General features: G+C 44.8%; 1 protein-coding gene across 6 annotated transcripts; it reads left to right on the top strand.

Annotated features, from left to right (window-relative positions):
• The first annotated feature begins 24,624 nt into the window (after window positions 1-24,624).
• On the top strand, window positions 24,625-133,662 carry LOC128345586 (protein TUNAR). Of its 6 annotated transcripts, none has more exons than XM_053297785.1 (3): window positions 24,625-25,150; window positions 41,993-42,269; window positions 132,788-133,662. In XM_053297785.1, exons 2-3 carry the CDS (start codon window positions 42,258-42,260, stop codon window positions 132,971-132,973), a joined length of 198 nt encoding a protein of 65 aa, XP_053153760.1. In that variant the 5' UTR covers window positions 24,625-25,150; window positions 41,993-42,257; the 3' UTR covers window positions 132,974-133,662. The 6 variants fall into 6 exon arrangements, with proteins under 6 accessions (XP_053153760.1, XP_053153746.1, XP_053153754.1 ...); XM_053297771.1 differs by having other exon boundaries at window positions 41,978-42,269; XM_053297779.1 differs by lacking the exon at window positions 24,625-25,150 and adding an exon at window positions 41,268-41,428 and having other exon boundaries at window positions 41,978-42,269.
• The last annotated feature ends 10,517 nt before the right edge of the window (window positions 133,663-144,179 follow it).

Genomic DNA, 144,179 nt, shown 5'->3' with positions numbered 1-144,179 from the left:
AAATGCTGAGAAAATGCAAACAGTCCATTTAATGTTGCGAAGTAAACAGCTCCGCATCTGTGGTGAAGCAGATTCGCCCTTCCGATAACCTGTGGCATGAAGCCATGTCTGAATAACTCCCTGATGATTTAAAGGCAGAATCTGTTGGAGCAGAGGCCAGACCCTGATGGCACTTTCAGTTTTTAGATTTAAAAAGATCTAAAGCATTTGCCGCAAACAGATTTTCTGTGCAAGACCAGTTATTTATTTAACGTATTTATTTAACATATTTTTATACCATATTTTTATACCACCCAAAACTTACGTCTCTGGGCGGTTAGTGTTGGATTCTCCTGAGCTGAGCAAAGAGACACTTTGTTAAGTGGTGACTCTCTTATATTTAGCAGGGGGAGAGCAACTGTCCCTCTCCAACCCCAGCATGGCATTCCTCCCATGGCTAGTGAGTGTCTACCTTGTGTTTCTTTTTAGATGTTTGGGACAGGGAACCATCTTTTCAATCTGTCTATCTGTCGAAACCACTTTGAGATCATTTGTTGAAAAGTGCTATATAAATATTTATAGGACATAGGAAGCTGTCTTATAACCAGCCAGACCATTGGTCCATCTAGTTCAGTATTGTCTACACTGACTGGCAGTGGCTTCTCTAAGGTTTCAGGCAGGATACTTACCCAGCCCTACCTGGAGTATTTCCAGATGGGCTTTTTGTTCACTTCTCCTCCAGAATGGAGGTTGTGCATTCACATACCGGTCAGATTTACTCCAAAGTCCCTGCAAGTTAATGGAGAGCACTCCAGACACAATTTGTGTTTTTCATTGCACATTGGAGCATAGCCCAATTTATGTCTGGGGTTAAAAAAATCCACTTTTTGTGTCGGTTTAGGGGGGCAAATTCAAACTCTCAGTAAAGCCCCGCAGTAAACCAGTGGTAAAGCCTGCTGTCTGGAAAAGCTCCTGGAGATGCCACAGATTGAATCTGGTACCTTCTGCATGCAAGAAGATTCTCTAACAACTGAGCTATATCCCTATCTCTCTTCATTTCAGAGGGACATCTCTCTCATCTCAACTCAACGGCTCAATTCAATTAGCTTAACTTCTTATATTTATTTGCATGTCTTTACTCACCTTTCTTTTTGTGTCTTCACTTAGTACACATAATAATGTTTTGTTTTGTAGAGCTTATAAGGAGAGTGAAAATAGTAGGATGATTATACTCTTTCCCATGAGGTTTCAAAATATATTTTATTATACCTCTCTTAGAATCTCCCTGCCATTCTCTGCCATAGTAAGAGAGAGAGAAACACTCTGTTGGAAAGTTGAGGAGGGGTGGCTTAAATTTTAAAAGTGGGGAGAGTTTGGGGGTGGTCCTTGTGTCTGCCTACAGCTGTGGAAAATAGCTCGCCTGTTTGATTCTGGTTTCTCACCCTGAGATTCAGCTTCTTCTCCTGAAGACACTGAGATTCTTCAAGTTCTGGGATCTTTTAGTTCAATACAAATTGTCAGAACATATCAAGGTAATCCTAAAACCTGGTCACGTTTATACTCTTCTAGTAACATGGTTATCAGTTTTAAATTTTTTTGACAGAAGTAGGATTAAATGTAAGAGACCAGAAAGATTCAGGCTATATTTTGTAAGACTGTTTAAAATCTGGTTTTGTTTATGAATCAAGTGGGTTCTTGATCTAATGAGATAATGATATAATTGTATGGATGTGTATGTTGTCTGAAACTCTTATTATTATTTTTAGTGTGTGTAGTTCTGATTATTGGTGAATTTATTTAGAAGGATATTTTTTAAAAAAATGTATGTTATATTCATAAATCTTTCAATAAATGATTTTTAAAAAGGCCCTGAGAATGAGGCTAAAACCCTATAACTCCAGGTCAAACCTGGCAATACCAGCTTATTTTATTGATTGATTGATTTGATTTGATTTGATTTGATTTGATTTGTATACCACCCTTCCAAAATGGCTCAGGGCGGTTTACAATTAAAACACACCACTAAAACAGTAAAGAGCTAAAACAAATTAAAAAACAGTATAACAATTAACAATTTAAAAACATTTTAAAACAACAATTAAACAATTACAGTGATTAGAAACCCCGAAATCGGGTTTGGAATTTTAAAATAAACCAGAAATTAAACCCCCCACAATTTAGGAAAGTGAAAAAGCTTGGGTGAAAAGAAGGGTTTTCAGGTGTTTTTTGAAAATTGCCAGAGGTGGGGAGGATCATATCTCAGCAGGGAGCTCATTCCACAATCTCGGGGCAGCGACTGAGAAGGCCCATCTCTGTGTAGCTACCAAACGGGTTGGCGGTAACTGGAGACGGACCTCCTCAGATGACCTCAGTGGGCGGTGGGGCTCATAACGAAGAAGACGCTCTCTTAGGTACCCAGGGCGTAAGCCGTATAGGGCTTTGTAAATTATAACTAGCACTTTGTATTTTGTCCGGAAACCTATTGGCAGCCAGTGTAGCTCCATCAGTAAAGGAGTAACATGGTCTCTCCGAGATGACCCAGAGACCAACCTGGCTGCTGCGTTCTGAACCAACTGAAGTTTCCGGACTACGTAAAAAGGCAGCCCCACGTAGAGCGCATTACAAAAGTCAAGTCTGGAGGTTACCAGCAGATGTACCACAGTTTTGAGGTCACTGATCTCGAGAAACGGATCAATGCTTATGTTGATGTATATCTGCATTGTGATGCATTTCAGGGTCTTCCTGAAATTTTGGTGAAGCAGGTAGCCAGGTGCACAAAACTGTTTTGCCCAGTTCGGTTTGGGTCCGAACCAAACTTAAACTGAACTGGGCATGTTTGGTTTTGTGCCCCCTGAATAGAGCCCTGGCTCAGCTCGAATTTGAGCCGGTTCCGGGGTTCTAAGGTTTAAAAAAAATCTTTTTTTTAGGACTCACCACTGAGTCTGAGGGTCATGGAGTGGGGTCCTCTGCCATCTCCCCTCACTGGCCTTCCCCCGCTCTTCAAAGGGCCCCATTTGGGGGCTGTTCCGGCCCTTCCTCCGGTGGCGGTGGTCATTTTGGAGGCTCCCGTGCAAGCACCTTGGCCATTTGTGTGGCCTGAGGGCTAGGGTGCATGTGCAGCAGCCTCCAAAATGGGCTGAAATGGCCCTTTGAAAAGCAGAGGAAGGCCGGCAGGCGGGAGGGGGAGATGATAGAGACCTCTCCATGGCTGCAGCAGCACTCCCAGACCCAGCAGTGAGTCCTAAAAAAATATTTGTTTAAATAAACCTTAGAACCCCCAAACCAGCTCCGAGCTGGCCCAGGGGATTTGGCTCAAGGTCTAGCTGAACCAGGCCCCATCCAGCTCAAGGGAGAACCAGCTCAACCTCGAGCCAGTTCACACATCCCTAGAAGCAGGCATCCATATGTGTAAGGAGTTTATACAAAGGGGCCTAAAGAATGTTGCAATGTTTCAAAACAGACATTGGGACAGTTCAGACTATATGCTTGATGGCCCATCCTAATCACATGGGGAAGGAACATGAGCATGCACGTCCCCCATCTGGTACATTGTCCAACCATCATCTAATTGTCTGTATGAGGGGGGAGTACTCTGGACCACGGATTCTCAAAGTTGGGTCCTCAGATGTTATTTGACTTCACCTCCCATAATCCCCAACCAAAGGCCACTGGGGCTGGGGATTATGGGAGTTGAAGTTCAATAACATCTGGGGACCAAATGTTGAGAATCCCTGCTCTGGACTATCAATACATTGTGGCTGGGAGTGATGGGATTAGTTGTTCAACAGCAGCTGTTGGAGTGCCAAAGGTTGCCCATCCCTGGTCTACAGTGACTTGAGTATTTATTTATTTATTTATTTCAATTTCTATACTGCCCTTCCAAAAATGGATCAGGGCGGTTTACACAGAGAAATAACAAATAAATAAGATGGATTCCTGTCCCCAAAGGGCTCACAATCTTAAAAAAACAAAAACAAAAATACCAGCAACAGTCACTGGAGCAGTACTGTGCTGGGGCTGGATAAGGCCAGATGATGTTTAGATGATGATGGGAAGGGGGCAGACACATCCATGTTCTCCACCACCACCACCACCATGATTAGGATGGGCCAGTCAGAGTATTGTCTAGCTGGCTAATGTCTTTTGAAGGGGAGGGAAAGGGGAACCATATTTCAAGTTTGTACCAGGTCCAGAGCTGATACTTGGGCACTGAATCTAGTTTAAGGAGGCCCACTGAGGGCATCTTGCCTGAGGACTCCTGAAATCCCAGAATCAACATTAGCTGTAGTTTTCATGCTCCCCTGATTGACTGCTGTGTGAAGACAGATACAGAATGGACCTTTGGTCTAATCCACCAAGGCTCTTCTTGTTGAATAGCAAACTGGGTAAGGTAATCTATTCTGGAGCTATTTTGGATCTACCTGCTTGAGCAAATACTTCTGTATTAACCCAGGTTCGTTCAAGGATATAATCTCACCAATGTTGTTTGTCCTGTTAAGAATAGCCCTGCCAGAACAGGCCCAAGGCTTATCTAGTCCATCATCCTGTTTTACACAGTGGCCCACCAGATTCATCTAGAAAGCCCCCAAGCAGGAAATAAAGGCATCCCCCTCTTCTGTTGTTGCTCCCCTGCAAATGGTATTCAAAGGCATCCTTCCTCCGTACCTGAAGGCAGCGTGTTAGTTAATGACAAAGCCAAAATGAAAGTACAGCAGGTATTGGGTATGACCCAGCTGACTACTTAACTCTCTAACTGAAATCCATGGAATATGCAGTCCAGTGTGTCAGGACAAAGTCCCACCATGTCCAATGGGGCTCACTCTCAAGGAAGGAAGCAGATGATTACAGGCTGAAAATTCTTAACTTTAGCTAGATCATTCCCATTGGAACATAGTGAGCCAATCCACATGATGAACCAATCAGGACAGGGCCATGCTGGGAACATGCCCTGCAGGACATCTCGTCATGCTGTCATAGAGGTTATTCCCACAATCCCCGGAAAGCGGGCTGGAGCTTAGACCGCTTTCCAGGGATTGTGGGAACCACCGGGCTCACAGGCGAGCCCGGTGCTCTCAAGGCGGCTAGCCCACCTAATGCCCCCTCCCCTTAAATGAGGTTAATGGAGTGAGCGCTCCGTTAACCTGGGTTTTTTGGCTCGTGTGTTGCTGCAGCACGCGGCAACACACGAGTAGCCTCCCGGGCTTGGGGGTCTCTCCCGGTTGCCCCATGCACTCACGTGTGGCATCCTGGAACTTCCGGAGGCCACGTGGCCCCCGCTCCCTGCAGCCCCCGCCATCTCTGTGGCAGAGATGGAAGCCATGTGGGCAGCCAATCCGGCTGCCCATCTACAAGTGGCTGCTTGTCTGCAGGGAGAGCAGGCTAAGCCCGCTCTCCTCGCAAGCCCAACAGAAGCTCTTCTCACCGATTGTGAGAAGAGCTGCATGATATAATTGCGTATGAGATGGGATAATCCAAATTGCCCCTCTACATGCTCTACCAAACCTTGTTAAAACAGGGTTTTGTCGTGCATGTAGAAGGATGGATTTGGATGATCATTGCATCCCTGTCCTGCAGGAATGTCAGGGTGGGCACTCTCCTGGCATGCCCAGCCATGGCCTGATCATGTGATCAGTCAACTCATCCTATGGTTCAGCTTATTGTCAAATCTCCTTTACATCCAGCCTGATGGCACAAATCAGGATGATCTCTAGATTAATTCTCTGTACGAAGTGGTGTTTTGCATGTAGGCATAAAAGCACTCTTCAGCATACTCCACAGCCAGAAAAACAAAGTGTCTTGGGTTTTCCAATCTCACAGATTTAACATCTGGTTTGTGCAATTCTTCTTATTCTTATTATACATTCATAACACTCAGGTTCTCCCCCCGCCCCCCTGCTTTTCTTTGGGGCATGAAATTAGAGAAAAAATTCAAAAGAGAAGACAAACGTTAATAAAAATCACATCTGTTCAAGGTATTTGAATGGGGGCTTATGCAGCTATGACTGAAGCAGAACTCTAGTCCTGGAGGCTTATACTGAAAGAAAGTACTAGAAACTTCTCACGAGTATGCAGAAATGTAAATTAAAAGCAATCAGATTGCTTTTCTTGTGAGTAAGCTTGGAAGTTTTTAACTCCAGAGATATCCTTGCTCCTGGCCCAGCGGGAATATTAAAATAGTTTTGTAGTTTGTCTAGATAAATGTGGACCTGGGTTCAAATGCCGACATTTCAGTTGTGTAGCTTTGAATAAATTTCTCATGCACAGCACAATCCTAAACATGTTTGTTCAGGAGAAAATCCCATGGAATTAGTTGGAGTTTACTTCCATATAAATGTGCACAAGGCTACTGTGTTACAAGCACTGTAACACAGAAGTCTGCTCAGGGCGGGCTGGTCCAATAGGCAGTCCTAGGTGGTCGGGGGTGCCCAATTCATACTTCACCTAGGATGCCAAAAGCCCTACAGCTGGCCCAGAGCCTACGTTAACAGTTTGATGCAAGGGCAAAGTGGGATAACCCAATGTACAAATACAAATACAATGAATATTTATATACCTCTTTCCAACAAAAGTTCCCTAAGCGGTTTGCATAGATATCTATATACTTAATTCTCTTAGCTGGACAGATGCGTGGCAATGTGTGGTGATGCGTGGTGGAACTCTCGCGAGAGTGCGCAAGAGTTCAGAGAGGGCTGGGAGAGTAGGCGGGAGGCCAGCAGGCGAAGCCTTGCTGGCCTGAGGAGGAAGAGGAGGTGGTGGTGGGACGGCCTAGCCCTGGCCTGCCCGGCCACCATGGTGAGGAGGCAGTGGCAACGGGCCCTGGCCTGGACACAGAGAGGAGGGGGAAAGTGAGCGGCTGGCAGGAGAAGCCCCACCGACCTGAGGAGGAAGTGGAGGTGGCAGCATGACTGCCTGGCCCTGGCCTGCCCGGCCACCATGGTGAGGAGGCGGTGGCGGCAGGCCCTGGACTGGCTGCAGGGAGGAAGGGGGAGGTGAGCGGCCAGCGGGAGAAGCCCCCCTGGCCTGAGGAGGAAGCGGAGGCGGTGGCAGGACAGTCTGGCCCTGGACTGCCTGGGTGCCGGGGTGAGGCGGCGGGCCCTGGCCTGGACACAGAGAGGAGCAGGGAGGCAACCGGCCAGTGGGAGAAGCCCCACCAGCCTGACAGGAAGAATAGGTGGTGGTGGGACACCGCCGGGGTGAGGAAGTGGCAGTGGGGCCTGGCTGCAGGGAGGGAGGGGAGGCAGGCAGGCAGGCGGCGGCTGGCAGGTGAAGCCCTGCCTGCCTCCGGAGTAAGCGGAGGAGGCAGAGAGCCGGCCTGGCCCTGGCCTGCCCGGCCGCCAGGGTGAGGAGGCGGTGGCGGACCTGGCCTGGCTGCAGGGAGGAGTGGGGAGTGGGGAGGTGAGCAGCCAGCGAGCAAAGCCCCGCCGGCCTGAGGAGGAAGCAGAGGCGGTGGCGGTGGGACGGCCTGGCCCAGCCACCTGGGTGAGGAGATGGCAGCGGCAGGCGCTGTCCTGGCCCTGGAGAAAAGGCAAGCAGCGGGGGAAGGGAAGGAGAACCCAAGGCTAGGGGGGAGGAGGAAAATGGGACAGAAGGCTTGGGGGAGAGCAGACCGGGGCTGGGGGAAGAACCAAAGTGGGGAGAACTAGGGGCACACAAAAGCAAGCTGGCCCTGAAGGTTGGAACGGGGGGAAGGACCAAATGGGCAAGCGACAAATGGCACGTTTAAAAGTTTTAAAAGCAATTTTAAAAGCAGTTTGGCCCGAACTGGCACACAGATGCTCTGTGTGGGGTCAGCCAGTAAATAAATAAATCAAGATGGATCCTTGTCCTCAAAGGGCTCCACAATCTAAAAAAAGAAATATAAGATAGACACCAGCAACATCCACTGGAAGGATGCTGTGCTGGGGCTGGATAGGGACAGTTGCTCTCCCCCTGCTACATGAAGAGAATCACTGCTTTTAAAAGGTGTCTCTTTGCTCAGTTAGCAGGGGTACCCCATGCCTGAGCAGAGATAGCTCATTTCCGAGCTCCTTCAAGGAAGGATAGGATGTAAATGTAATGAGTATATGGTGGATGGCTTACAATCATGCTGAATTTAAAAATAGCGAGAGATTACAAAATCAGAGAAACCTATTGATTGTGTTCCCATAAACGAACAGCTATATACATTTTTACAAAAGTGATGCTTGGAGTAAAACAGCAACAAAATTCCTTCTGCATCGCTAATACATTTACTTACTTACTTACTTACTTACTTACTTACTTACTTACTTACTTATTTATTTATTTATTTGAAACACTTAATATACCACCCGCTCCAGAGATTCTGGATGGTGCACAAAAACATGCAAAGCAAGACAGCATTAAAATTACATTCTAAATTAAAAACTAAAGTAACTAACAAAAAGGAAAAAGAAAAAACCCAAATAGGTAAACTACAGTGCAAAAGCCTGGCGAAAAAGAAAAGTCTTCAATAGAGATTTTGCTCCCACGGAGCTCCCACTTGCCTCTGATCAGGGCAAGTGACCTGGCCCACAACAGCTGGTCTTGTGGTAGCAAGCATGACTTGTCCCCTTAGCTAAGCAGGGTCTGCCCTGGTTACATATGAAAGGGAGACTAGAAGTGTGAGCACTGTCAGATATTCCCCTCAGGGGATGGAGCCGCTCTGGGGAGAGCAGAAGGTTTCAAGTTCCCTCCCTGGCTTCTCCAAGGTAGGGCTGAGAGAAGTTCCTGCCTGCAACCTTGGAGAAGCTGCTGCCAGTCTGTGAAGACAATAATGAGCTAGATAGACCAATGGTCTGACTCAGTATATGGCAGTTTCCTATGTTTCTATGTTCCACTATGTTCCACCACCACCACCATTTTCAGGGGGATAGATAGGTAGATGTAGATGTAGATATAGATATAGATATAGATATAGATATAGATATAGATATAGATATAGATATAGATATAGATATAGATATAGATATAGATAAAACCTTTACAAGGGGGAGAATTACAAAATAACAATTTGCGGTCTGAAATCACACAGTGCATTCTACTACCACAGGGCTTAATCACGTTAACCTGCTGCATGTACAGACCAGGCCCCTCTTAGAACAGTAGCCCATGATAAAATATACTGAGGCGCTTCACACAAGCAGTGTGAAATGCCAAAATGGGGTTTGTGGGAAGAGCGGGCCTGACCCACTCTCCCTGCGGATGAGCAGGGAGCCCTTCCTGGGAGGCTGGATTGGCCACCCAGATGATTACCGGCTCTGTCATAGAGCCGACTGGGGTGATGGGGTTTGCAGACCTCCTGGCCCCTGGAAGTCCCAGAATGCCCTGTACGGGGATGCCCTGCGCTGTGGCAACACATGATCCGCGCTGTGGCAACACATGATCCTATGACCCAGTTTTTGGGCACTCTTGTGCCCAAAACCCAGGTTAAGGTGAAACCCAGGTTAACCCAGGAGAGGAGAGCTGGTCTTGTGGTAGCAAGCATGACTTGTCCCCATAGCTAAGCAGGTTCTGCCCTGGTTGCATCTGAATGGGAGACTTGATGTGTGAGCACTGCAAGATATTCCCCTCAGGGGATGAAGCCGCTCTGGGAAGATCAGAAGGTTTCAAGTTCCCTCCCTGGCTTCTCCAAGATAGGGCTGAGAGAGATTCCTGCCTGCAACCTTGGAGAAGCTGCTGCCAGTCTGTGAAGACAATACTGAGCTAGATAGACCAATGGTCTGACTCAGTATATGGCAGTTTCCTATGTTCCTATGTAAGCGGCGGGATCTGTAAGCAGGCTTACTACAAAGCTGCCACCAGGAGTCGTGTGGCTCCCATTGCTTCCCATGATTGTGAGAAATTGGGCTAGCCTTCGCTAGCTCAGTTTTTGCCAATCATGGGAATAGCTTCACTGTGTGCCCAAGCCTTGTGACAGAGTTGGAGAATGTCTGTTTTAGAGGAGATAAATATGTCCAGTTTAGCAAAACAGCAACTGGATGGCTTGCATTCTTCAATATGCCCTTGACACATTTTTATTTATGAAATTTGCTGATATATCTGAAACACATCTGGGAGTTAGAGGAGAAAAATCGATAACTAAGCATGTCTATCTCTGCCACTAGTGAAAAGGGAGTCAACAGAACTGAGCCCTTCTGGAGGTTACAATCAGTTTTCTGTCGGAAATACAATATGTTTGGTGGGCATGAAACTTGATAAGATCCTTAGCAATGCGTTCTTTAGGCACAAGGGATTAAAATACCCAAACTACTTTGTGGTTTAAAGGACGTCCTACACCACATTTTTTAAATTCAATGTTAAAAATAAAAAGAATAGCATCATCATTACAGTTTTTCCCCTCCCTAGTTTTCTTACTGTTTCCTTGTAGGAGATAGTAGACACTGGATGGTGCAGACTTAGTAGTTCTTGTGATAGTAAGAATTTAATCTTTTAACCCATTTTGTTTCAGAAATTGTTTGTATTCTAAAGAACAAAAGGGTAAGTAAGATTGTGCAAGCAAATGTTCCCATCCCCTCAGCACAGGAACTTCCTTGTTTTATAGCTTGTAGTGACCAGCCACTCCTCCTCCCCTAAAGAATAAACCGGAAGTGAGCCCTGTCCTGACTGACTGACTGACTGGTGAACTCCAGGGCTCAGCCTATTAGCATACCAGGTGGGTGGGACCTAGAGAAACATGATGAGGAAGAGAATGTTCCTTTGGAGGCTTGGGGTGGGGGAGAGCAGGACATGTGACCATGGAGTATGGCTGCAGAAAGATGGCTGCAGATCTTGAACAAAAGGACTGCAGGGGCTTGGTTCTCAACCAGGGTTTTGGTGAGTTCAAGACAAAGGAAGCCAGGGCTTTGGCTTCAGAAAGTTTAGTCTAGGGAAAGTTTGTTTAGTCAAACTTTGGGTCTGATTTTCAGTTTCTTTTGTGTGTGTTTTGCATATTCCTGATACTGGTCTATTATTGTTTATCTGTAACGTAACTAAACTAAGAAACACTAGCCTTCGCCCATACAGCCAGGGCGTTGCAAAAGACTCTGTAAGCTTTTAAAGGTGCTTTTGTATTTTCCTACATCCCTGTTCCTTGCAACTGGGGTGCTTTTTGAAGTAGCCACTGAGGATTTTTACCTGTCACTAAAAGCTGAGTGGGCCTCAGACCAAAGCAGTCTGTAGCAATTGAATAAAGCTTTTCCTTTCTTTTTGTCCTTTGCATTTTACAAACCTCTCTAAGTGAATCTTTTGGCTCAGGAGAAAGGGGGGCTTAAAAGGGGTCCCCCCCCTTTGGTGCAAACATGCCTTAGGCTGGGTCATCAGCTACCAGTTTTCTCACCACATGTAGGCTTGCACATGGAGGATTTTTGAGTATTCTTCCCATAGCAAAAGAAGGAGAGTTTCCATGGGATTTCCATCCCAAGCCCAGGGAAGGACAAACTCTGAGATGAAGAGGGTTGGTGGCAGCAGCTATTTTTGAAACTACCAGAGATACTGGAAAGTTTTAGGAATAGTCTTTGCCAGAAAGCTCTGCGGGGATGAGTCAGCATTTCTCTCCCTCATCTGAGCTTGCTCTGAGACAAAGACTTTAATCTGCTACATAGCTGCTTCCCTCACAAACACAAAGTAAACTTATGTAGATTCAACTAAGAGTTTATTCAGAAAAAACGCAATTTTCTCCTTTTCTTTTCCCGCCTTTCCCTTTCTGGCTCCACCCCCCTCCCACACACATACACTCTATAGGATCCCCACTGCAACAAATGTCTAAACAACCACAACAAGAAGAAGATTACTCAATAGAATAAAACACACCCCTCCCCTTTATCATCTTTCCACTTTATAACAACCAGAATTGAATTAATTTAAAATTCAATGGCAAAGTCTTGAGGTCTTTTTTGTAGTCTCCTGTCACACACACACACTTTCTAATTCTTGAGTTCTCTGGCACAGGAGCCATTAGAGATGGTTTTTTTCTAGTACTAAGGGTTGTCTATCACTTTCATCAGCCTCATCTGTGAGGTCAAAACTGGAGGCAAGATCAAATTCCTCTCCAGTTCCTTCCTTGAGACCAGACTTCCTTCCCTCTTTTCTCATCGTATTCATGCTAGAAAGTCTTGAACTGTTAAATTTCTTTCCATCATCCAATATGACAGACTCTCCTTGGATTTCGATTATTTGTTTTGGTCCAGAATATCCGGATCTTTCTCACAGCCGTACTCGAACAAAGTCCCCCACCTGAAATGTTCACTATTTCACAACCCATTTCTGATTCACATATAATTTGTATTTTTGTTGCTTCTCCCTTACCTAGTCACAAATCTCTGCATCCTTAGGGTGAGATGGCATGAAAATCCCTATCAGTTGCTGCCATTGTGTAAGTTTGGTAGTAGCTACTAGCTTTGTGTCCTCCCAGCAGTTCAAACGGTGATTTTCCTGAAGTGGATGAGGAGTAGTTCAAATTCAGCATACATGCGAGGAGAGGATCACCAATGAAGTCTAATGCAGACACTTTGAACTTCAGAAGAGGGAACTTATCTACAATGAAGAGTTTGGTGAAAAGAAAACTGAAAGGGAAAATCAAGAGAGTCACTTCATTCCAGAATGCATTGAGTTTATTTAAAACCACAATAATAGAAGCCCAATTAGAATGTATACCAAAGAGGAGGGAAAGTACCACCAAGTCTGGAAGAATGCCAGCATGGCTAACAAGTACAGTCAAGGAAGCTATAAAGGGGAAGAAGAATTCCTTCAGAAATGGGAAGGCCTGCCCAAATGAAAAAAAGGGACACAAACTCTGGCAAAAGAAATGCAAGGTGACAATAAGAGAGGTGAAGAGAGAGTTTGAGGAACATTTAGCTAAAAGCATCAAGGGGTATAACAAAAACTTATTTAAATACATCAGAATCAGGAAACCTGCCAGGGTGGCGGTTGGTCTGTTAGATGATGAGGGAGTGAAAGGGATTATTAAGGAGGATATGGAAATTGCAGAGAGGTTCTTCGCATCTGTCTTCACAGCAGAGGATACTGAGGATATAGTTGTGCCTGAACCGAGCTTCTCAGGGACAGAGGCTAAAGAACTGAGTCAGACAGAGGTAATAAGAGATGATGTTCTAAACTGTCTGAAAAAATTAAAAATTAACAAATTGCCAGGGCCAGATGGCGTCCACCCGAGAGTCCTTAAAGATCTCAAATGTGAAATTGCCAAACTCCATGCAAAAATATATAACTTATCCCTACAATCAGGCTCTCAACCAGAGGATTGGAAAGTAGCCAATGTAACACCAATTTTCAAAAAGGGATCCATGAGATCCAGGAAATTACAAGATGGTTAGCTTAACTTCTGTGCTGGGCAAACTGATGAAATGAAAGTATCCTCAAAGGTAAAATGTTTAAGCATATAGAAAAACACCCTCTGTTGAAGGAGAACCAGCATGGCTTCTGCAAAGGCAAATCTTGCCTCACCAACCTTTTGGAGTTCTTTGAGAGTGTCAACAGGTGTGTTGATAAAGGTGATCCAGTTGACATAGTAAACTTGGACTTTCAAAAAGCTTTTGACAAAGTTCCTCACTGAAGACTCTTGAGAAAATTTAGCAGTCATGGGTTAAGGGGACAGGTTAATATGTGCATTGGTAAATGGTTGAAGGACAGGAAACAGTGGATAGGAATAAATGAACAGTTTTCACAATGGAGGGATGTAAGAAGTGGGATCTCCCAGAAGTGGGATCTGTACTGGGACCAGTGCTGTTTGACTTATTCATAAATGATCCAGAAGTTGGGGTAAGCAGCAATGTGGCTCAATTTGCAGGTGACACCAAACAATTTAGGGTAGTGAAATCCAAAAAAGATTGTGAGGAGTTCCAAAAGGATCTCTCCAAAGTGGGGGAGTGGGCCACAAAATGGCAGAATCAGTTCAATGTTGGCAAGTGTAAAGTAATGCATATTGGAGCAAAAAGCCCCAGTGTTGATGGGTTCTGAGCTGTCAGTGAGTGACCAGGAGAGAGATCTTAAGATTGTGGTGGACAGCTTGTTGAAAGTGTCGACACAATGTGCGACAGTGTTGAAAAAGCTCAATTTCATGCTTGGAATCATTAGAAATGGGGGTGGATTGAAAATAAAACTGCTAATATCATAAGGCCCTTATACAAATTTATGGTGCAGCCACATTTGGAGGGTTCTGTACAGTTCTGGTCACCATACTTCAAAAAGGACATTAAAGAACTGGAAAAGATGCAGAAGAGGGCAACCAATATGATCAGGGTCTTAGAGCACCTTCCTTATGAGGTAAGGACTTTTTAGTTTAGAAAAAAAGATGACTGAGTGGTGACACAATAGAAAAATATGCATTTTGTGGAGAGTGTGGATGAAGAGAGGAGAGCTGGTCTTGTGGTAGCAAGCATGACTTGTCCCCTTAAGCTAAGCAGGGTCTGCCCTGGTTGCATATGAATGGGAAACTAGAAGTGTGAGCTCTGGGAGATCTTTCCCTCAGGGAATGGAGCCGCTCTGGGAAGAGCAGAAGGTTCCAAGTTCCCTCCCTGGCATCTCCAAGATAGGACTGAGAGAGATTCCTGCCTGCAACCTTGGAGAAGCTGCTGGCGCTGCCAGTCTGTGTAGACAATACTGAGCTAGATAGACCTATGGTCTGATTCAGTATATGGCAGCTTCCTATGTTCCTAAGAGAACTTTTTCTCCCTCTCACATAACACTAGAACCAAGGGTCATCCCATGAAACTGATTGCCATGGAATTTAGGACTAACAAAAGGAAGTACTTTTTCACGCAACGCATTGTTCACAGACCAGACTGGATGGCTTTAAGAAGGGCTTAGATAATTCATGGAAGACAAGTCTATCCATGACTACTAGCCTGAGGGCTATAGGTCACCTCCAGCCAAAGAGGCCTCTAAATACCTCTTAACAACAGCAAGAGAGAAGGCATGCCCTCAGCTCTCACCTTTGGGCTTCCCGGTAGGGATGTGCACAAAACCAGCTGGCCTGGTTTGGTTCGAGTCCAAACAGAACCTGAACTGGACCAGGCAAGTTTGTTTCTGCACCCGCTCGAACCCACCCCGGTTTGGTTCAGGGGGTTTCATGATTTTTTTTTTTAAAGTTTTAAATATTTTTGTACTCACCCCTTCCAGGAGACTTCTCCAAGGCCATGGGGGCAGGGTCTCTAGAGGTTCCCCCTCCCCCGCCAGCCTCCATTATGAAGCAAATCACCCTGTTCGGGTGGTCTTTGGCCCATTCCACACCTCACCCCCATCACAGTGGCCATTTTGAGGCCCCTGTGCATGCCCAATGGGCCTCTGCGTGGCTGAGTCCTGGCCGAAATGGCCACCGCGATGGGGATGAGGCCCAAAACATGGTAATTTGCTGCATAATGGAGGCCGGTGGGGGAAGGGAGAACCTTTGGAGACACTCCCCATGGCCTTGGAGAAGCCCCCGGGGGGTGAATTTAAAAAAAAATTTAAATTTTTTTTAAAGGTCGTGAAGCCCCCCGAAAGTCCAGGGTGTGTGTGTTCTGTCTGACACCGAACTGGGGGCCGGGGTTCAGTTCAATATCAGACCATTAGACCAAACAGTTTTGATATCAAACCTGTTTGACATCGAATATGTTCGCGCATCCCAGCTTCGCAGAGACATCTGGTGGGCCACTGTGTGAAACACAATGCTGGATTAGATGGGCCTTGGGCTTTGGGTCTGATTTAGCAGGGCTGTTCTTATGGGGGTTTTTTGTTTGTTTGTTTTTTAGAAAGCAGTTCAGGAATGTGTGCCTGCCAACTGCCCTGTTTTACCTGGTACACTCAATTTTTTAAAACTGATTCTCAGTGACCCAGGGAGGCCCACCAAAATCCTGGTTTCAGTGCCACTGCCTCCTACCCCTCTTAACAGTTCTTTGAAAAGTTGTCAGAGATAGGGAGGCTCTTATTTCAGCAGGGAGTGCATTCCAAAACCTGGGGCAGTAATGGAGAAGGACGAGCTGGTGGCAACTGCAGACGAACCTCTCCAGATGATCTCAATGGGCCACGCGGCTGATAACAGAGAAAGTGTGGAAGTGTTCTCAAAGACCCTGGGCCTATATGCCCCCCTTCACCTGATGCCTTCAGAGCAGCTCTTTGGAACTGATCTGTCTCTTCAAGATTTGCAAGGAGTATCTCTCCGTTTTGTAAAGCTTGCAAGAAGCACAAGGAAAGAAAAGGAGGCTTCTGGCAACCTTCCCTTCTCCCTGCCGCCTGAGCAATTTCAAAGCTTGCAAGGGTTGGCTTTGAAAGGGGACTGACTCCCACCAGGGGCATGGAGCAACACAGCATTCTGTGCCTACTCTCACGTGCCACAATATCTTGGTCCACCCCTGCATAAACTGAAATGTTTGCCATTCATGGAAGGCACACTTAAGGCAGCTCACCCAATTGAATGTTCCTCAATAAAAAGAAATCTTGTTAAATATATTGGCTGACATCCTGGCTAACTTGTCCTATTAATTGCCGTGGGACTTCTGTCAAGTAATTTAGTCAGAATGTCAGCCACTGTTTTATATTGGCAGCACAGTCTGAGATAATATGGAAAAATAGCTGTGGGGATTATTTCAGGTTGACAGCAGGAACATAGCTAAATACACACACATAGAGAGAGGTGTGTGCGTGTGCGCACACACATTTATATGAAAGTCCTGGTGCCCAGTGAAATAGCTATAATTTGTTCTAAACTGAATTTGAACTTACTCTGTCAAAGCCATTTTTTCTGCAGGATGAACAAAATGTGAGAAAATGTAAAACCTAGACTTGGTGCCTTACACCATGGGAGGACACTGGTTAACTTCCTGACTGAACTGAATTGACTAAATTTACTTGAGGAAGTCCCATTAAATTAATATTTGTTATATTGATATTGATATTTGCATTTTTTAAAACGTTTTCTTTTCTGGTCAATGACTGTAACAAAATTGAACTGAACTGAACTGACAAAATTTACTTGAGGAAGTCTAATTAAATTCAATGGGACCCCCTCAAGTAAATTTAGTCAGGGTGTCAGCTACTGACTTTACTTTTTATATACAAAGTAGCATTATTCTGAGTAAGCCCATTGGTCCATCTTACTAAGTATTATCTGCACCAGAGATGCACAACTTTGGCCCTCCAGATGTTTTTGGAGTACAACTCCCACGATCCCTGCCACCATGGCCAATAGTCAAAGATTATGGAAGTTGTGGACCAACATCAGCAGTTGCTCCCCCAAACAGTGATTGAATACAGCTTCACTATACTTAGCCTGACGTGTGGGGAGTTCATACTGTGGGGAGTTCATTTAGGGAACCATTTACAGCAGGCCTGCTAAACTTCAGCCACCCTGCAGATGTTGGCCTACGATTCCCTTAATCCCTGGCTATTGGCCACTGTAGCTGGGGATTATGGGAGTTGTAGTCCAAAAACAGCTGGGGGGGCAAAGTTGAGCATGCCTGATCTACAGTGATGTCAGAAGGTGCCGTTCATACAGCCAAAGGCGTTGTTTGTATGTATGTTTGTTTGTTTTCTGAATTTGTAGACTGCTCCAAATGTCTGTCTCTGGATGGTTTATGACATAAAACTGATCAAAAATACAAACCTTGAAACAATTTAAAACTACAGTCAGGTTAAAAGGCTTGGGTGAAAAAATGCATCTTTTGAGACTTTTAAAAAGTTGTCAGAGAAGGGGAGGCTCTTATTTCAGTAGGGAGTTGTTCATCCAGCAACAGAGAAGTCCCGTCGCTGCCCAAACCTAACCCGAATGCAACGATTCACATTTTACTGAGCATTATATGCACCCTTTAACAGTAGCACAGGTAGAGTGCTCAAAATGGCTTAACTTTAGCACTTCCTGCCGCTGTGAAGCTGCCCATCTGGGAAAGCTCCAGGAGGGTCGAAGTTGTGCCGTCCTGGTCTACACTGACTGGCAGCAGCTCTCCAAGGATTCAAACAGAGACTTTTCCCAGCCCTAACTGCAGATTCCAGAAACTGAAGTAGAGACATTCTGCACGTGCTCTGTCAGTGAGGTATGGCCCCTTTTCTTATAAAGTCTGAAAAACACGTGGCAATAACCAAAAGATTGATCTCTGTCTACAGCAATAGTTTGGATACTTCTCTTGAAAAGCCTTGTTTGGGGAGAACATGGTTCCAGTGCTGGTAGTGGGAGTTTCCCCAGACCATCTATCTCAGATAGAATAATAGTGCCTCTCAGGTCAGAACGTTTTGGCTGTCCTATTATATGATGTGATTTATTGTTGTTGTTTAGGCAACAATTGGATGAGCAATAGGTACGAGTAACCGTGTACAAAATACATGTCTAAACTGGCAAGTATGAAACATACTTTCATAAAGAATTAGGCCGATGTTCAAAACAAAACAAAGCAAAAAGCAGAAGTGGAAGAGGGAAGCAATCTCTTTCCTACATGGTCTTTCAGAGCTTTCAAAGGGGGGTTATTATTATTTTTATTATTTTTACATTTATATCCTGCGCTTCCTCCAAGGAGCCCAGAGCAGTGTACTACATACTTGAGTTTCTCTTTCACAACAACCCTGTGAAGTAGGTTGGGCTGAGAGAGAAGTGACTGGCCCAGAGTCACCCAGTTAGTTTCATGGCTGAATAGGGATTTGAACTTGAGTCTCCCCGGTCCTAGTCCAGCACTCTAACCACTACACCACGCTGACCCTTTGTACTTGATGGGCGCATGCATGGGTAATTTATTTTCTGTGTGAGTATGCATACTTAAGTATGAAGAGTAAGAACTTTATGTTTGCTTGGAATCTATGAATGAAAGATTCTGGTTCCTGTGGAATTATCTGTCGTTTGAGAATAAGAAGCACCTAGTGGTGAGGATCAGTTCTGCAAGCAGCCAAGGGTGGCTTGTCTGAAATGCCACTCTCCTATGTGAAAAGAAACATTGGCCCAGTTCAGACATAACACAGTACAGGGACCCACATAACACAGGATGTAACACAGAATGGGGACCTACAGAATAGGGACCCAGAGAACAATGGACCCATGGGTCTGAATCCCCCCGTTCTCCCATCCACGGTAGGACGTGCAGAAGAGCTGCTTCTCTACCGTCAGGAAGATTGCAGAAAGGTGGGGGGAGCCGGCTGTGTGGGCTTCCTTCTTTCCTGAAGGACAGTCCACACAGCCAATCTGGCCTGAGGGAGGGAGGAACTTCCTGAACTCCAGTTCTGTGGTGCCCAAACTGCAGTGCCAGCATTTGGAGGTAATGCTGGTACTGAAGAAATGGAGTTTGGTGAGGGAAACTGTGGGTTGTTTCCACCCGCAAACTCCATTTCCCTGAATTCAGACATTCAGGTTAGGAAACCAGAGGTGAAGGGACCTCCAGTTTCCTGTTATGTCTGAACTGGACCACTGTTTTCGTTACACAGATACATCATTAGCCCTATTCAGATGTCAGTGAATGCAGCCATGCTCGGCTGGGAAAGTGTGGAGGAAGTCCCATCCCGCCTTCTGTCATTCATCCACTCCTGCCAGGTACTCACAATTACGGAGCCATTTGACGGAAAGGGAAGTGTTTAATCATGATGGCCGGTGCTTCCATGAGCAGCAAGCTCAGGAGATCCAGGTTACTGCTCATGGAAGCCCTAGTCATCATGATTATGGTGCTTCTCCCTTCAAACAGCTCTGTGAGCACTGTGAGCACCCAGCAGGAGGGATGAGTGACAGTGGTGGGGACTGGGGAGGGACTTCTTCCCCACTTTCCCAGATGTAAGCATGAGTGCCAGAGTGCTCACTAATGTCTGAATAGGGCTATTGTCTGAACCTATCAGGATTTTCCAGCTCCTGTAGCCAGATTCAGATGGTGCCTCCTGTGGGCATCTGCAGGGGGGAGCAAAGGGAGCATCTAGCTTCATGACCAAATTAATGTGGAGCAGCAGTTGCTGCATATACTAATGATGAAGCCATGCCCTGCCCTAAATTTATATCCTGTCTTTCAAAACAAAAAATAAAACTTTTCCAGGGCAGCTAATACAAATTTCAAAAAAATAAATAAAATTACTGTCTTGTGGGAAATAGAAATGTCTTCCACACAGGTAAAGTCAAAATGATACCATTGTAGTTCAGTATCATTGGTTTAATTGAAGACCAAAGTGACCAAGTGAATAGTGTGTTCACTTTGCACCAGGGAGACCAGGGTTCAAATCCTCTCTTAGTCATGAAGCTCACTGATGATCCTAGTCTGGTTACTGTTTCTCAACCCAGCCTACCTCAAAGGGTGTCTGTAATGGGATAACCCCATGTATGCCACCCTGACTTTCTTAGCAGAAAGGTTGAACTGAAACATGACAAGTAAATGCATTTCTCCTCCCTCAGAAGTCCAACCATTGTTACTGAGATCCTGTGTGGAAAGTGGACGTGCAACTGACACAGCACCCTATTGGATAGTGCCTGTGACATCATTGGTTGTGACAAGGCATATGATTCTTGCCTATTCACACTTGTGTCTCACAGGTTTTGCTATAAGACAACACTTTTATTTTAATTTTTAACCCCTTTTTCAGGCCATTGTTGATATATGTGGGCACTCATGTATCCCTTTTAAGGAAATGAAATGTGATAAATGAAAGCAAGCACTATTTCCCTCTCCTCTGTGGCAATCTCCTGTGGCAATGTCCTTTTGCTTATATATCGCTCCATGTTTAGAGAGAGTATACTCGAGGTAAATAGGAAATTGCCATGATGTCCATATCCTGCTTGAGAGTTCCCAGAGGTACATGGCTGAGCACTGTTGGAGATAGTATACTGGACTGCATTTCTTGTTTGTACATGTTCTTAGATATTTCATTTCCAAAATGTAAATTTGTTTCAGAATTACAAACACTTGCAGACAGATGTTTATTGCCAGGAATCAATTGGTTTTATTTTCAAAACAGGAAGTCAATTCAGGGTTGTCGTTTTCTGAAGTGAAGCTCAGGAACTGGTACAGAAGGGGGAACATAATTCTGATTTGGATTCAAGTTATCAGAAGGGTTCTGAACCGGTTATCACTTTGACTTTGTCAGGGTTTGTCCAGTTGGCTCACATTTGAAGTAGCAGTAGTCCTTATCCTCATAAGGTCCTTGCAGACGGCAATAAGAAGCACTAGGTGAGAAGCGTTTATGCAAGATCCAAGCATGAGTTTAATCACCCTCCATATGCTAGCGCAGGCTTCTGGCTTCCCTAATAATTCATGCTGTGTTTAGATGCAGAGCAGGATCCCCACATGAATTTTGTTGTGCCACCTGTTGGCCAGGTCTTGCTTTCCAAGAAGAACCACCATTCATCAGGAAAAGTAGTAACTGGTTCTTCTTGGAAAGCAAGACCTGGCCAGCAGGTGGTGCTGCAAAAATCTTGTGAGGACTCCCCTTTGTGACTGAACCCAGCATGGATTCACACTAGGAAAAACAGAAGCCAGTGCTAGCATATGGAGGGTGATTAAACTCATGCTTGGATCTTGTGCAAAAGCTTCTCCCATAGCGCTGCTTGCTGCTATCTGGAAGAATCCTTATAGTCCATTATGTAGAGGACTTCAGTCTCTTTTGTCTTCTTCCTGTCCACATGGGCGACTATTTATCCAGGATCAGCAGAGGCTGCACTGTCCACCAGAATTTTATCCCACCCCTGCCAGAAACATGTGTTGGGGATTTTTTTCCTGGGCATTGCTCACATCCCAATTTGGTCATTAATCTGAACAATTCAAGAAACCACTGTCTGGCAGTGCCCTAGGAAAGGGCCTCTTCAGCTATTTATACTGCTGATGGGACATATTTTGATGCCCATGCTATAAATTTAAACCACTCCGAAGCAGTGTTCTCTGTAACAGGGCTTCCCAGATGTTGTTGACTACAACTCCCATAATCCCTTGCCAAAGGCCATTGCAGCTGGGGATGCTGGGAGATGTAGTTAATGACATCTGGGAAGCCTTGTTACAGAGAATACTGCCTGAAGCCATCTTCCTGATTATTTGCCACCCAGTCAAGGAATCTTGGGAACTATGGTTCTGCAAAGAAGGCAAGAATTTCTCCCCTCACCTTCACCAATATCCAATTCCCAAGGTTCCTTAAGGAAAGCCAAGATAATTTACCAAGTTTCAGGCTGGTTTAAATATGTATGGTAGATGTGATAACTGGAATACACAGTAAGAGTGCAGCTGCACAAGAACTGAAGATGTGCTTGAGTGTGAGAAATGTGCTTCTGATCCTATCTGTCCACATAATCCTCTACCCTGATGAACAGTAAACAGTGGAAACTGAGGAACCAGCATAGATGGAAGAGTGGGGGCAGATATTGGTATGGGATTCTCCACTGCCATGTTGCTTCTATTTGATTCTCCTTCTGAAGTTGTTCTCTTCTGCTTCCTGCTGATGTTCAGTAACACATCCCGGTCCAGATGAGGCTGAAGTTCAAGCATACATGCTTGTGGTAGCAAGCATGAAGTGTCCCCTTTGCTAACAGGGTCCGGTCTGGTTTACATTTGAATGGGAGACCCTTATAGTGTGAGCACTGTAAGATATCCCCCTTAGGGGATGAGGCTGCTCTGGGAAGCGCATCTGCATACTTCCATGCAGAAGGTTCCAAGTTCCCTCCCTGGCTTCTCCAAGATAGGGATGAGAGGGACTCCTGCCCAGGGGCATATCTAGGGTGGGGCAGGCAGGGCACATGCCCCAGGCGCCACTTGAAGGGGGCGCCATTTCTTAAATTTAAAAAATAATAATTAAAAGGCTGCCAAAAACAAAATGGCCCCCGCGCATGCTCAAATGGCCTCTGTGAGGCCCTAGGCCATACCAGGCCTCACAGAGGCCATTTGAGCATGCATGGTGGCCATTTTGTTTTCAGCTGCCATTTTTAAAGAAAATGTTTTTTAAAAATGGCCACCGCACATGCTTAAATGGTCCCTGTGAGGCCCTAGAGGCCAGCAGGGGGGAGGGGGAACCTTTGAAGACCCCCCCAGCCTTTAGGAAGCCCCCCAAAGGGGCTACAGGTAATTTTTTTAAAAAATAATAATAATAATAATATAATATAAGTCACTGTACACATATTCAGATATGTGACTTGTATGTGTCCTTCAGACTTGTATTTTCCCGCTGATATTATGGTAAAGTTATCTGAAAGATAGGTGTTTGGACAGGGGGCGCAATTTTGATGCTTGCCCTAGGCACTATTTTCCCTAGATACGCCTCTGCTCCTGCCTGCAACTTTGGAGAATCCTCTGCCAGCCTGGGTAGACCATACTGAGCTAGATGGATCAATGGTCTGACTCAGTAGAAGGCAGCTTCCTATGTTCCACAGACTGGTTCTCACGATGGTAAACTGGGTCGGAGAAGTCCCCTACCCAGATTTGAGAACTATGTGCACTCTTGATTTCTGGCTATCTGCCAGCAAAAGCCTAGGTAGGAGGAGGGGGAAGTGATCATGTGGGAGGTTGGCCAGGCTCCGAGAGTGTTTCCTCCCCCCTCCATAATATGCTGGGGGAAAGTGCTGGGTAGGAGCCTATGCCTGCTGTGAGAGCCTGTGCCCACCTCCCACATGAACTGGTCTTATGGTAACAAGCATCAATTACCATCTTTGCTAACCAGGGTCTGCCCTGGTTTGCATTTGAATGGGAGACTACATGTGTGAGCACTGTAAGATCTTCCACTTAGGGGGTGGGGCCGCTCTGGGAAGAGCACCTGCATGCTTGCATGCGGAAGGGTCCAAGTTCCCTCCCTGGCATCTCCAAGATAGGGCTGAGAGAGAATCCTGCCTTCAGCCTTGTTGAAGCTGCTGCCAGCCTGGGTAGACAATACTAAGTTAGATGGATCAATGGTCTGCCTCGGTAGAAGGCAGCATCCTATGTTCCTAGCGTCACTTCCCCCTCCTCCTACCTAGTCTTTTGCTGACAGACGACCAAAAATCAGGAGCGCACACACAGCTCCCTAAGCTGGTCAGGGCACTTGTCTTCCCCAGTTGATGGTTGTGAGAACTGCCTTCTTATGTATTCTGCCAATTAAGGACCGAGGCAAGAAGAAGCTCTTTTAGCTGTCTTGTTCTCTTTGGTGCTGGTGGCTACATCAACTTCTGCTACAAGAGCTGACCCATCATTTTATAGGAACCATGTAAAAGTATACTAGCCTTTGTGTATTCTGGCCTCATCTGACCCCTCAAAATATTCTTACAATAAAAGGAAAGTGGTGCCCTTGGTCACTGCCCTTGATTTGAGCAAATTAGTACTAGGACAATATTTTTGAGACTTTGGTCTCCCCCCGCCCCACCCGCCTTTTTATCAGATGAAGTTTATGAAATAATATGATTTTCCTGTGATTGCTTCCTGTACACATTACAAATTTAAAAATAATAATAATAACTTAAGAGTCAAGATGAAACTAACAGTTAAATTTCCTTGTTGTAGCATCATGGCTGTAATGCTAAAAAAAAAAAAAAAGCAAAATAAATATACACATGCCATGTAACTTTGCCAGAAGAGCTTGGCCAATCCAACAGATTTTGACTCTATGAGACAGGTTTTGCTGTTATTTGTAGAGGGTTTTAAAAAAATATATCTCCCCCTGAGGAGTCTTTAATTCAAAGCGATCACAAGATGCCCATCCCTTCCTGCTGCTCTGTAGGCTGTTACTTGTTTCTCCTTATCATTCAGTATTGCTTCTTCTCCAGCCAACAAACCATTTGTATTGTTGCTTGCTTCGGTTTATTTGAACCCAGCGGCTGCCTTCAGCATGGAAAAATGAAAACCATTTGATCTGGGAAATGCCTGAGCATGCGAGAGCGTTTTTCATTTCTGAAAGAGTTCAGTTTCATTTGCTCTCTTCCTTCTGTTCCAGGCAGGCAGCACAGAGAGCTGTATAAATAGCCAAGCTTGTGCTACATCCAGTCTGAGGTATCCAAGCATCCAAAGAACGAAGGCACACAGCAGGGAAAGCACCGAGCAGCTTGCGCAAGTAAAGATGATGCATATTTCAATCTCAATCTCCTGAGCACTCTTGGGGACCTTCGATGGATTACAATAATACTTCGGCGAGGCTGCTGATATCTGTATAGAGCTGTCACTTACTGAGAAGGATAAGAGCGGGAGAGAATATCATTATTTCCACCTAAGATAAATGTTAAGGGCTGATTCACTGGGAGGAAGTGAGCTGAACATGTTGATGGCTTAAACTTTTTTTTTTTTTTAATCTTCTTGAAGTGGAATGGGTGAGTCCCTAAGACTTTTCTTAATGTACAGAATTATTTGGGAGACAAATTGTATAATGATGGTTTTAGCTGTAGACTATCTGAATGCCTCAGCAGTACCAAAAGATTATTGTTACGAGAACTGTGCATTTGTCATTAGCCTTTCCTGTTTCAACAGCCTAGACATAGCCATAAGGAGAAAAAAAATGTTACAAAGCTGGATGAGTTTGGACATTAGGTTGATAAGAGGTCTAGTTCCTAAAGTCCCCGTAAGGCTGAAACTCTATGGCACACTTACATGGGAGTAAACCCCTCTGAGTTCAATGGGACTTACATCCAATTAAACATGTAAAGGATCAGGCTACACGACTGCTAAAATCCTTTCTTCCATTTCTTTTCTCCGTCGTTGTGATACATAATCATTAAGCTCTTGATTCCCTCTAGGTTTTAACACTGGGAAGAATTCTGTTACGGGTGATTTCAAATGTTGATAAGTTGAAGTGAGTTTCTGAATCAAGATGAAGTTTCTTAATGGTTTTATAGTTAATACTTGTTCAGTTTGATGCATCTACCAAACTATTGTGTGGGAAAAGGTTTTGCAGTGCACTTTGCAATTAAAACAACCATTCGCTTTTTAAAAATACACTATATATTACATACACACATACACACACCTCGCTCAAAAGAAGCATTATGCACAATTTTGGTTATGAGAGGCAAGTTCGATTTTTTAAAAAAACCGTCTGAATTTTGGTTATGTTTTCATGGGCACAATTTCATCATGAGGATATCTTAAAAGCTTACGATGGAACTTTAAAACTGTCTTCACCGGAACAACTACAAGCAAGAGGCAGTGCTGAGCACAAATATTAATAATTTTGTATTTTTTTAAAAAAGTATATTTGATTGTGGAAGAGAATTAACTTAAGTGCTGGCTTACATTTGAGTTATACAATCTGTACACCAGCATGCTGACAGAGAAAAATTATGAATAAAACCTATGAACAGCTGTATGCTTAATTAATAGCAAGTCAGAGTTCTTATCCCAGCCACTGCATAACTATTTTGTACCCCAATTCATGAAATAGCTCCCATTTAAAAGATAACACATGATCAGTTGAGGCAGAGTATCAACAGAAAGCGGAGGCAGAATATCACCTCCAAACTAAGAGGCAGGATGCCTCTAAATAACCAGTTGCAGGGGAGCAACAGCAGGAGAGAGGGCATGCCCTCACCCCTTGCCTGTGGGCTTCCCAGAGGCATCTGGTGAACCACTGTGTGAAACAGGATGCTGGACTAGATAAGCCTTGGGCCTGATCCAGCAGGGCTGTTCTTATCTTCTTACGTTATGAACAGAAGTGTGAGATGTTAAGACAGGAAGAGTTTAATATTTAAATAGACCAATTAACAGTGAAACACAGGGACAGCGAAGAAACGAGAGATGGAGAAAAGAAAAACACAGTTATGTATGTCTTGTGCTTTTTCAATTAAAGAAGCAACAACCTGTATCACGTTAGAATTAATTTGTTTGGATTTTGTTCATTTCCTAAGGAAGATCAGTTTGGCTCTTGCGCACACCAGTCGACCAGCCACTAAAATTAGAATCTTGCAGTGGAAACCTGCATAGCCCCATTAAAGTTTCTACATAGATGTTTGATCTTAGCAATATTTACCTGGAAGCAAATCCTGGCAGTGTTTCTGGAACTTCCTTTCAAGCACATGTGCTTGGCTTGTGACACACAATCCCAAGCATGTTTACTCAGATGTAAGCCTCACTATGTGCAACAAGACTTACTCTTTAGTAAATGTGCTTACTATTATAGCCCTGAGTATTACTATACATTTGTTTTTCAAAAAATCCATCAGTGCCGGGGTTCTCATACTTGAGTCCCCAGATGTTGCTAGACTACAACTCCCATCATGCCCAGCCACAATGGCCTTTAGGTGATGGGAGCTGCAATCCAGAAATATCCACGGACCCATGTTGGAGAACCCCTGCATCAATGGATGAATCTGTAGATTTTTCATTTTTTAAAATGATAAATACAGTACAAGATAATAATAGAATTGTGTAGAACAGAGCAGTGTTTCAGAAAGAATAACTCTTTTAATACTCTTAATAGAGCCTCAACATCCATTTGTGAGAACTATTTTCTAAATTCCATTTCCACCCTTCCAACAAATGACCACAAGCATTGTAATAAACATTTAAAAATATTATTCAGCAGCACAAGATAAAACTGGGCACAAAGCAGACATTCCAGCTATTAATCTACTTCCGAACCTTAGCTTTTGAAGTAACACTTTAATTTTTTTTGCTTGTTTTATTTGAAACATACCATTTCCTCTTATTTTCTTGGAGGCTGATCCAATATTAGAAAATTCCTCCCCTGCCACTCAGTTATAAAAATCTCAATTTGCAATGCATAGCAATGGAAGAGTAGTTATTTTTCTGTTGATACTCTGCCAATGCTATCTATCATTCTGCCAATACTATCTATTAAGACAAATCAGAGAGTGCATCCAAACTTTAATAGGTCTAATTGAGAGGGTGGCTGTCTCATCCTTCATTAACCTGATACAGTTTTTCCCCCTTGCCCTTTTTAGATCTGTAACAAGTTCAAAAATAATATATGTATTTATGCTGCAGCTGTAACTATTAATTTAGTTATTTTACGAGAGAGCTTTTTTTCTTTTCAAAGTGTAAATCTGCTTAGGTTTAAAGGATTTCAGGCTGATGATCAATGATCACCCTTGAGATTCAGTGAATTCACACATTGCATGTCCTGTCTTATTACACGGCTGTACAGGAAGATTATCATTTTCCCGATGAGCTTTAACAACAAATGGAGAATGTGCAAATACATCACTGCATCATATTTAGAGATAATCTGATTCTTCTTTGGTGTTTCAGTATGGAAACTCTACAGATTTATCCATATCATTTATGCAGTCTTGCACATCTTGTTTGCAAGATATATTCTTTTTAAAAATCTGCTTATTTGGAAAAGAAGCAATGGGGACGATTATTCAATTTGACTTCAAACTATGGGCCCAATCCAGGCACAGACCTCCCTTGAAAGCAGCTGTCCATGCCTGGATGGACTGCCAAAAGCCGGAAAAGAGCCAGCAGTATAGGAGTCCTACACATGGACCAACATGTGTGAGAAAGGAAGGAGATGTAACAGGGGAATGGGATCATGGAAGTAAATGGATCATGAATGGGAGTAAATGGATCATGAATGGGATCATGGGAGTAAATGGACATTTCAAGACTGACCCATTGGGTGAAACACTTTGCTGCCTAGTAACTTCTGTAGTATCGGAAGGAATCTTAGTGTACACTACTAGGCTTGTGCAGTGCTTCAGGGGTGACTGCTGAAGGAGAGCCAAGAGCTGCATCCTAGAAACCACTGCAGGATAGGTAGAGACCCTACTCTTGGCCCTAAGCTGCACCTGCTAGTCCCAGCAACTCATCTGGTTTCTGTGCCTTGGCATCCTTTGCCATGTGGCAAGAGATCTTGGGTCATACATTGCTGATAGTGCAGTGTATCCACTTCCTTTCACCACCTTTAGTGGGTACTAAGTATAGGGAGGAGGCAAAGTTACTGAGCATGCTGCATCTGAAAATATGCCCCCCATCCCAAAATCAGGGATGGGGTTGTAGCTCCAGGATGGCAGCGTGACTCAGTGGTAGAGCGCCTGCTTATCATGCAGAAGGTCCCAGGTTCCATACCTGGCTTCTCCAGGTAGGGCTGAGAAAAATCCCTGCATGAAACCCTGGAGAGCTGCGGCCAGAGTAGCCAATACTGAGCTAGATGGACCAGTGGTCTGATTCAGTAGATGGCAGCTTCCTATGTTCCTGTGAAAGTGGCACAGGCATTTCATCCTGCAGTGGCTATGCATATGTGAAGGGCCAGCTCAAGTTCAGCTCCCCAGGAATCATGGAGGAACCTCTGGTCTCCTGAATAAAGCCCTGCAGATACAGATAGATAAGACGTGGGAGCTCTATCATCGATTCTTTTTCTGAGTTAAAAGCAATTGTGTGGTGATTAATCAGATCAGAACCATGCCACTGAATAAGGAAGGTTTAGCCCTTTCCCCCATGCAATTTCCCCAATCTAAATCCTCTCCACAAAAGCTGCTATTTGCCCTATAGCAAATCTTTTCCTCTTACCCTGGTCAAATGCTGTGTATGATGGGTAGGATGGTACTGTCCTACCCAGCTACTGCCTCATACATGATCACTCCACCCTCCTCCTACCTAGTTGTTTGCTCCCACATAACAGAAAATTGGGAGCGTGCACAGCTCCCAAACCTGGGTAGGATACTTGTCCTACCCAGTTTTTGGTTGTGTGCACAGGCTTGGTGTGTTTCAAGTATTGTGCAAATATCTCAGGTCTTGATTTTTCATTCTTCCAGATCTGGTCAGTTTACTATTTAGTCAGTTGCAGTAAAATGGCTACAATGGTTTGCTTCTTTTCTAGTTTGAATATTAGAGCAGATGTGCTTGGGAATAGGAATTTTGCACATTGTACCGCAATAGCATCTACTGACAGTAAATCCTGGTGGTGCACCTAAGCATTCTTCACATCCTTCTCCTCCTCTTCCTCTCACTTTTTGCCAGGCCAGACAAACAGCTTTATTCCATTTTCATTTTAAGCTGAAATTGAGTTGTACCTGGGCATTCCAAAAAGTTGCTTGAATTACAAAAGACATTCAAGCACCATTCCAAGGATATCTGATATCCAGAGTGGTTCCAAAGACAGTATGATATTCAGCCTGATATCCAGGCTGGTTATTACCTATAAAACCCTCAACGGCTTGGGTCCAGGGTACTTAAGAGATGACCTTCTTTATCATGGACCCTGCCGTCTCTTAAGATAATCTGGGGAGGTCCGGTTACGATTGTCACCAGCTCGTTTGGTGGTGACTTGGAACTAGGCCTCCTCTGTGGCTGCCCAGGGGCTTTGGAATATGCTCCCTGTTGCAATAAGAGCATCTGCTTCTTGGTTTGCTTTTAGGAAGTCCCTCAAGACGTACCTGTTTTCTCAGGCTTTTAATTAAAATTCTAAAACCATTTTATGGGAGTTTTCTCTTCTGAGATGGTTTTATTTCTTTTGTGAATTTTAATTCATTTTATATTGTTTTACATTTGCTGTGTTTGCTAACTTTTTACACTGCCTAGAGATGTATTTATCAGGCAGTACAGAAATTAGATAGATAGATAGATAGATAGATAGATAGATAGATAGATAGATAGATAGATAGATAGATAGATTAGACTGACAGACTTGCTAAATAGTATAGTATTCCTCCAGGAATAGTCTAAAGGACTTCTAAATTTTAATAGACTTCTTTGAAAGAAATTTAGTCAGGATGCCACCCAGTAGTTGTCCTAGGTAACCCTGGAGTTTTCTGGAAGTTTATCACAGGTTCTTCAATGAGAAGACAAGTCACAGCAGACACGTGCTCTTGAAAGACCACTTGTTCACCAGTACCACTCTTTCCCTGAAATGCACAGCTGAAGGAGAGTGTTCTGTGTCAGTATTCCTCAACCTTTTCAGATTCAGAACACACCTTATTTCAAAGAAGCCTTTTGGGTCACACCTCTTATTTTTTAAATTATATATGTATATAGTGGTAGCAATATATCTCATGACAGGCTGCAACACAGTTAGGTACATAGGAAGCTGTCTTATACCAAGTCAGATCATTGGTCCATCTAGCTCTATACTGTCTACACTGACTGGCAGCAGCTCTCCAAGGTTTCAGGCAGAAGTATTTCCCTACTGGGAGATGCCAGGGAGTGAACTTGGGACCTCCTGCATCCTGAATTACACCCCCATCCCCAAAATGGCTTACATGGGTCTCTCATTGAGGCACTGACCACAACAAGACCTGCTTAGCTTCAGCAAGGTGGCTGTATCATATGCCCTTAGATGCTGCTGAGGCTCTACACACGATTGGTCTGTAGAGCCTGCAGGGCTTGTGTGGGGACAACAGAATTGACTCGCTCTCCCTGCACATGATCAAATGTTGAGCCCTGGAAGGCTGGATCAGCTGCCCACACCACTACCGTCTCCATCACAGAGCTGGTAAGGGTGGTGGGTATTGGGGGCCGCCTGGTCCCCGGAAATCCCAGGATGCCCTGTACAAGCGTGTGGGGCATCCTTGGGAAACTTCCGTGCCAGGAGACTGCTTGTAGTCTCCTGGTCAGGTTCTACTCATGTGTTGCCATGACTAGGGCACACAATCCGTAAAACACGATTAGCGGTGTGCTTGCTCTGTAAAACGCAGTTAGCAGAAAACTTGCTCCACTAACGTCATTTTAGGGTAGGGTTTCGTAGGCAGGCTAGCCACCGTTGAACCACCGGGCTCACCCACGTGCCCAGTGGTTCTCATGATGCGGGGAAACTGGGCTGGGCTCCCTTATCCCAGTTTCTCTCCATCATGAGAATCGCCTCGCTGTGGAACTGTGGTGCAACTTACCACTTCAAAACCAAAGTTCTAGGTCACACTTTAGGTCAGAAGTAAGGAAACAGTGAGGCCCAACAGGCGTGCTCTGTGGAATATAGGAATATAGGAAGCTGTCTTATACCAAGACAGATCATCGGTCTATCTAGTTCAGTATTGTCTGCAATGATTGACTGCAGCTCTCCAAGGTTTCAGGCAGGAGTTTTCCCCAGCCCTAACTGGAGATGCCAGGGATTCAACCGGGGACCTTCTGCATGCAAAAGAGACACTGCCAAATGAGCTACACCCCATCCTATCTATGTGCCCCAGTTGAACCAAGTGTGCATCTTAGAATGTGTCACAGAATTCCCTACACAACGCTGGGCTTTAATGGCAGATATGCAGTGGTTCTTTGACAAACAGGTAGAGAAAGAAAGAATATAGAAAAGCAGGAAGTTTGAAAGCCATGTCAAACTTCTTCAAAGGAAGAAGAAATCGATGTTGCACCACAATGCTAGATACATAGACTAGTTCATCTGCAGAATACCTCACAATAAACTTTGTATCAATAAGCATTCATTCCGTTCCATTCTACTCATTGAAGCTATTCTGACAATCAGTGGAAAGCGGGCTAAGGGTGCTTAGCCTGCTCCCCACCGATTGTCAGACCCACCGGGCTTGCAGCCGAGCCCGGTTCCGTCAAACTGGGTCACTTGCTTCTGTAGCCCACCCCTTATACCGGGTTTGCGGAGTGAGCGCTCCACAAACCCAGTTTTTAAAATCGTGAGTAGCTGCGGCACGGCTCCGTGCCATGGCTATTCACAAGTAGACCCCTGGTGGGAGGCTGAAAAGCAGCCTCCTGGCTCGGGGGGTCTCCCCAGTATGCCCTGCGTGCTTGCGCAGGGCATACTGGAGCTTCCAGGGGGTGCGTGGCCCCCGATCCTCCCAGCCCCTGCCGGCTCCATCATGGAGCCGGCAGTCGTGTGAACAGCCGATCCGGCCACCCAGGGCTCCCACCCTGCTCGTCTGCAGGGAGAGCAGGCTTAGCCCGCTCTCCCCACTTACCTTTACAAACTGGGTCTCACTGATCGTGAGACCCGTCTCATTCTATGCAATAGTATAAACATGTAATCATTCTTAGAGATGGGCCAGCTTCTTATGGCTCAATCGGATTGGCTCAGAAATAAGTCAAGCTACTTCCCCCTCAGATTCGGAAATATTTTTGCTTATTTCTGGGCCAATCAAAATACAGCCCCAACCCCACCCACTCAGCTCAAAAGCTATTCATTTGCAATCCAGGATACTGGAAGTTCCTCAGCCACCAATTCCAAATGACAGTTTTTCAGCAGCTGGAGATGATCGAAGTTTTAGTCCAGAAACAGCAGGAGAATCTCCAGTTGGCCACTCCTGACCTGCTATTGACAGTCAAAATATAATGTGGATGTAGAATTCACTGGTGGCATATGGAAAGGATGTCTTTTGGAATCTTCTCTTTTGCTTCTGTTATGATTCTAAAGCTGGGATTTGCCTTTAGAATGAGCACAGATTGTGAGGTTGTTTTTGCTCAATAACCTCTTTTGACTATTTTAAATTGATTGCAGTGTCAGTTGTATTGTATGTGCTTTATGAACATAGTTATTGTTACTGATAATAATGTAACCTAAGTGCAGTGTTCTTCCGTGATATATAATATATGTCTGTTGGGGGACATTCTTTGATTCTGGTATGAGTCTAAAAGTGGGATGCACAATTCTGGCCTCTAGTTGTTTTTGGAGTACACCTACCATCATCCCCAACGACAGTGGCAAATAATCAGGTATGGTAGAAGTTGAAGTCCAGCATCTGCAGGAAGGCTTAAGTTGTGCAGCCCTGGTCTAAAGACTGAGATTGGGAGTTCTCATGCAGTCAGAAAGTGAAGTTGACAAATTGTATGCCATCCACAAAATTGCAGATGGCCAACCACAAACTTACCAATAATACCATTTTAAGACATGCTTCTTTCGCTTAGGGCTGAATTTTACATGACTTCTGCAGCCTAGTTGCTTACTTTCCAACATTTCATAGATGAAAATAGAGACACGCCTGAGACAACTCTATTTTTGTCCCAAATTTCTTTAGTTTTCCATTAAGCAGTAATGCTGAATTTATTTACTCTGCAATAACCAGGTCCACTGATTTAAAAGCAAGGATGCTGGACTAGATGGGCTTTGTGCCTGATCCATCAGGGCTGTTCTTATGTTCTTATGTGGAGAGATTCTGAGAAAACGCAACCATGCAGATTTTCCTTAGAGGGACCCTGAAATTCTCCTACGAATTTCACTTTAGTGAAATTTTATTTCCACCAAAAGCCAAATTTTGGTTTCTTTTTAAAAGACAAGATCATGTTTTTTGTTTTGCTGAAGTCTGATAATATGCTATCACAATGCAAAAGGCAATTATGTGTGTGAAATGGCAGGTTGTGCCCCACACAGTGCCTTAGTGTTCAGGCATATGCATTTATAAACAGGCACATGAGAGGCAAGATGTATCCACCAACACTCTCAGAAAAATCCTAAAGACTCTGGAGATGGAACTCAGAAAAATTATAAGTCTAGCACACTAACAACCTTTTTACAAGATCTGGAACAAAATCGAGGCATTGTCACCCTAGGAACAAGTAACAAAAAAAAGAGACTGATCCCATTAAATCAGGACAGTTATAATGCGTGTGGTTGCCACTTCCAAGTTCATTGAAAATGACAGAAATGGGGAGACCATGTATCAATATCACGACTACTTCCTATGCCAGCACTGCTGAGGCTCCGAGTATACGAGAAACTGTTATGGGAAGTTATGTACATCATCACCACCACATTGCTGGTGTGGAATGAGACCCAACCGCATGGAAGTGGCAACTTTGCTGGAAAAGACAAAGGGAAAATCAGTCTCAAGGAACTCAGTAAAGGTGTGTTCCTCCCACACTCATTTTCTTACCCTCTGTGTGAATTTTATTTTTTGGGCACCCAGTAGGTATTCACACGTCATACCCATCTTGTGACACTTTAAAGATACATTCAGTGCACAACCCAACCCATGATCAAAAGCTGGATGATGAAAACATACCCCAGCTGGTCCATGGTCTGATACATTCTAGTCAATTCCAGAGCACACAGAATGTCAAAAGCATTGCAGAATATGTAAAAGCTTTGCACTCAAAATATGGGTGCAGATTGTTACCTTGTGGTAAGGAAATGAGTGCAAGAGTTGGCTGAAAGTCCAGTTTTTTAAAGGAGTGTTTACACAGGAGAGATTTTAAAGGTGTATATAAAAAATGGTGGCAAAACCAGGGCCCATAGATAAATGACTCGACTGAAGAGAATAGAGGGTGGTTGGGTTTAAGAGAACACTGGCAAAAGAGAGAATTTTAGCAGATGAACCAGGTTGTGTCAGTAGCCTGGTTTGGCTGGTACTTCATCTGTGAGCCCTAGAATGCATTATAAGAACATGCACACTGCATGAGCACACATGTCCTTTCTCCCTCCTGATGCACCAGGGTGCTTTTCCATAAGAGAGAGAGAGAGAGAGAGAGAGAGAGAGAGAGAGAGAGAGAGAGAGAGAGAGAGAGAGAGAGTGTGAAACTTGCATTTCTAGTGTGTGTAGAGGGATGGTTCAGATGAACCAGCTTCCCACATGATTAGGGAAAAGGTGCTTAGCACACTGAAGGGGTAAAAGGACATGTGTACTGGTGGCGCAGTGGTAAAACTGCCGCCCTGTAACCAGAAGGTTACAAGTTCGATCCTGACCAGGGGCTCAAGGTTGACTCAGCCTTCCATCCTTCCGAGGTTGGTAAAATGAGTACCCAGAATGTTGGGGGCAATATGCTAAATCATTGTAAACCGCTTAGAGAGCTCCGGCTATAAAGCGGTATATAAATGTAAGTGCTATTGCTATTGCTATTGCTATTGCTACTCATGGACCATGCACATCTTTATTGCATGTCTCAGATCTGTAGATGTAGTATTGTCTGAATTGGTCCATAATGATGAAAGGGCTTGAGCAGGGATGGTGCTAGACCAAATGGCATCCAGGCAAGGAGAACTTTGGCATTCCCTTTCTTTGTTCAACTTTTGAAAACCTTGTTTTTAATTGTGTTTGTAGTCCTTCAGACTATTTTGATATGCTATGAGTGTAGTCCATGAAAAATTTAGATATAAAATGCTATTCTAAGAACATAAGAGCCCTGCTGGCCCAAGACCTACCTAGTCCAGCATCCTGTTTCACACAGTGGCTCACCAGATGCCTCTGGGAAGTCCACAGGCAAGAGCTGAGGGCATGCTCTCCCTCCTGCTTTTGCTCCCCTGCAACTGGTATTTAGAGGCATCTTGCTTCTTAGGCTGGAGGTGGCCTAATGAATGCATGGATCTGTAAATCTGTACATATTCATATATATAAGTAATAAAAACATATAAGTAATAAAAAGAAATTTGTCACATATAAGTAATAAAAAGAAATTTGTTTCCTATGATCTCTTAAAAGCTTTTAAAAATGAACTGAAATGCCCAGGACCTCCCAAGCCCAGTGCCCTGGATAGTTGCTTGGGTCACCTGCCCTTAAATCCAGCCCTTTCAGTGCCAGCACTCCATCTGTGAAGGTACACAAGACTGTCCCTAGTCACATCACATAGCAGCAGCTTGTGTGCTGAGGGAAACCAAACAGATAGATCTCTTATCGGATCCAACAGGACTCCTCTTATGTTCTTATAATACATCTCTTATTGAAACTGTTTAAACATCTCTCAAAATACCTAAAACTGGTTGGCTTTAGGTGAACCTTCCTAGCAGTGGATTAGAGACAGATGAGCCAAACTCCACATTTTGTTTGTTGTGATGATGGCGGCAAGGTTGCCTACCTCTGGCTTTATGGGGGTACTTTAATACCTGTGTGTGCCAAAGAGAAATTCAGCAAATGTTCCTCCCATCATTCCTGTTATCACTGTGGGGCGGAGCTAGGGGAGAGGGGGCCCGTGTTCGCCCCTCTCCCTGGTGGCCCTTTGGAGTGAGGGAGGTAAGGAAAATAGGGAGGGGTTGGAGCTGGGGGCCCTCAGGAGTTGGGGGGCCTGAGTTCAACAGTGATCTTGAAGCAACAGTGATCTTCAAGTTCTCTTATAAAAACAGTATGCCTGTAAACCAGTTAAAGGCATCTTAGTTGATTAATGATATGAGTTGATCAATCGATTCATCAGTCATGGAGACTGTTCACACAACCAGAAACAGGATAAGACAAGTGTCCTACCCAGTTTTCGGTTGTGTAAACAGCCTCATGGTGTCAGAGCTTTGGAACGTCCTTCTGAAGGAGGTTCATCTGACTTGATCTCTGCCTGCCTTTTGATAAGTGGTGAAGACATGTCGGCTGAGCTGTATTGCCTGTAACAGGCATTCCTAGATGTTGCTGATTTCAATTCCCAGCCAATTCCCAGCCAAAGGCTATCGCATCTGCGGATGATGGGAGCTGTAGTCAACAACATCTGGGAATCTCTTTTTGTACGGAACACTGCAATGCTGAGGTGAGTCTTGGGGCAAGGGCAATGCTCAGATGTATGAGGAAGGAGGTAGGGAGGCCCTTAATGAAATCCACTAACCTCAGGCGCTGTCACCCCTCCAAATTTTTGACCAGTCAAGGAGGTCCCTCTATAGCCCTCTACAGTCAAGGAGGCCCCTCTACAGTCACTAACTGGGCTATCCAATAATCTAAAAGGGCTAGGATTCCTAAATTAATCTGAGCATTGTGCTAGGATGATGTTGCCAGGTGCTGCCGGAAATGGTTATAGTTTGTTCTTCAATGTAATTCAATGTTATACTATTCTTATTGTTTAATGTGGTTTTTCACCTTGTAAATTAGCTCGAGGGTCCTTGTGGAAGAGTGAGGTAAAAACAATACTTAAAATATATAGACGTTTAAATATGCAAATAATAAAAACAATACAGTTCCACCGCAGTGACTATTTCTTTATTTTAGATAATACAGGTCCATGTTGTAAGGCATCATCTTAGGGAAGCATGCTCAAAGACGAGAATGCCTGTGTTGAGAGGGAACTTGCTATATCTATATCTATATCTATATCTATCTATTTATATTTATATTTATATTTTTGTATATATACTTGTAACGTATACTTGCTATATATATATATATATATATATATATATATATATATATATATATATATATATAATTTCTGTTGCCTGATTAATAGGGGCACCTTTTCAGTCCATATTTTTAATTGATTAATCCAATCCAATAAATATTGCAGCCTCATCAGTGGACAAAGGAGGGGGGGGATATATCTGAGCCAAATACCTATCTTCTCATGCATTCCCAGAATTTAAAGATTTGTAAACATAGTCAATAAACAGTCCCTGTAGCATATAAAGGTGCCTTTGGAGCTTTGTTTCTGCTTTTCCCAGTGCAAGGGGTTTAACAAACCTCACATCTTCTACCCTGTTTATGGCCCTTTGGGATTTCCTCCTCCGAGAGTAACTGGGTTATTCTTTTCATTTTGATGGAGGCCTTTGTTTGTATGTTTTTGTTGTTGTTGTTATGAATCATACCAACTTTGCCCAGAGAGCCAGGCAATTTTTTTTTTATTTTTTTTTTGCAGGCTGTTACTTTATGCACTACCAAATTTGCAAGGTTTGCGCATATATAAAATCTGAAGAGGGGATGCAGGAGTGGAGGGGAAGATATTGCAAAGATAGCTTTGTAGAAGTCTGCGAAATAGGCAGGCAAGCAAGTGCAAACCAGAAAGAAGAGACCCAACATTGAAATTTGGTCTCTGTTAGTGATATCTGCAGATATTCTGATGATGATTTTTTAAAATGTGTGTGTGTGTGTGTGTGTGTGTGTGTGTGTGTGTGTGTGTGTGTATGAAAAGTAGTAGAGGAGGTCTGGGACAGGAGCTAAAAGTGAAGGAGTTGCAAAGCATCACTTCTAGCACTAAAGCCAGGGATTAATTTGACTCACTGAGGCTTAGTCCCAGAATCTGTTTTTAATGCCAGAGCAGAGTCTTAGTTTGTGTAAAAATAAGGACGAAGCAAGGTGCCTCTGAGCTTTGGTGGAAGAATCTTTCCCCCACCACTCTGCAACCACAGCCTGTCCCCACTCATATTCTGAACACCAATAAGCCAGGCAGCTGGGTGGCAGTGGAATCTCTGAAACCTGGCATCTCTCTTTTAGAAGTTAAGAATGCTGAGAGTCACACTACAATGGATTTAAACATATCATCTTTCTGTGTCTGTCTGTTTAATAGCAGTCATGGAAGGGCCTGATCCCGATCAGGACTATGGCACAGGTGGAGGAGGTTATTCCTTATCCTTGTGCCATGGTCTCAGCAAAGATTGCCCTCCTGAAGATGCCATTTGCCCCAGAGGGAAGCGCTCATTAGTGCCCACAACAGCTTCCTTCTGGGGCAAAGGGCAGCTGGAAGGGATTTTCATTGGGACCACAGTGCGGGGGAAAGGGTTAGGAATATAGGAAGCTGCCTTCTCTCAAGTCAGACCATCTAGCCCAGGATTGCCTACATTGACCGGCAGAGGCTTTCCAAGGTTTCAGACAAGAGTCTTTCCCAGCCCTACCTGGAGATGACAGGGATTGTATTTGAGACCTTCTGCATGCATAGCAGATGCTCTGCCACTGAGCCACAATCCATCTCCTCCATCAGTTAACACCCTCGCAGCAGAGCTGCGATGCTGATCCAGCACTGGGGGCCCCCACTGCTCCTTAAAAAAAAGGTTAGAAATACAATGCTGTGTTTAACTTCACGTCTCGTTTGACCTTACGGGACATTGCAGTAAGCATCTGTACCCATATGGAGAGGTACTGCACTTCTTGCATTAAATTCCAAGGTTGCAATCCTATGCATATTTATGAGGGAGCGACTTTCATTGAACTCAGTGGGACCAGGGCTGTCCTTAGGGCAGGGGAGGCAGGGCTACTGCCCCAGACCCTTGCTCCTCTAAGCCCCACTACAATTAACCGGAAGGCGGCCCCTTCATTGGCTGATTTCCCCCAGGCCCCACACCCTGTCCAGAGCTCTCTAAGGACAATTCTGAGTGGGACCTACATATGAGCAAACATGTTGAAGCTTGCACTGTGAATTAGGTAGGGATCGGCACAATAGCAATAGCAATAGCACTTACATTTATATACCGCTCTATAGTCGGAGCTCTCTAAGTGGTTTACAATGATTTAGCATATTGCCCCCAACATTCTGGGTACATTCTGGGTACAAGTAATTAGCAGCAGGGAGTGTGTGGGGAGATCCCCTTTACCAAGATCTTTACCCGAGGGGAAGGTGGGATGGGACATGGGGGTGGCGGTTTCAGGGAGGGTGGGGAGCAAGGAGGGGAGAGCTCCCCCTGTTACTGTCTGGGATGGAAGGCGGTGACCTCCTTCCATGTCTGCTCCCTCCTCCCAAGTGAATGGATGGCCTCTCTGTTGAGCAGGCCATTTCTGACCTTCCTCCACGTGGAGGAAGCAGAGAGGCCCGTCCATTCACTTGGGAGGAGGGAGCGGAGCTGGAAGGAGGTTGCAGCCTCCCATCCCGGATGGTCACGGGGGAACTCTCCTCTCCTCAACCCCCTGCCCTCCCTGCAATCTCCACCACCGTGCCCCATCCCACCTTCCCGCCAGGTAAAGATCTCGGTACAGGGGAACTCTCCCCTCCTCATCCTCCCCTCCCCACAGCTAGTGCCAATGCCGTGCTGTGGTATATATATTTTTAAGCACGCTGGAGCGGGGCAGGTGTGGGGCAGTGGCGTGGGGCTGTAGGGTGGCTGCAGGAGGCCCCCTTGGATCTTTGGATGCCCCCCCTCCAGACTTAGGAGGCCATGGGCCAGCACCCCATGGTCCGGGGGTAATAGCACCTCTGCCTACAACTCCCATCACCCCTTGCAACTGGCCATTGTGACTGATGGGAATTGACAAGCTACAGTTTGAGACCCCTGATCTGTATATAAGCCAGTTCCCAACAGGCCCTCACTCTCTGGCTTCAGGGCCCAGAATGGGGCTCTGCAGAGAAGAGCATTTTCTTGGGTCATTAGAGTCGCCAGGGACTGGGAGCCCTCACCCTGAAGGAGTCTCTGAGGGCACCCCTTTACAGTCTTCCATATACAGGAATGGCTGCCATTCATTCCAAAGGAGGAAAGCAATGGGCTGACATTGGGTGGGGGTGGGTGGAGTTGTATTTCTGTACCAAAAAAAAAAAGTGCAAAGCCTCACAGCAACTTCCCCCAGAATTCCTGGAATACGCAAACCGTAGCTTCCCGCCTGCCCCACGCTCATCATCATGACAGGCACTTGCCTGGACTCAATTGTGTGCAAGCTGACGGGTGCAAAGTCGGAGACATTCTGTGAGAAGGAGCAGGATCGTTGCTTTCAGTGGGCTCATGGAGCCTTCATAGCTGAGTCCTGCTATGATAATAGAACACGGGGATGCTGGGGGTGGGTGGGGTGGGCATGCTACAGCTACTTCCATGCTCCATCTTTGGCATACGAGCTTTCCCATTCTCAAGACAGAAAAGGGGGAGGAAGAGGCCAAGTGAGTCAGTCAACCCTGCAGGGCATCTGAGAGTAGACTATGGGAAAACTGAAGCAAACCTACTGATGAGGAGCAGTAGAGAGGAGGAGGAGGTGGAGGAGGAAGCAACTGCTCGCATCCCCTCTGCATCTTCTACTTCTTAGTGCTGTTTCAGCTGTGGCGGAGAAAGCCTCTGTGTGGCTCCCCAGAGTTAGTTGCTCAGCAACCGGAATCAATTAATATGCTCTGCAGAAAGAGCAGGGAAAGCCCAAGCTGCTTGCAGTGAGAAGGTAGGGCAACTCAAAGCTCCCACTCACCTCGGTCATTTCCCCCATCTCCCAGATCTTGCTGGACCAGATCTTGCTCCAAACCACCTCCCTTCTAAATCCAAAGCATGCGGAACCCCCCCCCCCACTAAAAACCCAATCCCTAAAATGCTCACATAAAGAGCTTATGGCCTTTTCTGTCCTGACCAAAGGATTCCCTTGCATTTTTATCACTCTGAATGTTTTGTCTCTGTTAACTCAACTGCTCCCCAAGGTGAAGGTAGAATTTCTAATGCTGAATCCGATGCAGGATAGGAAACAAGAACAGACAGAGGGTGTTTTATTTTTAAGACTGGGAGAGTCACTGGTCAATGCAAAACCGAATCACGATAAAAGATGTACCAAGTGCAAACTGTGTAAGTTTGTTACAAGATAATTATCTCTGCAGGTAGTGAAATGGATAGAATTGGATTGAAACAGCATATGGGAGGATGTTTTGCCCCCTTTGGGATAGCGATTTCTAGTAAGTTAACTCTCTCTCTCTCTCTCTCTCTCTCTTGTTGTCCTTTGGAGACTTTCTGATGACAGAGTTCATCTGGGAATGACAAACTTCTCCAGGCTGATTGGAAATGGCATCACAGAGCTGAAACTTTACTGGAGGAAATATACCTCCCAATGAAGAAAGTACAATGCACTGTAAAGCTCTGACTCCTGGTGAAAAATTCAAGGCTAGAGAAAACTTGTCCGCTTGGCTGGGAAGGATGAGTTGGACAATCTTCATGCGTTCCAAAGGAAATCTGGATGCCATGCTGAGCTTAATCTCTGCAGCGTGCTCGGTGATTTTCTCCTCCTGATGCACTGCATGGTAAGGCTATTTGTTTTCCCCTCGCACAGAATACGGTTGGTAGGCTGGTTTTCTTTTTCAAATTAAAAGCATGCAAGCCAATGCTGATTTCTCAGTTTTTCTCCTAATCAGGTTTCTGGATCCACACCAATTGTCACCTTAAATGCTCCTTAAGCTGAATTTTTGTTTTTAAAAATATTGGTAATGTGTTCTTCCTGCTCTATTCTGAAATGGGATTTTAAGATTATGGACTCAGTTCTGCTATCACTTGGGAGTTATACGGTGAGCAATGCACAGGGTTACAGCTCTGTAATTAGCTGCTTGTTAAAATCTATTGTCAGGCTAATGTAGTGATTCAAAAAGTAGCCCACTCCTCTACACTCTCATACTGCTGCATGTACTCACAGGAAATAGATACTTTCGCTCTCTGGATTTATGTTACATCAAACTTTGAATCTGCAGATATCAAACAGATTAAAAAAAGTTTTAGGGGGGAATACAACTTTATAGCAAGGAGTTAGTCCCCACATTTATGTTCTCTGTGCAATTATATCTATATATTATATCTCGTCAGTATATCTATGCCTGTGATTGCATAGAGAAAGCATTGTGTGAGCCATCAGAATACGGATTCACTTTTGCAGCAGTTTCCATGATTGCGGCAATACTTTGTGGTGCCACTGTGAATGTGTGTGTGTTGGGGGGGGGGAATCACTGCAAAGTCTATTTGTGTACTTTGGATAAATGCAGTAATTTATCCATGCTGTGCCATATGTGGAAATGGTATATGTAGAGGAAAATTGGTGCGCGCACACACAAACAACACACACACACACATATAGAGAAAATATTGTAATCATCCATAAGATAAAGCAAACAAAGAGTAGACAATTTTCACAGCAGTCTCTTGTTTTGTGCCAGATTGTTGATACAATAGGATTTTCTCTCTTTAGAGGTGCAGTCCTGAGCAAAGTTGTCAAGAAGTACATTCCGTTGAACTCAAGTAGATGTGGTTAGTTGGAGCAGTAGGTTTCCTTTGGGTACAGAAATGTATCATACATAATAGTGGGTACCTGCTAAATGTTTCTGAAAATTAAAGTGTTTAATTGGCTGGACTAGTCTGGAAAAATAAGGTCAGAATGTTATTTTACAGAAAAGCTATGAAGTGCAAATTTTCTTATGGGAGAGAGATCTCTACATATAGATACAGATAGATTTATATACACACACACACTGCATATGTCTGTTTCTCAATCTTCTTCAAGTTGGACTTCTTGAAAGGTGTTTCTTTTGTAACAGTCTTTAAGAACTATAAAATTCTTTCCTGAAATTTATTTCAAAAATGCAAACTGGCCAACTGAAAAGTAAGATGGTTGCTTTGTAACATGATGTTCCTATCAGTGAGGAACCATAGTATAAGCATGAGAGAGAAAGAGATTAAGTTCAACTCCTGAAAATCAGAGCATGAGTAATAAAGTCAGAATATAGAGGTTTTGTAAGAGGCATGGGAGTATGTGGTCCTGGAAGGATCAAAACTGGAAGTGAATGTACAGAGGGATCAATGAAACAGCAGCTCAGAGGCCATGCCGTCGCAGGCTGGGATAGAAAGTCAGAAGTTGCAAGAGCAGGCTAAGATAAATGACAGATTGGGAAAGTATATCGTGAGAAGCGGAGATGTAGATCAGAGCACAGGGATAAAACCTGTCAATTGGTCCATAAGTGAGATTGGATCAAGTAGAATGTGGTCAAAAACTGGAGTGAGAGAAGCCCAGGGCAAAGTGAAAAACCAAGGAAGATGTAGCAGAGCTGAATGCATTTCTGAGGGCATGTTGGGGCCACATTCACACATGTGTGTATATCTCTTGATTTTGCAAATGGCTCAAGGGCAGAGATGCACCTAGGTAATTTTGGAGCCTGGACCTAAAGACCTTTGGAGCCCCCACCCTGATAGAGGCCCCGCCACGCTGCAAGTTAAGCATCATCACCTAAAGGCCTTTGGAGCACACACACACACCCCCAAGGCCTTTAACATATTCCCATCCCACATATTTCTTTCCCCACTCTGTCTCTAAAGCACCCAGCACAGGTCACGATCACACTCGGCTGCCCGGCAAAGTGAGGGCCAGCAGCAACCACACCACTCAGGTCAGATTGCGGGGGGCAGGGGGTGTGGAGGCCCTGGATTTTGGCTCTGAAGTCCAGGGATAAGAGCACCACCACTCAAGGGACTTCTCATGGCTTGATGACTTGCCGCTGAACTGACCAACACTGTTTGAGGTGATACAGATGTTCGGTCTGTTGCATTTCATCCGGCATGGCCCATTCACACATGCAGGTCACTATGTGATGCTGTAGCTAGCAAGTGCATATGCACACATAAACCAGCCATTGGTCCTGACAGAGACATGTCAGCTCAGCAATGCAGCAACTAAACTCTAACTGCAATGGCCTGGTGTGGTGCAAAAGCAGATGCCTTCTGAAGTTGTATCAACGAGGTATATAGATAGCATGTGTAGCATCGTGCTATGAGAGTGAGCTACAAATCAGAACTTCCCTGAAGCTCACCCCTGCCATGAACTCACTAGGTGGCCTTAGGCATGCCACTCCCTTTTAGCCCCAGCTTCCCAGTCCCAAAATGGGGATAATAGTATGTACTTACCGTATTTACCCAAATAGAAGACACTGCCTAATTTAAGACAGCCCCCTTAAAAATAGAAGTCAAATACAGGTTATACTTGTATTTACCTGAAAGGGAGAGGACTCTGAATTTGGAACACTCCTACCATTTCTAACATCAAATAACTTAGAAAACCCCTAGTCTTGGATTCAGCTAAATACAGTTCCTTACAGCAGGAGTTCTTAAAGAACTGGGTCCCCAGATGTTGTTGGACTACATTAAACGGCTTGGGCCCTTGGTATTTAAGAGAAAGTCTTCATTGTCATGAACGCCACTGCCCAATGAGATCATCAGGAAAGGTCCATCTGCAGGTGCCACCAGCTCGTTTGGTGGCTACTCAGGGACGGGCCTTCTCTGCTGCTATCCGAAAGCTTTGGAATGCGCTCCCTCCCGAAATAAGAGCCTCCCCATAGCTGACAATTTTTAAAAAATCTTTAAAGACACATCTGTTAACCCAGGCTTTTAATTAAATACTCTTTAAGAAGTTTTAACATGGTTTTAAATTTTAAAATTTTAAATTGTTGTAATGTTTTAACTTTTTGCTGTCATTTATTTCAACCAATGTTTTATTTTTTGTTGTTGTCATTTATTTGTTTTAAGTAATGTTTTAACTTTTTGGCGGGGGGAGGGTTATTGTAAACCACCCAGAGACGTACGTTTTGGCTGGTATAAAAATATGTTTAATTAATTAATTAATTAATTAATTAATTTCCATCATCACATGCGGCGATGGTCCTTGGCCATTGTAACAAGGGATGATTGGAGCTGCAGCCTGACAACATCTGAGGACCCAAGAGTGAGAATACCTGCCTTACAGAGTTAGCAGCTTAGATACTACACAGTGCCCTGCTCTTCCATCCGTGGGGTGTGTGCACTGGCATCATGGGTGTGGGTTGCCTTTTTATGCTCCTTGCAAACACACAGAGCTTCCATGGCTCTTAAGAATTGCAGCGGCACTGTAGGATGTTTCTCCTCTTATTCCCAATGGGAGAAGCCTCCTACAGTGCAGGTGGGATTGTAAGAGCTGCAGAGGCTCCACACATTTGCAAGGAATACGAATATGGATACGACAGATATTTATATGCCACTTTTCAACCATAGTTCCCAAAGTGGTTTACATAGAAATAAATAAATAAATAAATAAATAAATAAATAAATAAATAAATAAATAAATAAATAAAATGGCCCCCTGTCCCCAAAGGGCTTGTAATCCAAAAAAAGAAACATAAGAAGCCCAGCAGAGGAGAGGGAGAGTCCATCCGTTTCCCACCCAGTGATGCCTGGGGTGGTTCTGGCCCACTGGGGCATTTGAGTTGTGCACCCCTGCTCCAGTGTCTGTTTCTTCTTTAGATTGTGAGACCTTTGGGGACCAAGCCATCTTCATTTATTATTTATTTTTCTATGTAAACTGGTTGAGAACTTTTGTTGATAAGTGCTACATCAGTACTCTTAGTAAGAGTAGGACTCTCCCCCACACAATTGGGAACCCTACTTAGGTGCACACATAGGCTCTCTATGCTGAGTGTTTGTGGGTTGGGTGTGGGGACTGGCACAAAGATCCCACTCTCCTCCTGGGCATGTCTGGGAAATACGCTTTTAATGTTCTTATTACACACATGTGTTTTCCTCTACACAAAAATACCCATTTCCCATACAGGTAGAGGTTTAAGAGATGATGGCCAGCAACAGTTCTGAGACAGGGGTCCAATCATAAATCTGAAATTAATTATATGGAATGGAGTACCCAATAGGAATCATGTTTAACTAATGTATCTTGAAATACAAAATAGATCCATCACTTGAGTATGTGAATGATTAAGACATTAGAAGTTAGCATTGCTTTCACAAATAGGCATGTAAGTTTGAAAAGTGCAGGCAACTCTATCTATCTATCTATCTATCTATCTATCTATCTATCTATCTATCAATCATATTTTTATACCGCCTGATATAGACATCTCTGAGTGGTGTACAAAGTTAAAACATAGCAAATGTAAAATAATATAAAACAGAAATCACAAAAAACAAGTAAAAACAATTTCAAAAGAGAAAATTATTATTGTTATTATTATTTTAAAAATCAGGTAAAAGCCTGGGAAAACAGGTAGGTCTTGGGGTTCTTCCTAAAAGCAAGCAGATTAGGAGAGGGATAGTATTCCAGAGCCCTGGGGCAGCCACAGAGAAGGCGACAGTGCTCAAGACAAAGAATGCGCTCTCTTAAGTACCCTGGACCCAAGCTGTTAAGGGCTTTATAGGTAATAACCAGCATTTCATTCAAAAAGATATTGGCAGTCAGTGCAATTCTTTTAAAATTGGTGTTATATGGTCCCTTAGGGTTAACCCAGAGACCAATCTGGCTGCTGCGTTCTATACCAGTTGTAGTTTCCGGACTATGTACAAAGGCAGCCCCAAATAGAGTGCATTACAGTAGTCAAGCCTAGAGGTTACCAGCAGATGTAAATATAAAGGAAAGGTTGTGCTGTCAAGTCAGTGTCGATTCCTGGCAACCACTGAGCCATGAGGTTTTATTAGTAGAATACAGGAGTGGTTTACCATTCTCTTTCCCTCACAGTATGAGATGATGCCTTTCAGCACCTCCCTATATCGCTGCTGCCTGATATAGTAGTTTCCCATATTCTGGGAAACACCAGCAGGGATTCGAACCAACAGCCTCCTGCTCTCTAGGCACGTTGCTTCCCCACTGCACCATTAGGTGGCCAGCGTATGTACTACTGTTTTAAGGCCATTTGCCTCCAGATATGGACATAGCTAGCATATAAACTGAAACTGACAAAAGGCGCTCCTGGCCACTGCCTCTACCTGAGCAACCAGAGAGAGTTTGGGTTCAAGGACTATGTATCTGATCTTTCACGGGGAGTGTAATCCCATCCAGAACATGCAGATCTAAACCATCTCTTGGGTCTCAATCCCCTACAGTCAGTACCTCCATCTTCTTTGGATTCAACTTCAGTTTTTTATCCCTCATCCAGCCCATTGTTGCCTCCAAGGTAGGCATTTAGGGAGGTTATGCCATTCCCTGATGAAGTTGATAGGGAGAAATAGATCTGTGTGTCATCAGCATATTGGTAACACCCTGCACCAAACCTCCTGATGATCTATCCCAGCGGTTTCATGTAGATGTTAAAGAGCATTGGAGACAGTATGGAGCTTTGTGGAACTCCACACTTTAGTTCTCGCTTTGCAGAACAGCAGTCTCCAAGTGATACCATTTGGAATCTACTAGAGAGGTAGGAACGGAACCACCGTAAAACAATGTGGCCCACCCCCCCCAGGCGATCCAGAAGGATACCATGGTTAAGGGTATCGAAAGCCGCTGAGAGATACAAAAGAATCAGCAGAGTCACACTTCCTCTGTCGATAGACAATAGGAGATCATCCATCCAGCCAACCAAGGCAATCTTAACCCCATAGCCTACCCAAAAGCCAGTTTGGAATGGGTCTAGATAATCTGTGTCATCCCAAACTGCCTGGAGCTGAGAGGCCACCACTCACTCAATCACCTTGCCCAACCATGGAAAATTAGAAACAGGTCTGTAATTAGCCAACTCTGAGGGGTCCAATGCAGGTTTCTTCAGATAAGGTCTAATAATAGACTCCTTAAAACAAGGAGGAATCCTGCCCTCCCTCTGATAGAAATTATAGGGGGGGAAATTTCCTCTCATTATAGAAAAACAAAAACAAGAAACAGATTTGGGGAGGAGAGCTGGTCTGGTGGTAATGAGCATGAAATGTCCCCTTTGCTAAGCAGAGTCAGCCCTGATTTGCATTTGGATGGGTAGCTGTTCTTTATGCTGTTGCAGGGGAAGTCTTCATGGAGGGGCATAAAGGGGCACCTGTGGCATTCTTCTCCATGTCAAGGCTAGTGGGGAGAGGAAACTAAGGCTAGGCAGTAGGGTGACCAGGCAGCAAGGCAGGTAGGTGGTGGACAGAGCTGGAACTCAAGAATGGAGCCCCTGCATCATTGAAGGGCTCCAAAGGACAGGCTTAAATGAGAGCCTGGAATCCAACCCCTTGCAAGAACTTTAGAACAGCCTCAGTTCAAAGCAAATGCCTAAGCTGATTTCTTCCTCTTCATGAGTAAGCCCATTGGAGATAAGCCTCAGGCCACCAAGTGGGCATTTTGCCCTGGACCTGCATAATCTCCATTCCTGGAGCCCTTTCTCATTATTTGAGAAAGCCCTCAAAAGGGTCAAGGGGAGGAAGCTTTGAAATGCTTACCTCCCGCAGATCAAGGATCCTCAGCATTGGGTCCCCAGATGTTATTGGACTTCAACTCCCATAATCCCCAACCAAAAGCCACTGGGGCTGGGGATTATGGGAGTTGAAGTCCAATAACATCTGGGGACCCAACACTGAGAATCCCTCCCACAGATGATCCTCCTTCCCTTGTGGGAAAGTGGATCACTCACCCTGACGATGGCTGGTTCCTGTCGGCAGCCATGAGTTTCTGGGACTGGGAGGCCCCCGGAATTTCCATAATGAACCACGTGGGTGTGTGAGGTATTATGGGGAGCCTCCCGATGCTGACACATAGTGAGGCTATTCTCATGACTGCAGGAAAGCGGGCTAAGGGAGCCCAGAACTATTTCCTGCGGTTGTGGGAACCGCCGGGAGTTGTGCAGTTCCCGGCGGTTAGCCCGCTTTAGTCCCCCCTCCCTTAAATGAGGTTAGTGGAGCAAGTGTGCTGTTAAACCCATTTTGGCGATCATGAGTCGCCACGGTGCAGCTCCGCACCATGGCGACTCATGAGGAGACCCCCGCCAGAAGGCTAAAACAAGCCTCCTGGTCTCAGGGGTTTCCCCAGGATGCCCCGCGCACTTGCATGGGGCATCCTGGGACTTCTGGGGGCCGGGTAGCCCCCAATCCCCCCAATCCCTACTGGCTCCAGGGCTCCGCGGGTGTTCATATGTGGAGAGAGCGGGCTTGGCCTGCTCTCCCTGGCTAACCCTATCTGGTTCTCCACACTGCTCATGTGGAGAGCCTCGATCTGTTAGCCTGGGTTTCGGGCACACTTGCACCCTAAACCCTGGCTAACAGCTGGGGCACACAATAGGGTTTGTCACCACTCCGCCACAGGGAGCTGTGTGGCTCCCATCAGTTCACAGGCACTGACAAACCGGGCTGGACTCTCCTTGCCTCGTTTTGCCCGTACGTGTGAATAGCCCCCTGGGGCAACAGAAAGGGGACCCAGCCACAGATGGGTCCAAAGATTTCACTAGGGCACACTGGGCCCTCAGTGTCCCCAGGTTCTGCCAGTGAGGGAGGACCTGGATCTCATGGGTTCAGAACTGGCGGGTCTCCTTTACAGGTCAACGACAGCTTGGTCTTCCTTCTCCTCTTTCTCTATTTAAAAAGGCACTAAACATTTGGGTGAAGAAATATGTTTTTTTCATAAGTATAAAATGGGCACATACTATAACTCCTCTCCCAAGACTGGTCTTGGGAGGTTCTAACCTAAAACCCAGGCCCTTTTCAGACATTAGCATCCATGAGTTCAATACGTTTCCCCTACTCTTTGTGCATTCATTCAGCATTCAGCTTTGGAGCAGAGCCCCCACACATACAGTTGTGGACACAGAGGACTCTGTCCCAGCAATCGAATTCTGCCTTTTCAGTGAAGACTTGGGTGCACATCTGGAAAGGGCTCTAGTTAATACCTGTTATAGTTATGCGTGAAAATCACGACAGATTAAAACTGAGAGTGGACTGCTATTTAAAAGAAGGATGGACACTCATGACAAGTTCCAGGTAATTTGGAAAACATTGTATTGGATTGTGAATGTGATTTTTTTTTTAACAGAAAATAGTGGTCAGAGTCGTGTTTGTGTGTCTGTGTCTGTGTGTTTTATTCTTTTTTGTTTGTTTTATGTTTTCATATTTAAAGGGGGGGGTTGAAGAATGGGATGGGTGTTTATACAGATATACCCGTATTTACCCAAATGGAAGACAACTCTGCGTTTAAGACGACCTCCTTAAAAAAATAGAGGTTAAATACAGATTATACCTGTATTTACCCAAAAGGAACAGCATTCTGTATTTATGACCCATCACCACCAATTTTCTAACATCAAAGAACATGGGGGGGCTAGTCTTGGACTCAGGTAAATACAGTAGCTACCTGAGCCTCACTTACTCACCAACATTAAACTGGATTGAAGTGATTGTGTGGAAGCAAGGTAGGAGAAAAAGCTACCCAGGGTTTCCTCCTATCTTGCTTCCACACAATCACTTCTATCCAGGTTTTCCTCTCACCTTGCTTCCACACAAGCAAAAATTGGTTTAGGAGCACACACAGCTCCCAAACCTGGGTAGAACACAGTTTTTGATGGTGTGAATGACCTCTTTGGCAGTTGTGGGGGTACTTTTCAAAACAGAGAGAGGTGAGTCTCACGATCAGTGAGACTCGCCTCTAGGGGATTAGCGGGGAGAGAGGGCTTAGCCGCTAAGAAAGTGGGCTAAGAAAGTATAGGAGGTCAGACTGCTGATATGCATATTTGGTCTGGCTAATCCAGAGGCCTCATACAGCAGGCCAATCGCCCACAAATGATTTTTATATCCCTATCTTCTGTGCCTGAAGAGAAACCAGAAGAGGATACATTGGCCGAGTTTGCTTTCTAGGCTAGTTTTCAGCCTCAGACCATAAGCTTACTTATTCAAGCCTTGGATTCTCCTGACAAAATCCCCACATATTTCTTAAAACAGCCATGTGGAAAGTAGAGTGTCCATTGGGTGTTCATGGAGAGCTTGAAAAGTCAGAAATGCACCTTGAGAAATGAAGTGCTGCTTGAATTTGAAAAAGCTCTTGAAAAGCAGGCTTTTGCAGTTCTGCGCATGTTACGAGTTACATATATTAGATATGCAAAGTACTTCTTGAGGTGATTGGTGCCTGGCAGCATGGAGTTGTTCTGTAAGGATTTAGCGTATTGTCTGAAAAATATGCAGTCAGCCTAAGAAGGACATTTCAGCCTAAGAAGCATATTTAGACTGTGATTTATTTGCAACTTGTTTACTCAGAAGTAAGACTTAAGTCATTTCAGGTTTGCTTTCTTGTAAATATGATCATGATTGCAGCTGCAGTGTGTCTCATAACTGCAGGTGGTGGACTTCCAGCGATGCATTTATGCATTCCTAGCCACCCATAAGAGGTTGAGATTTATAAATCAGGAGTAAAATGAATGATGTGCATATTACATATGTGTATGAACTCTATGGCTACAAATTCCAACTCAAGTTGATAAGAGGAAAATACAGACTATTAAATGATGAAAAATTGATGCAGGAATTGGGAGCAGACAACAATACTGCTTTAGATAAGGAAGAGATGTGGTCAGATTCTTTTGCTTGACTGGTAAGGTTTGTGGTTGCTGTTTTTTAAATTTGCTTTTCTTCTTGACTTTGTGAGTTTGTTTGGGTTCATTAGTAGTGGGTGCCCCCCCCCCGATATAGAAAACAAGCCAATTTTACCAACATGTGCTACCAAAAGAGAGAAATATCCTCATAGGATCAATATCATGAGCAATATTGATGTGTTTCATATTGTTCTCTAACGTTCTGTGAGCCAGTTTAAGAAAGTCTTTAGGATTCTCACTTAATCATATCGGGACATTAATTATGAACAGCTAGGTTCATCAGCCAGTCACCAGAAAAGGTATTAATTCATTTGCAGAGGGACAGACAATCCATTGCAAGACATTTTGCAGCCCTTCTTCTTGACAGATATTCCTGAGGGTTCCACTAAACTGGTTATTTTGCCACATAACTCTCTCTGCCACCCTTCTAAAGCTCTCGCAGCTGGAAGGAAACAGTAGTTCATCAAAATCCTCTTTTAAATATCAGTCACATCCACATAACTGAGATCACAAATGAGCCATAAACAGAATCAGCACAAGAGAATCAGCACATGAAAGAGATGTTTCACCACAGTGACAGTAGAGCAGCTAGCCACAGAAGACTTCAGCAAGTGAGTCAAATTAGCCACATGGACTAGGAAAATGCAAATTTTGGCACAGTGGGGAAATGCTTGACTAACAAGCAGAAGGTTGCCAGTTTGAATCCCCGCTGGTACTATATCAGGCAGCAGCGATGTAGGAAAGATGCTGAAAGGCATAATCTCATACTGCGTGGGAGGAGGCAATGGTAAACCCCTCCTGTATGCTACCAAAAGAAAACCACAGGGCTCTGTGGGCACCAGGAGTTGAAATCGACTTGACGGCACACTTTACCTTTATCTTACCCCACATTTGCTTTAAAATAAACAAATGAGGCTGTGCCTTATATTTTATTTGTCCAGGGGGAGTTAAGTACACCAAGAATCAGAGGAGGGGGCTTCTTGTTGTGATTTGGATCTCCAAAACCCTCCAGATTTTGTTTTTTAAAAGTTCTTGACTTCTTCCAGATGAATTGTTTTGTATGCTCCTGAGCTATTTTGACACGATAGCTTGAGTATTTTAGATGTGTTTTTGTAGAAGGTGCTTTTTGAGGCTTGTTATATTTTAGCTTGATGGCTGTCAGACACTTAGGGGACCACAGCTCTGTGGTTGGATATGCATTGCAAGCTTAAGGTCCAAAGTTCAGCCCTTAAGATCTCAGCTAAAGCATCTTCTGTGATGGAAGGCGATGGTGAGATTTGTCCACTTAAGGTCTTGGAGAGATGCTGAATGTCCTCAGGATAGACATTCTTGGGCTAGGTGAGTTAATAATCGGACTTCTAACAAGGCCGCTTTGTGTGTTCATAAACTTGGAGCTCCTTCTTCTTGGCAGGAAAGTGGGTTTAAAATATAATAGCTAAACATAAAAATACCTTCAGGGTCTCAAGCTAAACTGATGCAGAGGAAATGCTATCCCAGAACTAAATAATGATGATCAGCCTGTGTTGCAACTGAGCATAACATTCTGAGTTTTCCACCATCAGAAGAAAACTTTATAGGGCTGCAGATGCGACTTGCCAAAATAACGTCTTACGTTTCCCCCCAATAGTCTTATTTATTTACTTATGAAAATTATACACTGATTTTAGACTTTAAAGCCCTTAAGGTAGCTTACAAACTCAATTTTAAACCCAATTTAATTTTAATTTTAAACCCAAACTTAATTTTAAACCCAATTTAATTTTTTAAAAACCCCACAATAAAATTGCATGTCAAAATAAAGCAGTCAATAAAAACCGATGAAGCTGTTCTCACAAGCAGCCTAGCCCAGACTAGAGCAGCCTAGCTTGGCCTACGCTGCACGTGTGGAGCACCAGGATCCACGCAGATCCTGGAGCTCCCACCCAGCCTAATCCCACTCCTTAGCCTGCCTCTTAACCAAGGTTAAAGGTGTGACCTGGCTGCTGGGATTGTGTTTCTGCTCGGGCTACATGGAGCCCAAGGAAACACGGAGATAGGCTCCTAGAGTGCCTGTCCGACAGGGGAATCCCCCAAGGCACTGAGCTCATTGCGCAATGCCTTGTGGGATATCTGGAGGCTGGGAAAAGAGTCCCAGCCTCTGTTGATCCACGCTGCTCCCAGCAGTGCGGGTTGTTTGGGCACACAGCTCACGTGTCAAAGAAATGAAGATCGATTGTCTGGGGGAAGGTAGGTTGAACCCTGCCTTCCCCACTACTCACCTGTCCAGTCGTGGGAATAGCCCCAATAGATCAAAGCAGCAATTAAATAGCAAAGTCAAAACTGTGGCTAAAAACAACAATGCATGGACTTGAATCAATGTCTGTTAATCCAGATGGCTATATAGAAGCTCGGAGAAGCTGCTACCAGTCTGTGTAGATAGTACTGAGCTAGATGGACCAATGGCCTGACTCTATATATGGCAGTTTCCTATGTTCCTATGTTCCTAGCCTCCAAATGATATGTCACCAACTACCAATTCCTGAGGAGCAGTAGCAGGCAAGAAGAGTCTCCTTGATCCTTTGCTTGTAGGCTTCCTGGAGTTGTCCGATTGGCCACTCTTGCCTCATCTAGCACCTTTCTTCTTATGTTCTGAAATAGTATGGATGGTTTTGTACAATTGGGGGAAAGTACAAAGTAAGGAGGAGGGACCTGGAGGTTCCCAGGGAGTGACTCTTGGAGATGTAACTCCATAAACATCGACTCTCAAAACCAAAAAATCCTATTGACCACTAGAGACATTGGGAGTGGAAGTAGAGAGTATAGGACGGCCCCTTTGTTCTCTCTCTCTTTTGTATCTCTACTTTAAGTCTCTTCTGATTGGTAGGTGGATACTCTTAGGACATTCCCTTCTTCTGTGTTCTCTCTTTCTTTCACCATGAGTACAGGGTGCAGGATTTCTATCCAAGTCTGTAACTTCCTAAAATAAACCTTTACTTCTTTTAGACCTTAAGCAGTTGTCTCCAGATCTCCCCTGTGAGCTCATCAAACTGGGTTTCTGCTAAATAAGAGGTTGATTCACATTCTCCCCTACATGCTTCAGTTGGCATGTCATCCGAACCTAACTATGTGTCCGGTTCCTGACTTCTGCCCAACTTGAAGCCTAGATTAGAAGTTGGGTGGAGATTCTCGGTAGAATCTCAGGCGGAGGTTGGTAACAGGGCATGTAATTGGGTTTGGACGATACGCCCCCTTCTGGGAACGCACACTCCCTGGGAACCTCTGGTTCCCTCTTACTTTGTACTGTGATCATGAAAGGAACAACAATCAGTGTTTTGACACCATCCTATAATAGTATCCTCACTAGCAGTCACCTACCTGACCTGGCTGCAAACAACAAGCAGTCTTGTGAATGTTTGCCTATGGTAAGATTACAAGTTAACCACATCTCAGAAAATACTTCTTTTAGCATTTCATGTGGATCAACCTAAACATTGAAGCAAACCTTTACTTTATGGCAACCATTGTAATGAAGAGTGAGAGGAGGATAACATGTGAATAAGAACAACTCATGTGAGTAAAGGTTTTGTCAAATCAGGCTCTTTGATTGTCATGGCAGCAGAGTCATTAAGCTTGGGGCATAATTCCTGCTTCTCTTCTAAACAAAGTCATTTTAATAACATTATTTTTGCTCACGTTATTCATTCTTTACTGTGTAATTACAACAAGCAAAGTAGGTCAGTAATGGATCTCCAAGTATTTTAAGCTATATAAATGCATTATTTAGCAAGGAACTGTTTTCACACTGCAAATTTTACCATTAATACAAGTCTAGGGGCATAAGTAAATACATTTTTAAGAGAACAACTCATATTTTAGTAATGCATTTAGATTTTTCATATAGCAACACAAGGAGCCTCTTCACATGACTGGAGGGTGGGAGGACAGGTGGGTGGGTGGGTGTGGGGAAGGCTGTGTTGAACTTCCCTTCCCTTCAGATGATCTCCATGCCCTCCTTTCTGCCTCCTTGCTGTGTGGTCTCACTAACCCAACAGGAGCCAAGTGATATATAAACAAATAGATGACTAGCACAATGCACCACGCGATGAGTGTGCCCATCTAGGCACCTGTCTCTGTCTCCGTGGGCTGCGTGCAACCCGAAGAAATGAATGATCCTGGCAGCCAGATTAAGGGCACGCTCATGCCTTTAACCTTGACTAAGAGCCAGGCTTAGGAGTAGGTTTAGGCTGGGTGGGAGTGCTGGGGTCCCGGCCCTACACACGAGCTGCCTAATCCAGTCTCAGCTGCCCTAGCCTGGGTTAGGCTGCTCATGAAAACCGCCTTAAGAAGTGCTAAAGAGGATAGATATTGCACTCTCCAAAGTAATTTGCCCCAAACTGCATGAGGGATCTCTGTGCATAAGCAGTAGGGTTGTGCTGAATTTTTGTGGGGCTGTTTTTCGAGTGCAAGAGTGCAGGTCCGAAAAATCCCTTAGCACGGCTATGCAATAGGGTTGTGCATTTTGTTTTGTTTCTGTTTTGTTTTTGGCCCAAATCTGAAACAACCCCATTTTGTTCTTTGTTTGAAATTGCAAAATCTGAATCTGAAACGTTTGGGATTTTTAAAAAGTGGCCCCAGGGTGAAACTAGTGGAAGGGGTTGGTAATGCCCAATGGGTGGAAGCTACTACCCAAATTTCAGAGGAATTGGGGAAAGGGTTGATTTTTGGTGAATTTTTGAAGTTTAAGATTTTTCCCATAGGGAATAATGGAGGTTTCAGCAAAAGTATAGCTGCATGTTGGGGAGAAAGGGGGTGGCCCAGAGCAGAGTAGGGTGGCTGGTAGTGCCCAGTGGGGGCAAGGAAGCTGCCAGAATTATTTCAAAGGAATTGGGCAGAGGGCTGATGTTTAGAGATCTAAAGGAGTTTACGTGTCTTTAAGGTTCTTCCCCATAGGGAATGATGGAAGTTTCAGCAGCCCCATAACTGCACTTGGGGGGCACTGGGGTAGCCCAAAGCGAGTGGTGGTGTAGAGCATGCAAGGTGCCAACTACCCCCATGGGTGGCAAACCCATGGGGTACTGCGTTCTGTTGTTTCTGAGGTGTCTTGAGTGCAGATTCTCTGGTAGCATATGAGAGTGGATTCATGGTTTGTCATTGAAAATCTCATATGCTACCAGAGAATCTACACGCAGAACACCTCAGAAACAACAGAACCCAGAAGCCCATGGGTTAGCAACCCATGGGGGTGGTTGTCACCCTATGTGCACTATACCACCACTTGCTCTGGGCCACCCCAGTGCCCCCCAGGTAGAGTTATGGGGCTGCTGAAACCTCCATTATTCCCTATGGGGGGGGGGAAATCTTAAAAGACGTATAAACCTAAAAAATTCCTAAGGAATCAGCCCTTTGCCCTATTTGTAATCTAGGTGTACCACCCCTTGAGGCACTGCCACCCAACCCACTGTTTTGCCCCTGAAGCCCCACATAAACAAATCAAAAGAGTGAAGAGAATGATGAACAATGACACTTAATTTTTTGGCACAGTTATTTGAGAATTTTGCAGCGGGTGGGAGCCTGTCCCTGTGGCACTAGCACAGCAGCACAACCCATTTGTAGATTCAAGCACTCTTTCAATAAAAATGCTCCCTCCCCATGGAACAGTGACCACAGGTCACTTGAGATAACAATGACCTGTCTTGGTACTATGGAACAGCTTCAAATGTTCATTTAACTGAAGTAGAGTGAGCAGTAGCCCAAACAAATCAGCCTACTCAGAATTGTTGAGATTTATCATTACTGCATTTAAGAAAGTGCAAAACCATGGATCATGGTTACAAGAAAGAGAGAAGCAACTAAGATTCCTGGGGATGTCAATAGATTGACAGGGGTATTTCCCTCCCCCTCCTTTTGTCTCCTGTAGTCCCATATGAATGACATGTCCCTCCAATGGCAAAAGTTGTGAACCACTGGCTTAGACATCATGCCCCACCAAATTACATTGTGGCCTAAATTACATTAGACTGCTCAACTTGGGCAACAAAACTTAGACACCACTAGAACTCATAGAAATCAGAAGAAAAACAAAATAGCTCTTCAAAAGACCCCTGAACAAGTCAAGAGATTCTTTCTAAACCTTTTGAAAGAAAAACCTGTGTAATTTCAGAACTTTCCTCACCAGCTTCTCCACACAACTTATACCATGGCTTTTAGCAAGAGCTTTGGAATTGCATTGAGCTCCCAAAGATATTTGGGTATTTCTGTCTCAAAATGCTGTCTTCCAAATCCCTTTGCAAGGTCAGTTTGCATTTCAATCACACTGAATACAACACATACTTAACTAAACCATTCATGCCCAACAGGGGCAGCTTTTTGCATATCTTATCTTCTGCTAATCACAAAGTGCCTCAGCTGGAGTGGAGAGGAGTCAGAGAAGTCAATTTCATTTGCAATGCTTTCTCAAAGAACAAAGCATTCGGTCTGAAACACAGTCATTTTGATTTGGAAACAAAAATCTCTGTTTTTTAATTCTTGATTTCATTTTTGTTACAAAAACTCCAAAACTGCCATTTTTGGGCACAAAACATTTTGTACCCAAATAGAAATGCACAAGCCTGCTATGCAATCTTCTTGCAGTAGCACAAGACATTTATTTTGCTGAGGTGAAGGACAATATGACACCTTCCCATCTACAGGTGGATGTACCTGTAGTGGCAGGAGGGACAGTGCTTGCTGCCCCCTGTGTCCTTCCTCACACCCCCACATGAGGTGACTGCCTCACCTGCCTCATTGAAGGGCCACCCCTGGCTGGCCCAAAGTCACTTTGCAAGGTTCATGGCTAAGCAGGGATTTGAATTTGGTTCTCTCCAGTCCGACTTTGACACTCTAAACACTCCTCCGAGTTGGCTAGCATGTTTGCACACTGCACATTTTCTAGCTGTACACCTAAAAATGTAATTATTGATACTTGCTTAAATAGATTTTATTTTAAAGTCTATTGTATTTGCATTTTTGCAATTACTTTGAACATTTTTTAAATGTGGAAAGATGACTGACAGGTTGGTCAAAGTGAAGAAGGAAGGGAGAGCTTTGGGAATATTGGGGAGGTGTTGATGGGGGGAAAGAGCTGTTGATTGTATTAAAATATCAGTGTAAAATAACAATTTTGGACTTATTCCCTGACATTCCCTTTTGCTATCATGATATAAATGCCCTATTATACACAGTCAATATATCTTTAATATAGTCAATCAATCAATCTTTATTATAATTGATTGATTGTTTGATTAAGTGCTGTCAAGTCAGTGTCAACTCTTAGCGACCACATAGATGGTGGGCCACTGTGTGAAACAGGATGCTGGACTAGATGGGCTTTGGGCCTGATCCAGCAGGGCTGTTCTTATGTTCTTAGAGATAGATTCTCTCAAGGATGATCTGTCCTCAACTTGGCCTTTAAGGTCTATCCGTGGTGCATTCATTGCTCTTTTAATTGAGTCCATCCACCTTGCTGCTGGTCGTACTCTTTTTCTCTTTCCTTCAACTTTCCCCAAAATTATGGACTTCTCAAGGGAGCTGGATCTTCGCATAATGTGTCCGAAGTATGATAGTTTGAGCCTGGTCATTTGTACCTCAAGTGAAAATTCTGGATTGATTTGTTCTGTAATCCATTTGTTTGTTTTTCTGGCCGTCCATGGTATCCTCAAAAGTCTTATCCAGCACAAAGTTGCAGAGTATTGTAGGTGAGTCCAATGTTCAAAATGTTCAGCACCAAAGTTCAAAAGCGTCAATGCTTTTTCTATCTTGCTTCTTCAAAGTCCAGCTTTCACATCCATAGAGTGTCATGGGGAAAACCATTGTCCAGACAATTCTAATCTTTGTAGGTGCAGACACATCATGGCATCTAAATATCCTTTCCAAGGCCTTCATTGCTACCCTATCAAGTGCTAGTCTGTGGTGTATTTCTTGACTGCTGGATCCTTTACTGTTGTCAGTCGATCCTAAAAGGCAGAATCTATCCACCATTCCAATGCCTTCATTGTCAATTCTGAGGCTGGTTGCTGTACCCGTTGTCATTAGTTTAGTCTTCTTTACATTTAATTGTAGTCCCATTTTTTCACTGTCCTCCTTGACTTTCATTAGTAGAGCTTGCAGATCATCTACATGCCCAGCTATCAGGTTGTTGTCATCAGCATAGCTCAGGTTATTGATGTTTCTTCTTCCAACTTTAAAACCACACTCATCTTCTTCCAATCCAGCTTCTCTCAGTATATGTTCAGCATATAAATTGAATAAAGAAGGAGAAAGTATACAGCATTGTCTTACTCCTTTGCCAATCTGGAACCAGTCTGTTTCACCATGTTCCATCTGGACTGTGGCTTCCTGCCCTGTGTATAGGTTTCTCATGAGAACAATGAGGTATTCTGGGATGCCCATTTGCCTAAGGATATTCCACAACTAGACATGGTCGACGCAATTGAAGGCTTTTCTGTAGTCAATAAAGCACATATTGACTTCTTCTGGTATTCTTTGGCTTTCTCAATTATCCAGCGTGCATCAGCAATGATGTCTCTTTTTCCTCAGCCTTTTCCGAAACCAGTTTGAACATCCGGCATTTTCCTTTCCACGTAGAGCTCTAATCTGCATTGGATGATCCTGAGCATTATTTCGCAAGTATGTGAAATTAAGGATATTGTGCGATGGATGCACAATCTTTTAAGTTTCCTGTCTTTGGTGTGGGTATGTAGACTGACCTCTTCCAATCTGTTGGCCACTGTGTCATTCTCCAAATTTGCTGGCATAGTTTGGTTAGAGCCTTGACTGATTCTTCTTCTGTTGCCTGCCTTATTTCTGTAACTATTCCATCAGTTCCTGTAGCCTTCCGACTTGGTAATGACTGGAGTGCTGATCTAACTTCATCTTCCCATACTAAAGGTTCTTGCAAGTAGGGAATATTTTCTAGAGTATCTTGGATGTTGACGTCCCAGCTGTATACTCCTTCCGTCTCTGTTTAGGAACATAGGAAACTGCCATATACTGAGTCAGACCATTGGTCTATCTAGCTCAGTATTGTCTTCACAGACTGGCAGTGGCTTCTCCAAGGTTGCAGGCAGGAATCTCTCTCAGCCCAATCTTGGAGAAGCCAGGGAGGGAACTTGAAACCTTCTGCTCTTCCCAGAGCGGCTCCATCCCCTGAGGGGAATATCTTGCAGTGCTCACACATCAAGTCTCCCATTCAGATGCAACCAGGGCAGATCCTGCTTAGCTATGGGGACAAGTCATGCTTGCTGCCACAAGACCAGCTCTTCTCTCCAAGACCAGCTCTCCTCTTCTCTGAATCAGTTACTATCTGTCCTTTGGCATCCCTTAACATTCCAATTCAAGGTTGGAACCTCCTTCTGAGTTCAGAAATCTTTTTGAAAACTTGCCTTGTTTTCCTGTGTCTATTTCCATCCTCAAGGTCTTTACAGATGTCATTGTAGTACTGCTCCTTTTCTCTTCTTACAGCTTTCTGAAATTCCCTATTAAGTTCCTTTGTGAGTTCTTTATCATTCTTGATTTTGACTTCTCTCCTCTTCTTGGCAATTTCCACAGTCTGTTCTGTCATCCATATTGCTTTCTTCTGTTTCTTGGTCTTTGGCAGTCTCTTCTCACATTTGTCCCTAACAGCTTCTTTGATTTCACTCCACAGTTCCTCTGGTTCCCTATCAATGAGATTCAGAACTTCAAAGCGGTTCCTGATGTTCTTCTTGAAGATGGTGGGTACATTCTCAAGATCATATCGTGGGAGTTAGATAGCTTTCTTTTCCCGCTTTAGCTTGACTTGGAACTTGCACATGAGCAGTTCGTGATCTGTTCCTTGGCCCTTGGCCATGTCTTTGCTGTTATAAATGAGCTCTTTCACCTCCTTGTGCTAATAATGTAATCAATTTGATTTCTATGTATTCCATCTGGCGATGTCCATGTGTATAGGTGCCACTTTGGTTGTTTGAAGAATGTGTTAGCAATGAAGAGATCATTGGCTTGGCAGAAACGAATAAGTCATTCTCCTGCTTTGTTTCTGTTTCCTAGGCCGTATAGGCTGACTGTGTTTTCCTCCTTACCTTTTCCAAACTTTGGCATTCCAGTCTCCAACCACCAGTATCACATCTTGCTTGCATGTTCTGTCAGTTTCAGACTGAACTTGAGCATAAAACTCATCAACTTCCTCTTCTTCTGCATCTGTTGTTCGGGTATAGACTTGAAGAACTGTTATGTTATAGGGTTGTCCACAAAATCTAATTGATATTAGTCGGTCACTGACCGCATTGTATCCAAGTACTGTCATTGCTATATCCTTTCTGACTATGAAAGCAACATGTTCCTTCTTTGGTTTTCGTGTCCTAAGTAGTAAACGGTATGATTTTCTGACTAAAAGTGTCCCAGTCCAGTCCATTTTAATTCACTGATGCCCAAGATGTCAATCTGTAGTCGATTCATTTCATCTTTCACAGTCTTGAGCTTTCCCATATTCGTACTTCTTACGCTCATAGACCAGCATAAATATACAGTGCCTTGCTCTATTTTAGAGTTTAGAATTTCCAAAAAGAAAATTCTAGACTGAGGAGAAGTATCTGGGTTTGGGTGTATGGGTGTTTATAACCTATGTTGTTGAGTATTCACTGTGTGTTTATGCAGACGTTTGAAAATATTCATAAATAAATCCAATGTGGTAATGGAAAACTATCCTGCTGAGAAAAATCAAAGAAAATCCATTTATTATGTGAAATTGGTGCAGAATATTAATAGCATTATTTGTGCAAAAACTCAGAAGATATGACACAAGCAGGTAATTGATGCCTTTAATAAGGACACTGTAACTCTTCTATTGGAAGTAATCCCTCAAATTTATATAAAGAAAGGAAAAAAATGTTTGAGTTTGGGTGGGAAGGGTTCCCAAAAATAAATCAGAAAATGAAAGAAATTCAGTTTATCATTCTTGTACTATCAATAAAACATTTTAGCTACCAAAGGAACAGCTTTTATTAAGAGACCAGCCTTTTTTAGAAGTAACTCCATAGCAATACGTCCATGAAGATACATAGCAGTTTGAAATCTCCACCTGTGCGAATGGCGAAGGCTGCTCTCACTATGGAATGGCAGCAAACAATTTAAATGATGAAGAGTATTGTTTTTCATCCCATTTAACTAGATATGAAATAATTAGGAAACGATTTGATTAAATATATTGGCTAAAATCCTAACAACGCACTTTTGGAAAGCAGTCGTGCTAGCTCAAAGTTGTTGTGTCAGCTACTTATGTCAAGTCTGTAGCCGTCCAGACTAGTGTTCCGCAAGTGCAAGCATGCTTGCGCATGCACAACAGGTGCGCAACTTGCCACATGCCTCGTGTTTTAAAGAGAACTCTTGCGCAAGAGTGCCATAGCGCATGAGCGCAATAGTGCAGTTCTGTGGATTCTTAGGGAGTTCTGTGGATTTTTAGGGAAACTCTTGATCTTCTTGTGCTAGCACAACTTTGTTAACACAACTAATAGCTTTGTTAGTCAGGCTGCCAGCCATTGGAATCATTAGCAGGATACACAAGAACCGAGATGTAAATTAACTGTTTTTTCAGCCCCTTTGAACTGATCTCTTTGTTGGTTTAGCAGATGAATATGAGAAAGGTTGCCCCAAACACTAGGGTACATATTTGTTATCTAAGGTCCTCTAATAGCTTGGCTTCCTAACCAAACTTGCTTCTCTAGCCAAGTGGCACTAACCTGTTCCTCAGCACCACCACTCCGCACTCCAAATACATGCTGGACAACTCTTCAAAGACACAAACAACCTTGCATACTTACTCCCAACACCCCACTTCACAGTCCACAGCTGTAGAATTTGATCCTGCCATCATACTGCAGACTTTATCTACATAAAATTGTTCATGTGCCTCTAATCAGTGATTTGTTTTCTACTCTTCCCCCCGTCCTTTTAATGTTTAAGGCAGTCTTTTTCTGCCTGAGTATGGGAGCACAAATATTATAGAAAATTTACTTTTCTGGTGCAAACTCTAGATGTGTGGAAAGTATTGATTTGGGCCAGAAAGGTGCCTGTTTTAATTACCTGTCCAAGATTTGTTCTTACAAAAGGGAAAAATGACAGACAAGTATTTCAAACAGCAGGGGTCATGTGGCACTTTAGGGACTCACAACCGTTTTGTGCCTTGATTCTCATAGACTAGAGTCAATTTGTCAGAGGTTGTTTTTCCAAACTAGTACACTACAGCTCTGTGGCTGACATCCTGACTAATGAAGTGATGCTTCTATAGAGATCCAGACAAATTCTCCAGTGGTGTGTGTGTGTGTGTGAGAGAGAGAGAGAGAGAGAGAGAGTATTCCAGTGACCTCCCCTTCCCCTAAAAACCCTCTGTTTCAACAGCAACAAATATCTATACACCGCTTTTCAACAAAACTTTCCAAAGCAGTTTACATGGAGAACTAATAAATAAATAAGATGGCTCCCTGTCCCCAAAGGGTTCACGATCTAAAAAGAAGCACAAGACAGACACCAGCAACAGTCACTGGAAGTACTGTGCTGGGAGTGGATAGGGCCAGTTATTCTCCCTCTGCCCAGTTGGCAGGGGGATATGTCCCTGAGGGGCTGCGCAACTCTCTGGGACAAATTTCTGGCTGGCTCAGAGCACTTCTTGAGGAACACAAACTCATTGAAATTTGCCCCTGTTAACTGGGCAAAGAGGCATCTTTCATGTGGTGATTCTCTTTATTTAGCTAGGGGAGAGTAACTGGCCCTATCCACCCCCAGCACAATACCTCCAGTGGCTGTTGCTGGTGTCTGTCTTATATTTCTTTTTAGAATGTGAGCCCTTTGGGGACAGGGTTCCATTTTGTTTGTTATTTCTCTGTGTAAACTGCCCTAGGCCATTTTTGGAAGGGCAGCATAGAAATTGAAATAATAATAATAATAATAATAATAATAATAATAATAATAATAATAATTTAAAAAAACAGCAGTGGAACTGAGTGAGTTGAACTATTCTGAAGCATCAGTGCCTCTCCCATTGCACTGGTGCTTCATTGGTCAGGATGTCAGCCTCTGCCTACAACATTTGATACCACCAAGTAGGGATGTGCGTTTCGTTTCGGATACAAAACGTTTTATGCACAAAACAGGCCGTTTCGGCTGTTTTGTAGCCAAAACAAAACACCCAGTGCTTAAAACAGAAAATTTTGTAGCCAAAACAAAACGTCCCTGTTTTGGATACAAAACGTTTTGTTGTTTCGGCTGTTTTGGAATTCCATTTTGCAATCACAAAAAATCTTTCTCCTTCAGTCTCCATTTTGAGTTTTGACATCTGTTTGAATTTCCGGCCCTTCCAGCCTGCAGATTGGCCAGCAGGGGAGCGCAGGGTCTGGGGTTGGGGAGCGCAGCGCGGGGTCTGGGGTTGGGGAGCGCAGCGTGAGGTCTGGGGTGGCAGCAGGGGAGCATGGGGCTTTGGGGTTGCAGCAGTGGAGCATGGGCTTGGGGGTTGCAGCAACTGAATTTAAAAATTTATGTGTGTGTTTGTTGTTAGTTGTTGTTTCACACTCTTGTGTGTGGATAAATTGCATTTCTGGGTGGGATGTGAATGTGCGTGACCAAAACTTGTTCTTTGCAAAGCTCTGCGGGTGTTGTAGATGTGTGATGTTAGCAATAGCAATAGCAATAGCACTTACATTTATATACCGCTCTATAGCTGGAAGCTCTCTCTGATGTTATTTTGGAGGGGGAAGAGTGGGTTGGGTGGTAGTGCCCCAATGGGTGACTGCTACCACCTAGGTTTCAGAGTGATTGGGCAAAGGGCTCAATATTATTTGATTTTTGAAGTGAAGTTTACTCTGTTCCCCCATGGTGAAGAATGGAGGTTTCAGCAGCCCCAGAATTGCACATGTGGGGCACTTGGGTGGCCCAGAGAGGGTGGTGGCATAGGGAACATAGGGTGCCAACCACCCCCGTGGCTTGATAACCCATGGTGTACTGGGTTCTGTTGTTTTGGAAGTGTTCTAAGTGTAGATTCTCTGGTTGCATATGAGATTTTCAATGAGAAACTATGAATCCACTCTCATTTGCTACTGCTAATAGCAAAAATAAATAAATCTTAAAGACACATAAACTTCAAAAAAAATTTAAATCAACCCTTTGCCCATTTTTTTTTTTGAAATTGGGGTGGTAGCCTCCACCCATTAGGCACTACCACCCCACCCCACTCTTTTGACCCCATGACCCATTTTTCCGATCCGATTCGGATTTGGATAAATTTGGATCCAAATCGAATCTGGGCTGATTCGGATGGGTCAGATTCGGACACAAATCGAAACGGGGGTGTTTCGATTCGGGTACAAATCGAATCACAAAAAATCATTTTGTGCACACCCCTACCACCAAGAGAGTGCCTACTGGGTGGGAAAGACTGACACAATTGGCTTCAGCCCCACATGATTGCTTAAATAAAACAGACGTTTCAGTGACATGCATTGGACCATATCAAAGTGGTTCCAGATGGCATCAGACCACCAGTTTGCCAAGTGATTGTGTGCACAGAATGCTGTGTTGCCACTTCATAAAATAGTTTCCAGAGTTTTGAGGCAAAGTCTGAAGATTTGTGGGAGAGGGCAATTCAGTCAAGGCTTCCCCACACTTTGCCTTGAGACAGCTTTGGATCTAGTTTCCCAGGTCAATATCAAGAAATGATACCGAATCATTGTTTATCGATTATTTATTTTATCTATTAAAATAGGTTTATCTTACCTTTCAATCCCACTTAAGGGACTCCCAAAGGGGCTTATAACATCTTAACATAAAATAAAACAATACAAAGCAAAGATGGTGACTAGATCAGTTAAACAGCCAGAGCCAACACCTCAGGGCACAAAAGAGACAGGTGGATGGATGGACACACACACTCACTCACTCTCCAATGAAAAACAAGGCAGAATTCATAGATCTTGACCATTTGCCTAAGGGCAGCGCTGTACTATTTTCATTGCCAGCTGGGCAATGAGAAGCCCAACTGGGCTTTATGAGGCAGGGAGTTCCATAATCTGGCACTGCTGCTGAAAAGGCCCTGACACTTAGACCTTTTTTCAGCAGTGATGCAGCAATGGAGAATTAGGCTTCGTGGCTGCAATCCTAAGCTTTTTAATTAGGGGTTATGTCCCATTGATCTCATTGGGGCATACCTTGGATGCTTTGCTTAGGATCATGTTTCACCGCTTGAGCTGATTAATCAAGCTATTAACCCAACTAAACATTGCAATTTAGTATTTTTTTCCCATCAAGTACCAAATTCACATAATGTATTGCTCCCTTTTAAAATACCCCATCTGCGTTTTGCATTTCAATAGATCTCGCATTAGCAAAGTGCTTGGATTTGTGCTGTTAGTTATGTAACAAGAGAGGTCTGAGTTAAAAAAAAACACCCACAAAAAACCAAAAAAACAAATACACTTTGTTCCTTTTTTGAAAGTACACACTCTATAGATTTTTCTCCATCCTCGCATGATGTGAAGATCAATGTAAAGGAATAATTTAAATTCTCAATAATCTTTTGTGCTACAGCAAAATTATGCAATAGGCTTCTGAATAGCCAGTTGCCTTGTTACCAGAGACAACTAGTAATTGCTCCATAATGGCTAGGAGGCCTAGGAGTGATGGGCCAGTAGTCAATTAAATCTGAAGGTCAAAAGAGGTTGTGTATGCAAAAGTGTACTAAAAGTGTGTATTTCAGGATCAGCTGTACGCTGCATTCAGCTCATTCTCTCCCCCACTCGCCAATCTTTAGGGAGATACAAACACAATTAAAGGTGCTGGTTACTATCTATGCAGCCCTAAACAGCTTCTGGCCTGAATATCTGAAGGGCCATCTTCTCCCATAGAAACCTGCCAACCCACTGTGTTCAACATCGGAGGCCTGGCTTCCTAACAGACTTGCAGGATATTGGGCTGCACAGCTTAGGTTCAATCTCATTGACACGAAGGTGACCTTGCCAGTAACTTTTAACAGAGATGTGGTTTCTGTCTGGCTTTCACTGCTGAATTTTGAATTTGTTGTTTTTAAGTCCACACTTACTTCAGTATCACATTGACTTTTTAGGGGGAGTCTAGTCCTATCATTCTAGAAAGGCAGTATTCAGGCTGTAGGATCCAGAGAATGAAGGGTAGGAACGTGCAAGAATTGTTTCGGTGTTCCTTTTCTGGAGCACCGAAACAGTTCGGAAGTCCAGCATTTGAGCCGGTTTGGCAGCGTGGGGGTCCTTTAAGGGGCAGGGAGGGTGCCCTTACCTGCCCTGCTGCTGTCCCCCCACCGGCACTCTCCTCAAACTGCTGGTGTGAGGCTGCAGCGTACCCGCTTGCAGCCCCAGTGAATGTCGTACAGGAAATGGCTGGCATGTGTGCGCACAGCACGCACATGCGCATTGGCCATTTCCAGTACAAAGTTCACTGGGGCTGCAAGCAGGTACGCTGCAGCCTCACACCAGCAGTTTGAGGAGAGTGCTGGTGGGGGGACAGCAGCAGGGCAGGTAAGGGCACCCTCCCTGCCCCTTAAAGGACCCCCCACCTTCCTGGAGTGCACAAACCAGTTTGTGCACATCCCTAATGAAGGGTTATAAGGATTTTAGTTCTTTAACATAGCAAGACAATTCAGATGCCTTTCCTGTTCTCCTGCTTACTCTGTCTGCCCCATCCCCATCTAGGACTGGAGTAAACTGAGTTGGATCTTGGGAGATGAATTTGATCTGCTGGTACTGGATGGGATCACACTTCCCCAGAAGGAACAGGTATGCAGTCTGGGGGTGCTTCTGGATCTGAGCCTCTCCCTAGTGTCCCAGGTTGTGGTGGTGGCCAGAAGTACCTTCTGTCAGCTTCGGCTGATATGCCAGCTGCATCTGTTTCTTGAGATAAATAACCTCAGAACAGTGGTAACCTCCAGTGGTAACAGTGGTAACCTCCAGTAACCTCCCATGGTAACTGGTAACCTCAAGACTGGACTACTACAATGTGCTCTATGTGAGGCTGCCAGAAACTACAGTTGGTCCAGAATGCGGCAGCCAGGTTGGTATCTGGGTCATCTCGGAGAGATCACATTACTCCCATATTGAAAGAATTACACTGGCTACTGATAAGTTTCCGGGCAAAATACAAGGTGCTGGTTATAACCTAAAAAGCCCTAAACTGGTTGGGCCCTGGGTATTTAAGAGAACATCATCTTCATCATGAACTCCACCACCCATTGAGATCATCAGGAGAGGTCCGTCTGCAGTTGCTATTGGCACGTCTGGTGGCTTCTCAGGGACGGGCCTTCTCTGCTGCTTTGGAATGTGCCCCCAGCTGAAATAAAAGTTGCAGATACCAGTTGCAGGGGAGTAATAGCAGGAGAGAGGGCATGCCCTCAACTCCTGCCTGTGGCTTCCAGCGGCATCTGGTGGGTCACTGTGCAAAACAGGATGCTGGACTAGATGGGCCTTGGGCCTGATCCAGCAAGGCTGTTCTTATGTTCTTATGTTCTTAAAAGCCTCCCCATCTCTGACAACTTTTACAATGTTTATAAAATGCATTTCTTCACCCAGGCTTTTAATTAAATACTGTTTTAATAATTTCAAAATTTAAAGTTGTAATGTTTTAACTTTTTCTGTTGTCATTTATTTTGTTTTATTGTAAACTGCCCAGAGAGGTATGTTTTGTATGGTATAAAAATATGTTAAATAACATAACTAACTAATTTAGAGCATGGTTCAAGAGCTGGACTGGATTGAAGAATGGATTCCTTAGAAACACTACATAAGCCTCATGGGTTGGTTTATTTATTTAAAGATATTTGTACTGTATGCTTACTAGTGGTGTGCACAAAACCTGCTGGCCCGGTTCGGGTCGGGTCTGAACTGGACCCAAACTGGACAGGGCCAGTTCGTTCCAGCACACCCTTGAACCCCACTGGTATGGTTCAGTCTGTGGGGGTTCATGAACAATTAAAATTTTTTATTTGTTTTTGTACTAACCCCCTCTGGGGGGCTTCTCTGAGGCCGCAGGGGGCTCTCCAGAGTTTCCCCCTCCCCTGCCAGCCTCCATTATGTTTGAAACCACCCTGTTTGGGAGGTCTTCAGTCTGCTCCAGGTCTCACCCCCTTAACGGTGGCCATTTTGGAGGCCACCGCGATGCCCAATGGGCCTCTGCATGGCCTGGTGAGGCCCAGAATGGGTCAAAGACCACCCAAACAGCGTGATTTCTCTCATAATGGAGGCCGGCAGGGGAAGGAGGAACCTCCAGAGACCCCCCATTACTTCGGAGAAGTACAATTTTTAAAAAAATATATATTGTGAACCCCCTCCCCCTGAACAGCCAGTGGGGTTCAGTCCGGTGCCGAACTAAACTGGGGGCGGGAGGTTTCAGTTCGACACCAGACCATCTAACTGAACAGGTTCAATATCAAACTTGTTCGCACATCCCTAATGCATACATTCTTCATAAAGAACGTATTTGGGCTGAGCTGGATTCCACAGTTACTGCAGGGTCTGCTGTGGAGGTGTCCAGCAACTCCTCTTATGAGATTAGATTGGATCATTTTCAGTTCGTGATTCTTGAGGAAGTGGACAAACTGCTTTGGACTGTGCTTTGGACTGCTTTGGAAGTGGACAAACTGCTTTGGACAACTTGGTTTATCTCATCTGGTAATCATATTATCAGAGAGGGTCTGGTAAAGGGTCTGGTCAATATTATAAATGCTTCTGTGAGGGAGGGCAGGATGCCTCCTTGTCTTAAGATGTCTATTATTAGACCACTTTTGAAGAAAGCTGCATTGGATCCCTCTGAGTTAGCTAATTACAGACCTGTTTCCAATTGACTGAGCGGGTGGTGGCCTCTCAGCTCCAGGCAGTTTTGGATGATGCAGATTACCTAGACCCATTTCAAACTGGCTTTTGTGGGGGCTATGGGGTTGAGACTGCCTTGTTCGGCCTGATGGATGATCTCCAACTGGCTATAGGAAGAGGGAGCATGATTCTGCTGAATCTTTTGGATCTCTCTGCTGCTTTTGATACCATCACCCATGGTATCCTTCTGGACCCTCTGAGGGAGGTGGGATTGGGTGGGTGGGATTGGGTGGCACTGTTTTACAGTGGTTCTGTTCCTACTTCTCTGGTAGATTCCAGATGGTGTTGCTTAGAGATTGTTGTTCTGCAAAGCAAGAACTAAAATATGGAGTTCCACAAGGCTCCATACTGTCTCCAATGCTCTTTAACATCTACATGAAACCACTGGGAGAGATCATCAGGAGGTTTGGTGCAGGGTATTATCAATATGCTGATGACACCCAGATCTATTTCTTAATGTCGGCCTCATCAGGAAATAGCATATCTTCACTAAATGCCTGCCTGGAAGTGGTAATGGGCTGGATGAGGGATAACTGAATTTGAATCCAAAGAAGACAGAGGTACTGACTGTAGGGGGCTGGACCCAAGAGATGATTAAGATCTGCATGTTCTGGATGGGGTTACAGTCCCCCTGAAAGATTAGGTACATAGCTTGGGAGTGCTCCTGGATCCAAAGCTCTCCCTGGTTTCTCAGGGTGAGGCAGGGGCCAGGAGAGCTTTTTATCAGCTTTGGCTGATACATCAGCTACATCCACTTCTGGAGGTAAATGACCTTAAAACAGTGATACATATGCTGATAACCTCCAGGCTTGACTACTGTAATGCACTTTACATGGGGCTACCTTTGTACGTAGTATGGAAACTGCAATTAGTATAGAGTGTGGCAGCCAGATTGCTATCTGGGAAAACACAAAGGCACCACATAATACCAGTTTTAAAATAACTGCATTGGCTGCCAATATGTTTCCGGACAAAATACAAAGTGTTGGTTACTACCTATAAAGCCCTTAAAGGCTTGGGCCCCGGGTTTTTAAGAGAGTGCCTTCTTAGTCATAAACTCTGCTGCCTATTACAATCTTCTGGAGAGTTCTGGTTATGGTTGCCGCTGTCTCGTCTGTGGCAACTCAGGACTAGGCTTTCTCTGTGGTTGCCTTGGGGCTTTGCAATATGCTCCCCGCTGAAATAAGAGCATCTCCTTCTCTTTTTGTTTTCAGAATGACCCTCAAGACTCCCCTGTTTTTGCAGGCTTTTAATTAGAATTAGTTTTAATAATTTGTTTTAATAACTGTCTTATGCTATTGTTTTTATTGTATTTAATGGATTTTAATCTGTGACTTTTTATATTGTTTTAAATTTTGTACACCACCTAGAGATGTACATCTGAGGAGGTATTAAAATATGATAAATATGACAAATAAATAAATCCATAGTGTCTTTCAGCAAAATTCATTAAAAACACACAGTAAAACACACACAGTAAAACACACAACAGTGCCTTCTACACAACCATATGGGAGTGGGTGGGGGTGGGAAGAGAGCTCCTACTTTAATAGCAATGGATGATCAGAACCTGGCCATCAAACACATGAGTAAGTCAGGCAAGACCTCCATTGCTGAAATCAGGAGTTGTAGCATAGAGAGAGTCCTTCTCAGCATTCTTGGCAATGCCAGTGGACTTGAAAGCTTCGTTACATCAGCAGCTGCCAGCTGATTGGCCACAAAGGGGCAGGAGACAGGTCCAGCCCTGCTGAAGTTGCTTCAAGGATAGGATCATGGAGTGTGCTTTGCAGAGCGGCACATTTATTTATTTATTTATTTGACATATTTTATACCGCCCAAAACTTATGTCTCTGGGTGGTTTTCAACAAGATTAAAAAGTAAAACATTAATTAAAAACAAAAACAAAGAATAGTAGAACAATAGAATAGAACAATATCAGACCTCTGAAAAGTATAAGCATGCATATGTATTCAGTACTTGGTTTGGGCCCCTTTTGCAGCAATTACTGCCTCAGTGCGGCGTGGCATGGATGCTATCAGCCTGTGGCACTGATGAGGTGTTATGGAAGACCAGGATGCTTCATTAGCGGCCTTCAGCTCTTCTGCATTGTTTGGTCTCATGTCTCTCATCCTTCTCTTGGCAATGCCCCATAGATTCTCTATGGGGTCAGGTCAGGCGAGTTTGCTGGCCAATCAAGCACAGTACACTATATACTTTTCAGAGGTCCGATATTGTTCTATTCTTCAATCCTTGTCTTCTTGGTTCCATGTAATATTCTAATTTTCTGAGATTGTGGATTTGGGGTTTTCATGAGCTGTACGCCATGATCATCACAATTATAACAAATTAAGGCTTGACTTATCTCGCTTTGCATGTAATGCGTCTGTCTCATATATCAGTTTCACCTTTTAATTTGCATTACTGAAATTAATGGACTTTTGCACGATATTCTAATTTTCCGAGTTTCACCTGTATGCTGGTTAAGAGCAGGGTGCAAAACCTGGGCTATCCTGCTTTGAGCAACCTGAGCTGGAGGCATTTTTGTGAGTTTACACAACCATGCAAACGAGGCTACAAGGTCTCCTGCCCTGGTGTTGATATTTGTGTGAACAGGCCTAACGTCTAAAACCTAGAACTGCAGAATAAGGCAATCATTAAAGCAGGGCAGTCACAAAGACATGCAAATCCTATTCTCACGATCCCCACCAGGGCAGGTTTAACCTACGTTCCCTGCAGATGAGCTGCTGTTACATCTTTGACATGTTGCCATGCGCCCACATGATCCTCTGTGCAGCATGGATCGCTGGAGTCCGGGACACATTTCCCCACCCTTTGGATATCCCACAGTGAGTGGGGTGCCTTGGGGGACTCCCCCAGGAGTTGGGCATTCTAGGTGTCCGACTCTGTATACTTTCTGTGAGAAAGTTCCGATCTGGGTTACAGTGGCCCACAGCTATGACCTGGCAGTAACATTAAATCTAATTTGTTTCCAGAATGCCTTTTCTTTCAGATACCATTCTTTTAAATGAGCACGGCTAGTCTACAGTGAGAGCAAGAGTTTGTACCAAAGTGGGTTGTATTTCAAGTACCTGCAGCAATATAAAGCAACGCATTTTAGCTGTGTATGTTTGAATTGCTCCTTTGCAACCAGGATGAAGTTTGGTGGCTTCTGCACTTAATACGATGCTGTTAATCTAGCCCTCGAGGTGGTTTCTTGGACTGCTCTCTTCAGCATATGTTACCGGAAATCTTGTCACGGGAAGCCTATCGCAGTATAAAGAATGAATCATTTCAGAATACTCACTGAGCCAATGGGTCAGTTTAGCTGAGCCAATGCAAAGTGGAAAAGAAGGCGGGGGGGGGTGTCCTTCTGGGCCTACTTATCAAACCATACCCATTTGGGGCCTTATTTAGGCAGGGGCAGCTCAAGGTATTGTGTGGCACCTGAGGCAAGGCACCAAATACTGGATGGGGCCACAACTCAGTGTTCAGGTTTCCTGCCTGAAACCTTGGGGAGTCAGGGTAACCACTGTTCTTCATTGAATGTCTGGGGGCCAGTGGCGGCCCCCATCAACCCTAAGTATGGTTCCCTGACTACTTGTTTATTGGGCCTGTGCAAAGCTTTGGCCAAAGCTGAATACTCGGCACGGTCCCCCTGGCACCACGCGGAGGCAACCATTACCACAGTGTGGTACAGCACTGTTGAGGTCACTTTTCCGGGGAAGGCCAAAGCCCTCCAGCTAACCTGGTAGGGTTGCTGACTCTGGACTCTTATTGATAATTAGCCAATTAATAAGAAGCCAGAAAGGAGATATTTGCAGTAGTTTATTCAGCTGAGCAAAGCTACCGGGTACGCATCTCAATACTAAGAGAGAAATGGCACACCTTACAAGCAATTACAATCATTTTTATAGCTTTCAGATAAGCAAGCATTAAGCCCTCCCAGTTCCCTTTTCTGCAAAACAATGCTATTGGCTATATTCAAACAAGTTGTTTTTCCAGACATGTTATCAACTTTCAAGAGGTGATTTCCCGTCCCCCTTTTTGTGGTTTCCAAACTCAAGCATTTCTCAAGTGTCAGCAGTATCCTGTCTAGCCAATTGTTTGTGGTTTTAACACAGAAAATGCTTTTGACATTCAGAAACTCCCCTGCCCGCAATTCCACCTCTCTGTTTCTTCTAATAGCTTTTAAGCAGTATTCTACAGAAGCAAAATGGCATTAGTTATGCTAAGTATAAAACATAGCTTTTTGCAGCCCCTACAGCACTTTGCCCATCACCACCAGGGGGCCTCTCTTAAGGGAAATGAGCTCTTGAGCCCCTGCAGCCAACTGGAAGGCATGCACAGAGTGCTGGGAAGTGTAGCCCTTCCCAGTGCTTTCTTCATGGAGCTCTTAAGAGAGGGATCCATCACTCTTAAACGGCCCAAAGAGTACTGAGTACAGTACTGGGCGAAGGTCAGCCCAGTGGGAAATGGCTCTCGCATTACACGTCTTTTTGCTAAAGGGGCCCCCCCATCTGAAAAATAATGAAGACCACTTGTGTAGACCATACTGAGTAGATGGACCAATGGTCTGACTCGGTATGAGGCAGCTTCCTGGTGTTCCCTGTGAGGGGAAGGCCTCTTTCTAAACCAATCCTTGTTCAGCTTTGAAAGAGCATGAGGGGGCAGGGAGGGAGGGAGGTTGCCAGCAGCCTCTTTTCCTCAACTTGTGTTTTCTGGCAGGCTTTGCAAGGGCTGTGAGGAGAGATGATTCCCGGCCCCTCGCCAAGGTTGCCAGGGTCCAAGGGGTATACTCGTGGGTAAAATGGGCTGTAACCCAAAGTTTGGCTAAAAATTAGCCAAATCTAGCCACCCTATTGACCCTCTTTTACATAATCTGCCAGGTTAATTGGATGAATTCTACATCAAGTATATGCTTATAGATGTGAATTTGTCTATCACACACAGAGTTGCAAAATTCTGTTCTGCAATACGAGTTCATCGCACTCTGCTTGCGAGATAGATCCAATGTACAGTTATGTTGTTAATATTCTATCTATCTATCTATCTATCTATCTATCTATCTATCTATCTAATTTGTACATGGCCCCAAATGTTTGTCTCTGGGCGGTTAACAATCACATAAAACAAGTTAATACATACACAAAAATCTTAAAACAATTTAGGTAAAGTGTGCCATCAAGTTGATTTCAACTCCTGGCGCCCACAGAGCCCTGTGGTTTTCTTTGGTAGAATACAGGAGGGGTTTACCATTGCCTCCTCCTGCACAGTATGAGATGATGCCTTTCAGCATCTTCCAATATCACTGCTGCCCAATATAGGTACCAGTGGGGATTTGAACCGGCAACCTTCTGCTTGTTAGTCAAGCATTTCCCCGCTGCACCACTTAAGGTGACAATTTAGGCAATCTAAAAGTCAAATATGGCTATGTTTAAAAGTTTATATTGTTTTAGATATTGTGTTATTGGTCAAAGACCATAATAAAGACTGGCTGGCTGGCTGGCTGGCTCCCTGTTAGCAAAGATCAGATCAGTCCCAAAGAGCTGTTCTGATAGTGACAGCTGGGGGCAGCTTGCCACCCTGCCACTACTACCACCACCACTACTAAGAACATTTATATACCGCTCTTTTATCAAGGTTCACAAAACGGTTTACATAGAAAAATAAGAATACACAAATAAGATGGCCCCCTGTCTGCAATGGGCTCACAATCTAAAATGAAACATAAGGCAAATGCCAACAACAGCCACTGGAGGGATGCTGTGCTGGGGTTGGACAGGGCCAGTTGCCATCCCACTGCTAAATATAAGAGGATCGCCACTTTTAAAAGTGCCTCTTTGCTCAGTTAGCAGGGATAACTGCTGGTACCCCAATAATCTGCTGCCTGAGGCGACCACCTCCCCTTGCCTCATGAAAGGGCCGCCCCTGTTTAGGGATCTTTGCAGAATGCTCCCCACCTGAATTTCTCTCTTGATTTAGAGGCTCTTCGAGCTCTTTGTTGCCTGCAAAGCAGCCATAGGGATTTTTCCATCTTTATTTCTGAATTTTGTGAAGACTATTACACATCACTCATGCACAGTTTGTCACAGCTTTAAGTTCTTCCAAATTCTTCTCATCTCCCACCACCACCACCACACCTCTGCCTTTTGGAGTGCGTAAGAGCTTGCAGCTCATGCGCTTGTTTGCTCACCCATGATGTGTTCATCACTAATCACTTGTGTGCATCAGGAAAGTAAAGGTGGGGGAAAGATGAAAACAAATGGGAAGGGACGGAAACAATGCTGGTTCTGGAATTAGTATTTAAAATTATCCGAATTAAATCAGAAGGAAGGAAGAATGGAACACTGGGCTGAACCAACACAGTAAACAATAGTAGAGAAGAAGCAGGGAAATCTATTTATCTTACATCTATTCCCAAAAGAACTGGAAATGTTATGAAGCTTAACCGGAGTGAGAGGGTGCTGGCAGATTTGGGATGACCTGCAGATATGTAGGCTTCACAAACATCTGAAGGGAAATAAAACAAGGAGCCAAAACAACAACAACCCCAGACTGCCCCAGTGTAACTCAGGGGAGTGGAATGTTTGTGGACGCAGAGGGCACTTAACAGACAACCAGATGGATATGGCTCAGGGCTGCTCAACTTCGGCCCTCCTGCAGATGTTGGCCTACAACTCCCATAATCCCTGGCTATTGGCCACTGTGGCTGGGGATTATGGGAGGGCCTAAATTGAGCAAGCCTGATGTAGCTAATAGAACTCAGTGGCAAGTGGGGAACGGAGGTGGAGGGCTTGGACAAAATTAATGGAAAATTTCTCAGCTTGAAGAATACTCCCGCAAGATAGTCACAACCCCTTCCGTTTCTACTGCAAGTGGAAAAGGTGTTTAAAACTCGTTAGTTTTATCACCAGCCATCTCACACCTTTGTGTTTCTGAGGAGGAAGGGGTTTGACACATTGTGGAAGGTTAACCCCACACCACAAAATGACATAAAAACAACAGTATGTGTCTGAACTCTCCTGAGGAACAAGGGGGGGAAGCCATTGAATAGAAGGGGACCTGCTTTTAAGATAGAAAGATTGGACCATACAACTGCAATCCAATGAACATTTCCTAGGGAATAAGTCACATTGAACTCAGTAGGGCTAACTTCTGAGTAAGCATGCTTAGATGTAAGATACATGGCCACTTTGCCCTGAGGAAGATGGCCATATGTATCTTGATAACAATTTGCATGTAACAATACATTGCTGCTTTGGGGCACCAGGTTGAAGCTCTGCCTCTCCTGGTTTTTTGTTTTTGTTTTGTTTTACAAGAGTTTATCATACTATGTTGGGGCTCTTTGCAAGAGCCTGCTGATGAGCCTAGTAAGTGCAAAGAGGCTAAGGATTGCGCCGGTGCTATGAGATGTTTCTCCTGTCATTCCCAATGGGAGAAGCGTCCTACAGTGCAAACACAATCCTTAGGAGCCAAGGAGGTTGTCTATGGTTCCTAGCAGCATCAACAGGCTTTGCAGACTCATTGAGCCCATTCGGACTTAACACAAAACTGAGGGTCCAATGGACCTTAGTTCTTCTCCCCCTGCCACCATGTGCTTACATGTCTGAATGCAGACATGTGCGGGCCTCCTCTCTGCAGTCTCCAAGACTGCAGAGAGGAGGGGGAAGTGGCTGTTGTGCTTTTTCCTTTGTTTGATGGACAGCTGTGGCAGTCAATCAGGACACAGAGAGGGAGGAGCTTCCTTCCCTCAACTATGGTCCCAGGGAAGGCTGCCTTCATTACTGAATTCAACCATAACGGAGGCAGCTGCTAACTGGAGGCTGGGGCAGCGAACCTCACATAAAACTGAGGGTTCAAATTGGAGTTTGGTGAGAGAATCTTTGGTTTGAGTTAGGGTCTAAACTCCTCCCCCCCCCCGCTACATTTGGACGTTGAGGTTTGGGGACCTCTGGCTGCTCTGCCTCCAGTTCCCTGTTAAGTTCAAATACGGCCATTGTGTGTGCACCATGCTCTTCCATGAGCAGTGTGCTATGTTGAATGTAAGTCAGAGTTCCTCTGAGGACAAAAGGAGGAATTTCAGAGTTCCTCCCAAAGAGAAGCATTAGATAATTTTCTCAGACCATTTCTCCACAACCAGTAAATCTCAACAAAGAAATGGAACAAAATGTACAAATCAAACCAAATCGAATTGAGTTTATTTTGGTCCAAAAACTATGAAACAATAACAAAGACTGGCCACCTTTGAACATAACAGCAATCTGGAAGCATACATGCCAGAGTTTCAAGACTGTGGTAGTCCAAATGTGTAAAATCACGGTTTCGTTGCTGTACTGTGAGTCGGTTTCAGCCTCCAAACCTTTATTTGTACCTTAGGTTTGTTTTGAGTTTTGCCATCGAGACTTCAGGCTTGAAGGCAGCATTATGTCGTCCAGATGCTGCCGCTGTGACCTCCGGTTTGTGTAAACTGCACAAACTGGAGTTAATGGTAGGAAGCTCCTCCCTCTCTCTGACTCTATTGGCTGCAGCAGCTATCCTTCGTGTGAACTCCTCCCAGCCAGTTCCTCCCCCTTTGCCGGCTCCCAGACCACAGACCACAGTTGTCTGGGAGCACGCCAGGGGAACCGAGGCAAACTATGGGTCCCTTCTACCCGTGGTTTTCCATTATGTCTGAGGGCGGCCACTTTGTTGAACTTTAAACCTAAGTTTAAAATCTAAAAACCATTGACCTAATCTAATTGTACAGCAAAGTTAAATTTCAAAAAATGCACAATACGATATAAAATCGAATTACACTTAATGCAGCTTAGCCTCTCTTAATATCTCTGACCGTGTTCTAATAGCTGCCACAAGAAACATTTCTGTTATTGTTGTGTTAGAATCAGCTGGAGAGAGAGAGAGAGAGAGAGAGAGAGTGAGTCAGAATCTCCTGAATATGGACAGAGCATGAGAGAAATAAAATGCGCTTTAATATCCTTTTAGAAGTTACAGTATAGAAGGATATAGGCTAATGTGTCTATAGCACCACTTCCAGATGGGCAAACGCTTAAGTGCCAAGGTAAAATGTACAACCTGCATCTGTACCTTGTAATTGTGAATTTCATAAATTAATTCAGCATTGCGTGAAGAAGTTTGTCCTTCTGTTAGGTCCCATTACTACTGCTGACCAGTATCATGGGTGACCAAGTATTGTCTTAGTATGAGAGAGAGAGAGTGTGTGTGTGTGTGTGTCATGTCCCCCTTTCTCTGCACAGTTCATAATTTTATAAACCTCTCCCCTGTCCCTCTATCTAGCCAAGTACTGCTTATTGCAAGATAATGCCTTAATTGGGGGGGGGAGGGAAGTAATAAGCACAGATGTTCTGAACACCTATAATTGCTTGTTTAATTTAGAAGGATAATTTGCCTGTGTACAGAAGATCATACAAAGCCCTTTTCACTTAAGTGTCATTTTGAGACTCTTTTGGGGTAGAAGAAGTAAAAGAGAATCAACAGTAGAAGACAGAGCAGCCAGTGGGAGATGCCTGCCCCACCCTCTGTCTCTGAATACATTCTGCTATGCTGGAGGAATTTGCTGTCTTGCGTCTGCCTTTCTGTAATCCCAGTTGTTTATTTGGAGTTAACAGTTCAGTATCTCAGTTTGGAGATTTGGTTTGCCTGCCGGAAGTCCCTTACAATTAGTGATGGGTGAACTCCCTCCTGTCGGATTTGGAATCCAGCTAGGAAAAAACAATTTCTTCACACGAAAAAAATAGCTCATCTCACCACCACCCCCAACGCAGTTCCAAGGACTTTCTTGGATCCTGTTGCACCCTGATGGCGTCATTGGAATCATGACAGAATCTAATCCTTCTTTCAAGCCTCCTGATGATGCCGGCCTCCTCCTCAAGTTCCTTCCCCGCCCCGCCTCCCGCCAGCTCTTGGTTTGGTTGCTGCTCCAGCAGCAGAGAAAGAGAAGGAGGTTGCTCTCCCTCTCTCCTTATGATGTCTGGCAAGTTATTATGACTGTATGGCAGGTGCTAGGAGTGCTGGGAAGAGGTGCATCTCTGCGACACAGATATGGGTCTTGTAACAGCTTGCTGGCCAATAATGTAAATGCCTGGGATTTACTGGCGAATAATGTATATGGGTTCATCACTTGATCTCACAGCCTCAAGGAGCATGTTTTCCAAAGTGTGCCCTCTCATTTACCCTGCCTGTTTAACATCTGCAGTCCTGCGCTGGATTCCCCTGGGCATTTTCCGTCCTACGAGATTTGCAATGGGTAAAGTATTGCAAATTGTGACAGAATAGTGCAACAGTTTAAAACTGAGCGTAAAGTTTTCTCCAATGCTTCATTGTAGGCTGGTGGCCATTTTTTTCCCCCATTGCAATGTGTTTTCAAGGCAGGACTGTCCATATTCTCCTTGAAACGTGTTTATCTGCCCCTCTTCCTGCTCCATTTGGGCCAATGGAGTTGCAGGGTGTGTGTGACATGAATTTTTTTTTTTTTTTGTAACTTCTCAGCTGCCTTGCACAAATCCGCCAGCAGGGGGAAGCACAGTTCTAAAACAAAAATGGAAATCATTCCAGTTTTGCGCAAGGAATAACTGGGAAAATATTTTAAAAAGAAAAGAGGGGAAGGGGGGTCCGTGAGATCCTTTGGAGTGACAAAACAAGGGAACTACTTATGGAGAGGGGGAGCAAAAGGGAATCCTGTGGCAAGCCAGGAATGGGGAAAGACAGGAACTGATGTGCCTCCAAATAAATAAATAAATAAATAAGATTGCACAGAAGTCAATGAATAATGATTCAGTTCAATGGGCTTCCTTTTAAGTAAGTGACTATTCTCTCTCCCTGCCATTCGCCTTGTAGTAAGCAAGTGGGATTGCACAGAAGTAAATGATTTGGTTCAATGGGCTTCCTCTTAAAAAAAAGTAAAAAGTGCATGAGAAAAGGCTGGATTCAGAAATCAGCTCAGATGCACTAGTATGAGTCTCTGGCCAAAGTAGCAAATTAAAAGGGGAATGCACACAAAAACCCCCAGTGGAAAATAATAATAATAATAATAATAATAATAATAATAATAATAATAATGATGATGATGATAGCCCTCCGATCTTCTCTCCCCTTCTGTGTTGACAAGCTTAAGTTATATTGGAAGCAAGTGGAGGAGGAGGGAGGTGTGGGGTTTGGGATCTGTGGGAAGGAAAGGAGGGGAAAGCCGAGAATTTCTCCCTACCTGTTTCTCTCCCCATGGTGAGAGGGTAGAGGAAGCAAGCACAGGCAGGGGGCGAGCAGGCAAAGAACGGTCCATACTGCAACACGCTGCAATGCTTAAACTCCGTTGCAAACCTTCCTGCCATGGAAAAATACAGTTACTTCCCTGCAATGCGATTACCACATTATAGGGCCATAACACATCATTAAAATTTGAAACAAGGCATCGGAAATATGGACGGCACCCTGCCGGCAGCGCAGCAAGCATTATGTCAAACCACTGACAATACGGAGGGGCACTTATGGGACATGTGGCAGCATGTAATCTGGAAAACACCCTGGTGACTTCAGCAGGTGGGCATAAGGAGCAAAGGCTTTTAAGTTGGAGTGCAGGCACCCCGGAATGCCCACTCTTGGGAGGCCCACATGGTCCCCTCTCTGAATGCCTTCTAGTGCCAGGTGAAGATCTGGCTCTTTATCAAGGTCTTTGTAGGAGGCTGAACTGCTAGAGATATTTTACTACAGATGAGCTGGATTTTCGTGATTGCTGTCATCTATTCTGAAAGCTGATTTTTTTAAAATTGTAGTGCTTTATTATGCTTATTGTCTTGGGTACTTTGCATCTCTCTCAACCACTTTGAGTTCCTTAATGGAAGAAAAACAGGATAGAGATTTATATGTTTATATAAAGTTACCTGTACCTGAATATGTGAGAACTGAACAAAAAACAAGAAGTCTGATATTGAATTCCTCATCCCAGAGCCTCCAAGTGTTGTTCACAGCTCTCGTGGGGGGATAGGATGAACTTTGCTCTTCGCTTCCTCCTGCACACCTTCCTATTTCCAGTACTGGCCAGTGAGGCTAGAGGCACTCTTACCCCTGGACTTTGGGGCCAAAGTCCAGGGCCTCCACAGCCCCTGGGCCCCCCACAATCCTCTTTAGTCTATCCCGAGTGGTGTGGTCGCCCGGCAGAGTATGATGATGTTTAATTTGCAGGGGAAGGGGCCTCCAAAGGTCTTTCGGTCCAGGCTCCAAAATTACCTAGGTGCACCTCTGGGTGAGGCCTGCTCCAGGGGGGATGGTGAAGGCAATGGAATATGACTTTAAAAACAGTCAGACGTACCCATCCCTTATGAATCCCCCAAACCTACCAGCATCCCTAGAGAATTGGCGGCAGCAGACCCAGCTTCCCGTGAGGGGGGTGCCTTGCTCCTGCCATTCAGCTGGCTGTCGCACGGGACACCCTCCCTGCAGGATGCTGGGTCAGGTGCTGCTGGTTCTCTAGGGATGCCAGGTGCTGGTGGCAGGTGAGTTCCACTGTTTTTAAAATTCTATCTCACCACCCCATCGGAGCAGGCCTCACTGGCCACAACTGCCTCTTTCTCTCACTGCAGCAGCACAAGATGCTTTGCATAAGTCTTTATTTGGGTTAAAATGATACTTCTAAATCAAGAAGCACGCTACCTCTGCATTTAGACAGTGCATTCATGTATCATAGCAGGCACCACCTTAGAAGAGGCATTATGTTCCATGTGTGAGAGAAATGGGGTGCATCTTTTGAGATGGAGCTTGGTTTTTTAAAGCTTATCTAACTCAAGGTTGACTCAGCCTTCCATCCTTCCACGGTCGGTAAAATGAGTACCCAGAATGTTGGGGGCAATATGCTAAATCACTGTAAACCGCTTAGAGAGCTTCCAGCTATAGAGCGGTATATAAATGTAAGTGCTATTGCTAAGTGCTATTGCTATCTTATTTTTTTAAAAAAATGTTAATCAAGGACACTTTAAAAAAATCTATTACAACATTTAACATGGTTTTTAAATTAATTTAATCTAATCAATTGAAACTGCTTAACCACTGCAGCCCTAGTTCTTTGCCATTCTTCTCCTATGACTATCAATGGTGGGTGACAGTCTTAAATCTAGTGGTGTTTGATGGATACCCAGAGTCTCTAGAAAAGTTTGATATTCATCTTTCGTTACCAAGGACTTGAACTTGTGCATCTTGCATTCCTGCTGTTATAAGTGACTGATCGGGGAACGGAGGATCAACCCATTTGTGAATGTGTGTGAGAGGATCAATGAATGCCTTGTTTTTTCCTGAACAAAAATGTTTGCTCTCTGCTGTCATTCCTTCTTTTATCACAATTCCATGCTGCAAAGGGCATAAAACAAAACAAAACAAAGCTGCATCTCTGTGCGCCCCGTGACAGCAAATCTGGTCACAAATGCTTCATACAGCAGCAAAGCACAGAGCCTGGCACATGCTCTCCTACACATATGGAGCTTCCTGCTCTAGCAGTCGCCCTCATTCATTTAATGGAGGGATGTCCCTTAATGAGTTCAGAACTATCCCCGCTGGATAAATGGGTGGGGGAAACCTTGTGGGCTTTCAGGTCTTATGATTGTAAGTAAAGCTGTGAACTTTGCAAATAGCAAATTCTTGACATAATTTTCTTAAAGGCAAATTTTGGTGGGGGGTGGGAGTGGGGGAAATCTGTGGCTGCAGGTTTTAAAGATTAAATAGTTTCCCTCTTCATTAAAATTCATGTTGAGTAGTCTCTCATAAGGTTTTTAATACCAGTTGTTCCAATTTTCCCATAGTCCAATGCTACCAGCTATCCAGGGGCGTAACTACAATAGGGCAAGGGGAGACAGTTGTCTGGGGGCCCACTGCCTTGCCCCCCCCCAGAGGCAAGTCACATGACTGACTCCCCCAGCCGCGCACCCGCCCAGGCTTCCTTCAATTGTATTCATCCTCCAAAATTGATGTGGGTGTTAAGACCTGGAGCTACCAGAGCAGCATGTCTTTCTCTAGTACCATTAAATGACTTGCATCATCCACAATTTACAAAACATTTTTTAAAATAATTCATGATGATGTTCTATTGTGGCACATAGGTGATAGATAGATAGATAGATAGATAGATAGATAGATAGATAGATAGATATGCTTTTTACCACCACTATTCAGCCTCATTTAAGATTTCTTTACTTCATGAGCTGAGCTTCAGTGAGGGGGGGCATTTTAAAATCTTGTCTCTGGGCCCACTCCAACCTTGCTACGCCCTTGCAGCTATCCCTGCCAGCCGGCCAGTGAAATTATTGGAGAATTCTCTTCCCCCTTCTGAGGGGGCGCATGGTATTCTCTTGGAAATTTGGACCAACACCGTTCTTTTCATCCTCTCTGAGTCTTCAGGGGGAAGTATTTTCTTTTTGATACAAAATGAAGGTTTCACACACACACACACACACACACACACCTGTTTGTGATCTTCTCATATATTAAAGGTGATAAAGTTATTGCACTCCCAAAGATATGTAGACATTAGGTATGCAGAACAGAAAGCCCAAATTTTCTGAAAAGCACGCCATGCAATTATTGAGCTATCCAAGGCATGTTCATGTGACAAAGGGCATATTGGAACTGTTCCTGAGAAATCTGGACGTTGCTGAACTAATTCAATAGGCAAAGGAGGAATAGGTAAGAGGAGTTTAAGCCTGATATGAGCCCAGGTAGGAAAACAATGGCTTAGGGTTACCTGGGAGAGTGCCTTCTGCTGCATGATCCCCACCGCACATGAAGGTCATCGAGAGAGGTCTATCTCCAGATGCTTCCAACTCGTCTGGCAGTGACTTAGGAGTGGGCCTTCTCTGTAGTCACTCCTGGGCTGTAGAATGTGCTTCCTATAAATATCCATGGCATAAGATCTTTGCCAGCCTTTAAAAGAGCATTTAAGACACATTTTTTAGCCTGACTTTTAGTAATCCTTGAATGCTTTAAATTGTTTTACTTATGGTTGTTTTAATAGTTTGCTTGATTGTGTTTTATTGTATTTGTGGTTTGTGAATTGCCTAGAGCCTCGGAGTCATAAGGTATATACCTTAAATAAATAAAATAAAATAAACACAGAATCAGCCCAAGATATGGAGGGAACCTGAGTTGGCACGGTAGACCAGCATATATTTCACTTTGTTGGAAGTAGCCGAGTTGAGCCAGAGGTACACCCCCTGGCTAGGGGTGTGCACGGAACCGCGGAGCTGCGGTCCGGCACTGGGGTGGGAGGTTCCATTAAGGGCGGGAGGGCTTTACTTACCCCTCCCGTGCTTTCCACCTTCGGCGCCGTAATTATTGTAAAAAAACCCAGCGGCGGGATCCCTCGCCGCATGCTTCAATCGAAGACGATGGCTCCTCCGTTTTAAAAAAAAATCGGGTGGCAGGATACTTCCCTGCCGCCCCCTTGAAGATCCTGCTGCTGCCGCCCCCTTGAAGCCCCCTGCCACCCCCTTAAATCTCGCCCCGGACCCGATAGCTCGCTCTCTAGAAACAGGCGGGCGGCAGGGGGATGTCCTCCTGCCCCCTTCCCTGCTGGGCTGCAAAAGTCTTTAGGAAGCCTTCTGCGCACGCAGCGCAAAAGCAGGATCTTCAAGGGGGCAGCAGGGAAGTATCCTGCCGTCCGATTTTTTTTAACACGGAGGAGCCATTGTCTTCTATTGAAGCGGGCGGTGAGGGATCCTGCCGCCGGGTTTTTTACAATAATTACGGCGCCAAAGGTGGAAAGCGCAGGAGGGGTAAGTAAAGCCCCCCCCCTTAATGGAACCCCCCACCCTACCCTTCCGAACCCCGAACCACCCATGTCCGGACCGGTCCGGAGGCCAATAGAATGGCCTCCGAACTGGTCCGTGCACATTCCTACCCCTGGCCGGGCCTCACAGTGATGCTCTGGATGTTATCCCAGCCTGCTTTGCATTGCCTTGCAACCATTGGTCCCCAAAGCAAAGGGAGAGGGCTTATCTGGAATGAAAAGGAGGTTCATGAAGAGTGTGGGTTCAGACATAATGCACACCTCCATGGGAGCAGCACTTGATTTGGCAAACCAACTTCAAATCTTGGTTACACAAGGGCCGTGTTCAGATGAAATAGGAAACAGGAGGTCCCCTCACCTGTGGTTTCCGAAGCCGCATCTCCAAACTCGGCAAACTGGAGGTAAGGGTGAAAAGGGACCTATGGTTCCCCTCACCAAACTCCACTCTTTTCCTTTGGTCAGAGTGGGGTTTTGCTGCCCCAACTCCAGTTTTGTGGTGTCAGTGCTACCTTTGAATCCTGACACTACAGTTTGGGCCTAATGGGACTGGAGTTGAGGGAGGAAGCTCCTCCCTCACTCTGGCCCGATTGGCTGTATTGGCTGTCCTTCCGTCAAGAACGAAACCCGCATAGCCAGCTCCCCCACCTCTCAGACCCCTCTCCCCAGCATCCAAATGCGGAGCGGAGAGCGGGGGAAGGGGGTGTAGAGCCACAGGTCCATTGGACGTCTGAACCCAGCCTTTATTTGAGGTGTTGAGTGAACCTCAGCTTCCTACCTTGGCGTGGGTTCAGAGAGTCACAGACAAGTTGGTTACTGACTTCGCAAGCAGGTTCCTCATTACCTGTGAAACCACCCTTAGAAAAGACAAGCCTTGTTTAATGATACTGCCATGCTCTCTCCAGAAACATATTCTCGGTACAGATATAAATCTGTGTATGTGTTGACAGGCGGGTACAAAGAGAAAGACCTTGTTGGATTATTGCTTCCTGCTGGTGAAGTTTCTGCACTGTGGCTGAGCCTGAAGCTTCACCCAAGGTGTTTTGGAGAAGCTCAAAGCAGAAAATAAAAACGCTAGATGGAAACAGTATCTCATGTTTTCCCTCTACCCCCTTTAATAGGGGGTACCCCTCTACCTCCTATTCCCTTTCATATTGGGTAACTGCCTTTGTGAAATTTCATATGTGAAGTAAGAGGGTGTTTCAAAGTGGGGAAGGGAGTGTCTTTTTCTCATATATTCTCATCCTTCCTGCCCATCTGGTCCCCTCCCTCCATCCCTTTCCCTTGCTTCTCCCTTCTGCTTTTCCTTATTACTACCCTCCCTGTGATCCCCTTCCTTCCCCTTCCTTTCTCTTGACAGACCCCATACCATTATTGCCACCTCCTCCTCCTAGCTCATTGCTCCCAGACGTGGCCATAGAAATAAGGAGGGAGGGAGTGCTCTGACACAGTGATGAGGTTTCCTTCAACCCATGAACTAGTTTCACCCCCAGTCCAAAGCCAGTTGCAGGGGTGGAAGCAATGCCACCTTCCTGAAGCCAGTTCCGCAACCTCGAGTGAAACTCAGGAAAACCTGTTTTCCTGCCCCCCCCCGCCCCATGACAGGAAAAAAACCCTCCTTCAGATGTTGTAAAACAGAGGCAGAAGTCCCACCCACTGTCAATTACTCTCTCCTTTCGGTTCCGGACAGGTGCTTCACACTTACACCCTGTGCCTGAAGTGGCCAAGTTTGTAAGCATGTTGTAGGATGTTTCTGTGAGTGTGAGGCTCAGGCACAGGAGTCTCCCACTCACAGAATCACCCTCCAACACGCTTGCAGTCTTCAGCACTTCAAACGAAGCCTGTAAGTGTGAAGTGCCTGCCCGGCTGGGGAGGCCAATTGACAGCCAGGCAGGACTGGGAAGAGGGGTTGGCAAATGTTGCCTATCCATCCTTGCATGAATGGAATGTTCTTCCACTCAAACAAGTACATCTGGATGCTACCTACTGGTGGTTTTCTTGATATGGAAACCATTACTTATATCCACGAAGAACAGGAAGATGTCTATGATTATTTTCACAAGCGACATTCAGATTGCCTACTGAATGACCCACAATTAAATTAACAAGCAAAAGTGATAAAATGAACATTGGAGTTTAAAAAGTTGGCCTTCCAGTTTTCTCTACCCCAATGCCAACATTCACAAGTGACAAACTGCAAAGTAAGAAGCCTGGTCTGAAAGAATGTGTGGACCTCAGCTGAAACTAAGCATGTATGTCTCTGGCCAGTGATTTGCTGGGAGGCTGTCGGGAAACCTTTGTATACTGCCTTGAATTCCAACATGAAAGAAGGGCAGTGGTGCAGGGTGGAAATATCACTGCTGGTTAGTGGCAAGGCTTTTAAAAATGGGATGTATCCTGGAAAATGGGGGGGAAGGGAAGACAGACAACCTCGCATGGAGGTCTTCGGCATCAAAGGGCCCCCAGTGGGAGTTTAATGAAAGGTAACTCAGACCCTTCCTTTGTTGTCCTTAAGACTCAATTTTCCAGAGTGCAGACCTTTAAAAAACAGAAATAAAAAAAACTTTGAACAGCAGATAAGTTTCTCTGCTATTTAGCTCTGAGGATCCTAAGAAGATCCACCTCCTGGAAGAAGTGGTCATGAGTTAAAAGACAACCCCACACAAGGGACTCCAAGAATCAGAATGTCTTCTACTCACCATTTGCCAGGGTGTACTTTAAAAAACAACCACCACCATCTTATGTAAGTAATGAGATGTTTCTCCTTTGCCTTGTCAAGAGGCAACGCTTTCAAGGCATGGATTAGCGAAGGCAAACTGACTTATATCCAGTCTGGGGTGAAATAACATGGTTCATTTCTAAGTCAATCCCAGCCAATCCAGAGGAAGCTTCCTCAAAAAATATTCCAATCAACATGATTTCCACATAAAGCTTTGAATCTGCATATGGCACTTAAACCACATTAAATGTGCTTTGTTGAACGTTTTTATAATCAGTTCAAGTACTGGTGGTTTTCAGGAACACTGCTGAGATATGATAAAGCACATAAAGTTAACATAGGGGTACCATTTGCATTTTGTTTTCTAAATATATGAATCAAATGAACATGCTCAATCAGATCACTATTTAGGGCATTCAATACTTTTACAATTCACAAGTTTTCCAGAAAACCCACATCACTGAGGAAAGACAGGATATACATGCAACAAATACAAAAATAAATGCTTTTCTTAGCATCACTTGTGGAAAATGTCCTGACAACGTGTTCTGAATAGCTTTATAAAGTTCCTGTCCTCTATAATGTCCTTGCCCCAGTTCAACTTGAGCAGCAAATCTTGCTCTTTGAAGAGCATCTTCAAACGAAGAAAGCAACCCTCGAAAAATGAAGCTGCCTTGAGCTCTTTCTGGCCTTTTGAGAAGCCTCCTTCCTTTTGGAGCCACATGTAATCCTTGTGGAACCTTGTCTGCCCTGGTAACCAAAACTCTAGGAACATGTGAAGTTCTACAGCTTATCCATCAGCTTGGCTAATAAGATTTACAATTTTTTCTATGAAAAAGCCTTGTTTCCTCAGAGGATAAAGTGTGCCATCAAGTCAATTTCGACTCCTGGCTCCCACAGAGCCCTGTGGTTTTCTTTGGTAGAATACAGGAGGGGTTTACCATTGCCTACTCCCATGCAGTATGAGATAATGAGGTCATTCACACAATCAAAAACTGTGTTCTACCCGGGTTTGGGAACTGTGTGTACTCCCAATTTTTGATTGTGTAGAAGCAAGGTTAGAGGAAAACCTGGGTAGAAGTGATTGTGTGGAAGCAAGGTAAGAGAAAAAGCTACCCAGGTTTTCCTCTAACCTTGCTTCCACACAACCACTTCTACCAGGGTTTTCCTCTAACCTTGCTTCCACACAATAAAAAATTGAGAGTACACACAGTTCCCAAACCCGGGTAGAACACAGTTTTCGATTGTGTGAATGACCTCAATGCCTTTCAGCATCTTCCTGTATCGCTGCTGCCTGCTATAGTACCAGCAGGGTCAGGGGTGTAGCAAGGTTAGAGTGGACCCAGAGAAAAGATTTTAAAATGCCCCCCTCCCACTAAAGCTCAGCTCATGAAGTAAAGAAATCTTAAATTAGGCTGAACAGTGGTAACAAAAAGCATAGTAAAATTGATAGATAGATAGATAGACAGATAGATAAATAACACCTATGTGCCACAATAGAACATCATCCTAAATTATTTTTTAAAAGTTTTTGTAAATTGTGGACGATGCAAGTCATTTAATGGTACTAGAGAAAGACGTGCTGTTCTTGTAGCTCCAGGTCTTAACACTCACATCAATCTCGGAGGATGAATACAACTGAAGGAAGCCCGGGCGGGTGCGCGGCTGGGGGAGTCAGTTATGTGACTTGCCTCTGGGGGGGCCCCATGGCAGTGGGCCCCCAGACAACTGTCTCCCCTTGCTCTATTATAGTTACGCCCCTGAGTGGGGATTTGAACTGTCAACCTTCTGCTTGTTGGTCAAGCATTTCCCCGCAGTGCCACTTAAGGACAGAAAATATGAAAAGGTTTACCACAGGCAATGACTCACACAACTTTCAGGCTTCTGAAAAACTATTGTCTGTACACAGACTAGATAGACAGTAAATCATAAACTATATATGCCACCAATTTCCTTGGAGCAAAGAAGGACGGCCTTCTTTCACGTGATCCTTCCTGCCTGCTGAGGTTATCAGTGGAAGCTCTGCTCCATGCCCCATCACCATCAGGTTGGTGGCAATGTTGTCTTGCATATGTAGGAATGGCTATGACTGTGAACTAATGGCTGTGAACCCATTAGGAACCACACAAGGAAGAAAGGTAGGGGTGTGCATTTTGGAATTTTCTCATTTTGATTTGTATCCGAATCGAAACACCCCCATTTTGTTTTGTACCCAAATTTTCAGAATCCGAATCACCCCTGTTTTGTTTTGTAGCCGAATTTTCAGAATCCGAATCCAAATCGATTTGGATTTTTAAAAAGGGTTCCAGGGCAAAAAGAGTGGGTGGTGGTCATAGTGTCCAATGGGTTGAAGCTACCATCCAAATTTCAAAGGAATTGGGCAAAGGGCTGATTTTTTGTGAATGTTTTAAGATTACACGTCTTTAAGAATTTTCCCATAGGGAATAATGGGGATTCCAGCAAATGTATCGCTTCACATTGAGGGGAAAGGGGTGGCCCAGAGCAGCGTGTGGTGGGTGGTAGTGCCCAATGGGGGCAAGGAAGCTACTAGAATTATTTCAAAGGAATTGGGCAAAGGGCTGATTTTTTGTGATTTGTTGAAGTTTATGTGTCTTTACAATTTCTGCCATAGGGAATAATGGAGGTTTCAGCAGCCCCATAATTCCACTTGGGTGGGTACTGGGGTTGCCCGAGGGGTTGTGTAGTGCACATAGGGTACCAACCACGCCCATACCCACAAGCCCGTGGGGTACTAGGTTTTGTTGTTTGTGAGGTGTTCAGTGTAGATTCTCTGGTAGCATATGGGATTTTCAGTGAAAAACAAGAATCCACTCTCATATGCTACCAGAGAATCTACACTCAGAATACCACAGAAACAACAGAACCCAGCACCCCATGGGTTAGCAACCCTTCCCCTGGCCAATGTGGGGTCAGTAAAGAGTGGCAAGAAGCAAAAGAGTCATGGGGAACAAGGAGGGAATTGTCAGCAGGTCAGCCCATGCTTTAGGTCACTGATCGGAAGGCTGGAAGGGCAGGAAATTCAAAGAGATGTCAAACACAAAATGGAGACTCACTCAGAGATCACCACAAAATGGAGGTCCGAAACAACAAAACGTTTTGTAGCCGAAACAGGGACGTTTTGTTTTGTATACAAAACTTTTGAATTTGGAAAATGGGTGTTTTGTTTTGTCTACAAAACACCCCAAATGGGTTGTTTTGGGTACAAAACGTTTTGTATCCGAAACGTTTTGCACATCCCTAAAGAAAGGGAGGGAGGGAGGGAAGCATTCTTCCCACGTACATTGAATGATGATAAGAAAGAAAAGTGTTCATCAAGTAATCACACTACTACCACTACTACAAATATTTATATGCTGCTCTTCAACTAAAGTTCTCAAAGTTACATAAAAAAATAATAATGCATAAATAAGATGGCATCCTGTCCCCAAAGGGCTCACAATCTAAAAAGAAACATAAGGCAGATACTAGCAACAGCCACTGGAGAGATGCTGTGCTGTGTTGGATAGGGCAATGGGGGAAGCAGCTGGGGGGGGTGCCCCCTTCCCCCTACCAGCTGGCATCATCTATGGGCCAACAGCAACTCTCTTTTTTCAGTAGAAGAGGTGTGCCCTGTGAGTCTGAATATTCTTATTTATTTCTTCACACAGCACATAATTAGTCAATTGAGTTTACCACCAGAGGATGTGATGATGGCTTTAAAAGTGGGGTTACACAAATCCATGGAGGACAAGTCTATCAGTCGCTGCTAGTCTTGATAGCTATTGGCTAACTTCAGGTTCAGAGGTAGGATGCCTTTGAATACCAGTTGCAGGGAAGCAATGGCAAGAGAGGGGGCATATCTGCATCTCCTGCTTGCGGGCTTCTAAGAGGCATCTGGTGGGCCACTGTGAAAAAAAGGACGCTGGAGTAGATAGGCCTGGGCCTGTTCTAGCAAGGCTTTTCTTATGTTCTTAGGAAGAGGTCATAAAAAGCATGTCTGGATTTTCACCTGTTCCCAGATTATAGAAATTAACAAACAAAAAAGGAACTCCAGAAAGTTTGCAAGTCCATGCTTCTAGGAAAATCTAGTCCTGTGTATGGGAGGTGTGAAGAACTGACTGGGTTAAGAATTGTTTATGTGTTTCTATGTCGCTTGGTCTAGGGGCGGGTTTAGTGAATTAAACATGGCCGGGTACATAGATTGACAGGAGGCATTCCATAGATATGTGCTGTAGAGTCAGCTGGAAGTTAACAATCAAGGAAGAAGCTGGAAGAAAGGGTATCAGACTGAAGGAGAGTGAACCGTAACTGGTTGTGCTTTGAACTGTGAATTTCTTGGAAAAGATAAACTTTTGTTTTGTTTTTGTGAAACAATAAATCCTCTCAACTATATGGACTTTCTCTAGTGGGGCAATAGCATTGCCCCACTATTGGGGGCAATATATATGATGGCTGTTGTAGATAAATGGTGAAAGCGGATACAGGAACTGTAACTGGGGGCTGTGCCTGTTGTAATGTGGGAAGCAGAGTTGCAGAACCATTGGGTAGCAGTGACCACAGTGTGATCCAATTCAATATTTGTTTGTTTGTTTGTTTGTTTACACTTTTATACCGCCCCACACTCGTGTCTCTGGGCGGAGTGGAGAATGCAAGTGGAGAATTGTCAAGGAAGTCCAACACAGATGTGTTGGACTTCAGAAGAGGAAACCTCTCAAAAATGAGGGGACTGGTAAGAAGGAAGTTGAAAGGGAAAGTCAGGAGGGTGAAATCACTCCAGAAAGCATGGAACTTATTTAAAACCACAGTACTAGATGCACAGTTGGAATGTATACCAAGAAGGAGGAAAGTACCACCAAGTTTAGGAGCATGCCAGCGTGGCTAACAAGCAAAGTCAGGGAAGCTATAAAAGGGAAGAAGACTTCCTTCAGAAAATGGAACTCCTGCCCAAATGAAGAGAACAGGAAGGAACATAAACTCTGGCAAAAGAAATGCAAGGACACAATAAGGGATGCAAAGAGAGAGTTTGAAGAGCATATAGCTAGAAGTGTCAAGGGGAATAACAAAAACATCTTTAAATATATCAGAAGTAGAAAAACTGCCAGGGAGGCGGTTGGACCCTTAGATGATGAGGGTGTGAAAGGGATTATTAAGGAGGATAAAGAGATTGCAGAGAATGAGTTTTTTGCATATGTCTTCATGGTGGAGGATACTGGCCATATACCCTCTCCAGAATTGAGTTTTTCAGGTTTAGCAGCTGAGGAACTGGGTGAATTTGAGGTGACAAGGGAAGATATTCTAAATTGTCTTGGAAAGCTAAATATTAACAAATCACCAGGGCCAGATGGCATCCACCCAAGAGTTCTGAAGGAACTCAAATGTGAAACTGGCAATCTCCTAGCAAAAATATATAACTTGTCCCTACAATCAGGCTCTGTACCAGAGGACTGGAAAGTAGCCAATGTGACTCCAATTTTCAAGAAGAGATCCAGGGGCGATCCAGGAAATTACAGACCATTGAGCTTAATTGCGTTGCTGGGTAAATTGATGGAAAGCATACTTTCTAGCAAAATTGTTAAGCATATAGAAGAACAGGCCTTGTTGAAAGAGAACCAGCATGGCTTCTGCAAGGGAAAGTGTTGCCTCACTAACCTTTTGGAGTTCTTTGTGGGTGTCAGCAGGCATGTGGATAAAGGTGATCCGGTTGACATCATATACTTGGAATTCCAAAAAGCTTTTGATAAAGTTCCCTACCAAAGGCTCTTGATTAAACCTAGAAGTTATGGACTAAGGGGACAGGTTCATGTGTGGGTCGGTATCTGGTTGAAGGACAGGAAACAGAGAGTAGGAATAAATGGACAGTTTTCACAATGGAGGTAGGTAGGAAGTGGGGTCCCCCAGGGATCGGTACTGGGCCCAGTGCTCTTTAACTAGTTCATAAATGATCTAGAAGTTGGGGTGACCAGCAAAGTGGCCAAATTTGCAGATGACACTAAACTATTTAGGGTAGTGAAATCCACAACGGATGATGAGAAACTCCAAAAAGATCTTTCCAAACTGGGGGACTGGGCGACAAAATGGCAAATGCGATTCAATGTAAGCAAGTGTAAAGTGATGCACATTGGGGCAAAAAACACCAATTCCACATATATGCTTATGGGATCTGAGCTGTTGGTGACTGACCAGGAGAGAGATCTTGGGGTTGTGGTGGACAGCTGATTGAAAGTGTCATCTCAGTGTGTGGCAGCTGTGAAAAAAGCTAATTCTATGCTAGGGACCATTAGGAAGGGGATTGAAAATCAAAATGCTAATATTATAATGCCCTTATACAAATCTATTATGTGGCCACATCTGGAGTATGGCATACAGCTTTGGTCACTGTATCTTAAGAAGGGTAATGTAGAACTGGAAAAGGTGCAGAAGAGGGCAACCAAAATGATCAGGGGCCTGGAGCACCTTCCTTATGAGGCTAGGCTACAGCATCTGGGGCTCCTTACCTTGGAAAAGAGGCGACTAAGGGGAGACATGATCTAAGTGTATAAAATTATGCATGGAGTGGAGAGGGTGGACAGAGAGACATTTTTCTCCCTCTCTCATAACACTAGAACCAGGGGTCACCCTATGAAACTGAAGGTTGGGAAATTTAGGACCAACAAGTGGAAGTACTTTTTCACACAGCGCATAATTAATCTATGGAATTCCTTGCCATGGGATGTGGTGATGCCCACCAGCTTGGATGGCTTTAAAAGGGGCTTAGACAGATTCATAGAGGACAAGTCTATCAATGGCTACTAGTCTGATGGCTGTGGGCCATTTCCAGCCTCAGAGGCACGATGCCTCTCAATATCAGCTGAAGGGGAGCAACAGCAGGAGAGAGAGCATGCACATACCCCTTGCCTGTGGGCTCCCCAGAGGCATCTGGTGGGCTACTGTGTGAAACAGGATGCTGGACTAGATGGGCCTTGTGCCTGATCCAGCAGGGCTGTTCTTATGTTCTTACAAAAGCAACACTTTGAAAGAAATGCACCACACCAGATAGTCCTTGTGGCTCTTCCTCACAGACCAACATGGCAAGCAGTTTTAAGGCTGGACTCTGCACTGATCTATTCAAGTGCTCTTACAGGTCTCCATTTGACTACATGCCCTGAACACACAAAACAGAAGCCAGTGTAATTACAGCAGAGGGTGAGTTTATGTGTCCCAAGAGAGGCCTTTACAAAACAAAACGAATATAAATTTTGGACCCGTGGAAGGAAAGCTTCTATTGCTAAATTCAGCAGGCAAACACATATTTAAAAAGAGCGCTCCACTTCAACCTAAATGTCAGCCCTGCTGCGATTTTAAATTAGAGTTTGTTGGCCCTTGCTGTAATTTTTATCAAAAGAGCAAAGTCAGGAGCACTGAACCTTTTTTGAGCTTGCTGCTTGCTAATGCTGTTGCCGTACTAATCTAGATATTTAACTCCTTCGTTCCTCTGACAGTAGTGTCCAACAATGAAAAGAGTTGATGGCTGAAGTCATATGCATAGCTACTTAGGGGCAAATCCTATTAAACTCTGTGGCTAGGGCTGCCATATGAGAAAGAAGGCAGGGATCCTGGACCTTTAAGAGATGCACAGAAGAGGGAATTTCAGCAGGTGCCGTTTGTCATGCAGGAGGAAGAAAAGCTGCACCTGCTGAAATTCCTTCTTCTGTGCATCTCTTAAAGGTACAGACTTGTCCTTTTCCATATGCCAGCTGTACCAGTGGCTGACCTCCAGACTAGGATACTTAATAGTACTACTCAGGAGTTACACTAAAGAACTAGCTAATATCAGTAGGACAACTCGGGAGTAGTTTAGCCCAGATGTCAGCCAGTGGGCCTTATTTCTGAGTAAAGGTGGCTAGGCTCAAGCTGCATGGCTGCAAGAGGTTTCCTCTCCTCAGAAAACTCTGGGAATGGTAGTTTTCTGAAGGGCCTGAGCAATGTTTGAGCAGGAATTCTAAGCACCAAACTACAAATCCCTTGATTCTTTATTGGCAGCTATGGCAGTTAACGTGGTAGAAAAAGCAAGTACCTCTGTAGTATAAATACGTTCCTGCTTTCAAGGAAACACACAGAGGATCAGGCTACATGGTTGCCAGATTATTTTTTCTACACACTAGTAGGCCTAACCAGGCATGCACTGCTGTGAAGAAACGTAACTAGAACCTGTGGGGTGCAGACTGGCTCTGAGAAAAGAAATAATGGCTGCTGAAGAAAGTGCTGTAGGATCAGAGAATTTTTGGCAGCCGTATTTGTGATTGGTTGGTTCCCATGCTAGGTTTCCTCATCTGAACGCATGCCCAAGTGTAGTTATACAAAGCATTTTTCTAAAGCTGTTCATGTTGGAAATTGGAAACTGTCTGAACTGGCCCTGGGGAGTATGATTTCTTCAGCTGATTTTCAGGTCATAGACCAGGGGTGTTCCCAACTTTGGGTCTCCAGCTAGTGTTGGACTACAACTCCCATCAACCCCAGCCACAATGTGGGTGATAAATAAATAATCTACATACTGTAATGGATGCACATGATACTTTGCAGAATAACATACACAAAATAGGAAGTCCCCTGCCCTGAGGAGCTTACAGTCTATATTGTGACAGCATAGGAGGTGGAAGGGAAAAGCAAGCACCATTTGAATGCAAGCAAATGCAATGACATGTACTTTAGGCTTCCTTGCAAACATCTGGTGCAGACTGCAACTTTGCTGCAGCCTGTCCCCGATAGCCTTGATAGGCACATTTATGTATTTATTTTATTTATTTATTTGATTTATATACCGCCCCTCCAAAAATGGCTCAGGGCGGTTTACAACAAATAAAAACAATTAAAATCAATTAACAGTCAAAATCAGCTAAACTAAATCAATTAAAATCATTTAAACACTGAAAACATTAACATTAACTTGTAGGGTTTTTTGCAGGGAAATTGGTACTTCTGTAGTGAAGTACTTTTCAGAAGTGAGGAAGTCCTTTTTCACACAGGGTTTAACTAATCTCATGGGGAAAGAGAGGAAAACCCATCCAGGTAGCTAGCAAAGCACTTGCAAGCCAACAGTTGTGGAAGGGTGGATCAAGCAAAGGAGGCGGGATGACTCTGACCCCTGATGCTGCACGTTGGAATGAGGGGGTGTGGCCAACTGCATCTTGGTGTCACCTCTATCAGCATTAGTGCTCGAGCCACAGGGTTTATTCTCATGTACATGTGGACATATTTTGTGCAGTGGGGAAAGGTTTCATGCAGTTGGGAATATGGGGGTTTATGAGCTGTAGAAATGGTTGAGAAGGCCTCTCTTTTTATAGTAATTTATTTCACTGCCAAAGTGCCAAGAGACTGGGGAACTACAATAATGGTTCCCCTTTATAAGAAAGGAAAGCCAGACAATCCTGCCAGTTACCATCCCACAAGCCTACTAAGTGCTGTGAGTAACATCTATGCTAGGTATTTGCATGAGAAACTAGTGGATGGGATTAATTCAGAAGATATTTTGTAGGGATGTGCACAAATCAATTTTTTTCATTTCAATTTGTACCTGAATTGAATCACCCCCAATTTGTTTTGGGTCAGAATCTGCCCCTCCATGTTGAATCACCCCAGATTCAATTTGTACCCGGATTTTCCAAATCTGAATCTGAATTGATTTTGGGGGGAAAGGGGTCCTGAGGGAAAAAGCATTGGGTGGGTGGTAGTGCCCAATGAGTGGAAGCTACCCCCCCCCAATTTCAAAGAAATTGGGTAAAGGGGTGGTTTTTAAAGAATTTTTGAAGTTGGTGCATCTTTAAGTTTTCCCCCATAGGGAATAATGGGGATTTCAACAGCCTTATTGATCCACGTGGGGGGCACCAGGATGTCTCAGAGTGGGTTGTGGTGGGTGGTAGTGCTCAATGGGTGCAAGGAAGCTACCATCCATATTTCAAAGGAATTGGGTAAAGGGCTGATTTTTAAATGATTTTTGAATTGTATGCTACTTTAAGCCTTTTCCCATAGGGAATGATGGGGATTTCAGCAGCCTTAGTTATAACTCCTTGGGGGGGCACCTGGATGGCCCAGAGCAGGTTGTGGTGAGTAGTAGTGCCCAATGGGTGCAAGGAACCTACTACCCAGATTTCAAAAGATTGGGCAAAGGGGTGATTTCTAAAAGATTTTTGTAGTTGGCATGTCTTTGGGGCAGAAAAGGGGTTTGGGAGGCAGAAGAGTGGGTCAGGTGGTAGTGCCCCAATAGGTGCCTGCTACCACCCAGATTTCAAAGAAATTGGTGAAAGGGGTGATTTTAAGAGAATTTCTGAAGTTTGTGCATCTCTAAGCATTTTCCCCATAGGGAATAATGGGAGATTTCAGCAGCCCCATAACGCCACTTGGGGGACACCAGTGTGTCCCAGAGTGAGTTGTGGTGTAGTGCATATAGGGTGTCAGTCAACCACCCCCAAAACAACAAGCCCATGGGGCACTAGGTTTTGTTTCTGAGGTGTTCTTCTGAGAGTAGATTCCCTGGTAGGAAATGAGAGTGTATTCAATGACAAACATTGAGTACACTACACCACCACTCGCTCTGGGCCACCCTGGTGCCCCCCAAATGGAGTTATGGGGCTGCTGAAATCCCCCATTATTCCCTATGGGGGGAAGCTTAAAGGCACACAAACTTCAGACATTCTTTAAAAATCACCCCTTTGCCCAATTTTTTTGAAATTGGGGGGGTAGATTCCACCCATTGGACACTACCGCCTAACCCACTTTGCCACAAAATGGAGCTCAGAATCTCTGAACTCTTCAGGTCCAAATCTGGGGTGATTTGTTTTGTACCCAAATCTGGGCAATTGAGGGCAGGGGTGATTTGTTTTGTCTACAAATCACCCAAATCAGGCAGATTTAGGTACAAATCATTTTGTACCCGAATTGTTTCTCACAATTCTAATATTTTGGTGGATGAACAGGCTGAGTTTAGGGCCAGCCGTTCTACTATAGATCAAGTCCTAGTACTGCAGCATTTGGTTGAAAAGTCTTCCATGAAAACAAATGGATTGTGTAAGCTGCTTTTGTGGACATTAAGAGTGCTTTTGACTCAATCTCCAAGGGGAAAATATGGTGCAAGCTGATGGACTCCACAACTGACCACCTTTTTCTATTAATGTATAAGGTATATGAAGATTCCTCTTTGAAGTTATGGTGTAGTTTGTTAGGACCTTACAAAAGAAATTTCAACCAAGCGAGGAGTCAGACAAGGCCGTATTCTGGCACCAATACAATTTAATTTTCATGTTTTTTCTCTCGTTGGTCACCTGAAGGATTTGAGATACCATCCACCAAAGCTGGCTGATAGGCATTTACCAATTCTGTTTTATTTCGACAGTGCCATTCTAGACATCAAACGGTTTAAGGCGAGTCTTGCAGGTCCTTTCTTTGTATTGTGATCAGCAGGAATTAGAAATAAATTACAATAAAATTAAAATAATGGCATTGGGGGAAAGACCTAAAAAATTTTTTTTAAAGGCTGTTGAATAATCATAGATTGGAGCAAGTTACCTGCTTCAAATATCTTGGATATTTGTGCAAGCATCGGGCAGTAGAACAGCACACTTAAATTATGTTCTTCAGAGTGCCCAGAGGTCTACAAGGGATGTTCCAACATTCTATCAATCCAAGGTTGCTCAATTTGTCCCTGCTGCCGTTAAATTATATTTAGCCAGGTCCTGTACATAGCTTCTGTACAGGGGGCATTGCTCCATATACAAATTCTGTAAGACATGAAGCTCAACAGTCAAAATTCTTGAGGCGCTTATTGCAGACACCACGTTGTGTCACAAATGTAGGACTCCGCTTGGAAGTGGGTGTCATTAAAGTAGAAGTGGGTCAAGTGGCTTAGTATTTTTGAATTGTGGTTAAAGTTAAAATTTCATCCTACTGGCCTAGCTCCTTTGGTATTACTAGATAAATGATAATGCTCATCTTGTTAGAAATCTTCATTAGAAAAGCAACTATGTCATTACGGCTTCTCCTTAGACTTTCTTGTATCAATGGCTAGATTAATGAGTAAACAGAGTGGACAACATGAAACAGCAAATAGAATTGAGCCATGTGACTAAGTCTGTGATGTTGGGCACTCCAGTTTTTAATATCAAGCCTGCCTGGTACTTTGGTCACATTACTGTCCCCAAATATGTTAAAGCTTTTTCATTAGCCTGTTTAGATACATTGTGTACAGCTGTAATTGAGAGGAGATTTAAGAAGGTTCTGTATGCAGAGCGTCTATGTCCATGTAACACATGAAGTGCTGAAACAGCTTGGTTTTTTGTTATACTGCAATTTTTATAATGATATTTATAGTTATTATTGGCTGCATTTTAAAAAAGATTGTCCGGGGTGTTCTGATAAGTTTTAGGTAAGTTATATTTTATCTGATACGAATTATATGTTATCTGTAAGTGTAACAAACCAGGCACCTAATGGCACAGCGGGGAAATGACTTGATTAGCAAGCCAGAGGTTGCTGGTTTGAATCCCCGCTGGTATGTTCCCCAGACTATGGGAAACACCTATATCGGGCAGCAGCAATATAGGAAGATGCTGAAAAGCATCATCTCATACTGTGCAGGAGATGACAATGGCAAACCCCTCCTGTATTCTACCAAAGACAACCACAGGGCTCTGTGGTCACCAGGAGTCGACATTGACTTGACGGCACACTTTACCTTTAAGTGTAGCAAAGTTTTGTTTTACAGCATGGAAGGTTCAACAGAAGCCAAGCTGATTGGGATGTTTGTTACTATATTTTAACCATGTTATACGTAAACTGTTGGATTAGTATTAGTTTAGCATTATGTTATTATTTAGTTTTTCTTCCTTTCTCTGGTATGTGACAGAAATAAAAATTCAAATAGATGGCGGGGGGGGGGCTGCGGTCTCAGTCCTCAACTAGAGTTTGGGGGGAAAGATAATCTTATTCATTCCATGCAAGGCACCTTCTTTTTCCTTCCTTCTCTTATTTTATGGTTCTTTCTTCCCTCATCTATCTCTCTCTTAAATTCTCTGGGCCCATTTGGATGTAGTGATGAGCCACGGGTTCAGTGAACCTACAGTTCTCTTCTAAGTCCCCCCCAGACAAGCCAGAGCTACGCTCACTGAGCCTGGAAATGGGTGGGAAATGTCTGTGTGGGTTTTCTGGGACCTAGGAAGGAAAGCTGTGCCAGCCAATGGAATTTATCCAGTGGGAGGAGCTTCCTCCGTTAACTCTGGTTTGGGTGAGTCACACTCCAGCCTCCAGACCCTAGGTTTGGTAAGTGAACCTTACTTAAAACCGAGGGTTCATCTGGAGGCTGGAGTTAGGAATCAGAGCCACAGTTGGGTCCCAGAACCGCGGCTTTGACTATTCAGATGTCACGAGGGACCAACCTGAGGTGAGTTTGCCTCAGGTTTCTTATGACGTCTGAACACAGCCTCTGTCTTTCCCACTTTATTTTCCCTCTGTTCAGAATCAGAATCATCTTTGTTCTCTGACCAGAAAAAAGAATCCCCTCTGTTAGGTTTTTCTTTTTTAGTTAGAAAAAGGAGGTGCTTACAGATCGGCGGGGGGTAGGGGGGCTGCACCGGCTTCTGGTGCAGTTGGAAAAAAGCTTAGAATAAACACCAGCCAGTACTGGCTGAAGTCACTGCTGCCTATAGAGACATGGGGCAAATATACTGTGCTTAATTTCAAGGCTGTGATCCATGGCTGTTTTGCACTGAGTGCTTCTCTGGGCCCTCCCTTGATTCTAAAACAGCCCCTATTCAAGAAGCACAGCCCACGAGGGCTGCCTAAATCACTAAACATGAATAAGATCTCTGAATTGTGGTGATGCTTAGAGGAAGCCATCTTCAATGGCTGGAACTGAGGAAAAAATTCACTCAGTTTGTTAGCAATTGAGATGCCCTGTGCCCATAAGCCATGTAGTCCATTCTCCCAATTTCCAGCCAAGTGAAGCATCAAGTGGGGAATTGCACCTTAACTTCTAGCAGATCTGGGTGACAAAAGAAAATGTAGTTTTCTGGGTGGGATTGCATGTCCCCTGTGGTGCCTCTATGATTGTGATGACCACACACTCATTGGGGTGGCTGCGGCACACAGGTAACTAATCCTGGGGCTTTAGGTTATGTGTGTATTATTCCAGTCCTCTTGGACCACGGCAGTACACCACTGTATTGTCAGAGGTGTGACTTCTTAAGCATCAGTTCTCTGCACCTGTTTATCTTGCTGATTTCTGGGGCTTTAAGACTAGAGGTAGTGAGTCATGGAATCTCTCTTGATTCTGCTCTTTCCCTATGCTCTGAGCCCGCCTGACAGGTAGACTGATATTCTCAGGCAACTTCCTTTCTGCTTCTTCCTTCTCTTTCCCTCTTGCATCACGTGGTAGCTAGATGTAGGGCACAGGCTTTCTGTCCTAGCTTGTCATTTTCCTAATAAACCTTTTGGACCTTAAGCATCAGTCTCCAGATAAGCTAAATGAGGCCCTCACTCCTCACACATGCATCCTCTGCTTCATAAACCCTCACCTCCAACATGAACCCCTATAACAGTTCTAGAACCAAGGACAGGCAGCAGCACAACCCTACATTCGAGGGGTCATGAAATCAAGCCGCAAAAGAAATGCTGTGCATTGTTATATTTCAGTTAGGGTTGCTTCTTCATGTCTCAGGAGCCATAGATCAACTGTTAGTGTTTAGTGACCTTCTGCCTGAGAGTAGAGAGCCTCTGGGCGGCTCTAACATGTGTAGCCGGCACTGAGTTGCGGATAATCTAAGCTGACACAGACCTTGGCAACCTTCTTTGAGTAATATTTTCAGCAGGGTAAGCTCTTGTTGAACAATTTTGTCACTGTACTATTGTTCCATACGCGCTCGCAGACAGGATTTCTCTCCACATCGCTATAGATTTATTTTTCTCCCCCACTGACAGTGCCATCAATGAAAATGAAAACCTCATCCACCGCTGTGTGTGGCCACGTGCTTCCTTTGTAGCCTGGAGAGTACCAATCTGATGGGTAAAGCACAACATCGTGCAGGGCGCAAATAGATGTTAGATGCTGGCAAATCTCTGGCAGGTTTTGGTGCAGCTCTGCCAATGCCAACCAATAGCACAGGTCAAATGATGAGTGCAACTCATGAGCTCAATCAAACACAGAGCTTTTATATCTCTCCAAATGCCAGAGTTCTCCGTGGAAGCAGTTCATATGCTGATGCTGATGCAGCTATTTAGGAGGCATAGAACCGGGCCCACTTCTGTGGTACACTGTGCATACCACCATTGCAAGATAGAAGATAACATTTGCTTGGGGGCAATTTTTTGCTTTTATTTCCATTTTGCATAAACACTGTTCTAAATTACTGACAATACATTAGAGCATGTCAGGATGCATCATGTAAAGGGATACAACCTCCTATGACCTTGAGGCAACATGATGTGTGTGTTTCATTACATTAGACATCAAAATATGTTATTTATATAGTACACCCACTACCACAGATAGGAAAATACTCTCCACGATGTAGATAATTCTGCATTGAGATGTATGTGAGAGGTACATGTCTCTGAAACGCCAGTGCTGTCCACATAGAAGAGGCTTGTGAAAAGAGCATTTGTATGAATACTAAAAAAGCCTTGCATTGTAGAACTGATGCCCGTTTCACACCTGGTGCAAACTCACAATTTTTGCATTATAGGCTTGCGCTCATTCTATATAGAATGCAGAACAACTATTAAAGCCATGGATTTAGGATCATGAAGATTCGGGTGCAGATCCTTGCTCACTCATGAAGCTCACTGGGTGTTCTTGAGCAAGTCACTGAGGCTATTCACACGATTGTAGAAAATTGGGCTAGCCTCCGCTAGCCCGATTCTCTACAATCGTTAGAACCACTGGGTTCGGCTGTGAGCCCGGTGGTTCTTGAGCAGGTAACCCGCTCAAGTAGCCCGCCCCTTAAACCGGGTTTGTGGAGCAAGCACGCCGCAAACCTGGTTTTTGGGAGTGTGAGTAGCCGTGGCGCGGCTCTGTGCCATGGCTACTCATGAGTAGACCCCCGGTGGGAGGCTGAAAAGCAGCCTCTCAGCTCAGGGGTCTCCCGAGTATGCCCTGCGTGCTTGCACACTAGAGCTTCCAGGAGGCACGCAACCCCCAAACTCCCTAGTCCCCGCCGGCTCTGTCACGGAGCCGGCAGTCATGTGGACAGCCGATCCGGCCGCCCAGGGCTCCCGCCCTGCTCATCTGCAGGGAGAGAGGGCTTAGCCCACTCTCGCCACTTAGCTTTACAAACCAGGTCTCACTGATCATGAGACCCGGCTCACTGACTTGGCTCACACAGTTGCATGAATCCAGGTTTAATGTAGATTACCAACATTAGTGTTGTGTGAACCCACTGCAAGCTGAGAATCTCAGCTTCATCTCAGGCCATAAAAGAATTTGGCATGGGTTCAAACAATCATGCTAATGTCATTGACCCACAAGAAACCAAGATTTGGATGATTGTGTGAACCAGGCAGCTATCTCTCAGCCTGACCTTCCTCACAGGATGTTTTCCCTTTTGGGAGGGAAAAGGTAGGAATTGGGTTCTGGACTCATAAGTTTAAAGAAATATGTTTCTAGTTCTCCTGGTGCAGAGAAAAGCTTTGAAATGTATGGACCTTCCAAAGCTAAGACAGTGCTCTGCTTGGTGTATGATGAAATGGTGTCACCATTATACACAATTCAAATGGCATCCACCATACACAGCAACTAGGCTGCCTGAATTGCTCATATAGGGTTGCCAAGAGGGCAGGAAAGAAAAAACAGACTGGCCTGTTCCTGTGTCTTTAACTGCAGTTTGAGGTGCAGGAAATAGCAGGTGGAGGTTTTCAAAGCACGGAGACAAACATTATCACCTGCTAGTGTCTGCAGAGCAAGCTGCTGCAAGGGCCAGTCTAAAATCTGGAAACCCAAAATGCTCCTTGTGAGCACAAAATCCCAGTAAACACATGCACAACGGTCTGGATTTTGCACACCACTGCAGGTCTTCCAGATGTACACTGAGCAGTGTCATGCAATTCCGTTTGTCCTTCTTGCAGATGGTATGGTTGGGTGCCTCCCTGCCAGACTCAGCACTCTTGTCCTTCTCTTTGGCTCCATTTCAAGCTGCTGCCTGGAACGCTCACTGGAGGTGTTTGACGAAAGAGAGAAGGACACAAACACTGAGCTGGGCTTCTGGGATCTGGGTTGAATATAAACCCCAGTGCCAAAGGGGCTTAAACTGGTCTCAAACTGCAGCCCTACTACAGATGTTGACCTAGAACTCCCATCACCCCTGGCCATTGTGACTGAGAATGATACGAGTTATAGTCCAACACCTGGAAGGTTACAGTTTGAGACCCCAGCTGTATAACCATGAACTGTCCTTGCCTTTCACTGAAATTCCTTAGAGGTTGAGAGAATACTGGGCTTCTGCCCCTGTTTTCCAGATCTAACAATGGCCTAGTAGCATGCTGTTGTTGGAGTCTGGAGGGGCTAGATTCCTGATCTGCACCTGCAGCGGAAGTGCACAGGTGAGAAGAGCACTGCCAATTAAGAATAACTGGAGACATGGAGTTAAGGTTCAAAATAAAGATATTTATTAAGAAAATAAATCTGACAGATAAGAGTGGAAGACCATGTGAGGTCCAAGGTTCAGAAACTGGCATCTCCAGATAGTGCTGGAAAAGGCTCTTGCCTGTAACCTTGGCTGCTGCCAGTCAGTGTAGACCAGGGTTTCTTAACCTTGGGGCCCCAGATGTTGTTGGACTACAACTCCCAGAATCCCCAGATATGGCCTTTGTGGCTGAGGATTCTGGGAGTTGTAGTCCAACAACATCTGGGGGCCCAAGGATAAGAAACCTTGGTGTAGACAACACTGAGATAGATGGACCAATGTTCTGACTCAGTATAAAGGCAGCTTCCTGTGTTCCTAATGGGTAGCCATTGAAGTGGTTGCCCTGGCAGCTGAAGGTTCTCTGTCCTAAACCAAAATGCTGCTGCACTTAAGGAGGCAAAAAGTGTTAGTTTCTTGATGAAGAGTTTCACTGTGATGAGATCTGAAAACCACTGACCCAGGGGAAATGCTTTAATTTGCAGTAAACTCTCCCACATTTCCTCTGGTAGCCTGTAATCTCATCACACCTCCCTTGGCTGCCAAGATTCTCCCTCTCATACCCAACCCTGTGCTGAAGGAAATTGTGAAGGCTTCATGACCTTTATGTAAAGATGGAATGTGTCTCTCTTGCCCTATTCTGCTTCCTTATATTACCCTACAGTGGCATTTTGTGGCCAGACTTTAATTGACCCCATTACATTTTATTTTATTACATCCTTCCTGCCCAAATTCGTCATTTGTGGCTATGGTTGTGCGTGGTGGATCTAGATGGGCATATTGCTGCTCACAAAATGATCACAGGCGAGGGAGGTCATTTTGAAGGAACTGGATCCCAAGAAAGATGAGTAGGAGGGTAGGGGCAGCTTCTCATGCTGTTCTGCAAACACTGTGTGGAAAGAGTTCATACAGTCCTATAATAGGTCCTCATGCTTCTGTTTGCACAAGAGTTTGGAAAAGCTCTTGCAGCAGTGGAAGAATGTTGTGAGCATGGATTGAGTTTCACCTTTTTTGCACAATGTGTGAAACAGCTCTTTGGTGAGCCAAAGGAACCTTCTACCTGTGAAAGGATGCATTTGGATCCAACCAATAGTCTCTGAAGGACAAGGGGGACCATATAGAAACATCTTATGTCCCACTGGTTGTAGATCAATTACCAAATGACTTTTTGCCCTAGTGACACAGAGAGGCTGTACACACGATCCGCGCATATAGCCTAACCAGGCTCTGTGGGGAGAGTGGGTTTAGCCCGCTCTCCCCATAGACAAGCAGGGAGCTTGTCCTGGGTGACCAAATTAGCTGCCCAAACATGATGTGTGTGTTTCATTACATTAGACATCAAAATATGTTATTTATATAGTACACCCACTACCACAGATAGGAAAATACTCTCCACGATGTAGATAATTCTGCATTGAGATGTATGTGAGAGGTACATGTCTCTGAAACGCCAGTGCTGTCCACATAGAAGAGGCTTGTGAAAAGAGCATTTGTATGAATACTAAAAAAGCCTTGCATTGTAGAACTGATGCCCGTTTCACACCTGGTGCAAACTCACAATTTTTGCATTATAGGCTTGCGCTCATTCTATATAGAATGCAGAACAACTATTAAAGCCATGGATTTAGGATCATGAAGATTCGGGTGCAGATCCTTGCTCACTCATGAAGCTCACTGGGTGTTCTTGAGCAAGTCACTGAGGCTATTCACACGATTGTAGAAAATTGGGCTAGCCTCCGCTAGCCCGATTCTCTACAATCGTTAGAACCACTGGGTTCGGCTGTGAGCCCGGTGGTTCTTGAGCAGGTAACCCGCTCAAGTAGCCCGCCCCTTAAACCGGGTTTGTGGAGCAAGCACGCCGCAAACCTGGTTTTTGGGAGTGTGAGTAGCCGTGGCGCGGCTCTGTGCCATGGCTACTCATGAGTAGACCCCCGGTGGGAGGCTGAAAAGCAGCCTCTCAGCTCAGGGGTCTCCCGAGTATGCCCTGCGTGCTTGCACACTAGAGCTTCCAGGAGGCACGCAACCCCCAAACTCCCTAGTCCCCGCCGGCTCTGTCACGGAGCCGGCAGTCATGTGGACAGCCGATCCGGCCGCCCAGGGCTCCCGCCCTGCTCATCTGCAGGGAGAGAGGGCTTAGCCCACTCTCGCCACTTAGCTTTACAAACCAGGTCTCACTGATCATGAGACCCGGCTCACTGACTTGGCTCACACAGTTGCATGAATCCAGGTTTAATGTAGATTACCAACATTAGTGTTGTGTGAACCCACTGCAAGCTGAGAATCTCAGCTTCATCTCAGGCCATAAAAGAATTTGGCATGGGTTCAAACAATCATGCTAATGTCATTGACCCACAAGAAACCAAGATTTGGATGATTGTGTGAACCAGGCAGCTATCTCTCAGCCTGACCTTCCTCACAGGATGTTTTCCCTTTTGGGAGGGAAAAGGTAGGAATTGGGTTCTGGACTCATAAGTTTAAAGAAATATGTTTCTAGTTCTCCTGGTGCAGAGAAAAGCTTTGAAATGTATGGACCTTCCAAAGCTAAGACAGTGCTCTGCTTGGTGTATGATGAAATGGTGTCACCATTATACACAATTCAAATGGCATCCACCATACACAGCAACTAGGCTGCCTGAATTGCTCATATAGGGTTGCCAAGAGGGCAGGAAAGAAAAAACAGACTGGCCTGTTCCTGTGTCTTTAACTGCAGTTTGAGGTGCAGGAAATAGCAGGTGGAGGTTTTCAAAGCACGGAGACAAACATTATCACCTGCTAGTGTCTGCAGAGCAAGCTGCTGCAAGGGCCAGTCTAAAATCTGGAAACCCAAAATGCTCCTTGTGAGCACAAAATCCCAGTAAACACATGCACAACGGTCTGGATTTTGCACACCACTGCAGGTCTTCCAGATGTACACTGAGCAGTGTCATGCAATTCCGTTTGTCCTTCTTGCAGATGGTATGGTTGGGTGCCTCCCTGCCAGACTCAGCACTCTTGTCCTTCTCTTTGGCTCCATTTCAAGCTGCTGCCTGGAACGCTCACTGGAGGTGTTTGACGAAAGAGAGAAGGACACAAACACTGAGCTGGGCTTCTGGGATCTGGGTTGAATATAAACCCCAGTGCCAAAGGGGCTTAAACTGGTCTCAAACTGCAGCCCTACTACAGATGTTGACCTAGAACTCCCATCACCCCTGGCCATTGTGACTGAGAATGATACGAGTTATAGTCCAACACCTGGAAGGTTACAGTTTGAGACCCCAGCTGTATAACCATGAACTGTCCTTGCCTTTCACTGAAATTCCTTAGAGGTTGAGAGAATACTGGGCTTCTGCCCCTGTTTTCCAGATCTAACAATGGCCTAGTAGCATGCTGTTGTTGGAGTCTGGAGGGGCTAGATTCCTGATCTGCACCTGCAGCGGAAGTGCACAGGTGAGAAGAGCACTGCCAATTAAGAATAACTGGAGACATGGAGTTAAGGTTCAAAATAAAGATATTTATTAAGAAAATAAATCTGACAGATAAGAGTGGAAGACCATGTGAGGTCCAAGGTTCAGAAACTGGCATCTCCAGATAGTGCTGGAAAAGGCTCTTGCCTGTAACCTTGGCTGCTGCCAGTCAGTGTAGACCAGGGTTTCTTAACCTTGGGGCCCCAGATGTTGTTGGACTACAACTCCCAGAATCCCCAGATATGGCCTTTGTGGCTGAGGATTCTGGGAGTTGTAGTCCAACAACATCTGGGGGCCCAAGGATAAGAAACCTTGGTGTAGACAACACTGAGATAGATGGACCAATGTTCTGACTCAGTATAAAGGCAGCTTCCTGTGTTCCTAATGGGTAGCCATTGAAGTGGTTGCCCTGGCAGCTGAAGGTTCTCTGTCCTAAACCAAAATGCTGCTGCACTTAAGGAGGCAAAAAGTGTTAGTTTCTTGATGAAGAGTTTCACTGTGATGAGATCTGAAAACCACTGACCCAGGGGAAATGCTTTAATTTGCAGTAAACTCTCCCACATTTCCTCTGGTAGCCTGTAATCTCATCACACCTCCCTTGGCTGCCAAGATTCTCCCTCTCATACCCAACCCTGTGCTGAAGGAAATTGTGAAGGCTTCATGACCTTTATGTAAAGATGGAATGTGTCTCTCTTGCCCTATTCTGCTTCCTTATATTACCCTACAGTGGCATTTTGTGGCCAGACTTTAATTGACCCCATTACATTTTATTTTATTACATCCTTCCTGCCCAAATTCGTCATTTGTGGCTATGGTTGTGCGTGGTGGATCTAGATGGGCATATTGCTGCTCACAAAATGATCACAGGCGAGGGAGGTCATTTTGAAGGAACTGGATCCCAAGAAAGATGAGTAGGAGGGTAGGGGCAGCTTCTCATGCTGTTCTGCAAACACTGTGTGGAAAGAGTTCATACAGTCCTATAATAGGTCCTCATGCTTCTGTTTGCACAAGAGTTTGGAAAAGCTCTTGCAGCAGTGGAAGAATGTTGTGAGCATGGATTGAGTTTCACCTTTTTTGCACAATGTGTGAAACAGCTCTTTGGTGAGCCAAAGGAACCTTCTACCTGTGAAAGGATGCATTTGGATCCAACCAATAGTCTCTGAAGGACAAGGGGGACCATATAGAAACATCTTATGTCCCACTGGTTGTAGATCAATTACCAAATGACTTTTTGCCCTAGTGACACAGAGAGGCTGTACACACGATCCGCGCATATAGCCTAACCAGGCTCTGTGGGGAGAGTGGGTTTAGCCCGCTCTCCCCATAGACAAGCAGGGAGCTTGTCCTGGGTGACCAAATTAGCTGCCCAAACAGCTACCAGCTCCATGAGGGCAGTGGGGATCAGGGGCTGCCCAGCCCACGGAAGGCCCTGGATGCCCCGTCCAAGTGCGTGAGGCATTCTGGGGAGACCCCCAAAGCCGGGAGGCTTGTTGGACCCTCCTGGTCGGGCGTCTCCTTGTGAGTCGCCGTGGCACGAGGCCACGCCATGGCAACTCATGCTCACCAAAATGGGGTTAGCGGAGCGCTCACTCCGCTCACCTCATTTAAGAGTGGGAAGGGGTGGAATTAAGCAGGCTAACCACTGGGAGCCGCGCTAGCTATTCTCTTTCCTCCTCTCAGCCAGCAGCCAAGGAGGGAGGGAGGAGCAATAGCTGGCCAGTTGGCTGAGGTAGATGCATGCAACCTGCTTTCTCCATTTGCCTGGAATGGAGAGAGGGATCCTGGGATCAGATGCTCTTTGGAAATGAAAAGGGGACGGGGGGCGGGGGGGACTCCCAAAGGTGCTGGTAGATTTCAGTGAGTTTATTTAATATATCTTTTTACTGATGTGTTGCATATGAATAAGTTCAGTATTGCTTAATGTGTTTTGAGTTGAAATGCCGTTCTTCAGAGGCAATTCTAAAGTAAATAAAGTTGATCACATTAGGTTGTGTTTGAGGAGTCTCACCATTTCCACCTTGGGCTTGCTGGCTGGCAGCTGTGTGCTCCCTTGCCCCAAATGCATATTGGATGTGCTGCCTGGTTCTGTGGACAGCAGCACACCCTCTCACCACAGCATACACATCAAATGCAGCAGCAACTAGGATTTGGTCCAGGCAACCGCTAAGGATGTGCATAAAATTGGTTTGCCCGGTTCAGTTCAAATTCGAACCAGGAGGGGTGGTTCGGTTTTAGTTTTGCTCGGACCACCCTCTGGTTCGGTTCAAATTCAAACCAGTTTTGAACTGGTTTTGAACTGGTTTGAACTGGTTTGAACTGCAAAAAGCAGGTGTGGTGGTAGCTGGCACGCATAGGTACCTGCCACCGAAACCCCAAAGCAGTCGGACACTCATACGATTTTTTATGAATTTATGGATTTTAATTTTTTCCTCATAGGGTATAATGGGACTCAAACCAGCCCATTATTCCCTGTTGTGGAGCACTGATATGTTCCAACAACCACCCAAACCCTGAAGCATTCGGGCACCCCTATGATTTTTTATGAATATTTGAAATATTTTAAATTATTTTTCCCATAGGGTAAAATGGGACCCAAACCAGCCCATATCCCCTATTGTGGAGCACCTAGGGGCACAAAAGTGGTGTGGGTGGTAGGCACCCAGGGGTGCCCACAAAACCCCAAGGCAATCGGACACTTCTCCGATTATTGGTGAATTTAAAAGTATTTTTGAATTCCTCATAGGGAATAATGAGGATTGCAGCAAATGTATAGCTTCACGTCGGGGGGGAGAGGAGTGTCCTAGAGCAGCGTGTGGTGGGTGGTAGTTCCCAAGGTGGGCAAGGAAGCTATCAGAATTATTTGAAGGGAATTGGGCAAAAGGCTGTTTTTTAAAGTGATTTTTGAAGTTTACGCGTCTTTAAGGTTTTTCTCCATAAAGAAGCATGGAGGTGTCCACAAATGTGTAACTTCACGGTGGGGGCAAAGGGGTGGCCTAGAGAAGAGTGCGGTGGGTGGTAGTGCCCAAGGGGGGCAAGGAAGCTATCAGAATTATTTGAAAGGAATTGGGCAAAGGGCTGATTTTTAAGTGATTTTTGAAGTTTATGTGTCTTTAAGGTTAGCAATGAGAGTGGATTCATGGTTTGTCATTGAAAATCTAATATGCTACCAAAGAATTGACACTCAGAACACTTCAGAAACAACAAAATCCACTACCCCATGGCTTAGCAACCCATGGGGTTGGTTAGCACCCTTGCTCGGGGCCACCCCAGCACCCCCAAGTGCAATTATGGGGCTGCTGAAACCTCCATTCTTCCCTATGGAGAAAAACCTTAAAGCCACTTGTGGGGTGCTGGGGTGGCCCAGAGTGAGTGGTGGTCATATTAAAAATATTTCAGATATTCATTAAAAATCATAGGAGTGTCCGATTGCTTAGGGGTTTGGGTGTTTATTGGCACCCATGGGTGATCCACAATAGGGAATAATTGGCTGGTTTGAGTCCCATTATACCCTATGAGGGGAAAAAAATTTCAAAAATTTAAAAAATCATAAAAATGTCCGATTGCTTTGGGGGTTGAGTGGTAGGTACCCATGGGTGCCAGCTACCACCCTACTCACTTTTGGGGGTTCGAACCAGTTCAAACCGGTTCAAATTGAACCATGCCCTGTTTGGTTCGAATTCGAACCTGCAGCTCGAACCTGATGGCTGGTTTGGTTGGAATTCAAACCTTCGAACCACTCCGGTTTGAATTCGAACTGGTTCGCACATCCCTAGCAGCCGTGGCTGCTCGCCCACCTCACCTTGCTGCTTGAGCTCACTGAAAAATGATGCTGCACTCACCCAGTGTCAATTTTGGACCAGGAAATGATGGTGTGTCCTTCTGCCCTCTCAGCCATGGGACATCCAGTCCAGCCTGCCTTCTGGTAACCGAACTAGTCAGAACAGGTCTGTTGGCATGTGTGTAAGTGTGGAGATACATGCAATCATATGCTAGTCTACTCAGAAATAAGTCCCATTGAATTCAGTAGGATCTCCTGGAAGTGGACAGGAATGTAGACTTAAAAGGATGCTGTTGTTTTTTCCTCCTTATTGGAGTAAAACAGATTTAGCAGAGTTCAATAGGATTGATTTGATCCATCTTTTAGTGAATACCTAGTTCAGAGGTTCTCAAACTTGAGTCTAGGGATGTGCACAAACCGGTTCGGAGGCCATGTTGGAGGCCTCTGAACTGGTTTGGAACTGGACCGGTCCAGCAGTCCGGCACTGAGGGGGGGGCTACCTTTAAGGGCGGGGGGGTAGTACTTACCCCTCCCGCCACTCATCCCCCTCCGGCGCTGCATTTTAGAACGAAGTTTCGGGGGCAGCAGCATTCCTCCCTGCCGCCCCTGCCCCCGTCGTTACCCGGAAGTCTTGGGAATACGAGTACGCATGTGCGCGGCGTGGTGCGCGCACCTATTGCCGCCGTGCGTGCACGCTGCGTGTGACGTATGCGGCGCGTGCACGGCGGCAACAGGCGCACGCACCGCGCGCATGCGTACTCGTATTCCCAAGACTTCCTGGTAACGACGGGGGCAGGGGCGGCAGGGAGGAACGCTGCCACCCTCGAAACTTCGTTCTAAAATGCAGCACCGGAGGGGGAAGAGCGGCAGGAGGGGTAAGTACTACCCCCTGCCCTTAAAGGTAGACCCCTCTCAGTGCTGGACCGTGCCGTGGTGATTCCGTGCACACCACTACTTGGGCCCTCTCTAAACCATTTTGTTTGTTTGTTTTATTTCTCTGTGTAAATTGCTTTGAGAACTTTGGTTGAAGAGCAGTATATAAATATTTCCATATTCATAAAATGGAAAATCCATGAGACAAAGGGGCTAATCACATGACCCCATACGCAGGCAGGTGGGAAGGCAGGGTTCAGCCTACCTTCCCCCAGATTATCACTTTTCACCCCTGCAGCACACAAGTTGTGCACCCACACGACCCGGGCTGCCAGGAGCAGCACAGATGACTATCCGTGCTGCTCCTGGCAGTGCGATCAACAGAGACTGGGAGGAGATTCTCACAATCGGCCAAAAGCGGGCTAGGGGAACCTAGCCTGCTTTTGGGAGAGCGCAGGAACCATTGGGCTAGTAGGTGAGCCCTGTTTCCTCAAAGTGGGCAACCCGCTTAGGTAGCCCTCCCCTTAAACAAGGTTACTGGAGCGAGTGCTCCGCTAACCCTGTCTATTTGATCGTGTATTGCCACAGCGCGTCTCCGCAGCATGGCAACACATAAGAAGAACCCCGCCGCGAGGCTGAAACAAGCCTCCTGGCCCTCGCGCAGAGGGCATCCTGGAACGTCTGGAGCCTGTAACCATTTGGGTGGCCAATCCAGCTGCCCAGGAAGGGGTCTCTGATCATCTGCAGGGAGAGCAGGTCAAACCTGCTCTCCTCACAAACCCCCTTTTGGCTCTTCACACTAATCATGTGAAGATCCTCAATATTTCCCTTCTCAATGGTCTGCTTATGCATTATGTCAGAATGAAAAATTAAACCAATTTAGAGCAGTTTGAACATTCAGGCAGGCTTCATGGGATTTTGCCACCGTGAGAAAGTGTGCAGAGAATCACTTGTTTTGTCTGCACATAATAATCTACTTGCACATAAAAAGCTCTGTGTTGTCTTGTGAAGGGCAGAGATATTTTGACTTGAGAATGCTTCTAAACAGGTAAGCCTCCATTACATATGCACCCTAGATGTAGGGCGCACAAAAGTGCTTAGTATGTTTAGTAGCTTGCTTTACCTCCTCAGTTATATATCACTTTCAAACGAACTGCCTTAAAGAGAGCCACATGGGTGGAAAGAAAACAACCACCACTTTCCTTTAGCTCAGGTTTCATCAGTGGGGACCTGAAGTTACCATATCTCAGTTGCACTCATGCAGAAGAAATATGTCTTCCTCTCTGCATGTACCATAACTCAACTCCGCATTGAGGGAAAAGGTTAAGCACCACTCATTACAATAAAGTAGCAGTCCAAACACCTTGGGTTTCACAGAAGACCTGCCAGCAATTTACTACTGCACACATAAAGGCTAAAATAAATATAGAGCCAGCAAGCCAGTGGTTGCTGGTTCGAATCCCTGCTGGTAAATTTCCCAGACTATGGGAAAAACCTGTATTGAGCATCAGTGATATAGGAAGATGCTAAAAGGCATACAGCGCGGGAGATGGCAATGCTAAACTATTCCTGTATTCTACCAAAGAAAACCACATGGCTCTGTGGTCACCAGGAGTCAACACCAACTCGACAGCACACTTTACCTTTACAGCATAGTGGTAAAGCACTTGCTTTGTATACATAAGCTCCCAAGTTCAACCCTAGACATCACTAGATGGAGCGGAGGGAGCCCCATCTGAAACCCTGGAGAGTTGTTGCGCAGTCAGTGTAGACCAGAGATTCTCAACGTTGGCTCCCCAGATGTTGTTGGACTTCAACTCCCATAATCCCCAGCCCCAGTGGCCTTTGGTTGGGGTTTATAGGAGTTGAAGTTCAAGAACATCTGGGGACCCAATGTTGAGAATCCCTGCTCTAAAGGACTACTAAATTTCAATAGGACTTCCTCTACTAAATTTAGTCAGGATGTCAGCCTGCTATACCAACAGCAAACTTCATGTGCAATTAAGAGCAATGAAATCAGCAAATCAATGGTGGTGCAGTCCTTTGCTGCATGAATACAGTGCCTTGCAGGTGGGGGTGGAGCATAGGGCTTAGCACAGAATGGCATACCTCTTTTTCTTCCTCCAATCACTGGCCCCGATTCAACTCTTTCACTTGACTAAATTACCGGACTTAGTGATGGACATTGTGGAGAGGGAAGATAAATGGGCTTCTGTTTATCCCCTTCACAAGTAATGTACCTAGAACAGAAACAGGGCTGCTTGGGACTAATAAGGATTTGTTAAATAAATCTGCCTCCCAATATCCTTGTCTAGGCACTACAGTTAAATTTCTAGGTGCCATGGCTCCCTGGCGCCTGGGAGCTGTCAAGCGCTATGGCGATCCCTCTGTGCATGAATAGGGATTTCTTAGGTAGGAGAGTTGGAGGCCAAATTGTGTCTGTATACTGGAGGCAGGTTAAAATCATGTAATAATTATAACTGAGGGTTATGCACCATTGTTGGAATACAGTTCACTTTATTCTTCCGAAACCTATCCTAAATGTTGCTTATTTTGCAGAATTGGGTGATGCTCTTTTCCCAGTGCAGGATTGCCAAGCCGGCAACCTCTGGCTTGTAAGTCAAGCCGTTTCCCCGCTGCACCATTAAGCGGTGTAGCCCTCACACAATACAGGGAAACACAACAATTTTGTGGGGAAATCTTCAAAGCTTGAAGATTCCCCCCCACCCACAGTCATTTTGAATTATTACAGTGGGACATTATACCGCTGTATAACGTACCACACACCACCACACGGTAGAAGTAGAAGACTGCATTACTATCCCTAGGTCTGGAAACCCATTATCTAAAAGTCTGTTTCATAAGAATAATTTTCATCATCACTTTTTTAAAATTCCCCTTTCACAATAAGCTACATTTCTAAAGCAGATTGTGAGAATCAACTTCTTTCAATATTTTTCATCTCTAGTTACTCCCAATTTAAAGAAAATCTTTTTGTATGGCAAAATTCCCCATTTGCCCATCTTCAACCTGTTTTTCTCAATAGTGACAATGTTGGCGACATAATTCAAGCAATTTGGAAATCAACATTATGGAGAACATGGTTTCTAATTTGAGGTCGCTGTCGGTGATGCTTTATTTAATACATTAATCTAAAAATAATAATAATTCTTGCTGTGGCAGTTTTCCTTTATGTTATCCTTGGTAGGTAGATCCATTTCTCATTATCAAATACAGATGTGGACCAACATTACCTTGAAACTGTAATAGATCCTACCAGAGCCAGGGGTGGGGGGTGTTCACTGGGGTGAATCCTTGACTGTAAGGGATTCAAAGTAGGCTGGCACTATCCACTTTATTTTCATGTGGGACAAACCACTCTCTCCATATAAGATTCCTGGGGAGTAAAGTGGCAAAATCCTTCCTAGAAGGGGCTGAGCATCCCTAGGCCTCCAGAGGCATATGACTAAGGCAGTCCCAACAGGACTGCTGTTGTAAGCCTGAGAAATGTCAAACCAGGACTTTGGTGTCTTGGTTCTGGAGGAAACCACTGAGCAAGATATCTTGGACCCCAAACGGCACACACAACCTTGTACTTCACTATGGATAACATGGAGGCTGGTGAAAATCCACTGCTAACCAACCATGAACTAAAGGAGGAAGCAAGCTCTGAACAGTACAAGTGGCTTCTTCTCTGGCTGCACCCTTATTAAACAGGCCTTTGTTAAAGGGCAGTAGACAAGCAGTTGATTAGGGGTGTGCATAGAACCAGGCGTGTTTGGTCCAGCCCCCATCGAACCCTCCCCCCGTGGTCCGGTTTCGGATCGGTCCGTGATTTTTTTAAAAAAATTTAAACATTAAGCAAGTACCTGTAGCCCCTTCGGGGGGCCTTCTGTAGCCACGGGTGGTGTGGTGGTGTGTCCACATGGGTTCTCTCCCCCCCCCCGCCGGCCTTCCTCATCACCGCCACGGCTGGGTAAGTGAAGCCTTTTTGGCCTTTTTGGGCCTCCGTAAGAGCATGTGGCCACCACGCATGCGCAAATGCCCTCTGTGAGGCCACGACCTCGCAGAGGGCATTTGCGTATGCATGGCGGCCGCCCAAATGGCAGCCGCTCGCTCTTACGGAGGCCCAAAACGGCCAAAAAGGCTTCATTTACCCGGCTGCGGCGGTGATGAGGAAGGCCAGCGAGGGGAGAGAGAACCCGCGCAGACACACACACACACACACCCCGCAGCAACAGCAAGCCCACCAAAATGGGCTACAGGTACTTGCTTAATGTTTTTGTTTTGTTTTTGTTTTTAAATCGTGGACCTGCTGGGCCGGACCTTGCGGTCCGGTTCTCGTCTGACGGAACCGGGGGTATGGTTCATTTCGACCATGAACCCCTGGACCAAACCATCGAACCGCCAGACCAGTTCTGCACATCCCTACAGTTGAGGGATGAAATCCCATAGGCAAATGTTGTCAAGAAAGAGCTCCCTTAGAAACCCTCCAAGTTCCTCCTCCCTTTTACAGTCATCCCTCGCCAACCACGGTTTCCCCAAATGTGGTTTTGAATATCCACAACTGGGAAATTGTGGCAGGTGTCACCAACCACGGCCCAAGTATCCATGGTTTGATGAGATGAGATTTTATTGTAATTGGGGGGGTAGTTCGTGATTTGGGGGGATTCGGGTGGTTTTGGGAGGCTGGTGTGATGTCTGGGAGGTTGGTGTGATGTCTGAGGGTTTGGGGTGATTTGGGGTTTTTTGGTGATTTCTGGGAGTGCCCCCTCACTCTTCTTGCTGACCAATAATGATTTAAAGGGATTCCGGGTGATTTTTGGTGACATTTTGTCATTTTTCCTGTGGGGGTGTTTTGGGGGGGGAGTCTATTCCCCTAACTTCCTGTATCCAATGTTTTTCAATTGCTCGCCAACCACGAATTCACAAACCATGAGGTTTTTCCCAGAACGCAACCCTTCACGGTTGGCGAGGGATGGCTGTACCTTCCTAGCTTTGAACCTCTATTTGCTCAAAGCTGCAAGATCACATTAACCACATACTCAGTCTAATCAGGACATAAACACTCCATCTATTTAAGAGGTCTCATACATAGAAATGGACAACCTAATTAGATTATCAGTATCTTGATACTACTTTTAACCCTCACCTCAGAACCCCTTGATCTTTTCAGGGATGACACACTGGGGTACCTGAGTGATAAAGAAGTCTCAGCTTCCCACTGGATAGACAAATGATAACCACCCCACGTGGCTTACACTTGATTGAAGGAGAGTGTCCTCCACCTTTCCCTCCTACCCAGAGCGGGTAACTTTAAAAAACATCCTTGAATGCATTATGTGGTTGGCTTTCCCCCCCCGCCCCCCCATCCACCCATCTAAAGCAGGACTAAAGGCTTGGATAAGATTCTGCTTGTAAGCACTCTTTTAGACTCTTAGGCATTAGCAAAAATGTTTTTCTTTTTCTTTTTATGCTTCTGATTTTCCCTCTACCAACCCTGATCCTTGTCCCTTCTACTTTAATAAATATATTCTTCTAAATTGCTTTTACTGAACTGTGTGTGTGAGAGAGCACTGGGATAGAGGTTCTCCCTGCCACACGCCAGCCAATAAGTCATTCTACCTGCTTAGAGAAATTTGGCAAGGTCTTACTCCGCCCTCAGTACTTCCGAAAATAAAGTTTCTCTACATATCCTCACACAAGTACTGCTCTCTTAATATGAATAAAGCAGACTCGTATTTGAACTAAGATGCGAATAAAACCAGATGCAGAAATAATGGCAACAACAAATTAGCTAAAATGGTATAACTAGAGAGCACTTAATGGTCTCTCTCCAGATTCCAAGCCATACTAACTTCAGATACATACTCCGATTCAAGGCAAAAATTAATAACAGTTTTAACTATATTTACATTTAGTTCTGAGAAATAGTTCAAAAATTGATAATATTAAAATTGGTCTGCATTTTCATTTCTGTTTGTCATATTAGTCACTGGTTCACACTAATATTGTATGTCTTTGAACAATCTTTTTAAACAAAGTAGTAATAGTACATTTTATCAACATTTAGGAAGCAAGTTTTTAAAAATGCATTTCTTACAGATAGATGTCTAGGATAACTACATAGGAGTAAACACAGGTTTACCATCCATCAGAATAAGGCTTGATTTGATGGCAGAATTTTACTTTAAGTATTAAACAAGCTTATTTCTTTTGCAATGATCAGAAAACACACACTTTATTGTGAACCACAGATATTAAAATCCAAGCTACACACTACGCAGTTTTTATTTGAATTGGACTTTATTTAAATGTAAATAAAACACTAAATTTCCAATTCTTGTGTCAAAAATAACATGTCAAAAATAACAAAAATAATAATTGTTTGTATTGTATCAAAAATAACAAAAATAATAATGTTAATAATAAAATTAAATCTTGTCACAAACATGTTACACCAACACTTAAGAATTTGTGTCCATTTCCCCTAAAAATGAATTAATGACTTACTATTACATACATTGAGTTACCTTTCAATTAAAAAAATGAGCATTCATTTCAGGTTCATCTCATGATAATGACTCTAGTCTGCTCAGCAGTGCCCAGAAACTACCAGTTCTTGGTTTTGGAAACGTCTGGGTTTTCAGTTTCTGTTTCTAAGCCTGTTGTTCATGTGTAAAGACACAGGCTGGATAGAAGGGTAGTTGTTTTGTGGGGGGTATGGGCCAAGGCAGAGAAGGAAAGGCAAAGTGTGCCGTCAAGTCGATTTTGACTCCTGGCGCCCACAGAGCCCTGTGGTTGTCTTTGGTAGAGTACAGGAGGGGTTTACCATTGCCTCCTCCTGTGCAGTATGAGATGATGCCTTTCATCATCTTCCTATTTCGCTGCTGCTCAATATAGTACCAGCAGGGATTCGAACTTGCAACCTTCTGCTGGTTAGTCAGGCATTTCCCCGCTGGGCCACTTAAGGTGATGTAAAGACAGACATAATACAGGAAAGAAGGTGAAGTAGAAAAACAGTAGGGGAAAGCATTCTTCAGTACAGAGCTTCCTGTTTTGCCCCACATTTTGCCACCAAAAAACCTGCCATAGCTTCTTGGCATAGGAGACACCCTATTTGGGCACATTTTGAAGAAATGCTTTCCCTGGCTAAAAGGGAAAATCTATCTAGTATGAGCAGTGCAATAAGGAGATGCAAGGCAGCTTGGCACCGGTAATGAGTAAAGCTATCCATTACATGGGGGGTGGGGGCGGGGGGAGAATCCAAATACTGTTTACTGAGGTCATTCACACAATCGAAAACTGTGTTCTACCCGGGTTTGGGAACTGTGTGCACTCCCAATTTTTGATTGTGTGGAAGCAAGGTTAGAGGAAAACCTGGGTAGAAGTGATTGTGAGAAAGCAAGGTAGGAGAAAAAGCTACCCAGGTTGTCCTCTAACCTTGCTTCCACACAATCACTTCTACCCAGGTTTTCCTCTAACCTTGCTTCCACACAATCAAAAATTGGGAGTGTACACAGCTCCCAAAGCTGGGTAGAACACAGTTTTCGATTGTGTGAATGACCTCAGTGTGAAATTGCGGGTTGATGAACTGGAGGTTAATCCTTGAACCCTAGAATCATCCTGCAGACAATCTTCCAACCCGGGTTGGGGAGCCTCTAGTTTTAGGGCAGAGGAGCCCCTCCCTCTTCCTGGTCTGCCAAGGATGCATCCCAGCAAACTCTGAAGCACTCGCGTTGCCAGACTGCACTGCAGGCAAGGCATCCGCACAGCAGCAGCCATTGGCCACACTCTTACAGGGGGTGTGCCTGGCCTGGTTGTGCCTTTTTGACATGGACTAGGCAGGGAAATGGCACTTAAACTCCTTTAAATGGCACTTAACCCTTTTTCTTCACACCACTTGCACCTCCGCAAGCCAAAAAGTCTCACACAAGCACAATTACTGCTAACGGGGATGGAGAGGGGTGCTATTTTTCTGTTACTCCAGGAAGGGACCATGATGATTTGCTAGGAGGGAATATGTATATGAGGGCAGACAAAAGATCCTGGGGTCTGGTTTGCTGTGACAAAGGATGATCTTGTGATGGCAGACCTGCTCAAAGCAGTTCAGGAACTCCCAACACACTCCTGCCCCCATGTCAGCTTGCCAGCTGGGGGTTAGCCCTTTCATGAGAGGGCCAGTCCACTGGGGAGGACCAGAGGCTCTATGAGCTTTAGGTCTCTGTCAGACTGTGCCAAACAATTGGGGACCCTGCAGATGTGCCCCCCCAGTATATCTGTTTAAAAATAGAAGTCATACTATTTTTGTATGTCTACTCCCTCTACTCCCAACCCCTACCCCTACAGACTCCCCAGGAGTCTGGGGTGCTCCATATGTCCTGCCATTTTCCTGTGAGCTCAGTCTTGCAAGAGCTGGGATAGCTTCTAGTACACATTCAAAAGTCCCAGGCTGGGATTGGCATTGTGGTGTGTACAGATCTGCTGCCGTGGGGAATCACAGGTGATGGGAGCCCCTATTTTCAGCAATCCCTGGCAAGCCGGGTGGCCATACTGGGCAAAAATAAACATACATGTGTGCCAAGGGATGACCAGACTGCCAGAGAGAGTTCTTTAACGCCTGCTGCCCGTCAGTCGCTGCAACCATGAAAAGTGTTGGTATGGTACTTTTCCTTGGAGCTTCCATGGATTCAGCAATGGGGCTAGATGGCGGCAGCCTTTTGGTCCACATGCATGTCTTTATGGCCTTCCACTTTCATGAGAGAGCAGTTCCTGAGAGAAGGGGCTTCATCACACATTATTAACAATTCAGCCCCTGAAACACCATCCCGGTGAGAGCAACCAATATGCAGATGTAGGATGAAAGTGAATGATGACTAACTGGAGGAGGGATGGGACACAGAAAACCACCCCCACTGCAGTCTACCCTGATTTAGCTTCACAATCTACATACATCCTATTTAACAGCTTGTTTCTATAGACTTTGGACAGATTACATGTTACACTATGTAATGAGGTCTCTTTCTGAGTTGCAAAACACCGTGATCTGCACTGAAGAAGAGACCAAGGGAAGAGTGTGTTTTAATCCTTTGTCCATTTCCCTGAAAATCCCTTTCCCGGCTGCTGCTACCCCTGCGGGATTCCAGGTCTGTGTCTGCAATGGAAATACTAGGGATGTGCGAAATGTTTCGGGTACAGAACGATCTGTACCCGAAACAGCGAATTTCGGGTGATTCGGATCCGAACCGAATCACCCCTGAAGAGCCCCGAAAAATTTCGGATGTTTCGGACCTCCATTTTGTGTCCAATAGATGCCTTCTTTCCCCCCCTCCATTTTGAGCAATGACGTCTATTTGAATTTCCCGCCTTTTTGCCTCCCATTGACTTCAATGCAAAAAGGTCTGATGTGACGTCTGCTCGAATTTTGGGTCCCAGGGGCAAAATAGTGGGGTGGGGTGGTAGTGCCTAATGGGTGGAGGTTACCACCCCAGTTGCAGAGGGATTGGGCAAAGGGCTGATTTTTGGTGAATTTTTGAAGTTTCCGGGTCTTTGGGGCAGATTGGGGGCATAACATTGGAACTGGGCCAGAATAGTGGGGTGGGGTGGTAGTGCCTAATGGGTGGAGGCTACCACCCCAATTGCAGAGTGATTGGGCAGAGGGCTGATTTTTGGTGAATTGTTGAAGTTTACGCATCTTTAAGGTTTTCCCCCATTTGGTATAATGGAGGGTGTATAGCTTCACGTCAGGGGGAAAGGGGTGGCCTAGAGCAGTGTGGGGTTGGTGGTAGTGCCGTGTAGGGGCAAGGAAGCTACCTGAATTTTTTCAAAGGATTTGGGCAGAGGGCTGATTTTTGGTAAATTGTTGAAGTTTACGCGTCTTTAAGGTTTTTCCTCATAAGGTATAATGGAGCTTTCAGCAGCCCCATAAGTGCACTTGGGGGGTGATGGGGTGGCCCAGAGCCTAGAATCCCCCCCCAGTTCTGTTCAGTCGGGGGGTGGGGGTTGCAGATCTTTTACTTTAAAAAAAGATTTATTTATTTATTTATTTTTAAATTAAACTTACACCCTCTGGGGGTTTCTCCGAGGTGGTGGTGGGGTAAATGGAGCTTCCCCCTCCCCCTGCTGGCCTTCCTTCTCTCAAAAACGGCCCCATTTGGGCATTCTTCGGCCCATTCGGGTCTTTTCCCTGGAGCAGTGGCCATTTCAGATGCCGCCGCACCTGTGCAATGGGCCTGTGCATGGCCTGGGTTAATGGCAGCTAATGGCAGGCTTAACATAGCATGTATTTTGATCCTTAGTCCCACTGAATTAAGTAGAATTTACTCCCATGTCAGTAGGCATTAAAATATAGCTTCAAGATCCCATTCTCCCCTCACACTTTCCTAAACTCATTCCTATATCTGGCAACAACAAACATGCTAAATTTTGGATTTCCCATTAGTGCAAAATAGATCATTTGAATTCAATTTTAATTAAACAATTTTTGTTCCTCTCTTCTCCCATTAAAAAGCATTTTGAAACATGGCCAACTTATTCTGGAGCAGGTCCTCTTGTGCACTGTTGGAGAAGTGGAAGTTCAGCAAGTGAAGCTTTGGCCATCAATGCATTTCCCTGCTGAAAATAACTGACTTTTTGCTTGTCACATAGTAATTAATGTACAGGAGACTTGGGGCAAAAGGTGGCAATGTTACAAACTGATTAAAGAGTATCTTTGATACCAGAAGAAAAATCAGTATACATAATTTAGGAATTGGGTTGCCGACTGAACCAAAGAAAGAGGAGACTTGCTCTTGTGTTTTTAACTGCAGACTGATGTGGAGAAATCAGCAGGTGCGGCTGATTTCCACACTTTGGTGGGGAAAGGCATTGAAGCGATTCTCACGACTGGCTAAAATCGGGCTAGGGGAGCCTAGCCCAATTTTAGCAGACCGTGAGGAACACTGGGCTTGCAAGTGAGCCCAGTTGCCTCACAGGGGGTTACCGGCTTAGGAAGCCCTCCCCTCAGCCCAGGTAACCTGGGCTATACGATCGTGTGTTGCCGCGGCACGGCTCCACACCGTGGCAACTCATGAGGAGACCCCTGACCAGGAGGCTAGGGCTTAGCCTGCTCTCCCCGCAAACCCTCTGGAGGTGGGTCTCACCGATCATGAGACCCGCCTCATTGACTAATATCTGCTGTGAAGTGCACGGATAAGGGCATTACAGTTGCTGGTTGAACAGCTGGCAACTTTACTGAGGAAACAGAGTGGCCCATAAGTGTGCCCATAAGTGCACACACAATCCTGTACTACATTTGGGCAACCCTTGGATATACCCAGGTAGAGAACACCTGCAAGGAAATGCTTCGGGTTACTTGGATGGGCTTTAAATGTGCTGGGACCTTGGCTTGCTCTTGAAAAAGTTGTGGGAGTGATGTGATTTAAGATTACAAGTAATCATGTATTAAGATACTCAAGAGAGATGCATAAGGAGACCTTACTTATCCCGTGGAGAGCCAAATGCCCTCAGCTCTTGCAGTTCCACTGGTGCCAAAGGTAATTAATTAGTGTATTGCAGAAGCTTGCTTGACACCATGCTGGATCAGGCTCAATACTGCACTGGCAAGCATTATCTGATGCTTTGCAAAACAAGGCAAACATTTCTGTGATAATTCCTTAAAGGACAACATCTACCAGTGGTGTAAACCAATGACTGCCTCCTATTGACTTGAGCAGAGCCAAGCTAAGGGCCCAGATGAGGATCAGGCCCGCCCGCCTCAGTTTGGTCTAGCATGGCTATCAGCTACCAGTTCTGAATGCTTCAATCCACCACTGCTGACAATCACCCAGGCAAATTGTTCTGAAATTCAAGCATGTTCTCTGTCCCCAGGCTATTAATTGTGATGACACATTAACAGATAAGGGCACTTTAATTTTCAGAGGATAGTTTCATCCCTCTGTGGATGAGAGATACACAACAGAAACTTGCTTTGATTAGCAAACTGAAGAGAGCCTGAGAAAAAGGTACAAAGGGAGCATGAGTTCTCGGCTGTTTGAGCATAGCGTCTCCCTTATCTCCCAAAGAAGAGGAGCTCCAGCAGTGATCAAATTACAAAGTAGGGAAACAAAGATTCATACAAGGGAATTCATACACTGGAACCATATGAGGAGACAAAAGGATGGAAGCTTCTTGTTTTCATTCCTGTTATTTAGATTTCTTTGGGGGCTGCTCCCCTCTCATTGGAATCAGCCCACATGTACAAATGCAGAGCTTTTTAAACCTCACAATGGTGAAGCTTCCTCAAGACAAGCTAGTTGTCGACCCCTCTGAGACTGACAGTACAATAAAACACATGTGCCTCTGGCCACAGGGTTCCCTCTTGTCTTGCCACGATGACAAGCAAAGGAGAAGGGCCCCCAGAATGCTTTAAGAAAGCATCCCAAAGACAGCACGGCAGAACAAGCAGAAAGGTTATGCTTGCCACAGTGTCAGAGGCGGCCCTATCCTGGGGCAAGTTGAGGCAGTCCCCTCAGGCAGCAAATTATTGGGGCACCAGCCGGGCAATGAGAGGCCTCTCACTCCTGCCATCAGAGCAGCTCTTTGGGGCTAATCCGACCCTTGCAAGCTTTGCAAGGAGCCCCTCTCCACCATTCCTTATAAAGCTTGCAAGAGGCATGAAGAGGGAAGAGGAAACTGCTGGCAGGCTTTCCTCCTCCTCCCCCCCGTGCCACTTTCAAAGCTTGCAAGAGTCAGTTTTGAAAGGGGCCTCACTCCCACTATGGGCATGGGGCAAGGCAGCATTTGGTGCCTTACCTCAGGTGCTGCAATACCTTGGGCCATCCATGCACACTATCCTTCAGTGCAGAATACTTATGCACAAGGATTCTTTAGGAGCATCGGAGGTCGGGGAGGACAAATTCCCCATGCTCCTACCCATTTGTTGGTTTATCATATTTTTATACTACCTGATATATATGCATCTCTAGGTGGTGCATAGAATTTAAAACACAACAAATATAGAATGGAGTAAAAACATTAAAATTTCACAAAACAGAAACAATCCCACAAGGTAAAAACAAATTACTACGACAACGACAACGAATATTTATATACTGCTCTTCAACCCAAGTTCTCAAAGTGGTTTACATAGATGTAAATAAATATTATTAATTAAACAGTGTAAAATTAATTTCGGTTAACAGCCCGAGAAAACAGGGGTGTCTTGAGGGTCTTCAACATTTTGATTTTGTTTGTATTTTAATATTTTAATGTGATTTTATGAAATTTTATTGTATTGATTTTTGTAAACCGCCTTGGGATAATTTTATGAAAGGTGGTATATAAATCTAACAATCAATCAATACTCAAGACAATACTCACTCAAACAGCCAGTCTCTAGGTGAATGTTTGCTCCCATTAACCTTCCCCAGATTCCATCTCCACAAAAACCAGCTGGCATCCAGACTAACACTGTACCAATGCACTAATGCAACACAAAAAGGCTGCAGAGCTGAGTAGATACTACTGCTACTACTACTACTACTCAGGGGCATAGCAAGAATGAAGTGGGACCAGAGACAAGATTTTAAAATGGGCTCCCCCTCACTGAAGCTCAGCTTATGAAGTAAAGAAATCTTAAATGAGGCTGAATAGTGGTAACAAAAAGCTCATCCTAAATTATTTTTTTTAAGGTTTTGTAAATTGTGGATGATGCAAGTCATTTCATGGTACTAGAGAAAGTCGTGCTGTTCTGGTAGCTCCAGGTCTTAACACTCACATCAATTTCGGAGGATGAACACAACTGAGGAAGCCCGGGTGGGTGTGTGGCTGGGGGAGTCAGTCATGTGACTTGCCTCCTGGGGGGGGCCCAAGGTAGTGGGCCCCCAGACAACTGTCTCCCCTTGCCCTATTATAGTTACGCCCCTGCTACTACTACTAGTAGTAGTAAGTGATACTACTACTACTACTAATATCTATATACTTCTTTTCAATAAAAGTTTGCAAAGTGGTTTACATAGAAAAATAAATACATAATAAATAAGATGATGCTCAGTTGCTCGATCTCTTCTGGTTTCATTCCAGTTGTTCAGTAAAGATAGTGGCTAGCTTTGCATCATTTTGCATAATAGTGTGTGCAGAACACATAGGAACATAGGAAGCTGTCCTATACTGCATCAGACCACTGGTCTAACTAGCTCAGCATTGGCTTCACAGACTGGCAGCGGCTTCTCCAAGGTTGCAGGCAGGAATCCCTCTCAGCCCTATCTTGGAGAAGCCAGGGAGGGAACTTGAAACCTTCTGCTCTTCCCAGAGCAGCTCCATTGAGGAGGTGAGGGGAAGATCTTACAGTGCTCACACTTCTAGTCTTCCATTCATATGCAACCAGAGTGGACCCTGCTTAGCTGAAGGGACAAGTCATGCTTGCTACCACAAGACTTGCTTTCCATCCAGCTTACAAAACCCAACACACCAGCCTACAAAAGCCAAAAATTAATCTACCAGGCACACAGACAGCAGCAGCAAAGGTGCAGCTTGGAGCTGTAAAAGAAAAGAAAAGCAGTTTCTCAAGTTATTAAAGCCACTGGGTGTTACAAGCAAGAAGAAGAAAAATGCACAAAAAGAAAGAAAAAGTTCAAAGCAGCACCCAGTTAAAGCCACTGGGGGCTGCTGGTACAATTTCTTTTAAATGTGGGGGATCAGCACAGCACCCCAGTTATTAAAGCCACTGGGGCTGGCTACAAGCAATAATAAGAAATTCAAATTTTTAAAAATTCCAAGCTGCACCCAGTTAAAGCCATTGTGGACTGCTGGTACAATTTTTAAAAAATAGAAAAAGAAAATGAAAGCAACTGCAAATTAAAAGGATTTTTTAAAAAGAGCGAGAGAGAGAGAGAGAGAGAGAGAGAGAAATAAGCCAGCAGACACTCTCTGTCTCTCTTTCCACTCAGTGGGCCAGGCAGGCAGGCCCAGACCACCACCACCAGTCTATGCTCTCGCCGCTGCTGCTGCTGCTACAACAGTCTCTCTCTAATGATCCTTCTCTCCCAAGGAACAAATAGCTCTGTGTCTCTGCTTCCATTAGCAGTCCCTTACATTTATTTTGAAAATCCCTCCTTTGGCCTCCTTGCTCCCTCCCCCCAGCCAATGGGGGAATAGTTGCCCCAGACAACACTTGATCTTAATGATAAAAAGCCAACCAAGAAGCAAGGAGATCTCAAGGCAATTGGAAGCCACTGCCAGTAAACCAATCAGCAAGGGGAAAACAGCCCTCCAAAATGGCACTCACCACTCAAATCAATTTGAGTGATTCAAGCTCGGAGCAGGGCTGATTCAATTCAAACTTGAATCCGGCCCTTGATTTCCGGGGTGATTTGATTAGAGTCCAAATCACTTAAATCACCCCCAATTCGAGTTCAAATCAATTTGAATCGATTGTACATCTCTGCCGTGTGCTCCATGATGGAAGGAAGTTGCGATACAAATATAATAAATAGAACATAAATGAGGCAGTTTCAGGATGGGACCATGGCAAAATTAGTTAGGGGACAGCCAAGGTGAATACCAGGTCACCCACAGAACGTGGTGGATTCTCAAGGGATACTAGCAGAACTGGATTGCTTTTCAGACACTAATGCTGGTTACTTGAGATGTGCATCGCCCAGAGCCTTTGGATGGGGCCAGAGGCATTCTTACCCCTGGAGTTTGGGGCCAAGGTCTAGGGCCTCCACAGCTCCTAGGGGCTCCCAAATCCTCTTTAGTCTGTCCTGGGTGGCACAGTCTCCCAGCAGAGCATGTTGATGCTTAATTTGCAGGAGAGCAGGGCCTCCAAAGGTCTTTAGGTCCAGGCTCCAAAATTACCTAGGTGCGCCTCTGGATGGGGGGTGGGTGTCTAGAAATGTAATAAACGAATGAATGGTAAACTAAATTAAATAAATAAAATGTTTATTTGTGTCCAAAAGAACTTGCTGCTTGAAAAATAAGGACTGCTCCCCCCGGTCCTGGCTGTCTGCAATGTCAATGCCACTTCATTTTACATTGAGAAGAGGAAATAAATAGAGGAGAAGGATTCAATTGCTGGTTTTATTCTGCATTATTTATAAGGAGGTGATTGTTGTTTCCTTTCTAGGCAGGCAAAACAAAACAAAACCCCTTTTCTCCTGGGATTGTTTTTCCTGTTATTCGAACAGAAATGAAATTTGGGCAGTCCTATTTCTGTTGCATATTCATTTGTGGTGCTGAAGTCTCAGAGTTGCCAAATTCTGAAATAAAACATTCCAGTGCTTGAGCAAGGTCAAGTGGCAGAGTCCCCTGCCCTGTTGGGGAGGGAGCCCCTAAGAAGGTTGGAACAGTGGAACCATCTGTTACATACATGTCTGAAATTGCAACTCACCATAGTCATCTTCAGATATTTTAACTAAAGACCCCATATAACATCTACAACAGGGCCAGAAGTCCTGCCACAGCCCCATCACTCATCCCCACAGTCGGCCATACATGGATATAGGGGCATTCATCTGCAGAGGTGAACACTGCATCTGTGGTGGTAAGCACTTCTGTGATCAGGAGGCTTGGGGGCCCAAGCCTGCTGATCACAGAAGTGCCCACCATCACAGATGCAGCATTTGCCTCTTTAGATGAAAACTGTTGTGCCAGAGAGTGGCAGCTGTGGTGGTGAGTGAGGAGGCTGGGTTGGGGCTTTTGGCCCCATTGTATTTATTTATTTATTTATTTATTTATTTCGATTTCTATAACGCCCTTCCAGAATTGGCTCAGGGCAGTTTACACAGAGAAACAGCAAATACATAAGATGGATCCCTGTCCCCAAAGGGCTCACAGTCTAAAGAGAAACATAAGACAGACACCAGCAACAGTCACTGGAGGTATTGTGCTGGGGGTGGATTGGGCCAGTTACTCCCCCCCACCAAGCTAAATAAAGAGAATCACCATGTTAAAAGCTGCCTCTTTGCCAAGTTAGCAGGAGAAATCCCCTGCCTACTGAGAGACCTGCATTCATTTCCACTGATGCTGTGTTACAAATAGCTTATAGAATGCTTGGGTTGATATTACAGGAGGAGGGCTGGTCTTGCAGTTGTGAGCATGAATTTTCCCGTTTGCTAAGCAGGGTCTGTCCTGGTTTGCATTTGGATAGGTGACTATATGTGAGCACTGTAGGGGATGGGACCTAGTTCAGAGGTAGAGCATATGCTGGCATGCAGAAGGTCCCTCTTTGGGAAAGACCCCTGCCTGAATCCTTGGAGAGCTGCTGCCAGTCAGTGTAGACAATTCTCAGCTAAGAAGCTTCCTACAGTTTATCAAAAGAGGTCAATTCATAAATATAGAAATTACAATCTCTCTCTCTCTCTCTCTCTCTCTCTCTCTCTCTCTCTCTCTCTCTCTCTCAAATGTAGGTTAGCCTGAGGAGAAGGATCAAGAAATTGACTACCAAGATGGTAATCACTAGTGGGAATGAAGAAGAAAAAGGCAATCAAGAAAAGGAAAGCAAGGAAGAATCCATCCTGGCAATGCTGGGAATTATTGGGACAATTCTAAACCTCATTGTGATCATTTTTGTGTACATCTACACGACATTGTAAACTGAAGAGGCAAACCAATGAAGACAGCTGACAAGAGGTGATGGAAAACTTTGTCTGCTATTGACACACGGCTTAATGAGAATTGACTCTGTAGTATATTAAGACGTCATAAAAGCCATGCCTGAAGGCAGTGGAGGTTGAAGCACAATTAATTTAACAAGACTTTTTTTTTTCACACACAAGCAAAACTTGCCTCTCTCTTTCTCTCTCCCTCTGCTTTTCCTCTTTTCATTTGCTCTAAAGAAATGACTGCAAATATGTAAGGATCAGCTTTGGAGAACCCCACTATGGATCAAACCTTCTCAACACAGCCAAAGACTGGACATCATGATAAACAGTGACAAATGTATAGCATATTCATGCCAAGATTATGTTCAACAGATAATACGTCTCTGTCTTTCGTGGCCATTAGCTTGCATCTTCTTCTTGTTTCCGTTTTATTTACGTTGAAGCTAGCAAGCTTTTGATTTTAACATGAACATATGGTGCAGTCGGGAGGCGGGTCCGGGGGTGGGGGGGAGCTACCATACCACTGAGCAGCCTGAGCAAACAAAAGATAAAACCTTCAGCAAAGTAAGTTCCATGGCGTTTCTTCCTTCTCTCATTTGCTTGACATCTGTGTCTGTTCATACCGACGTTTATAAATATATATTTTTAATAAATGTGCTATATTTTTAGCATGAACCAAACCTTGAGAGGTACTTGTGGTGTTTGTTCAGGCTGGAAATAACCATCCCACCACCCAATCCTTCCCCCCGCCCGCTACTCCACTTCTAAACAGCATAAGCTATATACTTCAACTATTACTAAACGTGTTTTCAGCCTTTGTGTTGCCGTCTGGAGCAAACATGCTTCATGCTTACATGCCTGACTTGGTGCTGGAATGTCAGGTGGAAAATATTGCCTTTAATATGGAGATGCAGCAGCATTGTAGGGTGACCTTTGTTGACTTGTTTTGTGGACACTGCTCGCTCTCTATATATAGACAAATGGCAAAAGGGTGGAAATAGGTCCTTTCTCTCCCTCCATCTCTACCCTCCCTTTCAGAAAATGTCAGATGAATCCTTCTCTTTCCAAATTTGCTCAATTTCCATGGATGCATTTATGACTATATTTCTGGACGGAGGATAGGTTTTACAGGAGATATGAAAATCCCTGTGTAAGTAGAATGGGTTGTGAGGTTTTCAGCCAGGGATACTTGAACCCTTGGGGGTATGTTGAAGCCTTGTAGGGGGTACATAGGGTACACAGAACGCTCCCACTTTCCTGACTTATTTGTTTGCATCACATACGCCCTCTCCAGGAGGGGAGGGGCGAGTGTCAGGCAGCACCCCTCCCTCCTCCTTTCTAGGTGGCCAGTTGGCAATGTCCTCAGGCTCCGCCCACCCCTCCCTCAGCCTGACTGACAGCTCAGCAGTGAGGGGAATGTTGCCTGATGCTCAGTGGTGATATTGCACTTGTTGCCAAGCCTGCCAATTAGACTGAGGGGGAGTGGGCACCTAGCCAGTCACACTCATGGAGAGGAGGTGGGAGAGGTGAGGTCAGGTGGGAAAGGTGAGGTCAGGTCAAGGTAAGCTTTGGCAAGAATTACGTCTGGGGGTCACAATTCTTGGCTGCTTCTTTGGGGTACCTGAGCTGAAGCTTTACAATAGAAGCAGTACACATTTAATTAAAAAAAAAAGTTTGAAAACCCCTGGGCTATATCATTGAGGTAGATAGACTTCAAGGAAAAAGAATGGTAACCAGATCATCCTCAATTTGAATGGATCTGCAAAATTTTGAAGGCCTGTTCCTCATCTTCAATATTTCTCCATGGCAGGCAGTGACATCATTGGACTGCATGCCACCTTTTTGCCAGTGCCAATGAGGGGGGGGCGGGGGAGAGAGGCGGGGCAGAGGTGAGTGGTGGCATTGGTAGTAGTGGTGGTGAAAGCAGTGGCAGGAAAGGGGGCTGCCCCACATCACTATTTTAGTGCCAAAGAGCCTGTTTCTCCAGCTGTTATCCAACTTTAGACAAAAGTACAGAACAAGCAGAGTGGCTATCTTTCCTCAGGAATGGACATGTGCAACATTTTCATTCTGTGAAAACAACACAGCTATAAAGGCATTGCTTTTTAAAGCAAAGACTTCTAGTAGTAAAAGGTGACAATTTCAGCTCTCCTTCCTCCTCCCTATAAGAAAAGCATTAAGAGCTCTTCTGAATATAGGACAAATGTGAAGGAGCTTATTGGAAAATCCAGCTCTAATTGGAGATAATTAGCTCTTTGGAAACCTGGCCCCATGACAGGTAGAATCTCTTGGTTCTAGTGTAGGACTGTGAAGCTAGAGAAAGGGTTATAATTTGGTTTACCTCTCTTGCTTCCTCTGTGCCCAGGGAAAAGCAGTTAACCTCTCTTTGCTTTGGATAATAATGTAGATCTTTCTCAGTGGGGTGTTAAGAGGCTTAATGTTGAGAAAGCACTTTGAAAGCCAAGCATGGGGGAGCTATCAAAGTACACAGAGTTATGTCTGTGTATCTTTGCTTCCGTTTTGCTAATTCAACCCACGCCATAATGCAGAATTCAACTGTAGTCACAGACCAAACCCACCAGCCCTACCTTGCATCTTTTGCAAGCTCAGAAGCTTTTCCTCCATGTAAAGAGCTGCTTCATGCATGGATATCCATTGTTTGATAACTGTGAGGTCAAGTGATACATCGGGCAGTTTCACACAACTGGCCAGAGCTGGCCCATCCACTAGACTGTTATGATATTTAGGGCAAGTCACATGTACATTACAGGAATTTTGCAGTGAGAGCTGACTCATGCGTGGATGTAGGAATGATACAAATAGGAACAAAAAGCTTCTAATGCAAAATATTGGACATTTATTAAAAAGCAATCAACGTACACAATCTCATTTGTGGAATCAATACAAGAAGTCTCTAATTGTACCACTAGCAAATCCAATCATTAATGTGGGGAATTTGAGAGACTAAACTCATTTGCATGAATTGTATCACAGAAAAGCAAGGCATTCAGTAATGACCACTGAAATGAATGGGGTAACCATAGGGTTTTGGGATATGCAACTGCTAGAGAGTCTCCTTCATGTTAAACTAGCTGCAGCCCGTCCTTTGGGTGGGGTGAATGGGGCAATCACCCCCAGCCGCATGCTCCCCCAGACCTAACCACTCCAGTAATGGGGCCCAAATATTTGCTGATTTTTATAATACTTGCCTTTGTGAGTGAGTGCCTTCATCACCTCATGTTTCCCCTCCCCTGCCCAGACCATCTAAGAGGTAGGGAAGTTCAAAGCAGAAATCATTGCTTTCTCTGTCATGAAGAAAAATGCAGGTGAATCAGCTCAGACAAAAAGGTCTCAGGTTAAGCTGTAGTCTCCATTCTGCATATCTAAAGCCTATGTTAAGGCCCACATTTTGCAGTTTGTGCTTGCGTTTAACTCAGGAATTTCTCCCTTCCCCTTCTGGACTCCCTCCACAGAATTTCACCAATCTGCTAAAACCCTCCCCCACCTGCCCCTAGTGCTTGCAATTCCAAATACTCAGAGCAGACCATACCAAACACAGCTGTCAAACTCCCCTTCACTGAGTTTTGAAAAACTCCAAATTACTGCCAATGGCCACTACACATCATCAAGGGAGAAGTGGCAGGGCATATCAGAAGCCTCGGGTTGTTGTTTTTTAAAGCCACTGGGAATAGGGGATTTTTAAAAGCCGGACATAATATGAGCTAAGCCAGAATGTGCAGGCTTGATTCGGGGGCAAACAGTCCTGTCTGTCCTGGTCCCTGATAGCCCGCAGGGACTTCGGGGTAAATGCAGCTTAATATGTGGATACTAAATGAGAGCTGGATACTAAATGAGAGGCAGATGTGCTCCTTGTATCAGGGTGCATGCAGGCCTCTTAATTAGTCCCCTGCTTAAACAGAGCCAGTTGCCTCTCTCCATGGTGGAGGAGAGGAGCAAACTTCCCAGTGCCTTGCACAAGCTAGATACTAAATGAGAGGCCTGCATGTGCCCATATTAGGCATCAGAGCACATGCACACCTCTTGAGTTCAAATTCAAATTCAAACCAAACCACGTTTTTGGATTCGTACACACCCCTAGTGCCGCCTCCTCTGACCACCAATGCTTGTGATCACACACGCACAAATTAAAGGGTGCCTGGCCAGGGACTCCACTTTTCTAGTAAATGATAGAGCAGAGAGATGGGGGGGGAGGGAAGGAAGAAGATTCCTGTCCTAAAGTGGGCAATTGAAGGGGCTATATCTACCTGTCTTGGGCTAGGATGATGAAGTTGGAGATCCGTTTGGTGAGGGGAACTCAGGGCAGCTAGGTTCAGTGGCGCACAAACGCCCGGGCCTTGGGGGTCCAGTCCGGGCTTCCAAGGTCCAGGGGGAGCCTCCAAATGGCCGGGGGGGGGCTCAGCAGCAACCCCGTGCCCGCCCTGCCAAACCTCCAGATTGTTTTGTTTTTGTTTTGTTTTCTCTTACTGTGGCCGAGGGGTGCCGGGGGGAGGGGGGATAAAGCAGTCCTTCTCCCCCTCCCCTGACAGCGGAGAGACTGGAGGGATGCTGGCCGCATCTGTTTGGGCCAGTGTCTTTAACAAAGTGTGAGGTGCGCCTGTGCAGTTTAGAAATCGTGCAAAAGTGCTTTTTTTAAACCCCAGAGGTTTGGCGGGGTGGGCCCCCAAAGGAGGTTTCAGGGGCCCTCGCACATGTGGGGGGGCTTGTGGTTGGGGGATCCGGATGGTCAAATCATCTTGGTGCACCGCTGGCTAGGTTAGCGGCTTGTGAGAGATTGAGAGGCCCAAGAATCGTGATTTCAGCTCTTTGAATTAGAGACTCTCAAGTTCAGGAATCGCTTGGATAAGAATGTACATTCTTATCTGAGCTTTCAGTGGGGTGGATGGTCAAGGCTACGAGAATCAGGGCAGCCTCAATCCCCGGGAATCGTCGCATGGATGACGAGTGAAACCGCAGTTGTGGGTGAAGCTGTACAAAGTACTAACACTAATGGGGTGGAGTGTTATGTCCTAAAGACTGAGCATCATAGAAAAAAGGGGTTGAGAACCTTCCAACTCACCCCTATTCAAAAGCCAACAGAATGAAATCATACATGGGAAAGCCGATCCTATGGCTGCTGCTTATATGTGTGAAGGGGGCAACTGTAGAGAGAGCAAGGCATATACATGCATTCATGGAGCAGCTCCAAAACTAACTGGGGTTGTTTCATCTTAACTCAATAAGAATTTCATCTTAACTGAAGATAGGATAGTTACAGATAATAACCCCAGTCCAGCTAGGCTAGTTGTGACTTAGCTACTAGTTGGAGGGCTATAGGCCACCTCCAGCCTCAAAGGCAGGATGCTGCTGAGTACCAGTTGCAGTGGAGTAACAGCAGGAAAGAGGGCATGCACATACTTCTTGCTTGTGGGCTCGTGTGTGTGTTTGTGTGTGTGTGTGTGTGTGCATGCGTTATATGCTTTCCCTCTCCTTGATTCTGTGTGTGTGTGTGTGTGTGCGTGCGTGTCTGCCTGACTGTGTGTGTGTTCTTTTTCTTTTTTAAAAGCTGATGAGGTCTGTTGAAAAGGTTTCTCCCCCCACCCAAATATAAATCCCTTTCCTATGTCACAGAAGCAACGAGGCTCCTCCAGTTCTCCTTGTGTATACCCACCACGTCCCCATTGCTCTGCATTGTTGTGGGGAAGCAGGGTTGGAAACACACACAATGTAAGAACAAGCCTGAGGGTGAGAAATCAAATCAAGGCCTCTCATGAAACAGTGTGGAACATTGGACAAAGCATTGGCAAATGCACTGTAACAAACACTCCTGCACAGGTGGGACAAGGAACTGTGCACTCGATGCTAAGGTGAAATTGTTCAGACACGGGTGCTCGCTTATGGCTGGACTCCCATAATCCACACTGAACTACTCAGGCAGGCTCTGCTGGACTTCTGCCCCTTAGTTGCCACATTTGGCATTTGCATCCACAGTCGGCATATCAAGCTCCCCCCACCTTTTTTTTTTTTTTTTGGCACACCGCGATTTTTTCACTTTGCATCTCCTACAATGCCTGATTGTCAGGCTTTGTACATTGTTTCGCAAAGGATTGTTATTTATTTATTTATATTTCACATATTTTGTTTCACATATTTATATACCACCCAAAACTCACATATCTGGGTGGTTTACAATAAAACCAAGCAAAATTAAAACATTAAACCAAATGTAAAACAGTGATGGATTCTGTAAGTCCAATTAAAAGCCTGGATGAACAAATGCGTCTTAGCAGCCCTTTTAAAAGCAGTCAGAGATGGGGGGGCTCTTATTTCAGCAGGGAGCGCATTCCAAAGCCTCGGGGCAGTAATGGAGAAGTCCTGTCCCTGAGTAGCCATCAGATACCCCTAGCTAACTAAGCAAAGATACATCTTTTAAAGTGGTGATTCTCGTATATTTAGCAGAGGGAGAGCAACTGGCCATATCCAACCCCAGCACAGCATCCCTCCAGTGGCTGTTGATGACATATGCCTTATGTTTCTTTTTAGACTGTGAGCCCTTTGGGGACAGGAAACCATCTTATTTATCTATTATTTCTTTTTCAATGTAAACCATGTTGTAGAGCAGTATATAAATATCAGTAGTAGTAGAAGAAGAGGAGGAGGAGGAGGAGGAGGAGGAGGAGGAGGAGGAGGAGGAGGAGGAGGAGGAGGAACCGCAGACAGACCCCACCGGAATCCTGGGTGATCTCAATAGGTGGTGGGGTTCATATCAGAGAAAGCATTCTCTTAAATACCCTGAAGCTCTCCCAGACAGCTGGCTTTACCACAGGTGTTCTCGCAGGGGCGTATCTAGGGTGGGGCAGGCAGGGCATGTGCCCCAGGCGCCACTTGAATGGGGGGCACTATTTTTAAAAAAATTTAAAAATTGCCACAGAACACAAAATGGCCACCACTCATCTCAAATGGTCTCTGTGAGACCCTAGGCCATGCCAGGCCTCACAGAGGCCCTTTGAGCATGCGCAGTGGCCATTTTGTTTTCAGCAGCCATTTTTTAAAAACAAAATTTATTTTTAAAAAATGGCCACTGCTCATGCTCAAATGGTCCCTGTGAGGCCCTAGAGGCCAGTGGGGCGAGGGGGGACCTTTGCAGACCCCCCATAGCCTTTAGGAAGCCCCCTGAAGGGGCTACAGGTAAAACTTAGAAATATATATATATATAAGTCACTGTACACATATTTAATTTGGCACTATGTACAGAGAATCAGGGCTTGTGAATACTGAGCTGAAGCTTATGAGCTAGGATTGTATTCATTTGCTCTTACTTTGCTTCTTGTGATAAGTGAGTTAAATGTGATGTCTTTACAATATGGCTATTAATGGTGAGTTTGTCTTTGAATCAGTGTGAAATACTTAGTATTAAGGCCCACTGGGAGTTTCTTGCTCTCTTTCTCTCATTTTAACTGTCTTTCTGAAATACTAGAATATATTCCAAGCAGTGACACAGTTTACTCTGCATATCCTTTCATTATTTTCAGAGTATCTGGGAAAAGTCACATTCTCCGTTTATTTTTAAAACTTATGTAATAGTGATTCTACAATGCATAGTAGAGAATTAGACAGGGACTTCTGTTTAGTTTTCCAAGTACATCTCCACATAGTATTTGGGTATTTCACAAGCCCCAGCATACTTAAATTTGTAGTTTTCTAGCATTTTTTGGTCTGGCTACATCCAGTGCTACATAGTTTTTGAAATATTAAAAGATTAACAAGCTTGATTTGTATTTTTCAGCTGATATTAGGTTGAGTTAACTGAAAGATGGGTGTCAGATGTTTGGCCAGGGGGCGCAATTTCAGTGCTTGCCCTAGGCGCTATTTTCCCTAGATACGCATCTGGTGTTCTGCAAGGCTTTACTGCGAGTTCGAAGTAGCCCCAAAAAGCCAACGCAAAAAGTGTATTTGTTTACCCCATCTATAAATCGGGCTACACAATAATGCAAGATGAAACACCCGAATTTTGTGTGAAGTGCTCCCTGAGAGTTTGCAGGGACTTCAGGGTAAATTTGGCCAGTATGTGAACACACATCTCCATTCCGGAGGAGATGCGAACTAAAAGCCGGGTGTGAAAAACTTCCTGGATCTATGAAGTCTTGATGTTCAACATTTTTAATTTTTTAATTTGCTGACATGACGGGCAGCCCTCCATTGCTGACGGGGACGTGTTGGAGTTACTGTGCAACTCGAAGGCAACCCCAATGGTGTAACAAAAGGGCTGCACAACTTCGGCCTTCCCATTGTTTTTGAACTTCAACTCCCATCCTCCCCAGATACAGTGGCCAATAAGGGATGATGGGAGTTGTAGTATAACATCTGCAGGAGGGCTGAAGTGGTGCAGCCCTGGTGGAGTGACAGGGCTTCTGCAGAATGATTTTGAAGTACATTGTTTCCATTGTTTCCAGTGGAAAGGAGGACTGCTCTGCTGCCCAGGAGAGCCTTAAAGTCATTCCACAGCAGCTCCGTTGCTACATTGCTGGGGCTGCCGTTCAAATTGTGCAGCCCTGCAGGTCCTTATCATTGAAGGAGTGCTGCCTGTCATGCTGGCCAGTGTGTCCTGCTTCTCTCTGGAAGGATCCAAAGTGGGTAACAGTGAGAGCAATGCAATGGTGAACATGATGTGCAGTGTTATGGCTCTGTAGTACTGTGTCCCGGGGCTAGGGGTCTGCACAGTTTGTCCGAGGCATGTAAATAGCCCGTGAGTATGTGTGGTAGCCATCAAAATGGCCACTGTGAGCCGGGAGATGGCCAGAAAGGTCAGAAAATGGTCCAAACCAGTCCAGAAAAAATGGGGGGAGGCCGGGGGGGAAGCTTCAGAGACACCCGCCCATGGCCCTGACAGCACCCACTGGAGGGGCAGAATGACCCTGGGCCTGGCAGTGAGTTTAATTTTTTATTTTATTTTTTAAATCTTGAACCTCGGACCGGCTCCAAGCTGGCCCAGGGGATTCGGCCTGAAGTCAAGTTGAACTGGGCCCAGTCTGGCTCGACGGCGACCCTTGAGCTGCCCCGGTTCACACATCCCTACTCAGGGCTGCTGTGGACTTCTGAGGCAGCCCTGACCTGTTCAGAAGCAGCGGTTGTGGAAGCAGCGTTTCTGTAGGCTTCCCCATTTGTAACAATGAGGGAACCCGTGTTAACACTGCATCCGTAAGAGCTGCTTCTGAACAGCTTTGGGATTGCCTTAGAAGTATGCAGCAGAGCTATAATTCTGTGCATCACGTTAGCCATTAAATTAAAGGGGGGTGGAGAGAAAATATAAAAAATATTTAAGACAGAAACAAAAGCAATGTTAAAGCATACACATAATTCAATCAAAGCAGCAGAACTCAGCTCAGCAGCCTAAAAACAAGGGCCTAAACACTATGAAAAGTATTCTTAAAAAGCCAGGCATCTAAATGCATATTTATTTTGTTTTATTTTATTTTATTTAACACATTTGTATACTGCCCAAAATGCAAGTCTCTGGGTGGTTTACAATAAAGTAAGCGCATTTCTAGCTGCCATGGGGATGGAGTTCCAAAGAGTCAGTGCCACCACTGAAAAGGCCCTGCTCCTAATAGATACCTTCCAAGTCCCACTCAGTGAAGATGCCAACAGCAAAGCTTCAGATAATGAATTAAATGTAGGGGGAAGACATAAGGGGGAGGATGGCCCTTCAAATACCTAGGTCTCATGTCACTTTTCAGAACCCTCTCTCTACAGGGTTTTGAGCTAAGAAGGTTTTGATCAACAATTTCCAAACCTTTCATTAAGAATGATTTTCTAGGGCAGGGGTAGGCAATGTGTGGCTCTGCAGATGTTGCTGAACTACAGCTCCCATCATCCCCAGCTGTAATAAATTGTGGCTAGGGGTGATTGGAGCTGTAGTTCAGCAACATCTGCAGAGCCACACATTGCCATGCTAAAGTTCGTACCTCGCTCACCATTTACCCTGCCCCTGCAGGAGCTTGCACAACCATGTGGAAGAGCCCAACTAAGCATTCTCTTCATGGGACACAATATTGTGCCTCAATGCTCACCCGAACGACTGCACCATCACACATCTGTGTTCACACAATTTCCATGTGTGCAAGAGCGCTCATGAGCAATTGCATGCGTGCAGGCTGTTACGGGCATGCATCAGCTCCTGCAGTGCTGCCAATGTCCACAGAACTCTGCCCAGTATTTCCATCAAAGACATCTATGTATATTAATGCGTGCCTTTTGCCTCTGCGCTTTTGATTGTATTCATATGCAGATGGAGGCAGATTTGACTGATGAATTAATTTGCTAAATTAAAATGCATACAATTAACTCACACAAAGATTGGATATGGCGACAGCCACAATTCTTTCCCCAGAGCTTTTGCCGGTCCCCATGCTCAGCCTGCAGCAGTGTGCAGAACTCTGTGTCTGCTGTATAGGAGACAGGGAGCGGAGCAGCCCAAAGTGTGAAGAAAAGTGTGGGTAGAAGAAATCACAGCTACTTGGTCTCCTGTTTGGCCAACAGTTTAAGTACAGAGCAAATCTCAGGCAACCCTATGCCGTTGCAGAGAAGAAATCCTTTGCTGTGGGGAGATTTCTGGATGAGTCCACCCCTCATAGCAATATTCCAGCCTGACTAATTGTGCACCAAGTCAGGTTTGGTTCCTGGGTTTTGACGGCAGGCAGGATCAACCACAGACACAAAACCCCAGCTTCTCCAGACAGTGCAGAAGGCATTTCAGAAGTGCTCACAAGGACACAGAAACATACATAGGAAGCTGCCTTATAAGCAGATCTTGGTCCATCTAGCTAATATTGGAGCTATTATCACAATCAGCAAAAATCGGGCTAGGAGGGCCTAGCCCGATTTTTGCTGATCATGTAAACCACCGGGCTCACAGGCGAGCCTGGTGGCTTACAAGCGGCTAGCCTGCTTTTGTAGCCCTCCCCAAAGCCCAGTTTGCGGAGTGAGTGCTCCACAAACCCGGGGCTTTCCGATCATGAGTAGCCACGGCGTGGCTCTGCGCCATGGCTCCACGCCACGGCTACCCATGAGGAGACCCCCAGAGGGGAGGCGAAAAGCTGCCTCCCAGCTCCAGGGGTCTCTCCAGTATGCCCTGCGCGCTAGCACAGGGCATACTGGAGCTTCCGGGGGCCACGCGGCCCCGAGCTCCCCAGCCCCCGCC

The sequence above is a fragment of the Hemicordylus capensis genome, chromosome 1 (genome assembly GCF_027244095.1).
Source record: "Hemicordylus capensis ecotype Gifberg chromosome 1, rHemCap1.1.pri, whole genome shotgun sequence".
NCBI lineage: Eukaryota > Metazoa > Chordata > Lepidosauria > Squamata > Cordylidae > Hemicordylus > Hemicordylus capensis.
The sequence above is the reverse complement of the archived record's forward strand: the minus strand, read 5'-3'. Positions and strand labels throughout refer to the sequence as shown.